Source organism: Canis lupus, chromosome X (genome assembly GCF_011100685.1).
Source record: "Canis lupus familiaris isolate Mischka breed German Shepherd chromosome X, alternate assembly UU_Cfam_GSD_1.0, whole genome shotgun sequence".
In the NCBI taxonomy this organism is placed as follows: Eukaryota; Metazoa; Chordata; class Mammalia; order Carnivora; family Canidae; genus Canis; species Canis lupus.
This window is the reverse complement of record NC_049260.1, coordinates 91,827,593-91,971,225: the sequence shown is the minus strand read 5'-3', so window position 1 is coordinate 91,971,225 and position 143,633 is coordinate 91,827,593. Positions and strand designations below refer to the sequence as shown.

The following is a 143,633-nucleotide window of genomic DNA, read 5'->3' as shown; positions in this document are numbered from 1 at the left end:
AAACCCTAAGGGGAGAAGTAAGGACCAACCAGTAGATGGGAAAGATCTGAATGGGAAAGAGTCACCTCAGTGTCCCCGAGTCCTAGCCTACTCTACACACACACACACACACACACACACAAAAGTGAGTTTTGGTCAGGGAGCATTCTTAAAGAAGTAACATGGTCCTAGTAGGAAAGGTCATTGCCAATGACATGCTTCCAATATGGCTTCCAAGATCCCCTGCTAAGATTTCCCTGACCTTCACTCCTCAGAATTTCATTAAAGAGTTAATGACCTAGGGAGGCCTGGGTGGCTCAGTGGTTGAGTATCTGCCTTCAGCTCAGGGTGTGACCCTGGGGTCCTAGGATCTAGGCCCCCCTCCCCTGCATTGGGCTCCCCACAGGAAGCCTGCTTTTCCTTCTGCCTATGTCTCTGCCTCTCTGTCTCTCACGAATGAATAAATAAAAAAAATCTTTAAAAAAAGAGTTAATGACATATAAACAAATTCATAAATTCAGGCTGGTCTTTCAAAGGCCTTTAAGAGGACCTCTTCTGTAATCTCAATTTATAATTCACCTATTTTGTATTTTTATTTTTAAAAAAGCCCTTATGGATTCCATTATCTGCTCTGTCCTTCTGTCTCCTCTTATTCAACACAGCTTAAGTCCCCCATCTCCCAACTCAGAATGTCACCATATCCACAGGCTTTATTATTTCCCCCAGGCCTGAGCTAGAGGTTCCTTGAAAACGGGATGGGCAGGGGTGGGGGGGAACAAAAGGCGGGAACATCTGGTTTTAATAGTAGCTACATTTCATTAAATGCTTTCTACATGCCACACACCATGTTTTGTGTCTTTTTTCCCCAAAAAATTAAAAAAAATTTGAAATAAATATAGAGTCACAGAAAGTTGTGAAGATAGAAAGTTCTCATGTATTCTTTTCATGGTCTGCCTCAGTGGTTAAATCTTATATTACTATAATATAATATCAAACCCAGAAATTTGGCCCTGGTACGATGTATGTAGCTCTATGTCATTTTACCAAGTGTGTAACCACCACCACAACCAAGATACAGAACTACTGTGTCACCACAAAATTCTCCCCCAAGCTACTCTATATAGTCACACCCCATCCTTCATCCCTCTTACCTCAGGAAACTACTAGCTTGTTTTCCATTCTCTATAATTCTGTCACTTGGAGGATGTTAGATAAATGGAGTCATATAGTAGGTAGCCTTTAGGGGTCGGCTTTTCCCCCACAGCAGAACGCCCTTGGTAGCCACCCAAGTCATTGGGTATATTCATAGTTTGATCTGTTTTCTCATTTATGGGTAGTGCTTTGGTTTCCTGTTTGATAACTCTCTCACGCCCTAGGTTCTGGGGATTTTCTCTTATGTGTTCTCATCCATCACTCTGGACAGTGGGAACAAATCCTCCCTTCCCTGAAGCTTCGCACCCCATTCACCAAAATGTGCTGTTAATTCCACTTCCTACATGTATCCAGACTCTTCTACCAGCCTCTATCTTCCTCCACTGCGCACAGATAGAGGCTTCCGTCTTCATCTCCCACCTGAATGACTGCAAGTAGCTTTTCAACTATCTCCCCATGTCCACTCTTGGCTGGCCCCCAAAGCCAATGCAAACCTGATTCTATCCCCTGCTGGAAGGCCTTCAGTGGCTCCTCAGAGTTCTTAGGCTGCCACCTGAATGCTTCTGGGGGGGCCTGAGGCCCTGCCCATTTGGCCCCTCCTTGCCTATCTCCCAGAAGTCATGTATTTAAAATTTATTTATTTATTTATTTGAGAGGGTGAGAGAGCACAATCAGGGATGGTGGGCAGAGGGAGAGAGAGGAAGACTCCCCTTTGGGCAGGGAGCCAGATGCAGGGCTGTATCCCAAGACCCCGGATCATGACCTGAGCCCAAGGCAGACACTTAACCGACTGAGACACCCAGCCGCCCCCTAAATTCATACTGAGCCTCTCCTTCCTGACTTTGCTCAGCCCCAAGCCCTGGCCTGCTTTGTGTTTGTTGAAAGCACCATGCCACGTGGCCTCTGGGCCCCCTTGTGTGGCATCCTCTGCAAGACCCCACTTCCTCCGCTCATCCTTGGGGTTTCACCTCCTCGGGAAAGCCTTCCCTGACCCCTGCCTTGAATGAGGGACTTCCTCTTAGTCTTTTTCAAAGTATTTAGCATCCTTGGATTTAATTAGTTATGCATGAAATCAATTCATCCCCAGTGCTTCCACTGATCAGCCTGTAAGCGCCCGGGGCTGTCTAGTTGACCCTTGGGTCTCCGGCTGCCGGAGAAGTGTCAGCTCTTGGCGGCTGTGCAATGGATTCCTGCTGAGTACACGAATGAAGAGAAGGAGCACCGACTGGTCATAAGTTACTGTGACTTTAAAAGACAGGGAGGGACTTTTCGAGCTCTTAGGAGGAAGGGATTACTGAGTGCCAAGAGGGCTCCGTTCAAGGGGCCCCACTGCAACCTCACCCGCTTCTTTCCTCCCTCTTCAAACCTTCCTCTAGGAGTGAGAGGCCCTGCAAAGGGAGAAGGTTTTTATGAGGTGCTAGGGACCCATTTTTAAGTCTTATATGTCTACAAAATGTTGGCAGTTTCTACAGGACACTTCGATTTCAGGTTTGGCAGAGCTCACTAGCAAGCATCTGTGGATCTTTAAGAAGTAGGGTGTGGCCTCGTGGTCCTGAGAGGCCTCCTCTAACTACCCTATCTAACGGAGCCCCCTGCCCCCCATCTCCCCCTCTTAGGCTGTCAGCTCCAGAAGGCACAGAGCCTGCCCTGTCCACCCCTGTACTTCTAGTGCCCAGCACAGGATGGGCGCTTCATAAATATTTATGAAGTGAAGGAACAGTTAATGAGCCAATGAACGAACAAGTGAATGGTTGGGCAAGCCGCCAAAGGTCCTGCGAATTGCCTGGAAGCCAAGACTGGCTGGCCCGAGCGTATGTGCTTGTTCTCATGCTGCCTGCCTCGTGTCTTCCCTGGGAGCTCTGGCCCCTTGTCCCAGACTGAGCAACCTGAGAGTGGGAGCAGTGCCCCCCCCACCCCAGGGGAACCCAGCATGGGGCCAGACACAGAAAGAGTGTTCAGTAAGGGCTTTTTTTTTTTTTTTTAAGAGTTTACTTATTTGAGAGGGAGAATGAGCAGGAGGCAGAGGGAGAAGCAGGGAGCTAGACTCAGGTCTTGATCCCAGGACCCCGGGATGATGTCCTGAGCCCAAGGCAGCCGCTTCACCACCGACTGAACCACCCAGGCGTGCCAGGGCTCGCTCCAAAGTCCTCACTGCAACCCCACTTCCTCCGACTCCCACATTCAAACCTTCCCTGCTGCCCCCCTGCCCCCCAGCACTTTATCCTTTCCAAGTTGGCAACCTGCTTATGGGCGAATGGATCCAAGCAAATGGCTTCCAGTACTCACCGGAGTCCAGAGCAGCTTGACAGTGTTCACATGTCTGTCTTCTCAGAGACATGGGGGTGGCCGTGGGGAGAAGGGGCCCTTGGGGTAGGCATCCAGACTGGGGAGGGGGTGTGTGTGTGGGACTGCTACCCCCTCCTCAGCCTGCCTTCCAGGAAGGCCCTGACTGGTTCTCTCCAGTCTCTGAGTGAGTTTCCAAGGATACTCTGGGCTTTCGGGGAGAGGTAAGAAGAAAAGTGCCCTCTCTACCGTGCCCTCCACTGTCCCCACTGGGGATAAGCAGGAAGAGGTGCCTCGGACAGCCCTGGGAGCCACCTGTGAGGGGCACCCGGAGAGACTCAAAACCCAGACTGCTTTCTCCGTCTTTAAATAGGTCACTGAAAGCTCAGAGGCCTCAGGGAGGGGAGTCGGCTCCCAGGACAGCACCCTGCCAGGCCTGCTGCGAGAGCAGCTCCCTCAGAAAGGAAGCTGGGTGGAAAGGCCGCGTGAGGCCTGGCTGAATTCCCTCAGGAGAGGCTCCAGGTTGGGCCAGGGAAGAGCTGCATTTTCTTGGTCTTAGTTTTTCCATTTGGACACCATCCCTGCTGTGGAAAATCTCTGGCTCGGGAGTCTGGCCCCAGCTGTGCCACTGACTCATTCGCCGAGGGAGCCCTGGGCAGGCCTTGGCCCTGTCCTCCCGTCAGGGTTTGCAAACAGAGAACTGGGGAATGCTTCTCATTCTGCCTGCCTCACGAGCGTGCTGAGGAGTAAAAGTGGTAATCAATAGGAAAGCTCTTGGTCCAAGTGAGAAGGTTTTCTTCTCTCCAGTCCCCTCTGGTCCCCCAAACTGGCAGCTGGGCTGTGCCATGGGCCCTGCCTCTCCGTCCCACGATGTCTCTGAGTGAAACTATTTCCAGGGCAGGGAGCTGTTGACATGGGATGCTACCAAGGGCTCTTCAAAGTCTTAGCCAAAGACACAGCCAAGGCCTGTGTTCTGCTGTGGGGCTGAACCTTCCTTCTCCCCATTAGAGCCAACTCCTGGCTTTAAACATTCTGCAATTATCAGCATTCACAAGCACCTCGCAAGCACCTCCCTGGGAGTACAGGAAGAGGTAAAACTCCTCTAGACCTACTCTCTTCCTCTAACTGGAAGTCATAAGGACAGGGAAGGAGGAAGACAAGGAAAAAAAGACCTTCTTTGGTGTACTTCTTTAGGATTTACTAAGTGTTTTCACTTTTTCATTCAATCATTAGGATGTGTTCACAGGGATGAGATGGAATCTCCCAGAGGCCAAGTAATTTTTCTGAGGTCACAAAGCCTATTAAAGACCAGGCCTCAAGGAAACCTGATTTTATTTTTATTTATTTTTAAATGACTTTATTTATTTATTTGACAGAGAGAGAGAGAGAGAACACAAGCAGGGGGAGCAGCAGAGGGAGAGGGAGAAGCAGGCTCCCCAATGAGCAAAAAACCCGATGTGGAACTTGATCCCAGGACCCTGGTATTACCACCTGAGCTGAAGGCAGCCGCTTAACCAACTGAGCCAACTGGGCACCTGGGATCCTGATTTTATTTTATTTTTTTTAAAGAATTATTTATTTATTTATTCATGAGAAACACAGAGAGAGAGAGAGAGAGGCAGAGACACAGGCAGAGGGAGAAGCAGGCTCCATGCAAGGAGCCTGATGTGGGACTCGATCCCAGGTTTCCAGGATCACACCTTGGGCTGCAGGCAGCGCTAAACCGCTGCGCCACTGGGGCTGCCCGGGATCCTGATTTTAAATTCAAGGCAATTTCTTCCACAAAAAGTCGCCCTCTTGCAAAAAAAAAAAAAAAAAAAAAAAATCGCCCTCTTGTGATCACAGGAAATCCCTGCTGAGGTAGGTAGGAAGTGGGGGTGACATCAGTGCCTTTACTACCCGCTAGCACCTCTGCATGGATTACTGTAGCAGGGCCCAAGATGAACAGAAAAGTCTTTTTCTTTTTTAAAAGTGATCTTTGGAGAATTTTTAAACAAGAATTTATTAGTGAGAGAAAGAGCATGAGCAGGGGGAGCAGCAGAGGGAGAAGGAGAAACAGGCTCCCCACTGAGCAGGGAGCCTGATGTGGGGCTTGATCCCAGGACCCCAGGATCATGACCCAAGCTGAAGGCAGGTGCCCAACCAATTGAGCCACCCAGGTGCCCCAGGGCTTTTCCTTGGGAATGAACCTTCTTATTTTGCCCTAGGTTCCTATGCAGTTGTAAGAAACAGTACAGAGAGAGCTCATGAACCCTTTATCCGGGTTTTCCCAATGGTGGTGTCTTGCAAGACACCCACTATCACAACCAGGGTGTGGGCATTAGTGCAGTCAAGGTCCAGAACATTTCCATCGCTGCACGAATCTTTCCTGTTGCCCTTTTACAGCCGTACTCCCTGTCCTCCCACCTTGCCCCCTCCTCCACTCTGAGAAGCCCTAACCTGTTCTCCATTTTTCTAATTTTGTCATTTCGAGAAGGTTATCTGAATGAAATCAGAGTACGTAACCTTTGGCTTTTTTCACTCAACAGTCTGGAAGTTCATCCAGGCTGTTAAATGTGTCAAGTCTTGATTCCTTTTTGTTGCTGAGTGGTTTTCCATGCTGTGGGTGCATCACACTGTTTGCTTAACCTGCAAGAGGACATCTGGGCCCATTCAGGCTTTGGGCTATTATGAACAAAGCTGCTACGAACATTTGTGTGCAGGTGTTTGTGTGGACATAAGCTTTCATTACTCTGGGATGTGTGCCCAAGAGTATAATTGGTGGATCACATGGTAGTTGCAGGTTTACCTTTTTTTTTTTTTTCAGAGAGAGAGAGAGAGAGAGAGTATGCATGCATGTGTGAGGGGGGAAGGGCAGAGGCAGAGGGAGAGAGAGAATCCCAAGCCGGCTCCATGCCCAGTGTGCAGCCCGACGTGGGGCTCTCTCCTGTTACCCCGACATCATCACCTGAGCTGAAATCAAGAGTCCAGCGCTTAACCGACTGAGCCACCTAGGCACCCCACATGTTTGCCTTTTTAAGAAGCTGCCAAACTGCTTTTCAGAGTGCCAGTGCCCTTTTACAACCCCACTGGCAACATGAAAGATTCAATTTCTCTAAATCCTCACCAGTATTTGGTGTTGTTGCTATTTATTTTATTTTACTTATTTTTAAAAGATTATTTATCTATTTATCCATGAGAGACACACACAGAGAAAGAGAGAGATTGGCAGAGACACAGGCAGAGAGAGAAGCAGGCTCCATGCAGGGACCCCGATGTGGGACTCGATCCCGGGACTCCAGGATCACGCCCTGGGCTGAAGGCAGGTGCTCAGCTGCTGAGCCACCTGGGGATCCCCACTATTTTTTTAAAAAGTAAACTCTACCTCTACCCCCAGCCTGGGGCTCGAACTCACGACCCCAAGATCAAGAGTTGCATGCTCTATGGGCGGAGCCAGCCAGGTGCCCCATTTTGCTGTTTGTTTTAACCTGTCTCATAGGTATCGTGTTGTGGTTTTAATTTTCATTTCCCCCATGGCTAGTGATATTGAACATGTTTTTAGTACTTCTAGACCATCTATCTGGATGCCCTCTTGGCTGAACCATCTGTTCATGTTATTTGGCTGTTTCTTAATTGGATTGTTTGTTTTTCTGCAGTTGGGTTTGAGTGTTCTTTATATAGTCTAGATACTTGTCCCATGTTGCATATGTGGTTTGTAAATATGTTCTCCTAGCTACGAGCTTGTCTCCTGGTCTTCTTTATGGGGTCTTTTACAGGGGGCAGGCGACGGTGGTGGGGGGAGTACATCTACTCCATATTCTTAGAAGTGGGAAGTCTCCACAGAAAGGTTTTGTTTGGGAAAGGAGGCAGGAGGGAGGGGAAGATATATGGGATATGAATTCACAACCTTGCCTAGGTATGATGGGCCTGCCCCTGGGCCAGGGGCCGTCATGAGTCCAGCTTAAGTCACCCCAATGGTCCCGGCTGCCTGAGGTAAGAGGTGCTGAGAGGGATGCACAGAGGGGCAGGTAGGAGGCCCTCATGCATGGCCTCAACCTGATGTTCCCAACTGGATCATGCTGAGGCTTCAGAAGGCTTGGGGAGGCCCCCACAGCAGCCTCGGCCGGGGTTCTTGAGAGAGTCGGTCATACTCCCGGCAGCCTCTAGGTGGCACCTGGCACCAAGGGATTCACACATGGGCCTTCTAGGGAACCCAGTGGCTGTGGCCCTGGCCTGCAGTGGATTCCAAGTGTGAACGCAGCACCTTCAACCAATCCTTCTTTCTCTGAGCCCCCAGGGGCCCCTGGTGAGACTGAGCCTCTACCTCCAGAGGCAGACATTACACTGGACGTGGCCACTCAGAAAGTGGGAGTTTCTCACAAAGCATTCCTCAGTAACTATCGGGCAGGAGGAAGCAGCTTTTTAACTCTGTGTTTATGACATTTTTGTTTAAGAAAAATTCTTGCTCACTGAAAGGGACTTGCGGACCTCAAGCTCTGGGTGCCAGCTGCTACTCATTCATTTCATTCACCAAATATCACTGTGTACCAGGCCCAGTTCTAGGCACCATGGCTATGGAATGGCCAGAGGCCCTTCTCCCAAAGAACTTTCCAGCGGAATTATTTTAGGGAATCCTTTCCATCTCAGTGAACAATGCTTTGCACAGGCCTGCTGAGTGGGGTGACATTGCAGGCCCTGGGGTCAGGCTTCTGAATGACAGTGTAGTCTGGGGGTTCTCAGTTGGATCTACAGCTCAGAATCACCTAGGGGGGCTTTTGTTAAAAATACAGCTTTTTTGGGTGCCTGGGTGGCTCAGATAGTTCAGTGTCTGCCTTCAGCTCAGGTCATGATCTCGGGATCCTGGGATGGAGCCCCACATCGGGCTCTCTGCTCAGCAGGGAGTCTACTTCTTCCTCTCCTTCTGCCCACCGCTCCCCTTGCTCGTTCTCTCTCTCTCTCTCTCTCTCTTTCTGTCAAATAAATAAATAAAATCTTTAAAATAAAAAAGATTATCAGCTTCCCATGGACAGGGCCTCTGTGTTGTCCACTGTTGGATCTCTAGGGGTTCATAACAGGTGTTCCCTGAATATTAGCCAACTATCCAGTTGAGTGACCTTCACTTGTTAAACAAGTGATTCTGATGCCACTAAAGTTCAACGATCATGGCCAAGGACCAGAGGTAGAGAGGGAGGAGACTGGGCTGAATGCCAATGTGCTGCAAACATTCCCCACTTTAAAATATTCCCCACTCTCTTGTGATTTGGCTTATTTTCCTCTAAGGGGTGGGGGCAAGCCAGGACAATTTTGCTGGCTATTTGAAGTTGCTGGCCAAGATGGTTTCCATTCATTGAGGTTTGGGTCTAGCAATTGAAATATTTTTACATCTCAGTTTCAGAGCTAATTATAGCACACTTATGCCATTGCAATCCACTCCGGAATCACACTCATAACAAAAACCGGTGTGATCTCATTGCATGGACTGCAGTTAGCCATAGAGATTGGGGAGTCCGAGTAAAGCCAATCTAGAATAGTTGTTTTGAAATTCATTGCAGTGACACGTGAAGCAACAGATCTCGTGGGCCGGAGGAAGAGTAGACTTTGCTGCCTTTCTTGGCCATGTTTGTGCCCTCCCTTGTGACCCCCCACATTTATAGCTGGATCCAGATTGCCCAGAGGAACAAGCTGCTTTGCTAACATGTGGGTTCCTGGTTCTGCTCCACGGTGTAACTATCTCTTTGGCATCTGGCATCTGGTTGGGGTAGAGAGGCAGGGATATAAAAGAGGATCCGTAGGCATTGGTATACATGGTGGGCAGTAAGTTGGTGGCAGAGCGTGGCTCCTTGGGCTCACTGCTTTGCTCCTGCAGCCATCAGATGGTAGAGGTGCTGAGTGCCCCTGCCATAGTGCCGTATGTCAGTATGGCCGGGAGTGCATATGCCACCATTTCCCATTTGTGGCTTTTCACAAGCAAGCCTTACATCAACGACAGCCAGAGCCTGTCCCTAAAACCCTGGGTCCTGGGCAGAACAAGGCCACCAGGAGAACAATGAGGCCAGTGTCACCCAGAACGGCTATTGTTGGAGAGATGTTAACAGGCTCTTTGGGCTCTGGACCACACACAATTTGTCATCTGTTGACCTGTGCTTACCAGGCCCCCAAAGCCTGTGGCTCTTTGCAGATGTGATCCTCAGGGTCCTAGAGGAATGTGGCTGTGACCAATGGCAGTGGGAGCCCTTTTGTCATGTAGCTAGACTGACCTTGAGCTGGCTGGTTCCTCTCTCCTTATGGCTTTTGTTACATCCACTAAAGAAAGGTTTGTTTGATTTTTAAAAATTCATCCAAGAGCAGGGTGCCTGGGTGGCTCAGTCAGTTGGGCATGTGACTCTTGATTTTGGCTCAGGTCATGATCTCAGGGTAGGGGGATCGAGCCCTGCGTCGGGCTTGCTGAGCACAAGGAGTCTGCTTGTCCCCCTCCTCTGTCCTTCCCCAACTCATGTGTATGTGCACTTGTGCTCTCCCTCTCTCTCTCAAATAAATAAATATAATCTTTAAAAAATTCATCCAAGAGACACTCAAGATTCTATTCAGGGAAAATCAAATGCTCCATGGTGCTTATTTCCTAAGAGTTGTGGAGGTTTCTTATGGTCTTGTTTGTTAAAATGTCACCCTTGTTGAGATGCCGGAGTGACTCAGTGGTTGAGGGTCTGCCTTTGGCTCAGGGCATGATCCCGGGGTCCTCGGATCAAGTCCTGCATTGTATTCTCCACAGGGAGCCTGCTTCTCCCTCTGCCTATGTCTCTGCCTCTTTCTCTGAGTCTCTCATGAACAAATAAAATCTTAAAAAAAAAGAAGCAGGTGTATGTGTCTAAGAGCAGATCACAGGGCTTCCCTTCCAGTGTGGAAGAACAGCTGTACTGTAGTGGGAGCATCTTCAGAGGGTCAGTTGGTTAAAAAATGCCTTAATGCCCTTCTGAATAGGAAAAAGGGTTTAAAGAAATAATCAAAGTTATTAAAAACAAAACTGACTGAAGCAAGAGAATAGAGAAGGAGTAGGTTTCAGGAGAGGGGGCCATCGCTTCATTTGTGGCTTGTGTCAGGACTTACCAGCTGGAGAATTCAAGTGAGGGAACAATTGCCACTTGGGTGTGAGTGGCTGTCCCATGGCACCCATCAGAGTTCAGGTCGCCAGACTTGTAGTGTTGGCAAGCGAACGGCTGGCCAGGGTGAAGTTTGGAGAGAGCAGGTCCTCTGGGTTATTTCCCCTCCAGCCTGGGGCCTTCTGGATGGAATTTAAGAAAAATGCATTTCAGAGGGACTCTGCTGTATCCAAAGAATGTCTCCACTGGTGTTGCAGCCATCCCAAAACAACACCATTAATGAGAATTACCAACATTTGCCAAGGGCTCCCTCTTGTGCCCAGGCCCTGTTCTGAGGGCTTTACCTGGATAATCTGTTAAGACTCACGTCCACCCTCTGAGGTAGGGACCACTGTCATCTCTATTTTACAAAGGAGCTCCAGAGGCAGGGACACACATGCTGTCAAAAGGGAAGGGGTGGTTAGGACAGCTCTGCAGATTGCTGTGGGATCGGTCGCTTCCCGAGTGGGAGAGACACTATTTTGGGGGTGCATGAGAGAAGGCCTCTTTAGGCTTCACCCCATGAAGGAGGATGAAGGGGCTCTGCAGATGTCTGCCTATAAGCACTGATGTCACTCCTGACCCCCCACCCCCATAGCCTCCTCTCTAGAACACCTGTCAGTGTTTATTCTATGTGTGTCTTGTCAATAAAACTCATCACCAGTTGCTGGCTTTAAGAACTGTTCCTCTTAAAATCGATTCTGGAAACTTCTTTCTTATCCCAAACTTTACACAGCAGGGAAGGAGGCTTGTTGCTGGGATGCCTGCTACATTTTTTGGCCTCTTGAGAGAGGGTACTGGTTACTCTCAGTGAAGTGCTCTGAAAATGGATGGTAAATGATAATTATCATTATTGGGCTCATTTTCAGCAGAGTAATGCCTATTATTAGAGTCGATTAGGCCTCTTGCTTGTGGTCCTTCATATATGGCAACTAGTCTTCTCAACCCTCCAGTGAGGCCTGCTGGAAGTGGTTCCTGCCATCTTAGTGAGACCAAGAGGTTCTGATTAACAGTTGCTGTGACTTTAAGGAACAGCAGTCCCTTGAAGTAAATGATTCTCTCTTGGCCTTTAGTGTGTCCATTGGCAGATTCATACAGGTCCAGAACAGGAAGTTAATATATTAAAAAAAAAAGAATAACTTTAGGGGTGCCTGGGTGGCTCAGTCAGTTAAAAGTGTCTACCTTTGGCTCAGGTCATGATCTCAGGGTCCTGGGATCGAGTCCCAAGTGGGGCTCCCTGCTCAGTAAGGAGTATGCTTTTCCCTCTTCCTCTGCTCCTCCCCCCATTCATTTCTCTCTCTCAAATAAAAAAAATCTTTTAAAAAACCCAGCTTTATTGAGACACAATCCACATAACAGGTAATTCAACCTAATTGTCTATAGCTTTTTATTATGGACATTTAAAAACATATACAAAAGTAGAGAGAACAGTAGAATGAGTTCCCACATACCCATCTCTCAGCTTCAACAATGAACAACTCATGGTCCATCTTGTATCTGTCCTGCTGCTCCCTGTACTCCTCACCTCCACATAACTGGGAGTATCTTATTTTATTTTTTAAAAAGATTTTATTTATTTATTTATTCATGAGACACACACACAGAATGAGAGAGAGAGAGAGAGAGAGAGAGAAGCAGAGACACAGGCAGAGGGAGCCTGATGTGGGACTTGATCCCGGATCTCCAGGATCAGGCCCTGGGCTGAAGGTGGCGCTTAAACCGCTGGGTCACCCGGATTGCCCAACTGTGAGTATTTTATAACAAATCACAGACAACATATCATTGTGCCTGTCATACTCCAGTGTGTATCTCTAACAGAGGGGGGTAGAAAAAACAACCATAGGGCCTTGCCTGTGTCCAGATTTCTAGGTCAGAACTTTCGTGATGTGAGGTTCTTGGGCTGAGTGGACAAGCAATTCATACAGGAGCTTGAGATGAACTATGTATTCCCTGAAAATATGCAAAGGGGTGTGTGTTTGTGTGTGTGAGCATTTTGTGAGCAGGCCAGCAAGGGAGTGCAGGCCTCTGTGCGTATGTTTCTTGGGGGAAAGAAGAGGAAAATCCAGAGTTTTCAACAAATTCTTAGAAGGGTATATGATTCCATACAGACCTTGAACCTGTGGTTTAGGTAAAGGGCCCGGCTGAAAAAGCCCTGGTTTTCGATGACCAGTACTGGATCAGTACCCTCCCAGTGCCGAGAGGCACCAGGGCTAGGCAGATGGGCAGGGAAGATTGCTGGGTAGCATCCGGCCTGACATGAAGCCTTTAGCATTCTGGACTGCACCCTGTGCCAAACTCAGGAGGCAGCAGAGTGTCAACCAGGGTCTGGGCATCAGAACACTGCCCACCTGCTCCCACCACACATCCGGTGTGCTTGCAGTTAAGCATTGGGATTGCTGGGCCCACCCTTCAGGATGCTGAGTCGATGCAGCTGAGGTGAGGCCTAGAAATCTGCTCCTGAGGATAAGCTTCTGCTTTGAGAAATGCAGGCACAGTGGCTAAGAGCATGGGTCTCCGAGTTCCACAGCCCTGGATCTGAAGCATGGCTCTGCTTCATATTAGCTGTGTGGCCGTGCACGAGTCATTTAACCTCTCTATGAAGCGGGCCTGCTTATGTATAATACCTCTGCCCTAGGGTTGTTGGAAGAATTAGGGCAGATAATATATGTGAAGCACATGCATAGTGCCCTGCATGAAGAATAATACTCAGTTGGATGGTAGTCCTTGTAAAAGAGACCTTGGGAGGGCTCTCTTTATCTCCCTCAGGATTATAAGGGTTTATTGTCTTTCTTACACAATTGAAGAGACTTAAAAAGTATCAGAAAGTTTATCGGATTCATGGGTCTTCTGAGCTAACTCCCACTGACAAGAATGATGCGAACATTGATGGGCTCAGGTCCTATTAGGCTGCATGGGCCAGGGTGAAACTGGAATGTTTCTTTTCCTAGGTGCCTTCTGGGCACTGGTGGTTTTGTTATCTTGGCTGTTAGGAACACGGTGCCTCCATCTAGAAACTCTTGATAGCAAAGCCAGCCTGATTTGGCAAGTATGTTTCCTCAGCCGCAGTGAAGACTCCATAAGAAAATGTGGACAAACCTCACTTGTAAGAAGATAACTCGAAGCTTATGTCCAGCTCTCAGGGGAGCAGGGAGCAGTGACACTAGCATCCTCTCACACACCCCAGGGCTCACTGTAACCCACTAACTTTTTCTAGCTACAAAACTGTGGTGGTCTTTGGGGCCCCAGAGCCGGGAGGCACCAGGGCTAGGTCTGGATTTCTTCATATGAGGTTCAGGCCCTGCTAGACTTCAAATCTCCTTAGGACAAGGCCCTGTCTAGGCCCCACCAGAAAACTGTAGCATCTATCTGGGTCTCCCTGGCTTTAACCTAGGACGATCTGCCCATGAACCCTGAGGCCTATGGCTATGCCTCAATACATACCCCAGCCCTTCTCAAGGTAATTGGATGTTCTCACCTTGTTGCCACTCTTGTTTTTGGATTCTGCCTCCATCCTAGTGTCTACCTGGTACTGGACTTTTCAGGTCTTACCACTTGTTGCTGGCTCTGCACTAGCCCTTGGAAATTAATCAAACATGGCCTACCCCCACCCCACTTCCTGATGTAGACCTTCTGGTCTCCCAGGAGACAGCTCATACTTTTTTGGGTGGACTTCAGCTAATTGTCTCACCTCAGGGCCTCCTGCTCAGTGGAGCTTACCTGGTCACTTCCACCCCCAGAAGGGTGACAGGACGAGCTGTGGATGCAAATGAGTAGTCACAGGTTCCAGAGGGCACTTGCTATCTAGGTCACTGCAAATGGATGATCAGCAAAATGAGTGAGGGAAAACTCTTAATTCTTCTACCTTCTTCTAGCCCATGCTCCTCCCTGTCCAACTGTGCTCAAAGATCCAGGGACAGGGCAGTGGCCTTTCAGCCATGGAAGGAATGTTGAGACCTGGCTGAGGCTGGTCTTGTGTCTGTTCTCTGAGGATTGACAAGGATGTAGGCCACTTTTCTTCCCAGAGGTCTCTGGCTGCAGGGTCAGTGGAGCCAGTGGGAGCAAGACCTGAGGTATCTCTGGCCTTCTTAGCAGAGGGAAACCCTGACTGGTCAGAATCTTGGGGGAAGGGGCTAATTGGGAATTTCTGGGAAACTGAGGCTCAAGCAGAAAGAATATTTTGTCATCCTCTTTGCTGGAAGAGTTACCAAAGGGTCAGAGGCCACCTTCTTGCCTTCATGAGCTCAGCCTGTGACTGCCATGGGCCTTTGTATGGTATGCTTCCTGACTATCTGGGATCACTGCCTAGGCTGGGGATATACACCAACAGAGTATAAGATTGTGACTCCAGTAAATGTCGAGGTAATCATACATTTGCGTGCATTCGAGTGTGAGAGTGTGTGTGTGTGTTAGAATGTTCATTTTTCTCCCAAAAAAAAAAGAGTTAAGAAGAATGTTCAAGGGGGTTCAAGTAATTGCATCTTTATTTTTCTAGGAAAATAGTCTTCTAGCCTGAAACGATTTTGGTCAGGGATGTTCTCAGCACTGGGAAAATCAGTCAGAAAGCAGCATTTGAGGAGTGCTGCCAAAGCTGCCTCTTCCTGGTTGCCCTCCAATAGACTAACCACAGGTTGGGTTTCTTTGTTCATTTGAGTTTTCTCATGGGGGAAGCAGCCCCGAGGCTAATAATTGAAGAAAACTTGATAGGGCACAACTGTCTTGGATGCTAGGGTAGACACAGAAAGCTAAGGAGAAAGCCTCTGCCATCCAATAGCCTCTGGTGAGCCAATAGAGGCAACACAGCACAGATGTAGCATAGGGCAGCTTGGTCTCCTCAACTGATACCCTCCAGACCCTTGTTCTGGTTTCGTGGGTCAAGGACCCAGGGGTCCAGGAGTCTATTTGATCACACTCCCCAGGAGACTTGTAATCTATGGCAAGTCATTTCTCCCTCCCAGCCCCAGGGTCCTTGACACCCATGAGATAGACCAGATGCTCTCCAAGGGCTCTTCTTGCTGTAACACTTTGAGATTTCCTGGGAATCCAACTAAACTAAGCCAATAAGCTTGTCTATGATGGAGACTGGACATGTGAAGACAAATAACCTTCCAGGAGTTCAGAGTTAGAGAAATCCCTTGCTGGGCTGGGTTGAGAATGCTCTTTTTTTCCCCCCCTTTTTTACACATAAGCTCCAAACTAGGCTTCCAGGAATGGGGGAAGGATTTGAAGACAGTGGAAGAATTCTATGGCCAAGGCTCAAGGCCATGTGCTGCTTCTCTAGTTCTCTTTGAGCTTCTTATCTGGGGTGTGGAATGGAGAAGTTGAACTGAAGATAAGGAGTCACACTGAATACCAGCCAAGGCCTGAGCTCAAGTCTCCTGAAACTTCTTAGATCCTGTCCCTGCCAAAGTCCGGGAACCCTCATTAGGCACTGACCTATTGTTATTGCGAATAGAGACTTAGTGAAGCCATGAATTCATTACACGAACCTTTATTGAATGCCTACTTTGGGCTAGGTCTGTGTTGAATGCTAAAGATACAAAGATGAATGAGATATTGTCCCTGACTCGGAGAGGCCTCAGTTTGAGGAGACAATCTCAATGTGACGGGTGTGTTCAAGACAATCTTAATGTGACAGGTGTGTTCGAGGCCTTAGATGAAACATTAAGTGTGCAAAAGAAAGGCTGTAGTTGTGGGGAGGAGACAGGGAAGGCCTCGGAGAATAGGTAGGTTTGACTCACCAGGTTGGGGGAGGAAGAGAAGAGTACTTTCTGAGTAGAGGTGGAATAGAAGTGTAAAATAGTATGGCATGCCAATAATGGAGTAGGGCAGTCTGTCCGCTGAGGCCTCCAGGGGAAGAGGGAATGATGGGTACCATTTAGCTGGGGTCATTGCTTGTGTCCTATCAAATTATTACACTTTACCCTGAGGGCCCTGGAGAGAAGAGAGATGCTTTGAAAGCAGGAATTGACTTGGGCAGATTTGAATTTCAGAATGTTCCCTCTGGTGGTTTTGTAGATAGTGGGGATGGATTGAGTTGAATCATAGCAAAGGCTCTATTGAGAAGACTATTTCTCAGGGCTAAGGAGAGTTGGTGAATTGGGCACAGCAATGGAGAGGGTGAGCTACAGGTGGATTGGAGAGCTCTTCAGGAGTTCACATCTACATGGTTTGTGGATTAGTTGACAGTGGAAGGTGGAAGGAGAAGGTAGAGCTGACGATGACTTCCCAGTTCTTGCCTTAGAAAATTGAGTGGGAGGGGGAAGTTTAGGAGATTGTGGCTTAAGGAGAGAAAGTGGGTTCAGGATTGGACAAGTGGAATTTGAAGTACCCATGGGACATCCAGTGGGCAAATATCCAGAGATATCCAGTGGGCAGCTGGATAACAAAAGAGAGGCCCAGTGTAGAGGTGTTTCTGAGGCATCCTGTGTGAATTCTATTCTTATGCATTCTTCCTTTGTGCCTTTCTTTTTTAAAAAACTTAATTCCAGTATAGTTCACACATAGTATTATATTAGTTTCAGATGTACAATATAGTGATTCCACAGTTCCATAGATTACTCAGTGCTCATTTCAACAAGTGTACTCTTAATCCCTTTCATTTATTTCAACCATCCCCCCCACCTCATCTCTGGTAAGTTTGTTTTCTATAGTTAAGAGTCTGTTCTTGGGATCCCTGGGTGGCGCAGCAGTTTGGCGCCTGCCTTTGGCCCGGGGCACGATCCTGGAGACCCGGGATCGAATCCCACGTCGGGCTCCCAGTGCATGGAGCCTGCTTCTCCCTCTGCCTGTGTCTCTGCCTCTCTCTCTCTCTCTGTGACTATCATAAATAAATAAAAGTTAAAAAAAAAAAAAAAGAGTCTGTTCTTTAGGGTTTTTTGGCTTGTCTCTTTTTTCCTTTGTTCATTTGTTTTGTTTCTTAAATTCCACATATGAGTGAGATCTACAGTATTTGTCTTTCTCTGACTTATTTCACTTAGCATTATACTCTCTAGCTCCATCTATGTTGTTGCAAATGGAAAGATTTCATTCTTTTTTACGGCTGAATAATATTCCATTGTATATATGTACCACATCCTTTTTTAAGAGAGGGAGGGAGGAAAGGAGGGAGGGAGAGAGAGAGAGCAAGCAAGCAGGGAAGGGAGGGGTAGAAGAAGAGAGAATATTTTTTAAAAAAGATTTATTTCAGAAAGAGAGAGAGAGCACAAGTGGAGGCAGGGCAGAGGGAGGTAGAGAGAAAAGGAGTCTCCAGCAGACTCCCTGCTGAGTGCAGAGCCCAATGTGGGGCTCAATCTCACAACCCTGAGATCATGATCTGAACCAAAATCAAAAGTCAGACACTTAACTGACTGAACCACCCAGGGCCCCCTGTACCACATTTTCATTATCCATTCATCTTTTGATGGACACGGGCTGCTTCCATAATTTGGCTATTGTAAATAATGCTGCAATAAACATAGAGGTGCATGTATCTTTTTGAATTCATGTTTTTGTATTCTTTGAGTAAATACCCAGTAGTGTAATTAACTGGATTATATGGTAATTCTATTTTTAATTTTTTGAGGAACCTCCATACTGTTTTCCACAGCAGCTGCACCCATTTGCAATCCCACCAACAGTGCAAGAGGGTTTCTTTTTTCTCCATATCCTTGCCAACACTTGTTTCTTGTGTTTTTTATTTTAGTCATTTTGACAGATGTGAGGTTTTGATTTACATTTCCCTGATGGGTGACGATTTCCCTGATGATGATGGGTGATGTTGAACATTTTTTCTCATGTCTGTTGGCCATCTGTATGTCTTTGGAGAAAAGTCTGCTCATATCTTCTGCCTATTTTATTTTTTTTTCTTTTTTTTAATTTTTATTTATTTATGATAGTCACACAGAGAGAGAGAGGCAGAGACACAGGCAGAGGGAGAAGCAGGCTCCATGCACTGGGAGCCCGACGTGGGATCTGATCCCGGGTCTCCAGGATCGCGCCCTGGGCCAAAGGCAGGCGCCAAACCGCTGCGCCACCCAGGTATCCCTCTTGTGCCTATTTTAAATTGGATTATTATTTGTGTTGAATTGTATAAGTTCTTTATATATTTTGGATACTAGCCTTTTATCGGATATGTCATTTGCAAATATCTTCTCTCATTCAGTAGGCTGTCTTTTAGTTTTGTTGATTATTTCCATTGCCATGCAGAAGCTTTTTATTTAGATATAGTCCCAATAGTTTATTTTTGCTTTTGTTTCCCTTGCCTCAGGAGGCATATCTAGAAAGATGTTATGGCTGATGTCAGAGAAATTACTATCTGTGATCTCTTCTAGGATTTTTATGGTTTCAGGTCTCACATTTAGGTTCTTAATCCATTTTGAGTTTATTTTTGTGTATGGTGAAAGAAAGTAGTCCAGTTTCATTCTTTTGCATGTGGCTATCCAGTTTTCCCAGCACCATTTGTTGAAAAGACTTTTTCCCATTGCATAATCTTGTCTTCTTTGTCAAAGACTGACCATATAATCATGAGTTTATTTCTGGGCTCTCTATTCTGTTCCATTGATTTATGTGTCTAGTTTTATCCTTTGCACTCTTAATACACTACTAAGAAGAGATATTAGTGATATCCAAGGTTGTATACTTTGTCCTTTCCGACACCCCCATATCTGCCCTTCATAATACATCACATATCCCACTCATAAGACATTTCCTTAAATCATGAGGGCAATTATATGGGGATTTCAGAACATCATTTGCTGACTCCTTGCTTCCAAGTGTGGATATTCCAGAAGGCAACCAGATATTTGTTAAAGATTCTAGAAGTCACTTGAACCTTTTTTTTGAGATAGGAGAGAGAGGGAGAGAGTGCATGCACATGGGGGTGTGGGAGGGTTAAGGGGAGAAGGAGAATCATAAGCAGGCCCCATGCCTAAGGTGGAGCTCAACACAGGGCCCAATCTCACGGCCCTGAGACTGTGACCTGAGTGGAGATCAAGAGTTGGATGCTTAACTGACTGGATCACCCAAGTGCCCCCTCAGTCGTATTCTTTTTTAGGAATGGAAAGGAAGTAACAGTGGACCAAGAAGCCTATGGACATTCTGCTGTGAGGACTGACCTCCCGGGATGAGTTGATGTTGCCACCACCATCATCATCACTAAGGAACTAACAGCTTGAAGAATTTCCTATTAGCTTGACAGCATGCTGAGAACTTCTCATGCATGATCTCACCGAAACGTGGTCACAGCTCAAGGTAGTACTATTACTATGCTTACTTTTATAGATGAGAAAACTGTGAGGCTCGCAGAGTATGAGTGACTTGCTCAGGAACCCCATTAGCACTCAGTAGAGCTGGGTCTCAAACCTGCATCTATCTGACTCCAGAATCATTCTTCACTGTGCTTGGCCTGCTTAGGAAGGCTGTTTAATTGTAATTGGTATTCCTTTTCTTTCAGAAGGTCTTCTAGTTTTCTTTCATCTTCAGTATGTAACCACCTGATTAGTCAGCTAGTCAATCAATAGCCGAGATTGTGTATCAGTTTTAAAGGAAAACCATACTACATGTTGAGGGTGGGGTATGAGATAAAAGAACAGAAAGCATAGTTCCTGTACTCAAGGACCTACCTAGCCAAAGAAAAACATGAAATGAATGAGATTATGCACTCTGGGGCTAGGGTTGGGTGGAATTCCTACTAAGGCAGGCTCCCTGGAGGAGATGAGTACTAGCTCTCTCCCCATCTAGAAGGAAGGGACAGGCAGATGGGGAGAGGCATGCTAGATTACTATCAGGAGAACTTAGAAGTCATTGTAGGTTGAGGGACCATGGAAAGCATCTGGTTATTAGATTCTGGCCCAAACTTCTCATTTCCTAGATGAAGAAACATAGCAAGATCAGAGTGGGGACCTTATTGGGTTAGAGTTCAAGACCCACCAGCCAGTGTTCTCACTCTGGGACGGGAGAAGTGGGAACAAGATGAGCAAGGTCCTGGGGGGTGCTAAGGGGTCTCATGCAGGGAAGAATCAGACCAGGAGCAGCCACAAAAACAGTTTGTTCAGAATACACCTCAGCAAAGTCTAGGAAGTTTTTTTTTTTTAATTTTTTTTTATTTATTTATGATAGTTACAGAGAGAGAGAGAGGCAGAGACACAGGCAGAGGGAGAAGCAGGCTCCATGCACCGGGAGCCTGATGTGGGATTCGATCCTGGGTCTCCAGGATCGCGCCCTGGGCCAAAGGCAGGCGCCAAACCGCTGCGCCACCCAGGGATCCCTGAAGTTTTCTTTTGACTTCCACCTACTCCATGGGCTTCCCTCAGCTCTGGTGAGTGTGTGGCTTATTTTTGTCATGTGCCTCTGCAGTCCAGGCTGACAGTGAACATGTCATTGGCCTGCCCATGCTGAAGCCACACTGTCAGTGAAACATGCTCGTGGATTCTATTTACCCAGTTCTGAATATTTCCGATAAGGAACTAAAAAGCTTCTTTATCTCAACAACTTACATATTTTAGGACAAAAGAACCATAGAGTCTTCATTCATAAACTTCTGGCTGCCCTGGTGTTTGGTCAGGAAATACCAGTTTTTTACATGGTGTCAAAAATTAATCTACTTCCCATCTCCTCCCACAAAAATGTTGCTCCACAGACATCAAGATGTGGGGGTTGGAATCCCAATTCGCTTGGTTTCCAGACTACCTTCTCATGGAATACTCATAAATAAGAAGGCAACCCTTTCTGCTAGATCTGTATTTATCTTTGCAGATGGACAGGGGTGCCAAGTTGTGGAGGAAAAATCTTCTCTTTTGGACTCGCATTTGGAATCTGCCAGCAGTTCCACCTGCCTCCCGTTAGGCAGGGCTTAGGGGCTATGTGGATAGCAGAGGATGTGTATTCCTTGACTCCAGAGTGGGTATTCTGGGTGTTTTTTTCCTTTCATCCATCCTTGGTGTTTAGCTCTCAGCCCTGAGTGGGCAGCTCAAAAGAAATGTTGTCTTCTTGCTGTGGCTACACTGATTCTGGATCCTGCTTTCTGCTTACTGGGCTGAGGGGTTGTCTCATTCTGGATGGACATTAGTGGAATGCACCCCTGATATATGGGAAGGTGATACCTGAGGGCCATAGGATGGAGGGGGGCGAGTAGGGATATGGAAGGAGGAAGTGGATTTACTTAATTTAATTTAATTTAATTTAATTTAATTTAATTTATGAAAGATGCACAGAGAGAGGCAGAGACATAGGCAGAGGGAGAAGCAGACTCCCTTGTGAGGAGCCTGATGCGGGACTCGATCCTAGGACCCTGGGATCACGACCTGAGCCAAAGGCAGACATTCAGCCACTGAGCCACTTAGGTGCCCCTGCATTTAGTTTCCATGAACCTGTCCTACCTAATCAGAGTGTAGTCATTTTAACAGAGAGGGGTTTTGAGGAGCCTTAAGATCCAGGGAAACACCTTACTCCTTTTATTTGAGATTCTTAAGATAAAAAATCTACACTTCGGAAACATAACTTTATCCTATTTTAATTTTTGTAAATATTTCATCCTGTTCTTTCACTTATGCAACAAATGTTTGTTAAGCTTTCTGCTATGGCCAGGTACTGTGCTGGTCATAGTGATGAGCAAAACCACACATGGCCCCAGCCCTCATACAACTTATCATCTAGTCAGCAAGTCAGATATTAAGCACATAACCACAGGAATGAATGTTAAAATGCACTTGCAAAACGTTCTACAAGGGGGAGATATAAGCTACGAGACCACATAATAGGGGGGTTCTTACTTGTCAGGAAATCAAAGAGGACTTCCTTGAGGTTTGAGGTTTTTGCTGAGACCTGAGGGATGAATGGACTTTAACCAGGCAAAGAGTGGAGGGAAGGGTATTTCAGGCAAAGAGGACAGTATAGATCTTCCTTACCTTACATGAGGTCACCTCCCAATAAACCCAACGTAAGTTGAAAATGCATTTGCTCCACCTAACCTATGGAACATCGGAGCTTAACCTAGCTTACCTTAAATGTACTCAGAACACTTATTTTAGCCTGCAGGTGGGCAAAGCCATCCAACATAAAGCCTACTTTATAATAAAATGCTGAGTATCTCAGTAATTTATTGACTACTGTACTGAAAGTGAAAAGTAGAATGGTTGTATAGGTGCAGAAAGGTTGTTGACCCTTGCGATTGGATGGCTGACTGGTTGCTGGGGCTTGCTGCCCTGCCGAGCACCATGACAGAGTCTCATAGAGCATTATCACTAGCCCAGGAAAAGATCAAAAATCAAAATTTGAAATACTATTTCTACTGAGTGTGTATTGCTTTCACTCCATCCTAAAGTAAAAAAAATCGTAAGTTGAACCATCCTAAGTCAGAGACCATCTGTATATGCAAAGGCCCCATGGTGGGTCTGTAAGAAGGCCAATCTGTTGGAGCAGAGAGAGGATGGAGGGGAAGCCCGGTGAGAGCTGAAGCTGCAGTCAGCAGGCCTCCAAGGCCAAACATTGTGGGGCCTTAAAAGCCTTGAAGGCCACTTGCTAAGAATTTGATCTTTTTTTTTTTTTTTTTTTTTTTTTTAGGAATTTGATCTTTATATTAAGAGCCACTGGAAGTTCTTGGTCAAGTTCTTTTTTAAAATGTCAGCCTGCTGGAGGGGCAGTTTCTTACTCTGAGCATATGTGGGTACATTCATATGTAAATAAGTCTTATTTGCTACCATCTTGGGTTCCAAGGGGAAAAGTCCTCTTGAAATGGAGCAGAGATCTTTAGGCTAGGAAGAGCCCAACAAGACCATGTGCAAGACCTACGGCGCACTAGGAACTGTGGGTCTGGCACTATTCTTTTACGGCACTTGCCCAATTGGCACCTCCCTTTTATAGTGTAGCCAAGGTCTCTATCTCCCCTCCAGCCACTGCACTCATCTATTTTTTTTATTTTTATTTTTATTTATTTATTTATTTATTTATTTTTTATTTTTTTTTATTTTTTTTTATTGGTGTTCAATTTACTAACAAATTGTGGTAAAATATACATAACATAAAGACTACCACCTTAACTGTTTTTAAAAAGATTTTATTTTTAAGTAATCTCTATACCCAGTGTGGGTCTTGAACTTACAACCCTGAGATCACCTACTGCTCCACTGATTAAGCCAGTCGGATGTCCCTTCACCTTAACTTTTCTTTTCTTTTCTTTTCTTTTTTTTTTTAGAGAGAGAGCACGTATGCTTGTGAGCTAGGTTGGGGGAAGGGGGCAGAAGGAGAGGGGGAGGGGAGAGAGAGAATCTTAAGCAGGCTCCAAGGCCAGCGTGGAGCCTGACACAGGCATTGATGCAGGGCTCCATCCTACAATCCTGAGATCATGACCTGAGCCAAAATCAAGAGTCAGCTGCTGCCCAGGTGCCCCGACCTTAGCCATTGTTAGGTGTAGAGTTCAGGGGCATTAAGTACATTCACATTGTTGGGCTACCATCACCACCATCCATCCCACATGACTTTCATCTTACAAAACTGAAACTCAGTATCCATTAAACCATAGCTCCCTATTCTCCTGTCCCCAGCCCCTGGTAACCAAATTCTAATTTCTGTCTCTATTAGTTTGATTGTTCTAGGTACCTCTCATAAGCAGAATATCACGGAATTTGTCTTTTTGTGACCGGTTCATTTCACTCAGCATCATGTCCTGAAGGTTCATCCGTGTTGTAGTATGTGTCAGAATTTCTTTCCTTTTTAAGGCTAATATTCTATGTATACACCACATTTTGTTTATCCATTATGTTGATGGACATTTGGATTGTTTCCACCTTTTGACTGTTGCAAATAATGCTACTTTAAACATGAGTGTACAAATCTCTTCTCAAGTCCCTGTTTTCAATTCTTTTGGGTATATCCAGAAATGGGATTGCTGGATCATGTGGTGGGTCTATTTTTGTTTTTATTTTCGAGGACCCTCTATACTGTTTTCCATAGTGGTCGCACCATTTTACATTCCTATCCATGGTGCGCAAGGGTTCCAATTTCCCCACATCCTTGCCAACTTATTGCTTTCTGGGGGTTTTTCCCCCTGAAAGGTTTATTTATTTATTTTAGGGGGGGGTCAGGGGAGAGGCAGAGGGAAAGGAAGAGAGAATCTCTCACAGCAGATTCTCTGCTGAGCACGAAGCCTGATGTGAGGCTTGATCTCATAACCCTGTGACCATGATCTGAGCTGAAGCCCCCCAGGTGCCCCTGTTTTGTGTATTTTTTTATAGTAGCTATCCTAATGGGTATGAGGTGGTATCTCATTGCTGTTTTGATTTACATTTCTCTAGCAACGAGTGATGTTAAACATCCTTTTTGGGTGCATGTTGTTCTTTTGCATATATTCTTTGGAGAAACATCTATTCAAGTCCTTTGTCCTTTTTAAAAATTGGGTTGTTTGGTTTTTGTTGTTGAGTTCTTTATATATTCTGGATATCAATTCCTTATAAAATATATGGCTTACAAATACTTTCTTCCATTCCATGGGTGCACTCATTTTCATAGAATGACTCTTCTTAGAACAAGGGTCCCAGCTATGGTCCTAGTTCTACAATCGGCTAAAATGGGGATAACACACCCTGCACTGCGCAATGATAACAACAACATTCATAAAGCGCTTGCTAAGCGTTAGGTGCTATTCTAAGTGTGTACACATATTAATTAATCTTCCCACCAATACTGTGAAGTAGGTGCCATTTTATTTGCGTCCTTATTTTACAAATGAGGAAACTGGGTTAGGAGAATATGTGACTTGCCTAAGGCTACACCTCTAGCAGGTGCCAGAGCTGCGATGCTACCAAGTAGCCTGGTTTTACAATTCATGCACTCACCCATTCCACTGGGCTGTCTCCTTTACTCTGCTCTTGGGAGAAGCCATGGTGTGAGGCAGGCTTGTAAGCTGTGAAATGCATAAAGGGACAAGAGATGGTTTTCATTTCTGGGCATATTCAGAGAACAGTGAAGCTTCGCTGACACAGATAAGCCACTTCTTGGCACACAAGGTTCATGGGGATTCAGAGAGAGTCTTTTTTAAGGGACAGAGCCCTTGGTGTGGACTGTGGGCTTTGGAGCCCAGCCACAAGACATGAAGAACGTGAGAAGACATGCCCCTTCTCATTTGGCGTCTCTCTGCCAGGACCCCATTGTAAGTGTTTGTCCCCTAAAAATACTTCCTTACATCTATATAATGCTTAGAAAATTAAACACAGTCACATACACATTATTCCCTCAGATCTTCATCGTAATCCAGTCAGCTGGGAGGGGCAGGGGCTATTGTTACTATTTTACAGATGTGAAAACTGAGACCCAGGAACCTCAAGTGGCTTGCCAAAAGCCCCAGTTGATGGCCAAGTCAGAAATAAAACCCAAAGATCCTTGGATCTTTTCCTTCATTCTTTAATAAATCTTTTGTACACTCATCAGAGGAGCCTATCCCTTCCCCAGCCAGCAGGCCAAATGGGCAGGAAAAGCCAGGTGTGTTAACCTCTCCATGACCTGGACCAGAGCCTGACTCATGGTTCCCACATGGAAGATTTGCAGATTATTGTTTGCTTTTTGAGCCCACTGGTCAGCAGTGGGCCCTTGGCTAGGACCATTGCTCTGAGGGTCAGGACCCCAGCATTTAGATCCCTCTCTAAGTCAACACTGCCTCTCCCAGGAGATGCAACGACTCTGTGAAAGAGGGCCTAAGGACGTTATTGCTTCCACCTAAGAGATGTGGAAACTGAGGCCCAGGGAGGGTAAGTAACATGCCTAAGGTCATGTAGCTAATAAGTGCTACAGTATCTGGTTTCAATATCAATATTTTTATCACTACATCAAGCTACCAAGCTGCCAAAATGCCCTCCTTGGTGTGTGTGTGTGTGTGTGTGTGTGTGTGTGTGCAACTTAACCATCAAAGTGCAGTATCACAATGCAGTTGGGGACAGTTCAGGTGTGCCAGTATAGACATTCTGGGAAGCCCTGGCCAATGGCAGGGAGCATGCTGGAGTGGGCAGCTGGCTATGTGCTATGGCATTGAGGGAACAAATGAAGCTGACCCAAATGAGAACCAGAAGAGGCTATTGACTTTGAGCTTTCTATACAAGAGAAGCAGCCACCATCACTTGGCTTTGGCAGAGACTCAAAGGCAGGTGGGGGATTGGGAAAGCTTCACAGTGAAAGGAGGGAAGACTTCAAGTGGAATCTGATTGGAGGCCTTTGGCATGGGGAAGTTGGCGGTGGGCTATCTAGAAGCAAGGAATCCTATATGATTGGTTGGTGAAGCCTATTTGGCTTCCTCTGGCTATTCCTGAATTAGGAGAAGGATGGATAGTGGCAAAAAATAGGGAATCTTTGATCCCTGGGTGGCTCAGTGGTTTGGTGCCTGCCTTCGGCTCAGGGTGTGATCCTGGAGTCCCGGGATTGAGTCCCACATTGGGCTCCCTGCATGGAGCCTGCTTCTCCCTCTGCCTGTGTCTCTGCCTCATTTCTCTCTGATCTTTCGTGAATAAATGAATAAAGTCTTTTTAAAAAATAGGGAAGGAATCTGGGGGTGATCACTGAGAGATTGGAGTTTGACTTCCTTGTTGGCTGCTGTAGAGGCATGGGTCAGAGTTCTACTGTCATATATGGTCTGGCTATTGTCCATTTGTAGATGCACTCTCTCAAAATGAAGGAGTGAAAAAATTGTCTCCAAATGGAAAAAATCTATTGCAGTGGTTGCAATGTCCATTATCAGAATTAAAAAGAATGAAAACAATTTCCTAAGGTTGTTAAAAATATAATTTTTAACAATTTATAATGTAATTTTAATTACATTAAAATTTTTATTAATTTTATTTATAATGTAATTTCCCACAGGCTTAAGGTACTATGATGATGGAGATTTTTAATACCAGCCTTAACAAAGTTTGCATTCTTTGATTGACTTTGATTAACCCTTATGTGCCTGTCACTGTCCTGCATCACAAAGCAATTTCCTGTGCATAGAAGAAGAGATTTCAAATAAAAGATTGTGTTTGATGCGGGGGGTTGGGGGTAGTATCTGGGCTCCTGGAGCTCTGCTCAGTCTATTGAGACTAGGCTGGGGATTGAAGGAGGGCACTCAGGAATGAGCACTCCCGAATTAAGAGGGATGGGCATGAAGGAGACTCCAGACTCCATTTGGCTTTTCCAGAATGTTACCTAGTTGGAATTGTACATTACATGTAGCCTTTTCAGATTGGCCTCTGCCTTAGTTCATTTGGGCTACTATAACAAAATGCCATGCGAGTGGCTGATGAACCCCAAACATTTCTCACATTTTTCAGCTGGGACTGAAACCATTCAGAACAACTTTATAGCAAATAAATTCTTTTCATTCCTCCATGCCATGCCTCCTGGTGACTTTTTTCCCACTTACTTAAATTAACTTTTATAAAGACTTCAGCTTTTTTAGAGCAGTGTTAGGCTCATAGCAAGATTAAGAGGAAGGTACAGAGATTTCCTATATACTTCCTGTCCTCACACCTGCATAGCTTCCCGGATTATCAACATCCCCCATCAGAGTGGTACATTCATCACAACTGATGAACCCACACTGACACATCATCAGCACCCAAAGTCCATAGTTTACCTGAAGGTTCACTCTTGGTGTTGGACATTCCATGAATTTGGACAAATGTATAATGACATGTATCCATCATTATACTGTCATATAGAGGACTTTCATTGCCTTAAAAATTCACTGTGCTCTGCCTATTCATCCGTCCCCTGCCTAAATCCTCACAACCACTGATTTTTTTTGTCTTCTTTAAAGATTTTCTTTATTCATGAGCGACACAGAGAGAGACGCAGAGACATAGGCAGAGGGAGAAGCAGGCTCCATGCAGGGAGCCCGACGTGGGACTTGATCCCGGGACTCCAAGATCACGCCCTGAGCAGAAGGCAGACACGCTCAACCACTGAGCCACTGAGCCACCCAGGTGTCCCACAACCACTGATCTTTATACTGTTTCCACACTTTTGGCTTTTCCAGAATGTTACCTAGTTGGAATTGTACATTACATGTAGCCTTTTCAGATTGGCCTCTGCCTTAGTTCATTTGGGCTACTATAACAAAATGCCATGCGAGTGGCTGATGAACCCCAAACATTTCTCACAGTTCTGGAGGCTGGAGCTTCAAGATCGGGGTACCAGTATGGTCAAGTGAAGCCCCTCTTCTGGGTTCTGGGTTGTAGAATGTTGACTTCTCAGTGTGTTATCAGTGAGGTGGGAGGACTGGGCTAGCCCTGGAGCCTCTTTAATAAGGACCCTAGCCCCATTCATGAGGGCTCTGTTCTCATGATCTAATCACCTCCAAAATGCCCCACCTCCTAATACCATCACCTTGAGCATTTAGGTTTTCAACATATGGATTTTAGGGGGATATAAGCATTCAGACTACAGCAGCTTCTTTCATTTAGCAATATTAATTCAAGGATCTTACATTCTTTTTATATCTTGGTAGCTCATTTCATTTTAGTGCTGAATAATATCTCATTGTCTGGCTATACCACAGTTTATCCATTCACTTATTGAAGGACATCTTGGTTTCTTCCAAGTTTTGGCAATTACAAATAAAGCTGCTATAAACATGTGAATGTACGTTTTTGTGTGGGCATATGATGTAGAATATCTTTTCATATGTTTCTTTGCCATCTGTGTGTCTCCTCTGGTGAGTTGTCTGTGAAGATCTTGGGCCCATTTTTAAATAAGGTTGTCTGTTTCCTTACCACTGAGTTTTCAGAGTTCTTTGTATATTTTGGATAATTGTCCTTCATCAGATGTGTCTTTTGCACATATTTTCTCCCAGTCTGTAGCTTGTCTTCTTGTTCTCTTGATGTTGTCTTTCACGGAGCAGAAATTTTTAATTTTAATGAAGTTTAGTGTACGAATTATTTCTTCCATAGATTGTGCCTTTGGTGTTGTATCTGAAAGGTCATTGCCATACCTATGTCATGCCATGGTCATCTAGGTTCTTTCCTATGTTATCTTCTAGGAGTTTTACAGTTTTTGTATTTTATATTTACGTCTATGATTTATTTTGAGTTAATTTTTGTGAAGGGTGTAAAATCTATGTCTATATTCTTTTTTTAAATTTTTATTTATTTATTTGAAAGAGAGCGAGAGCTTGAGCAGGGGGAGGGGCAGACAGAGAGGGACAAGTAGACTCACTGAACGGGGAGCTGGACACAGAGCTCAATCCCAGGAACCCGGGACCACGACCTGGGCTGAAGGCAGATGCTCAACCTACTGAGCCACCCAGGAGCCCCTATTTTTTCTTTTAAAAGATTTTATTTATTTATTTTGAGGGGGGGTGAAAGAGACTCCTCACTGAGCAGACAGTCCAATGTGGGCCTCCACCCCAGGACCTAGAGATCATGACCTGAGCTGAAAGCAGACGCTTAACCAACTGGACAACACAGGTGCCATTAGATTTATTTTTTCATATGTGGCTGTCCAGTTGTTCCTGTTCCATTTGTTAAAAAGACTATCTTTGCTCCATTTTATTGCCTTTATTTCTTTGTCAAAGATCACTTGAGTATATTTATGTGAATCTGTTTCTAGGCTTTCCATTCTGTTCCATTGATCTAGGTGTATTCTTTACCAATACCACACTTTCTTGATTAGTGTAGCTTTATAGTAAAACTTAAAGTCAAGTAGTGTCAGTTATTCAACTTTGTTTTTCTCCTTCAATATTGTGTTGGCTATTCTAGGTCTGTTGCCTCTCCATATCAGCTTTAGAATCACTTTGTCGATAGCCACAAAATAACTTGTTGGGATTTTTATTGGGATTGCATTGACTATAAATCAAGGTAGGAAGAACTGATATTTTGGTAATATTGAGTCTTTCTAACCATGAACATGGGATATCTATCTATTTAGATCTTTGTATCCTGCAACTTTGCTATAATTGCTTATCAGTAGTCTTTTTATTACTTCAGATTTTCTACATAGATAATCACATTATCTGGGAATAAAGACAGTTTTGTTTTTTCCTTTCCAATCTATACACCTTTACTTCCTTTATTGTCTTACTGCATTAGCTACTATTTCCAGTATGACGTTGAAAAAAAAGTGGTGAGAGGGGACATCTCGCCTTGTTTCTGATCTTAGTGGGAAGCCTTCAAGTTTCTCATCAAGAATGATGAGAAATGTAAGTTTTTTTGAACATTATCAAGTTGGGAAAGTGGTTTTTTTATTCCTAGTTTATTGAAAGTTTTTTTTTATCATGAATGGGTGTTGGATTTTGTGAAATGCTTTTTTTAGATCTATTGATATGATCATGTGATTTTTCCTTTTTAGCCTGCTTATGTAATGGATTATGTTAATTGATTTTTGAATATTGAACCAGCCCTGAATACCTACCATTTGCTGTGGAATAAATATCATTTGTTTATATATTGTTGGATTCAATTTGATAATATTTTGTTGAGGATTTTTACATCTATGTTCTTGAGAGATATTGTTCTGTAGTTTTCTTGTAATTTGTTGGGTTTTGGTATTAGGATAATGCTGACCTCATAGAATGAGTTAAGAAATAGTCCCTCTGTCTTCATATTTTGATAGAGATTGTAGAGGAGTAGTATAATTTCTTACTTAAATGCTTGGTAGAATTCGTCAGTGAACCCATCTGGGCCCATTGCTTTCTGTTTTGGAAGGTTATTATGTAAATAAGTAATTTAAATAGTGAATTTCTGTAATAGATACAGGCCTATTTAAACAGTCTATTTCTTTTTTTAAAAAAATATTTTATTTATTAGAGAGAGAGAGAGAGAGAGAGAGAGAATAAACCAGAGGGATAAGCAGACTCTCAACATGGGGCTTGATCTCAGGACCCTGGGATCATGACCTGAGCTGAAGGCAGACAGACGTTTAACTGACTGAGCCACCCAGGTGCCCCTAAATTGTCTATTTCTTGGAGAGAAAATGAGTGGGAAATATCAGTGAGGATGAATGAACATGAGAGACTCCTAACTCTGGGAAATGAACCAGGGGTGGTGGAAAGGGAGGCGGGCAGGGGGTTGGGGTGACTGGGTCACAGGCACTGAGGAGACCACTTGACAGGATGGGCACTGGGTGTTATGCTATATGTTGGCAAATTGAACTCAGATAAATAAATAAATAAATAAATAGTCTATTTCTTGTGTGAATTTGGCAAATTGTGGCTTTCAAGGAATTGGCCCACTTCATCTAGGTTATCAAATTTGTGGGCTTAGAGTTGTCCATAGTATTCCTTTAGTACCTTTTTAATGTTCATAGGATTGGTAGTGATTTCCCTTCTTTCATTTCTGATGTGAATAATTTGTGTCCTTTCTTTCTTTTCCTTAGTTGGCCTTGCTAGTTTTTAACTCTCAGAGTTGGCCACATTGAGACTCCATCATTTTGTTAGTTACAGTTCAGATTTTATTTTTTTCACTCAGGCACCCTTTCCTGTGGCAATTTCTGCTAGTGAATCTTAGCTTTGGGAAGTCATGTCTCCCGGAATTTGCTTGTCTGTCTCTCCAAGCTTGGGGGCAACGGTTTGTCTTAAGTCCTCCCCTCTCTTATAAATCCAAGAGGAGTTGTTGTTGATTTTGTTCAGTCTGTTCAGGTTTTAATTGTTAGGATGGAGTGGTGACTTCAATATATATATATATATGAATGTATATAGATATAGGAATAGATATAGATATAGATATAAATGATTGCCACAATAAAGTTAGTTAACACATTCATCACATCACGTAATTATATATTTTTTGTGGTGAAGGTATGTAAAATTTACTCTCTTAACAGCTTTCAAGTATAGAATACAGTCTTGTTAACTATAGTCATCATAACTGATGTGCAGTTAGTAAAGAATGAGGGACACTTTTTTGGTCTGGGAGGAAGAGATTGTCAAGATAGCTAGGTAGAACAAAAGCAAATACAAGAGCAGTGTAGAGCATGATTTGTTTGTTTCATTTTTGTTTTTGTAAATAAATAAAAACCCCAAATATGTATACACACATGCACACACATACACACACACATATATGTTTATACATTCAACTTTTTTCTTTCCTGAAAGGAAGCCAAAAAGTAGGGTATGGACTTTGGGAGATGAAGGTTGGAGAGGGGCTTTCATCTTTCATTATTTTATACCTTTGGGTGCCATTAGAATTTTTTAACCATTTTTTTTCTTTTTTGGGGAGTTAGAGGCCAGCTGCCCTGGCTACATGCCTTTACTTGTCCCACTGACTCGTCATTCAACTCGGGATGCCAAAGGCCTGGGAGGAAGGACTAGGAACTCCCTCTTCAGGATGTTAAGTAATGGAGGAAATAAAATGACAGCAGGAGGCTGTTTGGGTAGGCTAGTGTGAATCACTGATTCCAGCCCAGGGAGGTCGCTTCCCTCTCAGCTGCCTGGGTGAGGAATCCAGAACGGGTTCTGTGTCTGGCTAGGTGGTAAAAAAACCATTTACCAAGTGAGTCTCCCTCCTCCAGTGGAGGTGGCATTCCTGGCTGAGCCTGTGCTCCTTGGGCTGATGGTTAGATGGAGGGGAGCATGCAGGCTTTGGATGGTGCTGCCCTTAGGGGAAGTGATGCTTGGCAGGGTCTCTGACCAGGAGATGGCAGCTGTGGGGCTCCCACTGCCTCATACCTCCAAGCTCTGGGCTAAGTGAAGTGTGAGTGATAAATGTATGTGCTTTCTCTTTCCTGGTGATTTGCAGGTTGGAGATCATTAGTTTGGCTGTCACTGGAGGTGAGGGAAAAGAACGTGGGTTCCTCCTCCTTCCTGAGCTCTGTCCCACCCCCAGGCTCTTGAGGGCCAGGGAGAAGGAGAGAGGGGAGGGGATCATTGTAGAGCTTTCCCCTGGCCAGGGGAAAGGAAATGAATGCATCCAGCAAGGAACTGGCAAGGACCTTTCACATCCTTGCACCTTCACTCCCAACATCATTGGCTTCAACTGAGCTCCAGTTTCCACTTGAGAAAGGGAAAAAATCTGAAAACGGGCCAATCTAACAGGCTGGTGGACGGATGGGTGTGTGTTTAGAAACATTCCACGACATCTATTTACAAACTCTTCTCTTGTCTGTTTAGTCAGGTCCACACCTGGAGCCAAGTTTGTGTTATTGGATATATAGCCTGAGAGTAATAAAACTACATTCTAAACATTCTATATGACACAGACTTCCTCCAAATATGATTGTTCTTCCCCACTGCAAGGACCAGCCTAGAGCGTAGCAAGTGATGGTAACTTTCATGGTTGTACCCTCTCCTCCCTGATCCAAGGTGTCCAGGCAGAAGGAGATACATAATGACTCTGAAAACTACCTGATGGAGGGGGAGGGGGATGGGGAGGAAGTAGACAGGACTGGGAACTAGTCTTAGCAAATGCCTGCTACGTAAGCATTCCGCCTTTTATCCTTCCAGCCCCTCCAGAGTATCTTACCAGGTTCCCCCTCCCCATTCCTACCTCCTCCCCCCTGAATGCCAATTTACATCAGACTTGGCATGTTTATAAATGTTGGGGGTTGGGGAGAGGTCCCTGCCCCACCTGAGCATAGTTTTCCCCAGTCCAGCTCCTTAGAGATGATCCTGGCTCTGTTGGTCTTTCATTCCTGAATCCCACTGGCCTGTGGACTCCCCAGGGTGTTGTGAGGGCAGATATTCTGAAGGCACGCTGAGAAGTCTGCATGAATGGCTCTGTGGAAGCCATAAGCCAGTTCTCTAGCTTATCCTCCCAGGCTTTGTGAGATGTCACTCCATCTGGGATGCTGCAATCAGCAGGGTCACATGGATACAGACACTAAACTGCTTTGTCTCTCTCATTTCTAACCCCTGAGCCCACTGCTTCTTTGCCAGCCTTTAGCAGGAAGGGAATTGGTTCAGCGCGCCTCAGGAGCTAGGACCGAGGGGAGATGGAAAGAAGAAGGAAGGAGACAGAAGCCAAAAGGAAAGGGAGGAGAGAGAAACAGGGACTGAGAAGAACCTTCTGGAATGGTTTACATCTGCTCAGGAGTGAAGAAGTCTCACCGTTCTCCATTTCAGGCTCCAGTGCTTGCAGAGATTTTTTTCAAGACCTAGATGTTTAAAGGCCCTGGTAGGATTTTTGAAGTTGGTCTTGAAGGTTTCAGTTGAATTTATCCTGCATGTTTGAGACTCACTGGGATCAACGGTTGGAGCCAGGAAGACCACATTCCTTCTGCAAGCGGTGGAGGCATTTATCCAAGAACTGGGGTGGGGGTGTGGTCACTCACAGTGTCTGTGCTCTCTCCTGTGTTGGGAGGGAGTAGCTATACCTTGCCACTCCTGGAAATCTATTTTGTTGGCCTGGAATCCCAAGGATGCACTCAACTTGCTTAGTAGAGGTCGTCCTCATCCTGCGAGCCAAGCAGTGGAACAGAAGCCCTCCTGGGATTTAAAAAAGGTGGGCGCTCTTTCCAAAAGTCTGGCTGTGCATGAAGGTATATATTATCTTCAATCTGAAGAATTTACGAAACCGATTCCCCAGTAATTGCCTTGGTAGTCCGCCTTCTCACCCAGCACCCACCTTCCGTGTGATGCAAACATTCTCTTCTACCCATCTGTCATCAGTAATGCTAGCCCTTGGGCACGCGATCATTTTCAAGGCAACGCCACAGGAGCACAGATTTCACAGAACAGTGACATCAGAGTTAACTCAACAAGGTGCACTGTTCACTAGCTCTGATTTACACCGTGCCCGGCCAGCTTCTATGGTAGAGACAAGAAAATGTGGAAGTAATGTAGTTTGCCCTCTGGAGGCTTAAAATCAGAGTGCAGGATATAGGATACCTGTGTATGAAACACGAGAGGACAGTAAGAGACAGTATATAATCACATGTTAAGTGGCAATGGCATGATAATAGCAATTGCTAGTAGTTATGGAGGCCTTCCTCAGGGACAGGCACCATGTTAAAGGCATGACATTTGTTCACTCAATTAAGTCCCCATAAACAATCCTACAAGGGAGGTTCTTCATACATCCATTTTCAAGCCGAGGGAATTCAAATTTACAAGGAGTAATTTGCTGCTAACACAGTTGATCAGGGCAGGCAGAACTAAAATTTTATTTCCCACTTCTAATTTTGAAAATACTTCCAAACTACAGGGAAGTTGAAAGAAGAGTAAAATGAAGTCCCATATAGGCTCACCTAACAGTCACCGAATGTCAGCATCTTACTGCATGTGCCCCATCATTCCATTCTCTGTCTCTCTCTCTCCACACAAACACATCCCTACCCATTTCTTCCCCCTGACTTACTTGAGCATAAATTGCAGACAGTATTACACTTCACCTCTAAATACTTCAGCATGGACCTTCAAAGAACATTTTCTCACAAAATCCTGATTCAGCTATCACATGCAGAAACTTAGGCAGCATTTGAACCCAGCTCTGGTTCCAGAGCCCTGACCACAAGCGATGCCAGAGTTTAGGAGAAGGAGCCATCAGTGAAGTCTGGGAATTCCAGGATGGATTTTCTGTGGACCCTCCACTCCTGATTCTTCATAGCAATGGAAGAAAGTAATTGGCCAAATGATCACAAAGTATGCAAAAAAAGTAGTAAAAAAAAAAAAAAAACCAACCAGAATTCTGTGGTTTTCAGTGTGTGTTCAATTTGAGAGGAGAATAGTACGAATTTGCCTTCCTAATTAGCTTCTTCTTTGGCCAGTATTAAAACTGGTCTTTCCTAATAATAGCAATAGTAAAAATAATAAAATTGGTCTTTCCTAACCACCCACTGACATGACAACTAGGGTAGACAGCAGTCATGCTTTGATTAACCATAATTGCAGAAAATCCACTAAGTGGGTAAGCCACATATGAATCCTAGAGAACTGATCATAAATTCTAGCTAGAAAGGAATTCTTGCCAGAAGTCTTAGCCACAGGTGAGGATTCAGCACGTACAGTGTAAATCTAGTCCTTGGACAGTTATGCTCCCCCTTCACCCCACCAACTTATGAAGAGAGGGGCCCATGCACTGCCCTGCTCCAGAGAGCCCAGTCTACTCACCCAGTGAAATTTCAGCAGCAGGGTGTTGCCTATTGCAGACTGAAGGGGAAAGAAGGTCCCCTGCTACAGACTGGCTAAGACCATCCTGAGGGGCTGGGACCTGGTTTTCTTCTTCTTTCTAATCCAAGGTAGTCAGATTTAAAAAGGCCATCAGGTTAGGCTCAGTCATGCAGTGTTTAATGATCCCTGCTGAATGCACACACAGGAGAAATCTTGACTTTTAAAAAAACCCTTGATTTTTCACAGTAATTTTAAAAAGCCAAAGCCCGCATCCACATTTGCCTTGCTTTTCACACTGTCACCAGACACTTCAAAAATCAAAACAATTGCAAAATATTGCAAAATCAAATATTGCCTCCAAATTTCAGATGCTAGGAAGGGATGCCTTTTTAGTGAACTGGGGTTGGGAAAGATGCCCCTACTGGGTCTTTCAGGCAGCAACCATTAGGTGGCACTTCTGCTCTTTCTCTAGTTCTTTTCGGGTTTTCTGCAGACACAATCTGATCAGCAGTATATCTGAATCCATGTAATGTAAATCATGTTATAATAGGGATCCACTGTGTATGCACAGTCTTTGCTGGGAACCTCAATCTGAAGGGCATTGAAATTTCACAACTTTAAGGACATTCGTGCTTCTTTTTCTTCTCCCGCCCCTCCCCTCCCCTCCCCTCCCCTCCCCTCCCCTCCCCTCCTCTCCTCTCCTCTCCTCTCCTCTCCTCTCCTCTCCTCTCCTCTCTCTTCTCCCCTCTGCCCCCCCATTCTCTAGCCTGCAGAAGCTAAAATGCCAAAAAGTGACTTATTCACATTACCTCCCCAAAGCTGTTGAGTGTTCCTCTCTGCCCAGGTAAAGGTCTCGGCTAAGCCCCGAGGGCTTCCCCTCCTAAAGATCTCTCCCCCCCCGCCCCCCCCCGCCCCGGACACTTGTTAGCTTTGCGGGGATACAGACAGCCTAAGACAGAGCATCTGGTATTTTGCACCAAGGATGCTGTGGTCGTGTGAAGCCGGAGGCAGAGGGGAAAAAGGGGAGTTAACAGTTCCTGGCCTTGTAAGGAACAAGCCCAGCCTTTTTTGGACCCGATTCAGAAGACAACAAGAGGTCTCGGAGCAGAAACTTTATCTGGATTAGTGCATCGGCCCGCAGACGTGGGCTGCATGCGTGTGACCGCCCGGCTGCAGAGCTGTCCGGTCCGCACGCCCGCTGCGCTCGCCCCTGGGCAGTGTGGCGCTTCCGAAGCACCATGGCTGGCTTCTACAGCTGCCTGAGGGCTCCAGAGTAAGTGGCGGGCGCAGGCAGGGCTCCGACTAGCTCCCCGCAGCCGAGGGCGGCGGAGCTCTAGGTCGCCGCCGCGGGGGGTCTCTCTGCTCCCAGACCTGGCGCTCGCCGCCCACCGGGCCCGCGCGGAGCCGACCGGGGCCGGGGCTCGAACCCTCCGCTTGGGGACAGCACGCGCCGGTAGTCTCCGGCAGGTGGGCGTGGGAAAGCGGCGCCGGCCTGCTTGGGGTGGCGGTGGGGGGAAGCGTGGGCGCGGCGGACTCTCTGTCCCTTGAGGCCGGCCACACCTGGCTCACCTGCGTCCCCGTGGGGAGGCGCGGGCCGGGCCGAGGAGGCGGGACGTCCCGCCGGGGCCGCTGAGGTCATTGATTGGTCTCCTCGCAGAGGCTAGGAGCGCCGCACCGTAGGGCAGAGGCGGCGAGGGGCGGAGATGGCCCGGGAGTCCCGCTATTCCCGGGGACTCCTTCCCCGCGCAGCGCGCCGCCCCACCTCCCTCTCCCGGGCGGGGGACGCTGGAGCGTGCGAGGAGTGGCTCGAGGGTCTGAGAAGGGACAGCTGCACCACCAGGATGTTCCTATCACAGGCGGGCCAGGAGAGAGACAGACGAAGGCAGAGCTACAGGTTCCGATGTGCACTTGTCGCTAAACCTAGCCCATGTCCTCTGAAAATAAAGCACCGCACAGCCCTGGATTTTACAAGGCTAAATTTCGTGGACTGAGAGCACCACTGAAGTCACCTTCGCAGTAATTGTTCGGTGAAATAATGAATGGGTTTCAGGGACGCCAAGCGTTTTGATGTGGTCAAAACCTACCTAGGTAAAAAACATACATAGTCAGCAGCCAGTGGGGCTGCCAATACAGATATTGGGGGTGCGGAGATGCGGGGGGGGGTTGGCGAGCAAGGAGTGAGAGACACAGGACAAAGACAGAGATGGAGAGAGAGAGAGAAGAAGAGAGAGGAAGAGGACAAAGGAGGACAAGAGGGATGAAAGAGCAGAATTTGGATGAGTGGAGAAAATCTCTTTAACATTTCTGAGTTGCCTTAATTTTCTAAAGTTGGTGTCAGCCCTAGGAACTGTGTGCTCCTAGTTACTGGGCAGGGGTGGAAGGTCAGCACCGAGTCCTTTACTGTCCCTGTGCACCTATGGGGGTGCCTTGGGATGTCGTGTGTGCCTATTGCCGGCAGTGACAATAAGATCCTCAGCAAAATGGATCCAGGCCCATGGCTCATTAATGGGTCTGCGAGTATATAGGATTATTTTTCTAGTTTCTTCTGTGAGGCTGTCACAATCTGGAATCACAGCCAGAAATTCACCTCACTCTCACTGTAGACCTCCAGCAGCACCTGCCCCCTCTCCCCCCACGGAAAAGCACTGATTAGCCTCTGGCCTTCAAGGCCCCAAGTGGCCTTCCATGTGATTTCCGCTCGGGCTCCCTTTGGAGTGCTGACAGGAGGTGGCTAGGGCAGGGAGGTGTGGGGAGATCCACCGTCCCTTCTGCTGCTGCTGGGAAACTGACACCGCAGCCCGCTCCTGCTCTTGATGGTGAATGAGTGGGCCTGGAGTCTGGGCCTGTGAAGTGTCCTGGCAGCTCTTTGAAAACCCCCACTCCAGGGCTCCCCTGAGTGTCTTGCCCTCCACCACCTTGGAAACCATCCAAGGCTTTCTCTGCGTAATTCCTTATAGCCACCAGATTGCAGAGAGGTTGGTGTGGAGGCCTTGGGAGGCAAGGGTGATAACACCACTGCCATGAGAGGTGACAATGATAATGTTATCACTCCCAGGTGAGTGTCCTGCCCTTCTTCCCTGGTGTACAGTGCTGCCCCCTTTATATTAGATTCTCCTGCTTGCAGATAATAGAGGGGGCCTTTCTCTGGGCCCTTCATCCTGATGTCTGTCTTCCATGGCAGGGGTGGGGGGTGGGGGGGCTGGTGATCCGGGGCAGTCTGAGATCTTTGGGGTGGAGAAGACACACTCAGGGGGCTGATGGCTATTCCTGTAGCCACAGTTGAAGGCCTGAGCTCATCTGACCATTTATTGAATATAGGCTGAAGGAATGGGAGAAGTGATAAGGAGGCATTTGAGATTAAGGAGCCCCAGCCTCTATTAGTAAGTGGCTTAAAGTCCCTTGAAGGACCTAACAGGTATAGGTAGGTCATTGAAAAGTATTGTGTACCTGCTCTGGAGCAAGTTTTGTGCTCAACACCTTCCGGGGGGAAATGCGTGCTTTCCTTGCCTGGAGCCAAGAGAGCATGGTGCCTGGCACGAGCGTTTGTGTAACGCATGTTGTCGACTGAACCAAGATACCCTCGAGAAGCTTGCCTTCTTATGGAGCGCCCGGTAAACAGCAGTTTGCCAGAGGTGGGGTGGGAGTTCTGTAGAAGCTCAGTCAGAGAGAATGTAAAGGAGGATGGAGGAGCCGGGCCCGAAATGGGAGAGCCTGGGGGAATGAGACAGAAAGGGCAAGCGAGAGTGGAATTTGAGGTGAATGGAGAAAACACCTTACATTTACTGAATCATCTTAAGTTTTCTAAATTTCTTCAAAGATGTACAAGATACAGCCTCTCAGTTACCGGATGTGGCATCAGGGTCCTCTTCTGTGAGCCTTTCCCAGGCCTGCTGCAAGTCACGGCAATCGTGCTGCTCGTTCACTGCCTGCCCCGGAAGACTTGATTCTCTCCCACCCTCCATCCTCCCAACAACCCCCTGCCCAACAAGAGGGTTTCCCAGAATCATAGCTTGGCCATATAAGGAGGGTTGTACCCTTTCAAGGAACCCCAGGAGGCAGGCCTTGGGAGTTGAAATGCAGGGTGGAAACACAGGCTTAGCTCAGTTCCTCTCCAGCTCACACTTGCAGTGTAGATTTTATCTATAGGTGCGTGCGTTTATTATATGGGTTGGAGATATTTGAGGTGTTTGGCCCGTGGTGGAAATGGGTATATATTCAGAGCCACCCATACCCTTGTAGGCCTTGACTCCCTGCCACCAGCCTCATTGATACCTTGCTCTGCTCCAGCCACTCAGGGACCAGTTCTGGTGTTAGAGTTCTGAACTGGTTATTGTAGGTATAGTCCTATAGTTGTTTGAGGTAACTAGCTATCAAGTCCTGTTATTTTCACAGATGCGGTATGACAACAGGGGACTGGAATTTATCAAGGGATTAGTGAATATGCTTATGGGTAGAAAGGAGAACATACTAGTAGTCTTGAATTATGTGTCCTGATGTCTCCCTTCCCCAGAAGCAGTATGGACTCTATTGGAGACCAGAGGCCACAAATACTGACTTTTTAGGAGTTCTAGTTGCAGGTATTCAGGGGACCCGTGCATTCCTTCTTCATCCTGCAGAGGCTCCTGACACCCAGATGCTGGAAGAGGTCTCACCTCATAGATTTGATCAGTAGCCTGTTCTGCTGAATACAAAGCCAGGCCCCGTGTGAGCTTCCAGCTGGGGAAGGCAAAGATAAGCTACCTAAAAGCACCATAAATGTGTAGCTGCTACTACTCAGCCTCCCAGCTCAGACCCACCTTCCCACCTTCCACTCCTCACTGCAATTAAGCACTTGAGAAGGTCATTAGAGATCCCTGTGACGCTTTGCTTCCTTCTCATTTTCTCTTCTTCCCAGTGTTTTTCTTTCTTTTTTCTTTTCTCCTCCTCCTCCTTCTCCTTCTAGTTTTAGAAGAAAAGCTCTTAAGTCCAGTTCCCTGGCAAGGGACCCCGACTGGGTATTGCATTTTGCTAACCTGCATTTACCCGTGACATCTTATCAGAGGCACTTTCCATTCATGAGAGCCATAGGAGAGCTGGTGAAGTAGCAGGTGCCCACCATGGGGAGCACTGTCCCAGGTCCCCAGCCTCACCCGGGGACCTTTCTCAAATAAACTACCTGACATATCTACCAGTTTACCAAAAGTTTGCCTTTTTGGACTATTTGTAAGATAGCTAAACTTGTTAAATCTGTAAAAATTCATTAGGAGGAGATGGTTTTAAAAGCTTAAAGCTTTTGGAGGGGCTCCTGGGTGGCTCAGTCTGCTAAGCATCTGCTTTCAGCTGAGGTCATGATCTCAAGGTTCTGGGATTGATTGAGCCCTGCGTTGAGCCCTGCATCAGGGTCCCTGCTCAGTAGGGAGTCTGCTTGTCCTTACCCCTAGACCCCTGCTCATGATCTCTATCTCAAATTAATAAATAAATCTTAAAAAAAAAAGCTTTTGGAGATTTCTCTGGAGACATAGTTGGTGGGTTATATTTGGTCTCTAGCAGCATCCTGAGTGTTCCATTTGCTGCAGGGAGGTTTCATTTCCTTGGGAATATATTTAAAATGTGGAAACATACATTATTTCATCAGTAACCAAAATTTCAGCATTTTATATGAGAATATTTATACTAGTTTCATTTGAAGCCTTTGAAAGCCTGTTTTCTGTTGGGCCAACTTTAGCATTTGGGGGATTCTTTTGCTAATTTCTCAAGTGGCACAATTTCTGTTGTTTGTTATTTTTGGAGATCAGTAGCCAAATGTAGTATGCCATATGGCTTCTCCTGTCATTTCCTAATTGATTTTCTCCCTAACATTCTTCTAGCTTTTAAAAAATAATCCATTTTGTATCTTTCCTTTTTTTTGTATCTTTCCTTTATAAACTCATAGTTATTGTTGGTGGCTAGGAAATTTGAGGAACTAATCATACAGGACATTACAGTAATCCCCTCTTGGCATCTTCACTCATGTGCTGCTGCTTTAAATGCCTTTATTCTTTTCATGAAATCTCCGATAGCTATTAAAACCACACATTCAATGCAAATTGCTATAAATCATGATTCAGTAGGAGAAATGAATTTGGGTGAAACAGCTTGTTTTCAGAAGGCCAAGTTAAGGTAGTGAAAGATTGGCCATTTACTTCACTTATTATTTTAAATACATTGCTAACCTTAACCCAGAGATTCTCAGCAGAGACGTGGGAAGTGGTTTTTGCTCCCCAGGGGACATGTGGCAATGTCTGGAGACACTTAGCTGTGACAACTAGGGGGAAGGTATTCTACTGACATCTAGTGGGTAGAGGCTAGGGATGCCGCTAAAAATCCTGCAGTGCTCAGGAAAAGCCACCTCCTTCCCCTTACCACCTCTCCACCCCCCCTCCACACCCCCCCGCCGCCCCCCGCAACAAAGAATTTTTCAGTCCCAAATGTCAGTAGTGTCAAGATTGAGAAACCCTGCCTGAAACTAATAACATTTTACCAAAGTAGATGTCCGAAGAGGAGCACCCTAAGTGTTTAGACCAGCATTATCCAATAGAAGCTTCTGTGGTGATGGAAGTTTCTGGGGTGTTCTCTATCTGTTCTGTCCAGTAATGAGAACCATCAGCCATGTGTAGCTAATGAGCATTTGCCGTGTGGCTAGCATGACCGGGTAACTGAATTTTTATTTTATTTCACTAAAATAAATTTAGACTGAAATAGCCACTTGTGCTGAGTGGTTTCCATATTAGACTCAACTTTAGCAGCACGGCGGCCCTAGTGGAGTGTGGCTCTGGGACCAGAGAGTCTTAGGTCTGTGTTCTTGGACCACCACTGTCTAGCTTGACAGTCTTGAGTCACCTAAGCCTTCTGAGCCTCAGTATCCTTATCTGTAATATGATGGTAATAACGGGACCTCCTCCTTGGAAAATTATGAATATCCAATCCAATAATTCATGAGCTATAAAGTATGTAATGCGTTGCCTAGAGCAGTAAGCGTTTGAAAGATGTTAATTATTGCCAGGGATCTGTGGTCAGTATAGTAATTATCGTCATGTAAGTGGGGCTTCCGCAGGGCTTCTAAACAAGACCTCCTCTGCAATATTTTTGAAAGGCCACCTCCCAGGCAGAGCCCTGACTCTTGGTCCTCACTGCACGGCCACAGGCGTGCCTCTTTGGGCTTTGCTTTTCTCATCTGTAAAATGGGAATAATAAAAATGATAAGCACAGCAATGCTACTTCCCTTGCTGTCAATGCCACAGAATTGCTGGGAGGGCCAAATGGCTCTGAGAGTGGTTTGAAGACGACAAAGCCCTCCATAAGCGCAAGGCTTATGTTCTGAGTTTGCACGCAGGGGTGCTTTTGTTTAGATTCGGCACAGAAGTTCTGCTTTGGTGGAACTATCGTACATTCGAAATGAGAGTTCCCGAACCGGGACAGTTGTATTGGAGAGTAGCCGGGAAACCAGGAGGTCTTCACAATGTCAGGTCCTTCTCCCTCTGTCGCCCAGCCAAACATGTGCCGGGAGAGTCTAGGAACCACTTGAAGGATATATGGAAGCTCTGCATTTGGAGTTGGGGAATCAGAGCAGTGTAGGGGCAGGCTGGCTCCCAGGCTGCTAATGAAGGAGCAAGGCATCTGGCCCGGGGGGCCCGGGAGGGCCTCACAGCAGCTCACGGTGTGCCATCAAGGCCATGTCCTCCAAGGGCTCGGCCACCTAGCACAGTGTCTGGCCTGAGAGGCACACATGCTGAAAATCATGGGCACCCTATAGTGGAAGGTGCATGATGCCTTGGGGTTAGACATGGTTTTGAATCCTCGCGGTGTTACTTACTAGCTGTATGGCCATGGGTGAATGAAGGCCTTAAGCCCGCCTGACCCTTACTTGTCTCCTCTATAAAATGGGTATAACGATTCCTACCTCCAGGGGTTGTCATCAGCAGTAAGTCAGGTAACTGATGGGCACGTGGCTAAGCCCTCAGTAAACATGAGTTCCCTCACCACCTGACGAGCAACTTTTAGCCACTTAATTAGTCAGAATCCCACTTCTCTTCCTCTGGGATGGAAATGGCAATGAAGGTATTGGCTGATGGTGTGGGAAAGCTGTTTAGGTCTTTCTTGAGAGGAGGAAAGGGGGACAGGAGTCTCTTTGCCAGGAGCCAGGAGCCTTGCCAAGCCCAGAAGAGCAGTCCAAACCATTTAGGGACAGAGGAGGACAAAGGATAAAGCAAAGGCCTCTGAGTTAGTCACAACTACAGTGTTCATGAGGAGCCTGGGCAGCCTTGCCTGAACTGGGGAGCACCCTGAAAGAAGTCATCATGCTCCATGTGCCCAGAGAGAGGCTTTCTGGGGACAGTGGGTTTCCCAGGCATCAGGAATTTAAACTCAAGCCATATCTGTGGCTGGAGGATCCTAATGAGCAAAGGGCACAGGTTGGATCCTGCTGGCTTTCGCTCATGTAGCCATGGGTCCCAGCCCTCAATGCAGATGGCCATTTTACGCAGCAGGCCACCAGGGGGCCACCGGAGACAGTATGGCTAAAGGCAGAAAGTTTTATCCCTTACTTTTGGGATAGCAGAGAGGAAGAACAGGGGACCTAGGTCCTCAACACCATGGGGTGAGAATGATGATGAGAATAGCCAGCACGTCCTGAGGGCTTACTATGTGTTATGCCACACGCCCAGAGCATTCTATGAGCTAGTTCATCAACTGCCTGCAACACCAGGACGCTTTTTCTTTTCTGATCTTAAGCAAGAGCCAAGATCCAAACCTGGATTTGTCCAGCTCCATAGCTTAACCCTTTTGCAACCATATTATGCTTCCTCTTCAGAAAAACAAGGTGCCAGATTTCTCTTTCTGCAATAAAGGAATGTCAGCTCAGACACTACTGGGTCACAGAATCAAGAGCACCACAGAAAGACATGATATTGTGACCTCCATACCTCCATCCTACCTCCTGCCTCCACGTACCACATTCTGTCTGCAGGCAGATTTGTTTCATGGATAAAGAAACTGAGGCACGAATAAATTATATGACTTGTCCTGGGTCACATAGGATGTAGCTCTTCATTAGTTTGAGTTTCTATCCTTAAAAGACACAGAGGCTGAGAAGGAGAGGAAGAGTTTCATCTATTAGGGCCAAGGCTAAACGGGGGAAAAAATTAACAAAGGGTTCCATATTGTTAAAGCAGCTGACTTGAAGTTTTTTCTGAAAGTAGAAACATAAAACATTTTATTCATCTAATTTGAACACTTGAAGCTGTATCCGTTGTTACAAACACAGCAAGATTATAACAATTTAATTCATTTGTCCGCTATAACATATAAGGGAGATGTCCAAAACAAGGAATGGAAACAAGAGGGGAGAAAAAGAAGAGATACAGGGCATGAGAACATCTAGATATGGATAAGGAAAGAGCAACAACTGGTAGGCACTGTATCTCACAGAAGACTGCTACTGAGGATTGCTGAAGCCATGTTGCATTTTTATACCAACAAGGTCATTTCTCTTATTTTCTGTCCCGTGGACCTCAAAGGCCAAAGACCAGCCCATCCTATAAGCTGTGGGTCATGTTACTTCCCCACCCTGCTTCAGATCTTGCTGCTTTGATCTCTCCTTTCCCTAGGCCCAAGCGTTCTGGAAAAATGGGGAGAATAGTAAGTCAAAGGGGGACTCGTCTGATGTCCATGGGGTTGGGGAGCCCAGGCACATCTGCCTCTCCACATGTTCAGCAGAGCTCAGAAGAGAAGGCAGAGGAAGTCTGCTCTCCCTGAATTTGCATAAAGCACATGGACAGAGGTTTCTGTGTTAGTTCACTATTCATGTGTGATACTTAGAGGGGGTCTCTAGAAGCCCTCTAAAGGAATGAAGTGAGGGGAGATTCCCACTAAACCTCCATCACCTGTTTTTGAAGAAGCTAATTTTTCTTTGATGTGTGAGGAATGTTGGTTTCTTTTTTTTTTAATTTTTATTTATTTATGATAGTCACACACACAGAGAGAGAGAGAGAGAGAGGCAGAGACATAGGCAGAGGGAGAAACAGGCTCCATGCCCTGGGAGCCCGACGTGGGATTCGATCCCGGGTCTCCAGGATCGCGCCCTGGGCCAAAGGCAGGCGCTAAACCACTGCGCCACCCAGGGATCCCGGAATGTTGGTTTCTTCTGTGCCTATGGCTCCAGAAGCCAAATGTCAAAGATCCAAGACCTTATTTCATGCTGAGAAGGCCTGTGTTCACTCTTTCAGACTTGGAGGAAGCAGGAAGCTCTTTGGGATGAGGTAGTTAGCTCCCTAATAGTGATGGATTCCTGATTTGAAAGGTCTTAAAAATATTTTTTTAAAGGGGCGGAAAGAATAAGTGGGGAAGCTTAAGTCAAATCTCCTGCAACCCTGTGCAATTATTTTGTTATTTTTTTAAGTCAAAGTATAATTAACATACGGTGTTATGTCAATTTCAGGGGTATAATATAGTGATTGCACAATTCTGTATATTACTCAGGGATCATCATGACAAGTGTACTCTGAATCCCCTTTATCTACTTCCCCACCTACCTCCCTTCTGGCAACCACCAGTTTGTTCTCTGTATTTAATAGCCTGATTTTCTTGGTCTCGTTTTTTTCTTTGTTTATTTGTTTGCTTTGTTCCTTAAATCCTACATATGAGTGAAGTCATGTGGTATTTGTCTTTCTCTGACTGACTTATTTCACTTGGCATTATATCCTGTAGGTCCATCCATGCTATTGCATATGGCAAGATTTCATTTTTTTGATGGCTGAGTAATATTCCATTATATATCAATCGATCGATATATCACATCTTCTTTATCCATTCATCTATTGATGGACACTTGGGCTGTCCCCATATCTTGGCTATTATAAATAATGCTGCAATAAACATAGGGGTGCATACAGCTTTACAAATTAGCGTTTTTGTTTTATGTGGGTAAATATCAGTAATATTCCAGTAATGGAACTACTAGATCATATGGTAATCCTATTGTTATTTTTTTAAGGAAACTCCATACTGTTTTCCACAGCCTCTGCATTTTTAAAATGGAAAAAAAAAACCCAGCTTAGGTTTCTAAACAATCTGCAAGTAGGAGAGTTTGCTGAAAATATCGACAGGCTTCTGAAGGGTCTGCTCTGAAGGATGGTCCCCTCTTGGCCAATGCAAGCAGGGCTTGTGGTGGGCCTCTCTGGCCTTTCTGGGGATGAACTGGGAATTTAGGTAGATTGTCTCAATGAATCATAAAATCCTAGAATGCCCGGGCTAAAAGGAATCCTAGACTCCAAGTCTAATTGGATTCCTTAGTCCTTAGGTGAGGAAACAGGCCCAGAGAAGGCATTTGGCGTGATCAGGCCTCATGGCTAATTAATAGCAGAGCTGGGAGGTCAACTCTCCAAAAGTTTCTGTGGGCCTCATCGGAGGCTCAAATTTTAGAGATGTTTATTAGAAAAACAAAATACCTTCCTTCACGGTCACAGTTCTCTCTAGACATCACTCAGATTGTTTTTTCTATGCCATTGGGCCTTGCCGTTTACTTCTTATGGCTTCCCACTCCAGCTTTTCTGTCTTGGCCATGTGCACTGTCCAACATGATTCATAGCAGGATTTCTTCCAAGTGGGGCGCCTGGCCCCTCTACCTCAGGATTGCCCGGGAGCCTGTCAAACAAGCAGATCTCTGGGCCTGTCACCATTGAGGAATCAGAGTCCCCTCACCCATGAGTCTGTGTTTGGTAGACAAGATGTAGACTTCTGCCTCCAACCCATTTCTCATGCCCTCGTCTCTGTCTGCTGTAGTTGTTTCAAAAATCCCACTATTCAGTGAGCCCTTTCTTTGTACTGGGCTCTTTTTCATGCACTATCTCCTTTATTCCTTGGACGCCAGCTGTATACTTCCCCGTCACTCTCAAGTATCCATGGGGGGGAGGATGTGGGGGGAAAGTGTCGGTACCTCCCACCCTCACTGAAGCACTCCTCCCAGGCCCTCCTCCCAGTGTGTCCTTTTCTTCTTATCCCAGGCCATTCTGACTAAAGTTTAAGGAAGCCTGGTAGACTTCTACTCTGCAAGTTCTCCCTGCCACTCTTCTTTTCCTCTGAGCTGGTGATCCCATTGGGAAGAGCTCGGCACCCATCACTTACTTCTTCCAAGTGGCAATCCAACTCCTTTCTCTGCCAGAGAGTGGCCTGGGCTGAGTGAGAGTGTGAGTGGGGGTGAGAATGCTTGACAGAGACTGCGCTTGGGGATCCTTTCTGCTTCTGTGGTCAGCAGCGAACATAGGGAGAAGGGTACCGGGAATCTTCGTTCTGCCCTTGGCCATCTTTCTCTTCTCCCTAGGCTAGCTGCCTTCTAGCCTGGCCTGGCTCCAGGCCCTCCTTCCGGAGGTCCCTCCTTCTCTGGTCTAGCGCTCCATTTTTCCAAATCAGTTGTTGTCCTGTGTCCCCCGGGCCTACAGCCTCCTTCCTGTGGCCTGTCAGGATTGTTCCAGGAGCTTCTGGCTTCTTTTCCAGGCCCTGGACCACCAAAGAGGTATGAGAGTCAGGTGTGAGACCAGACCAGAGCCAAGAGAAGAGGGATGGAAGGGAGGCCAGCCCCACCTGTGCCCTAGCATATCCTTGGGGGCCAGAGTCCTTGGGCTCTTCCCCATCACCCAGGGTCTGTGGCTGTCATCTGCCTTCTCTGTCCCCACCCCCACCCCGACTCACCTACGCTGACTTTTAAGTGCCTCAGTGCTTAAGCTGTCAGTAAATGTTTCTGCCCAGCAGATGGCCCCTTTTGACGTGGGCCTCATCTGTCAGGCCTTTCATGATTACTCCAGCCTGTGCGGCTAGGTCCCTCTTTGTCCCTTGTACTGCTTTAAATGGAGCTACCCACAAAATCACCCTCTAGAACTTTCTGTGGTCACACGCCTCCCATTCCCCGATTCTTCCACCTGCTCTTCCCCATCACTCTCCCCTTTCCTTGTTCTTTTACTTGGAGATCTTAGCTCTCTGGCTTGGCTTGGTGATGTATTTTGGACACACTTCTCTGGCCTAATCTTGGCCCCTGGCATCCTTTCCGCCCTCTGCCCCCCCCTCCCCCGTACTGCACGTACAAGCCACGCATATTCCGGCTTCCTGTTCCAAGACTCCTGGGGCCTACAGACCCCTTCTATATGCAGTCAATACCCTAGAGTTTAGCTTTTGGGTCCTTGTCATAAAATGCCATAAGAGAACACGTGATAATTTAGTCTCACCTCCTGATGTGACAAATGTGGGAACTGAGGTCCAGTATGGAGGAGGTATGACTTTGTGGCCAGGCCCCAAAGATAATCTGTTGGAAGGGCAAAATTAGGACCCAAGCCTTCTGGTTCCTAATCAAATACTGCTCTCAAATTCTTCACGTGGGTTTATTTCTTGCCAGCAAGGGTCATTTTATGTAGCACCTATGGGCCCTGGAATCAGACTCTCTCGCCTTGCCTGTGGACTTGTGTGTGACCCTAGGTTGTTACTTAGCCTTTTGGGCTCCCTCATCTACAGAATGGGGAGGACCAAGAATAAATGGTACTAGCCTCATAGGATTGTTCCGAGGATCGAATGAGATGATGCATGCCCATATTAGCTGTCCAGCAAGTGTTAACTGCCATATTTTGTCATTGCAGGTCTGAGCCTGTAGTAGGTCTGCATAAAGACCTTGGGGTAGCAAAGAGGAATCTTAGCTTTCTGGCTAGGAGAGGCCTTGGGAAAGACTGTTCTGACTTTGTTGCCTGGTTCAGAGGGAGTGATTCCAATGATGGGTATCCGAGGCCACATGGAAAGAGAGGAACAGTGCCATGGATAGGGGAAGGGGAGAGATTTGTGGATCAGGGAACCTTTGGGTCTCTGCCTGCCTGCAGGGATGTCTGTGGGGTTAAGAGTTAAGGAAATCTGGGGCCTTAGGCTCTCAATATCACCTTGACCAAGAATGGCCAGGGCTCTTAGATTTGTATGCATTATTTCAAGGGGCACGTGCCCATTGCAGGCAGCTTCCCCCCACCCCCTGCCTTGCCCATCCATCCCCTCCATGTTAAGGCACAGTGCACTCTGGGACCTCTGTTCTGGGAACTGGGAGGCTGAGGGCTATTTATCATAACCAGGAGGTAAAACTGAGATTGCCTGCCCCAACCCCCACCCCGCGGGTTTAAGATGAAACTAAAAAGCTACAAGTTGCCTTTGTAAAAGACACGAGGCTTGGCATGGGGGCAACATTCCAGTGGCTGGATTTTCTCCCTCCTTTATCTCCTCTACCTCCCCTGCCAGAAGACGAATCCCCATGTCTCCTCTTCTAGGGGTGTTTCAAATTCAAAGGTCAGGAAGCATCCATGTTGTGGCCCACAGAGTCCAACCAGCCATATGGAACTCATGTCCTCACCAGCACCACCACCCTCTTTCTCCTTTTGCCCTTCCTCCCGCCTTGGAGATTTTTCACACAATCCTCCACCTCCAAACTGATGGATTATTGACTGCTAGGAGCTGTAATAACAGCAACCTCAACAAATATCTCATACAATCAAAAGCCACAGACACACTCTGCTTGGGGTACACTTGAGCTCAGGCAGAGAGTTGGGGACCAGAGCTCTTGGCACCCGACACACACACCCAAAGGTGTGAATTCCATCCTCAGGGCCCCTTGACTCAATTCTGGCTCTACCTTGAGCCCCCCAGGGTCCACATGCTTCTTTCTCCCCCAGCTGGTACCCTACCTCAGCCTGGCTGCCCCAGGGGCCCATGTGATGGATCATTGCAATATGTGTGTCTAGTGAGCCATTTGGGGCAATATTATTCATTGTTAAAATGGCCAATGAATCTTGTCAAGATGGTAGGGGCTGAGAGTGACCTGGCTAGTTGTCCTATTTTGCCCATCCTGTCATAGGCCAGTATGTGAGATTCTTTGGGGGCAGGAGAGGGTGAGCATTTAATGCTCACCAGATTTTGCTGACTATAGACTGTAGTTGTAGAATCATTGGCTCTGAAATCCTCCAGAACTGGAGGTGAGTTCTAGGTCTGTTATATACTATGTGTGCAACCTTGCGCAGCTTACCTCATTTCAGTGAGACTCAGTTTCCTCATTTGGGAAATGGGGATGAAAACAATAATGCCCACCTCATAGGGCTTTTGTGAGGGTTCAGTGAAGAATGCATGTAAAACCAGGGGTTTTTCTTTTGCTTTTAGATTTTATTTATTTATTTGAGAGAGAGGGTGAGAGAGATGGAGCAGGAATGTCAGAGGCAGAGGGAGAAGCAGACTCCCCACTGAGCAGGGAGTCCGACATGGGGCTCAATCCCAGGACCCTGGGATCATGACCTGAGCCAAAGGTAGATGCCCAATCGACTGAGTCACCCCGACACCCCTAAAATCAGTTTTCACGGTGCTTGCCTGGCACAGAGTAGGGGCTCCACAGTTTTGTTATTGTATTAATTGGGTAATATTTTTTAAGATTTTATTTATGTATTCATGAGATACACACAGAGAAGCAGAGACATAGGCAGAGGAAGAAGCAAGCTCCCTGTGGGGAGCCTGATGTGTGTGGGACTTGATCCTAGGACCCTGAGATCACGACATGAGCCAAAGGCAAATGCTCAACCACTGAGCCACCCAGGTGCCTCTTAATTGGGTAATATTAATCACCCTTGACAGCAAGAACAGAAACTTTATCATAGGATATGTGGGCTGACAAGACAGAATGGGACTCCCCATCAGCTAGGCTTCGAGGCCACTGGAGAAATGGCAGAAAGAAGCTTTTAGGCCAGGTTCTTTGCTTTCCCTAGAGTGTGCTGAGGCATTTGCTGGATGGTTCTGGTGGTCAGACACCCACAGGTGAGGCTGTGGAGTGTAGAGAAGTGACCGTCTATCCCTCTTGCCTGCCTTCCTCCTGACACCCATGGGCATTCGGGGTTGTGGCTTTGCGGAAGTCACTGAAGATGTCACTTCATATAAGGTGGCCCCCAAGCCATGTGGCACTTTCTGCTTTGGGCAGCTGTCTACCCAAGGACTCTCAGACCAGGATGAATGACCATCAAGATTGTTTTCCTCCACCCAGGATGCCACGAGGGGGCTCAACTCTGCTCCTGGGAGTGTAAGCCAGAAGTTCTAGAACTACCCTGGCTGGGGGAAGGGAACAATAATCCCCTCAAGGGCTATTTACCAAGTTCTGGGTTTCAGCTGACATGACTCCAAACCCTACCCCATTTCTGCCTTCTTCCTCAACTAGAGCTGGCGCCCCTCGGGCTCGTGTTCATTTTCTATTGCTCTGTAGCCAGTGACATTTTGGTGTCTCACACAGTATAGATTTCCTCCCTCTCAGTGTCCGTGAGGCAGGAGCTTGGGCTCTCGCAAGGCTGCACTCAGCGGATCAGCTGTGGCTGGGGGCTCATCTGAGGCTCAAGGTTTTATTCCAAATGGACTGGTTGGAGGCTGCATTCAGGTTTATGAGATTGTGAAGGTGGACTGAGGTCCCCACTTTCTGGCTGGCTGTCAACTAAGGCTTGTTTGCCTATACCGGAGGCCACCTGCCATTCCCTGACATGTGGTCCTTACTCACCACGACATAGCAGGGGGTTCCTTCAAGCCCAACAAGAGAGTATCTGCGTGGCTTCAAATCTCTCTGACTTCTGTATCCAACCTCTGGACATGCTTTTAAAGAGAGCTTACCTGATTAGGCTAGGCCCACCCATACTCAAGGGGAGGGGATTTGCAGGATAGGCACGCTTAGAATTCTTCCCACCACAGACTCTATGAAAAAGCACCTTGGCCTATCAGATTATTTTCTAAACACCGAGGCCAGCTGCTTTCCATTAGCATTCCCCACTCTGGGAAGGCGGCTAAGCTGTCAAGCAAAATCTTCTGAATCCTTGAACCTGAACCTGGCTGTGGTTAAGACATTTCAACAGCCTCAGAAGACAGACCTTATTCTCGTGTTGTTTCTCTTTTTCCCCCTTGTTCAGCCCTCAAGTCAGATATTTTGAGAAGCAGAAGGTAGCTGTGAGGCCTATGTGTCTAGGGTTGGCCGAGAGAGAGCAAGCAAGCCTTGAAATGCTGACCCATAATGGAACTTTATGCCTCTGCTGGGCCAGGCTTCCTGATGACCATTATTACATGACTTTATGCTCCCTGGAAGTGCTTCTGAAGGCCTCTCATTTACAGGATAAAAACATACATTACCTCCTCTTTCCTTACTCAGCTTGACAGCTTTTTCATGGATTTCGTGCGGAGGGGATTTTTACTGAAAGCCTGTCTCATATTGTCTCCATGTGTTTAAAAAAGGGGACCATGTAAAAAAAAAGGGGGGGACCATGTTTCCCACCGATTTCCTATTTGTTACTGCAGTTCCTCCCCTACTCCCTGCTCCTGCGTTCATCCATCCATAAAAAATTGCAGCGAGCACCTTCTGTGTGCCTGGTACTGTGCTAGGTGCTGGTGACATCCAGATAGGCAAGATGTGGTCCCTGTCTTCAAGGTGATATAAGCTATGAGAGAGGCATGTGCAAAGGTCCGAGGGCGTGGGACATGGGTGGTGACCTTTGAGCTGGATCTTGAGGAACATGTAGGATTTAAAGGATGTGGGGATCAGGGGGTCAATGTTCTAGGCCAAGTGGACAGCCCACACAGAGCACTAAACGTAAGAGAACATGGTGTGTTTGAGGAATGACTGGTAATTCTGGCCATGAGGGTATGAGTGGGGGTGGACTTCTGGTTCACTGGAGGGGAGCAGGGGAGACCAGGTTGCAGAGGGCCTTGGATGTCAAGAACTTGCCTCCCATCCTGCCAGCAGTGGGAAGTTGATAAACTAGTTTAAGCAGGGGAGGGTCTGAGTCAAGCTGGTATTTGAGACCAAACATTGTGACTTTTTTGAGATATCAGTGAGCTGACAAAGAGTTTTTGCTAAATATCATATACAAAAGTAGAGGCCAGATGAGGTGGTCGAAAGGCCACTCTGAAAGAGCCCTGCTGTAACAAAGGAACAAGGTCACTTTAGATTTCTATTAGCCACAATGAGACACATGAAAGAAATACAATGATGTCCCTATGAGAAGCCAAGTTCTGGTCAATAAAGTTAGTCCGGGGCGGGGGCGGGGGCAACCGAAAAGAAGTTTTGCCAGTGGGAGAGTAGGAGGAGGCAAGGTGCCCATTCCTGAAGCCTCCTCCGTGAGGTTCTGGGTCCAGCCTAGTGTAGTGGGGCTCTCTACTAGGATGCTGGTGGCTGGGACACCTAGGAGTGGATTCTCTACACCGAGGACAGGGGGGACCCAAATGTGCTTGGTTCTGGATGGCGAATAACCTACGAGTGGGGCCCACCTGGCTAGGAGTGAAGTGAGGCCTCAAAAAGGTGGGAATCAGGGGGTCCCTCCCCCAGGCCAAGTGTTCCTCTGCCTCCAACAGTATGCCTCTACTTCTAAGAAATTTCTGTCCACAACGATGGCTCTTACATTCCCTGTCCTTCTTTTATTGAATTTAGGCATTCGGGCAGCAATCATTTATTGAGTGCCTGCTGTGTGCTAGGTACCATTCTAGGGGCTGGGAAATCCAGTGATGTACAAAATACACAAGCCCCTCGACCTTATGGAATTTACACTCCAGCAGAGAAGACAGATGAGAAACAAGTAAATTAATATAAAATATAATTTCAAGTAGCACTGAGGGCTATAAAGATGTTCAGAAAGGGTCATGTGATGGAGAGAGACTGGGGGCTCTAACTAGGGTGGTCATGGAGGTCTTCTCTGGGAGCAAACAACTGAGCTGACCTGAAAGCTACAAAAGAGTCAACCATGTAGCTAGCTGGGGGAAGAGCCTTCTGGGCAAAGGGAGCAGCAAGTGCAAAGATCCTGAGACTGAAAGGGCCTGGTGCAGTCAATGAGGCTGCAGCAGAGGGAGAAAGGGTGGGGGGAGGGAGCAGAATTGGTAGTCAGGAGGCTTAGTGTCAGATCACATAAGGCCCCAGGTGTAAGGAGCTGGGACTTTGCTCTGAGCATGGTGGCAAGCCACTAGGGGGTTTTTAGCAGGGGGTACATGTGACTGATTTGGCCACCGTGTGGAGAATAGGGAGGCAAAAATGGAAGCCGGGACACAAGCTAGATCATTGCTGTGATGCAGCAACAAGACAATGACAGCTCAGACGAGGACAGAGATGGTCAAATTATAGAAATATGTGCAAAGAGGACTCATAGGATTTACTGTCAGATTAGATGTGGCATACATACAATGGAAAGAGAGGAATCAAGAGCTCCTAAATTTCAATCTGAAGTTTTTCAGAGCTAGGGAAAACTGCAGAGGATGGGTATGAGGCAAAGCAAGAGTTCCATGCACTGTTAGTTGGAGGTGTCGACCAGGCAGTTGGTTATAGGGCTCTGGAGTACAGAGGAGACATCCAGGCTAGAGAGAGATACCATGGAGTCCAGTATATAGATGGTACTTCCAGTCTGAATGAGACCACTTAGGACGTGGTAGCCACTAGCCACACGTGACCCTGAGCCCTTGAAATTGGCCAGCTCTAATTGAGATGTGCTGTATGTGTGAAATGCAAACCCGATTTCAAAGACTTAGCGTGAAAAAATGTCAAATGTCCCCTTGATATTCGTTTTGTAATGATTACACATTGAAAGGCTCCTATTTTGGTTCTGTTGAGTTAAATAAAATAGGATAATGTTTCGGCTCTACCCAACGTCACTGATTTCTTTTTGCTTTTTTAAACGGGGCTACTAGAAGCAAGCTACACAGTGGCTTGCTGTTGTGGCTCATGGTCATGTATCTACTGAAGGGCCCCGGTTGAGGAAGCAGGAATAGATACAGAGGGCCAAGGACAGTGCCTTTAGGAGCAACAATATTTCGGATCCAGGGAGAGGTGAAAGATCCAAGTGAAGGAGTTTGAGGAGGAACAGCCAATGAGATCGGAGGAAAATGAGGGGAGTGCAATGTTCAAAAAGGCAGAGCAATGAAGTTATTCAAATAAGGAGGGAGTGGCTGATGTCACAGGGAAATCAAAGCACCCGTGGCCTCATTTAACAAGAATCAGTTTGGTCGAGGGCTTTGTAGGCACTTTGGGTCTGGAGCCCGAAGAGAGCGAGCCCAGGAGAATAAGCGAAGACAGAAGGATAGTAAGTATGGATGACATGCCTCTTGTAAGCTCTGCTTGAAAGAGATGCGGAGACGTGGAGTGGTAAGAGAATTTCAAATCAAGAGGAGGTGTGTGTGTTTCCCTGTGGTTTTCGGTTGGTTGATGGAGACAGGGAGACAGCGCAGCTGATGGCGGTGCCTTCTTCAAGGCATTTGGGATTTGCTTGGGAGGATGAGGCAGGTGTGCCTTGCAGAATCGGAGACAGTCTACACTCAAGAGTTAGTCAACTTGAGTGACTCTAGTAAGTGCCCTAAGGGATTCAGATGCTGCCAAGATGTCCTCTTTGTTCTCCCTGTTGGCTTCTGTATTTTTCTCTTTGACTGTTGCTTACCTTTCTTCTAGCCCTGACAGTGTTGGATGGGTTAAGGACAATATTAGCCTACTGTGGCCCGGTATTTTGGAAGGCAGACTCCCTTTCTACGGACTTCTCCAAAGCTCAGAGACAGTTTATTTCCCCAGTGTCGAAAAAGCCTTCCTTAGTATTGGGTGTGGGAGTGCTGCCATGTTTATGAAGGTGGCCCAGGATCTCACCCGTGATGTGAATTGCTCCTGGCCCAAGGAATTCTCCTATCCTCCCTTGGAATTTCTGAGGGGCCTCTGAACTTTACTATCCCTTTGCTCCTCCCAAATCTCCAGGTAGAACTTTTGTGTGTGTGCATGCGTGTATGCGTGTGACCATTAGTGAGGATTGTGTGGGCTTGGGATTAAGTCATTTTCACGCAGAATTGTGATTCTAGCTCATAGAACTTGAGTGACTTGAACGAATGTCAATACCTTTCAGCCAAAGCCCACCAGGATCACACCCGTCATCAAACGAGTTGTGTTTATTACTCATCACGATAAGAAAGAACACACACTGTAGGAAATATTAGGACTTCTTGCTAAGAGGGTCTGAAGCCACCTTAGAGCCTACAGGCATCCCTCTCTACCTCTGGAGATGTATCAGGGGCTTATGGCTGGAGGGCTGGACCACACGGGCCTGGAGTCCATCCACGAAATATCAATGGCAGTTTAACTATGTCTGGGAGCAGAGCAGATCTGGGGTGGGGAGGGAGGCTCCAGAACCTACTTAACCCTGCTGCTTGATGGTACTTCAGTCAGATCAAGACCCTAGGGGGAGCTCTTATGAGGCCCATCTCTGCCCGCCTTTTTTTTTTTTTTAATTTTTATTTATTTATGATAGTCACACACAGAGAGAGAGAGGCAGAGACATAGGCACAGGGAGAAGCAGGCTCCATGCACCGGGAGCCCGACATGGGACTCGATCCCGGGTCTCCAGGATCGCGCCCTGGGCCAAAGGCAGGCGCCAAACCACTGCGCCACCCAGGGATCCCCTCTGCCCGCCTTTCTACAGTTTCCAAGCTGTGTATGAATATAGAGCAGGCTTTCTCTGGGTTAGGGTACTGATCAGGTCCCCCTCCTGACCCCACACAAACTCCCATAAAAAATGTCAGCATTGATTTATAAATATTGGATTATCCACAGACACGTTTCCCTAGGCCTGTCGACCCTAGCTTTTGCTAGAAGGCTAGATTAAATGGAAAATTTACAGTTGATGCTCAATCGATGATCTGTACTGATGGAGAAAAGCACAAGGACAGGTAATTCTCCCATGACATAGAATAAGAGTCATGGGAGAATTAGCCTTTTAATGGCCATTTGGATTGTTTCCCATTTTTGGTTATTTTAAAACAATGCGGTGATAAAAATTTTTGCATGTATGTTTCTGTGTACAAGTGTGAATATATCTACAGTGTAAAGTTCTAGCAGCAATGGTACTGGATCAAAAGGTATGTGCATTTTAAGGACTCTTGATTCTGCGAAACTGTTCTTCACAGAGCAGTTTACACTCCATAGTGTATGGGAGTGTTTATGTTTCTTATCCTTGTCGGCAATGGACCATCATTAGAATTAGAATGTCAAACTTTTTTGACAATCTGATAGGTGGAAATATTAACCTGATCTTTTGATTTACATTTCCTTCATTAGGAGTGGGACAGGGTCTTTCTTCATGTGGTTATTAACTATTGGTATTTCTTTTTCCATACACTGCCAATTGTATCCTTTATCCTCTTTTACACGGAGTCATTTGTCTCTTGTTGATTTATACGTGCTCTTGACAAATTAAGAAGGTTGGTCCTTATATCTATATTTGTTGCAAGTAGTATTTCCTAGATGTATTATTCACAAACAAACCCATTTTCCCAACCCCAAGCAAGACACTTGCTGTGTCTATGTATTTGCCTGTTCTAGACATTTCATATACATGAAATTATGATCTTTTTAAGGAAGGGTAATTTTCCCTAATGGCAATTCTCTTTGTCTGGTTTTCCTTGAATGGTTTAAGAGTCTAATGGAAGAATAAGGGGTAGGGTAAAACTACCCTGGATATCAAATAATGATCTTTTGCTTTTTCACTCAATATTTTAGTGATACTAGTATGGCTGAATCACTAAGTGAAGTTTCTGGAAGTCTGGAGGTTCTGGAGGCCAGCGAGGATGGTAAGTAGCCCAGTAATATCTTGTAAACTAGAACTAGATTTGTTTACTATATTTAACTCCTAAGAAAAAATCAAGTCACAAGCAAACTTTTTGGGTCCAACTCTGATATCAGAAGAGGTTTATCTGAGGCCTTCAATCTTCTTTTGGGATGGTTACCAGGTTCTGCATACTAAGGTAAGAGAAGTATTTCTGCTTAATCCGGGAAAAAAAATGAGAGTAGACCATGTCTGAGAGATTCAACTGAGGTTGTACTGTAGCTAGTGATCCAGATTTAACCAACAGCTAAATTTGTACTTTGAGGAATAAAGGGAGAATACAAACAAAAGATGCACCCACAGGCTTTGGCTAAGTAGGACTCAATTTACAAAACTTCTTCTGTAAAACTTACTCAGATGTGTGTCCATTTCTTCATTTGAGGAACCACCTATGAGGGATATGCGACCATGAGGGAGGTAAAAGTCACTAGACAATGATAAGCTTCACTGACTCCACACCCCTGCCAAAGGAACCATTGGACATAAAATAAGACATTGATTAAAGACAGAATGAAATGTAACAGTTCACTGTCTTGTTCTTCAATTTTTGTGGAAGTAGTGTGTGATGTGGAGGACGTGGTCTGGAAGAACAGAATGGAACCTTCCTGTGGTTTCCTAGAGGCCTGATTTCACTGATGATGTGGGGCAGGGGATGCCTAACCTGATGCATAGATCCTTGAGGGCAGGGTTTGGGTCTTCATGTCTGCGTCACCATTGATTAATTGGGTCTCAGAGAGAGTCCTTCGGTACCCCCAAATATTTAATCAATGAATGAATAAATAAATGAATGATAGGCCTCTACACCAAGACAGCCCCAATTACCAACTGACCTATCTTTTTGGATATGAGCTAGACAGATGCCTACAAAAGAAGGTGGCAATGCGGTGCATCTTGATAAAGAGTGGAGGTAAGGAAATGCCTTTTCTCTGTTCCCAAGGTTTTGTTTTTTAAAAGACCAGACATTTGAGTGTGTTTTGAGAACTAGTTATTGCTAGCCAGAGAATAACATGGCTGTTCAGAGGTCGATGGAAAGAAAGGCTAAGGTAGAAATGTTTTCTTCCCAAGCAGTGATATGAGGGAACAAGTTACCATTATGTGATGCATTTTTAAAGCCCATTAAGGTCAACCCAGGTGGGCTACCTTTATGCTTGGTGGATAAGCACATATATAATCCAGAAGCAATGATTTCTTCTTTGGAGTTAATGGTGTTTTCTTCTCTGGGGGTAAAAACCTGCCTTCCGGGAGCTATTTTCTGGAATGTGACACACAGTCCTCATTGGATGAGGATGTGGAAAGCTACTGCCTGTTTTGGAATCCATAGTGCAATCAATGGCTTTATTGTAGGAGAAGTTCAGACAGCTGGCAGCCACTGACCACCACTGCTGTACCTGACAGGGCATGAGTTACCCTGTGTAGAGGCAACCCTACATGAACATTGCTGGATACAGACGTTTCAACCCTCACTTGCTACCTAGGTCTATCTACCCTTTGGCACTTCAGCAGCTTTGAAAACCAGCTTGTGCAGGGGTCTCAGCTGCCAGGCACCCCTTTACAAAAGAAAGCTTGGGAGATTAATTCATACGCTTGAATATATGGCAGCCGTCCCAGATTTCATTATGGTTTCAAAAGACATAGTGTGTGGACAGTTCCTGGATTTGTATCTATTTCCTAGAGCTGGTCTCCACACGTGGGGTCCGATGTGGTTGGTGCTGGAGGGGTCTCCCAAGCCAAAAGACGCCAAAGACTTGGACCCTTGCAGCTGAGATTGGATTTGTGGTAATGGGTTATTCGGTAAGGCAGTGTCCAGCTTCCAAGTCACCATCCTAGGTCAGTGAGCAACCAACCTGCCGAGTGTGGTGGTCACCGGCTCTCAGTGTACCCCCAACTCCGCCAACAAAGCGCTCGCACCCCCATCCTCAGAGCTCCCCTGCAGGACCGAATGGAAACATTGTTTTCTTTCTAGTGCCCATGGTTGAAAGAGACTCATATTACTGAAGGTATTTTTGATGCTTGTGGGAAAATATGTTGTGGTTTTTGCCCAGCAAAATGGAAATTCGCGGGAGTCAGGATGGGATTGAAATACACGCGTAAGTAAATTTTACCACCTGTTACAGTTCTGAAATCACTAATCATTTTGCTAACTTAGGGACGTGAAAGAGTGTCAGTGCATAATAATTTTTGTCTGCCTGTACAATGATTACATTTGCTACGTTCAGTTTTACAGCCTGGAGAGTTTTAAAAGTGTTTTTTTTTTTTTAGATTTTATTTATTTATTCATGAGAGACACACAGAGAGAGGCAGAGACACAGGCAGAAGGAGAAGCAGGCTCCCTGCAAGATGCCCAATGTGGGACTCGATCCCAGATCCCAGGATCACGCCCTGAGCCGAAGGCAGATGCTCAACCACTGAGCCACCCAGGCATCCCTAAAAGTGTTTTTATTCAATTATTAAGTGTTTCTAGATTGTGTCACAAGTGCAGCTACCAGCTGCTGAGAATCACCTCTCTGCCTTTGCCAGTTTATGAGAAGCAGGTTTGCCCTCCTCCCTTCTAGTCTGGGATTTTGAAGCGAAGACGGGCAACAATCTGTGTTTCTAAACACATTGAGCATAAAGTTGTTCCTCTTTCAGAAGGCCAGGAGGAGACCACCCGTCGAGAATCTGTAACTCTTACTCCTTGTGGGTGAAAATGGGGGGCCTTTTACACCAGAGAAATAGGCAGATACCACAGAGAAGGGCATTTCTCCCCAGGGGTCCAGTTGGTAAATCTTTTTCCAGCAAAGAACTGATTTCAGTAATTGGTATAGTAGAGGAATGCGCAGTCATTTTCGAGCATCCCAAGCATCATTCTAAATGATTTATGATTATAGAAATTAGTTGAATTTTTTCCTGAAAAAAAATACAGAAGGAAACTCGGTTTCCTGCTCTATCTTCATGTTTTATTCTTTTTACTGGTAGGACTGGTAAGTTGGTCCCAATTGTGACCCTATTTAGATACATCCTAGTAGATGAGAAATTGCCCAAGCCATCCCAACTGCAATGAGTTAAGTGGTGATTATCAAGCAAACAGTCCTCTGGTCTTGCATTGTCCCACCCCATGCCGGCTTCTGCTTCTAATCATGCATATTGCACATGCATGCAATTTACTATTGAATGGTAGATGTGGGGCTGCTTCCCCTTATCTATAGATAGAAGTGATAGATCGATTCTACAGATAGAATTGAATCTGGCATAATAAACAAGTAATTATTGGGATACCTGGCTGACCCAGTCAGTAGAGCATGCAATTCTTGATCTCAGGGTTGTGAGTTCAAGCCCCACGCTGGGTGTAGAGCTTATGTAAAAAAAAATTTTTAGAGAAATTAATATTGATTCCCTAGTACTAGCTCACATTTATTAGCACTTGCACCACACCAGATCCTATGCTAAACTCTTTACTTACATTTTTTACAATTTATATCAATCCTGACAAGGGCCAGTGTTTAAATTATACGATGCTCAGTGATGACTGCTCAGTGACCTCAATTTAAGGGAATTGACAGTCGTGTTGGTATTCTGCACTCCTCAAAGGGCTCAGTGGTTTCTGGGGTGCTATCGCATGCCTTTCACTGTGCTGGTTGCTAATGAGGATGCTAAAGAGGGCCTGCCTACAGCCTTGATGTAGGGGTCGGTAGCTAAGACACAGAACTGTATCTTATTCCTTTCTCATTGATACCCAAAACATAGTAAGTGCTTGGTCTTAAACATTTGTTGGATGGATGGATGGATGGATGGATGGATGGATGGATGGATGGATGAACAGACTAGAGAGCATTCAGATGTAAAACTTGAAGGGCCAACAGTCAAGTTTCAGGTGTGTAGAGAGAAAAGGGTTGATTATTGAGGTTGGTGGGACACTGGACTGAAGGCAGGCCTTGAACTTTAGAAACCTTTCTAATAGGTAGGCTTTTTAGGAATCAGTATACAAACAGGCCATAGGATTCCAGAGCTAGAAGAACCCTACTGTAGCATTTCCCAAAGTGTGTTTTGCCAGACATTCTGCTTGCATGCATTTGGGAGACAGTATTGTGCCCAGTATCTTAGGGCTTCACCATACATATAGGTATGTTGAAGTTCCAGAAAAGTCTTGTTGGAAAGCAGAGTCCTAAACTTTGTCTAACTCAGCATTTCTCAGAATGACTGGCCTGCAGATCCATGCAATAGGCCTATGACCACCCTCTGAACAGACTTTGGAAAATGCTGATTATTGGGATCCCTTTACTTCCCTGCTGAGTTCCAGAGAGGTTGAGTGATTTACCCAGAGTCACAAAGCTAATTGATAGCAGAGGCAAGCCAAGGATTCCAGAGTGTTCTGACTCTTGGGTGGTACTTTCCATTATCCCACTAAGCCTTTCTAGTGGCAGCCTCATTGGCAACTACCTTGCCTGGGCCCTTCCCTGCCAGCGCAGCCCTGTTTTGCTGGCAGGAGGCCTTCCAGAGACCAGACTGTTGAGAATTTGGATGAGACACCTACGCTGGTGAATTACTGCATGTAAAAGCAGTAAGAGCTGATTCCTTCCCTTTGAGGAATGCAGCACCGACTCCCCTCCCCTTGCCCATCTTCTGCTGAGCCCCAGTAAAGATATGTGTGCTTGTTAGGAAATTCACAAAAGCCAAATAGAGCCTTAGGAGCATCTCAAGGTCCCATTCCTCACTGCTGCCCCGGTAGTTAATGTAGATAGAGCAAACTTTCAATTATTTGCATGTGCAGAGGGCAGTAGCCCTGTAGATAATCCAAACCAGCCGGCAATAATTGAAGAACACATACAGCGCACATAGCACACACATGCACACATGCACGCATGCACTCCTTGCAAAACCCTGTGGTATCTGATTGTCATGACTTTTGCACAGGCAGCTTCTTTACCTGGTGGCCCTTTCTTCCCAGCCCTCTCCCTTGCTCCTAAGTTCCCTCCTCGAGGACGGCTTCCCTCACCGCACTGCCCTGACAGCACTCACCCCTTGGATGTGTGTCCTTCAACACCCAAGGTGGGCGGTACCAGCTCCCACCTAGAACTCTGGGGTCCCCAGGGGTTTTTTCCCCTGTGGAAGCTTGGCTCCCCAACTGGACAGCAGTGATCCCAGCCACCAGAGGGAAGTCAGGGGGTAGTCCCCAGTGATTCTGTGGGGTTCAGTAATTGCTGCACATGAATGAGCTTCTTAGGTCAGGAAAGAGGTGTGTGTTGGAGTGGAGAGGCAGGTGGATGCCTGGTGGGTTGGGCATGAAGAGAGGCCCCTCCGAAGACCACGAGCTGGGCCTGAGCTTCTGCTCACCCCAGAAACTCAGACACTTTGTCATAATGAGTTGTGAAGAAGGGAACAGGCCAAGTGGATGGTGTTGTGGGCTTGGGGAGTGGCGGCGAGGGCCAGGCCTGCAGGGCATCGGGGATCACAGTCCTTGTTCCTGTCACAAAGGCCCTGTTTCCTCTCCACCCTCCCTTCCGCTGTCATACTCTGCTTTGCTTTTGTTCCCTAACTTCCAGGAAAGAAGAAATCCAAATTTAAAGCCTTCAAGAACTTTTTTGGCAAGAAGAAGAAAAAAGAGTCTGAAGATGCCCAGGGAGGGAGGAGGCTAAAACCAAGCTTGTCCAGCAGCAGTATTAACATCTCTTCTCTGGAGCCAGTTCGAGAAGGTCAGCGAACTGAGCCCAGGTAAGCTCAGGGGGGCTACAGCCACTGCCAGGGGGCCTTTTCTGTGCTCACACGTATGCTTGTGGTCTGGGGTGCATAGCTCAGTAGGTTGGGCAGCTGCACACCCCTGACCCCGAGAGCACTGGGTACCAGTAGATGAGGGCAGAGTTTCCCATCACAGCCACATGGGGCCTACCACTAGTGAGGAGCTGGAGGCCTCTGTTTCAAGTAAAGACACCCTACCTCATTTGGGAAGCTGGGCCTGGTTTGCCTGCCTGGCCCTCAGAGTATAGGTCTGTGATTTCCCCAGAGGGGTTGAGGGGGAGGGAGCTACATCTCTTAATGTGTGATTAAAATCTCAGAGACAGAAGCCTCTAGCTGGGTGGAGGCCAAAGCTTTAAATCACTTGTGTTAATGTAAAGACAAAGAAACAAGCAAACAAACCAAGAACCCCAAATCCATTTCTCCCTCCATCACAGGAGACAGAGGGGGTATGGAAAATGCTGGAACTGGTCCCGGAATGGGGGAGCCTCTTTCTCAGCCACCTCTATTCAGATTTTCATCTGTGATGCCCCCCTTCTGTATCTGAACGTCCAGTACCCCCAGCTGTTCCTGTATCCATCAGATCCCCGCCTACGGAGTTCCACTTGAGCCCAACTTGCCAGACTTATTTGGGCTGCCCATAGAGCTCACCCGTGCTGTTACCTTTTCCCTCAAGGCTTTGCTTGCTGGAAATGGGACGCTTAGTAACGTGTTATACTTGTTATACTACTCCCTGACTGCTAACACCTAGGTTTCCTTAAGGACCTTAATTAGTGCATTGAACGTGAGGAATCTCAGAGAGCAGGAGATGGTTATGGACAGAGGGGCTTGTTTCACACGTTACAAATGATGCCATTGTATAGACCACAACCTTACAGCTCTAAGTGAGGCTAAGACTAGCCCTGCTATAAACTGGGGGGGGGGGGGGAGGGCAAGGAGAGGGGATTTTGGGTCTACTATGTGTCATCTCTACAAATAGCAACAATCTATATGTTTATCCTCATGCCAGTACTCACTATCTTGATGAAGGTAGCTTTGAAGTACGTTTTGAAATTGGCAAGTGTGAGTTCTCCAATGTTGTTCTTACTTTTCAAGTTTATCAGTATGTAACCCCTTACATTTCTCTATGAGTTTAAGGATAATCTTGCCCACTTCTGCAAAAGAATAACAAAAAGGCAGCCAGAATTTCAGTAGTGATCACCTGAAATCTGTAGATCAGTTTGCAGACTTTATTGCCCTCTTGACAAGATTAGGTCTCCCAAACCATGAGCATAGGTTGCTTTTTCATTTCCTTAGGTTTCCTTCTTTAATTTATTTCATTAGGGTTTTAGAGTGACCAGAGTATAATTTTTAGACACTTTTCATTAAATGTATTCCTAAGTGTTTTATTCTTACTGATGTTATTGTAAATGAAAATTGGAAGTGGTTTTGTCATTTCATTTTAGGATTGCTCATTGCAAGGATACAGAAATACAATTGATTGTCGTATATTGGTCTTTTATCCTGCAACCTTGCTGAACTCACTTATTGGTTCCAGTAGTTTTTATTGGATTCCTTAGGAGTTTTATACATGAGGTTGTGTCATCTATGATTAGAGATAATTTCACTTCTTCTTGTCCAATATGGATGTCTTTTATTTAATTTTCTTACCTAATTGCTCTGGCTGCAACCCCCAGGACAATGTTAAATAGAAGTGGCAAGAGCAGACATCCTTGTCTTGTTCCCGATGAGGGAGAAAACATTCAGTCTTTCATCATTAAATATGACATTAGCTGAGAGTTTCTCACAGATGTCCTCTGCCAAGGTTGAGTGTATTTATTACGTATTTGGACTTTACAAATGCCTTTTCTGTATCTGTTGAAATAACTACATGGTTTTTGCTTTTATTCTGCTGATATGGTGTACTACATTGATTGATTTTCATATATTAGAAAACCTTATATTTCTTGCAAGTTCTACCTGGTAATAGTGTATAATTCCTTATGTTGCTGGATTCAGATGACTAGTATTTTATTGAAGATTTTTACATCCATTTCATAAGAGGTATTAGTTTTTAGTTTTCTTCTGATGTCTTTGGGTGAAATTTTTAAAAGGTAAAATATCTTCCCACATTCCAAAAGGAGTCTTTTGTGCCTTTAGCCTTTTATTTGTTTCTAACTTTCCCCTGATTTATCTTAGCACTTAATTGTCATCAATCTGTCTTCATTCCCAATCAGAGGGTATTTCCATCTGGGTTTAGCAAGATGAGGGTGGGGGTGAGGTAGAGTAGGTGCATAAGATAGCTTTGAAAATCAGACAGATGTATCACGGAACCCTCATGTGAAAGAAGAAAAGATCTAGTGAATGAGAGCCTCCAAGATCTGGGCAGATGTTTGATATTTTAAATCAAAACAAAAACACTAGAGAGAAATTTGGGTGTGAAAGATCTTTGACAACTCTTACCTTAATAACAGAAAGACTCAGGGTCTTCCCTCTCATTCCACGGGGTTGCCACTATTGAATTGTAGACTTTTAATGGGTGAATTAGGGAATCCCTGGGTGGCTCAGTGGTTTAGCGCCTGCCTTTGGCTCCGGGCGTGATCCTGGAGTCCCGGGATCGAGTCCCACATCAGGCTCCCTGCGTGGAGCCTGCTTCTCCCTCTGCCTGTGTCTCTGCCTCTCTCTCTCTCTCTCTCTGTGTCTCATGAATAAATAAATAAAATCTTTAAAAAAATAAATGGGTGAATTGGATGGTATGTAAACTGTATCTCAAAACTATCATATAACAAAGATATGTGTTGATAATTTAAAAATCAAAATCATACAGAAGTACATAAAGTAGGAAATTAAAGTATTTCCTACTCCTGCCCCCAGTGCCATTCCTCAGGGGGATCTACCACTAATTATTTGGTGGATATCCTTTTGGATTTTTTTCTATGAACATAAACTATATATGTGTGTAATAAGCGTTATTTATTTATTTATTTATTTGAGAAAGAGAGAGCATGAGTGGGAAGAGGCGAAGGGCAGAGGCAAGCTCCCTGCTGAGTGGGGACCCCCCTGACACAGGCCTCGATCCCAGGATCCCGGGATCATGACCTGAACCAAAGGCAGATGCTTAATGGACTGAGCCACCCAGGCGCCCGTAGGTGTATATATTAAATGAGACCATACTATTCTTTATTTTTTGACTCAATATCTTATGGAAAACTTTCTATGTCCACACATGCACATCCTTGCCCTCTTTCTGAAGTAACTGTGATATGTCATACTATGCATATACACATGTCTTTAGTTCCTATGGCCCTTGCACTGCTTTTACAGACCTTTTCCTTCCTGTTCAGGATCAAGAGCAACATGGGTAGCAAATCCCTGTCCCATGACAGCATCTTCATGTTGGAACCCGAGCCTGAAAGATCAACCCATCAACTCTGCCCCTCTCCAGAGCCCAAGAGAGGCAGACCTCTACAGGTAATAGTGAACTCAAGCATCAGTGCCTAATTAGACTACTCCTCTTCCATTCCCTAGTCCTAATCTGCCAAAAAAGCAAGGAGTGGGGAATTTGGCCTTGTTTCTCAGCTGATTCTACCCCACAGAGTTATTGTAAAGAATGGAGAGTGTATAAATATATGGTGTGATTACCTAGTGCCCAGAACACAGTGTTGTCTGGCATAACCATATTCACTTTTCTTGACGCACCTCAAGAATGCTTTAAGTATTAAGACGGTGACATTCCACTGTCAATGTGCAGGCATTCCAACTGCCGTGTTTTTTCTTTCTTCAACAGCGAACTCAGGTTTCCCGAACTCTGCCTAGAACTGGAACTAGTAATGTGCATGGAGCTGTTTCTGGACTTATGTTTGAGGCTATGCCCCAATATGTGCCCAAAAGTGGAATCTGGGTTGGAGGCTCCAAGGCCCCTGAGGTAATAGAGTGGAATTGTGCAAAGTTTGGCAGCTGAGTCAAACAGATAGACCTATGCTTGAATTCTCGTGCTACTTGCTGGTTATGTGATCTTGGGCTGATTGCTTAACCTCTCTGAGCCTTGCTTTCCAGTGTATATTAATATTATACCCACTGTATAATATTAATATTAATATTAAATTTAATATCTACCTCAAACGGTTGTTTGTGAGGCTAGAATAAAGACTCAGAGAGGTTAAAGAAATTGCTCAATCTCACCCAGGTAGTAAGTGGTAATCTGACCCAGATGCGTTGACCTCAAAACCCATGGTCTTTCTAGTATCCCAGTCTTTCTAGTACCCCAGGCTTTAAGATATTCAGTTTCTTTGTACCTGCCTCAACAGGGAGAAGGATATACCTTTAGTCTTCATCAGATGTAGCCTATGCATAGAACAGCCTCTTACCTCCTGATAATCCTAACCATTACTCAGTTAGACTCTTCTGGAGCTCTGATCTAGAGATGTTCTAGGGGGAGCTGGAAATATTGCCAGGGACATAACCCTCAGCAGCTACCTTTCTCCTTCTCTCAGCTTGGGGGTGGGATGATACCCAAATATCCCTGTGTGACTGAGAAGGCCATACCAGGAGGAGCCCGTTTTCTACTTTCGCATTTGGCAAAAGGTGACTGGGGCTTATTTCTGATATGTCTGCTCAAGACTCTTTATCTCCCGTTCTGGTTTCTGTACTGTATGTGGCAGCTCTGCTGGCTACATTAACCGTGGAAGGTAGAGAAGCAAACACCAAGATGGTCGCCAATGGTGCCCATCTTATGGTTGTATAGCAGACCCTGGGTCAGCAGACTGTTGCCCTCTTGCACCACAGCAGCAAAGGTCACTTCTGCAAACTTTCCTGTCCTCAGTCTTGAACCTCAACACGAGCTTTTACTTGTCTCCACGGCTGCACTCCCTCACCACTCAGGGGCACAAATCCAGATGTGCATGACTGAGTGCTACACAGTTGTTTCTCACATTCAGAAAGGGGAATTCTGCTTCCTGGATGCCTCCCTCTCTCCTTCTTCTCTTAGTCCCAGCAACAGACAGGGAGATTCTCATAGCAGAGACATGCTGTTTCTCTAAAAAGGTGATTTATTGGGGGTGGAGGGGGAGGTGTGAAAATTCAAGGTAAAGATTCTAGGGGCATTTCCTCTCACAATGAAGGGGTTAGGAAAAGCCAAACAATAGTCCCAAGGCAATTTTTCTCAAACGATTGGTTTGGGCTCACTCCTCACATCTTTGGCCTGTTCCCTCAGTCCCTCTTCTGAGAAACAGAGCTGAAGACAGGGTATGGTGTTAACAGAACCTGAGCCATCAACCACCAGATCCACCTTTGCATGGGAATCTTCCTTTTGGTGCCAAGGTGACAACCCTCCATGACAGGGTCATTGAGAGCATTAAGTTGAGGGTCCTGATACCCCATGCTGCATAGAAGCTGAGAAAGTATGGAATTGACCAATGGCTGGGTCCCTTGAAGGGGCAGGAGTCATAATGGATTCTGTGACATTCAGAGCAACTGGAAGATTGTGGGAGACAAACTCCCAGTGTACAGTTCTGTCAGAAATACTGAGACTGAACCAGCGTTTTATCCCTTGACAGATTTTCACCTGATGTCTTATCTGAAGTGTTAGGAATGTGCGTGCCTTGATTATTCTCCAAGACATTTCATGTTCCTTTTATTTGAGGAAAATAGATGAGAAGATTTACTAGCAGATTGTTAGCATCTTCTTGTGGAATCAAACTGAATTCAGTAATTTAGGAACAGAGGGTGCAAAGTCACAGACCTGGGTCTCCCTCTGAGGCCCCCTCTTTTTAAGATTTTATTTACTTATTCATGAGACACACAGAAAGAGGTGGATACATAGGCAGAGGGAGAAGCAGGCTCCTCACAGAGAACCTGATGTGGGACTTGATCCCAGGATGGCAGGATTATGACCTGAGCCAAAGGCAGATGCTCAACCATCTGGTTCTTGCCCTTAAACTTCCTGAACTTGAGCATGGGACACCCCTTCCGAGCCCTTATAGTTAGGAGATAGGAGTGCACAATAGTTAAGAACATGGACCATAAAGGCAAGCAGACCTTTCAAATGCTTGTTCTGCCACCATGAGAATTAGGGCCAGTCACGTCCTCATTCAGACCCAGTTTTCCCCACCTGGAAGATGAGGATCACAAGATCAGATGCTTCAAAGAACTGTTGTAAAGTTCAAATGAAATACATCTACCTAGAGTGCTCCCTGCCTGACAGGGAGAAAGATCAAATCAATAATGTAACTGCCTACCTCTTCACCTGAAGGAACTTAAAAGAGGAGAGCAAACTAACCCCAAAGCTAGTGAGAGGAAGGAAAGAATACAGATTAAAGCAGAGTAAAGCCCTCAGTAAAAGTTAGTTGTCATGATTGCCATTATTGTTATTAGAATTGGACTTGGGGTTGGTGAATCTTTGAGACTTCTTCTCAAGAGCCCCCAGCAGGCCTGGTAGTAATAAGAGGGCACCTTAGATTCTAGCCAGGAGTGCTCCAGGGGCAGAACCTTGGAAAAATCCTCCTTTGGCTTTGAGAATTTGAGGACCATCTGTCCTGAACAGGAGCAGAGACTATGACAGAAGAAAGCATGTCAGTTCCATGACAGCAAAGATTTTGTTTGGGTCATTGCTATAGGCCCAATGCTTACAGTGGGCTGTGGCACACTGTAGATGCTTAGCTGGCATTTGTTAAAGATAAAATCAGAGATTCTGATCCACATCGAAATGACCATGGCAGAGACCAGTGCCTCAGATTCAAGTGTACTATGAAGTTCAAGTTGGAATGAACTAAATTAGTCTGCTGAAGCCCAAGGAAAATCCAAATGATCAATTTTTATCCCCTTAGGAAAACTAGTAAAACAGTTCTAATCAGGGCTAGTTCTGTAGATTTTCTAATAATTACAGAAGACCAATCTTGACAGGATTAAGATAAACAACCAATAGAGTCAAGATATGATCCAGACAATTCCTGGAATGACAGGAGCAAGGGTTATAGTTTGGATGCGAAGCCTAGATCTTAACCCTAAAACTTAACCTCCACAAGAACCAGACTTCCAAAGACAGGGCCAAAACCAAAACAAAGATCAGACCGAAATAAGATTTATAGTAAGCATTAGTTGAGAGATAACACCAGAATTCTGATTTTGATCAATTAAGCAATTCAAAATTTCTGTTTCTGTTTGGGGACTGGCAAAAGTGTGCAGCAATCCAGGGCATGACCCAAGGCTATTGGTCTGGTTTGCATAGGTACAAGAAGTGAAGACAAGGAGGTAGGAGATTCTTTTCTTGGCTTGTTTTCTCACTTTGGGTTCTTAGTCTCTCCATCCATTAAGCAACAAGAAAACACCAATAATTTGGAGGAAAGCACACAAGTTTTAAATTTTTCCTTATACTGTCCTTGACAGATCCCAACACGGCGCCCACGCCAACCCAGCATCAGCCCACCTCTAATCCAATCTGACACAAATTCTAATGACTTTGAAGTAAGCTCTGTTGATGAAGAGTCACCTAAGAGCTCATGGAGGAAAGCTTTACCACACAATATCTTGACATTGAAGAAGGTGAGTGTTAGCCCCATCCTAATTGGTAGGTTTTGTTGGGGAGCACAGGTCAGAGGCATAATCTCTTGCACTCCTTCTACTGTGGCTTAGCACTAGGGGGGCATCTGAGGAAGCCACGGCCATTTTTGACTTTTGATTTGCATGGTGATTTACATTTTCTGTCCAATTCTACAAACCGAATAATCAGCACTTTTGTTTGAAAGCAAGGGAAGACGGTATTATAGAAAACAATAATAGTTTGCAGATATTTTCAGTTATTTTAGGAAGAAAACAAGGGAGATTTTTATGGAAGTAAATCCTCTATGTTTGTGAATGCCAAAATCTCAAAGGTTAGGGCATGTAGTATTGTTTAGTAGATATACACCTATATGAAAAATCATTTGACACATGAGAGGGCATGTATGTGCATTTTATACAGGTAGGTTTGTCAACCAATAATATCCAATACAATTGGAAAATTAGTAGATTGTGCCTGTATCAGTACCTCCATTCTCAAACTAATGTGTGGTTAATTTAATTGGTTGTTATTGAACTTGAAAGGAATTTTAGAGATTTTATGTATGTGTATATGTATGTATGTATGTATGTATGTATGTATGTATGTATGTATTTGGGAGAGAGAGCAGAGGGGCAGAAGGGGGGGAAGAGGGACAAGCCAACTTTGTGCTGACCCAACCTTGGGCTCAATCCCACGACCCTGAGATCATGACCTGAGCTGAAACCAAGAGTCAGATGCTCAACCACCTGAGCCACCCAGGCAACCCAAACTTAAAAGGACTTTTTTTTTTTAATAATTAGGAGATATTTATTTTTTTAAAGATTTATTTATTTATTCATAGACACACACACACAGAGAGAGAGAGAGAGAGAGAGAGAGAGAGAGAAGGAGAGAGAGAGAGAGGCAGAGACACAGACAGAGGGAGAAGCAGGCTCCATGCAGGGAGCCTGATGTGGGACTCCATCCCAGGTCTCCAGGATCACACCCCAGGCTGCAGGCGGCACCAAACCACTGCGCCACAGGGGCTGCTCTTAAAAGGACTTTTAAAGTGAAATGGAGTTTAGAATAATTAACCTTTGGGACTTAAAAAGTAAACAGAAAGGTAATTGATAATGATGATAATATGCCAGTCAGCACAAAACTGTTTTGATGTTAGAAGATCCTATGGAGGGAAGCAGACTTCAGTTAGATGTGTCAACAACAAAAAAAAGCGGTCAAGTTAGGAACAAAGTTAAAGCACAGGCAGGTGTTAGGTGGATAAGGATGCTCACTGATTTATGGATCTAGACTGTATGTATGTTCTGCAGAATATGCTAAATCAGACCAATTAGTCTGAATTGGTAGGAAGACTGAATTACATAACATTTCTACTGTGATAAAATATACATAACAAAATTTATCATGTTAAAGTATACAATTCAGTGGCATTAAGTACTTTCACAATGCTATGCAACCATCCCCACTGTCTAGTTCCCGAATAGGTTTGGTTCCCCCAAACAGAAGCCCCATACTTATTAGGCAGTCACTCATCATTCCTCCCTCCTCTCAGCCCCTGGCAACCACACCAATCTGCTTTCTGTCTCTGGATTTGCCTATTCTGGACACTTTATATATATGTAATCATACAGTATATGGCCTTTTGCAAATGGCTTCTTTCACTGAGTACAATGTTTCTGAGGTTCATCCATGTTGTAGTATTTCAATCCTTTTTGTGGCTGAATTGCACTCCATTGTATGGATCTACCATGTTTAGCTATTCATCCACTGATAGACATTTGGGTCCTATCTACCTATCGACTATTGTGAATAGTGCTGCTATGAACAATCATATACAAGTTTTTGTTGGAACACTTGTTTTCAAATCTTTTTTTTCCTAAGATTTTATTCATTTATTCTTGAAAGACAGAGAGAGAGGCAGAGACACAGGCAGAGGGAGAAGCAGGTTCCATGCAGGGAGCCCAATGTGGGACTTGATCCTGTGACTCCAGGATCACACCCTGGGACAAAGGCAGGTGCTAAACCGCTGAGCCAGCTGGGCTGCCCTTGTTTTCAAATCTTTTGTGTGCCTACCTAGGAGTGGAACTGTTGGATCGTATGGTAATTCTACATTTAACTTTTTGAGGAACCACCAAACTGTTTTCCCCAGCAGCTACACCACTTTACATTCCCTCCTGCTGATGTGTAAGTCTTCTGATATCTCCAAATGCTGGCCAACACTTGTTATTTTCCAATTTAAAAAAAATTATTCTCGTGGCTGTGAAGTGGTATCTCATTGTGGTTTTGATTTGCATTTCCCTAGTGGCTAATGATGTTAGTTAAGCATCTTTTAATGTGTTTATTGACCATTTATAGATCTCCTTTGGAGAAATGTCTATTCAAGTCCTTTGCCCATTTTTAAATTGTGTTTGGTTTTTCTCTTGTTAAGAGTTCTTTATATATTGTGGATACTAGACCCTTTTCAGGTATATGATTTGCAAACACTTCCCCCATTCTGTGAGTTGTCTTTTTTAACTCTCTCAAAAGAATAACATTAAAAAATTTTTAATTTAATTTTGATGAAGTCCAGTTTATTGATATTTTTTCTTTTAGTACTTGTACTTTTGCTGTCATGTCAAAGAAACCACTGCCCATCTTAGATCATGAAGATTTACCCCTGTGTTTTCTTCTAAGAGTTTTAGCTCTTATATTTAGGTCTTTGATCCATTTCAAGTTCTTTTCTATATATGGTATGAGATAGGATCTAACTTCATTTTTTGCATGTGGCTATCCAGTTGTCACAGCACCATTTGTTGAAAAGACTTATTTCTTCCATTTAATGTTCTTGGCATGCTTGTTGCAAATCAGTTAACCACAGATGAATGGATTTATTTCTGGACTTCCAATTCTATTCCATTGATCTCTATGTCTGTCCTTATGCTAGTACTACACTGTCTTGATTTATCTAGTTTTGTAGTAAGGTTCAAAATCAGGAAGTGGGAATCTTCCTATTTTGTTCCTTTTTTCCCCTTTAAGATCATTTAGGCTTTTTGGGGTCCCTTGCAATTCCATATCAATTTTACAATAAGTTTTTCTTTTTTTTATTTTTATTTATTTATGATAGTCACAGAGAGAGAGAGAGAGGCAGAGACACAGGCAGAGGGAGAAGCAGGCTCCATGCACTGGGAGCCTGACGTGGGATTCGATCCCGGGTCTCCAGGATCGCGCCCTGGGCCAAAGGCAGGCGCTAAACCGCTGCGCCACCCAGGGATCCCAATAAGTTTTTCTATATCTTCTAAAAAGCACATCGGGAAGGTCACCTGATCTCAGGGTTCTGGGATCGAGCCCCACGTCAGGCTCCATGGGGAGCTCAGTAGGGAGTCTGCTTCTCCCTCTCCTTTTTCTGTCCGTCTCTCAGCTTGTGTACTCTCTCACTCTGTCAAATAAGTAAATAAAATCTTTAAAAATATTTTTTAAAAAGCACATTGGGATTGTGATAGGGATTGCTTTGAATTTTTAGATCACTTTGGGGAGTTGATCACCATCTTAACATTAAGCCTTCCAATTCATGAATGGGATGTCTGTCCATTTATTTAGGTCTTTAATTTCTTTCAGGATGTTTTATAGTTTATAGTGTACAAATCTTGCATTTCTTTGGTTAAGCTTATTTCTAACTTTTTATTTCTTTTTGATGCCATTGTGAATGGAAGTGTTTTCTTAATTACCTTTTTAGGTTATTCATGCCCAATGTATAGAAGTTCAACTAATTTCTGTGTGTTGATCCTGTATCTTTTAATTTTGATTAATTCATTTATTAGCTCTTGTAGATTTATGGAGATTCTTTAGAATTTTATTTTTTGTTAATTTTTTAATTTCTTTTTTTTCATATTATACCTTTTTTATTGACTTCTTTGTATAAATTCTCTTGGTATTTTCTTCTGCTTTTATGAAGAACGTAAAATCTATCTGGGAATTTTTTTCCCCAAACACTGTAATTTTCAATTTTAGGAATTTCTGTTTGGTTGCTTTTTTAAAGTTTGCATTTCTCTTTGAAACCCCTCACCTAAAAAAAAAAAAGAAACCCCTCACCTGACTATTCATTATAATTGTATTGACTATATCTATCTATCTATCTATAATATATATAATATAGTATATAATTTCCTATTAGTATATAATTTCCTATACATAAGATCAAGTCATTTGTAAATAGATTTGGTTTCACCTCTTCCTTTCCAATTTGCATGTTTTTGTTTCTTTTCCTTGCTTAATTGGCTAGAACTTCCAATAGAATGTTGAATAAAAGTGGCAAGAGTGAACATCCTTGTCTTATTCCTGATCTTAGGGGGAAGAATTTAAGTCCTTCACCATCGATTATGATGTTAGCTATAGATTTTTTCATATATACTTTCCACCCATATTTTGTTAGGTGTTTTTAGCATGAATAGGTATTGGTCTTGGATTTTGTCATATGCTTTTCTGCATCAATTGGGGTGATCATGCTACCTTTTCTTCATTTTATTAATACAGTGTATTACATCGGATGATTTTCATATGCAAACCTCCTTGCAATCCTGGGGTAAATCCCAACTGGTCATGCTATACAATAGCCTTAATATGCTGTTGGATTTGGTTTGCTAGCACTTTTGCATGTGTTTTTATGAGGGATATTGGTCTCTAGTGTTCTTTTCTCATGATACCTTTATCTGGCTTTGGAATCATGACAATGCTGGCCTTGCAGAATAAGGAAGTGTTCCCTCTTCTTTGTCTTTGAAATATGTAAGGATTGGTTTTAATTATTCCTTAAAAGTGTGGTAGAATTCATCAGTGAGGCCATCTGGTCCTGGTCTTTGTTGTCGTTGGGAAATTTTGATTACTGATTCAATCTCTACTTGTTACAAGTCAATTCAGATTTTATTTTTCTTCTTGGGTCAATTTTGGTAATTTGGGTGTATCTAAGAATGTATCCCTTTCATCTAGGTCATCTAATTTGTTGACATACATTTATGTATAGTATTGTCCTATCGTTCTTTTTGTTTTTTTTTTTTAAGGTCAGTAGTGATTGTCCTCTTTCACTTCTGATTTTAGTAATTTGTATCTTCCTTCCTTTTGCCTTAGTAAATCTCGCTAAAGATTTGTCCATTTTGTTTTACTTTTCAAAGAACCCATTTTTGGTTTCATTGATTTCCTCTATGGTTTCTCTATTCTCTTTTTTGTTATCTCCACCTTAATCTTTACCGTTTCCTTCCTTTTGCTAGCTTTGGGTTTAGTCTTCTCTTCTTCTAGTTCCTCACGGTGGGGAGTTAGGTTATTGATTTGTGATCTTTCTTCTTTGTTAACATAGGCATGTATATCTGTGAATTTCCAGGGACTGCTGTTACTGTATCACATAAATTATTTCGTGTTGTGGTTTAGGTTTTATTCACGACAAAGTATTTTGTAACTTTCCTTTTGGTTTCTTCTTTGATTTATTGGTTGCTTAAGGCTGTGTTGTTTAATTTCCACCTATTTGCAAATTTCCCAGCTTTCCCTCTGTTATTGATTTCTAGTTTCTTTTTTTTAAGATTTTATTTATTGATTCATGAGAGACACACAGAGAGAGGCAGAAGCATATACAGAGGGTGAAGTAGGCTCCCTGTGGGGAGCCCAATGCAGGACTCGATCCCAGGACCCTGGGATTATGACTTGAGCCAAAGGCAGATGCTCAACCACTGAACCACTCAGACGCCCCTGATTTTGCTGTGCTTCTGTTTGAAAATGAGAGCCTTCTGTCACACCAGAGTTAGGAGTGATTCACAACTCGGAAAACTCACTTGGAGAGCCTGTTAAGCCTATTATAAGGCCCCTCCCATGATAGTCTTATTCATCAGGTCTTGCTATATCTTTTGAAATGTATTTTTTTCAGTATTCACTACAGGTGACTCTGATGCTGGGAGTTGGGAGATCCTAGACCATATTTTCACTGCCCAGAGTTCCAGAGGGTCTATTTGAATCATTGATTTTATTAACTGTTTATTTAATTCACTTATGAGTTTAAGGGAAGTTGTAAAATATACACATACTCTATAGCCAGATGACATACTCTAAACTCAACAACAGAGATTCCCTTAGGGCTATTTTGAATCACATGCTTGAACTTGAGTGCCATAGTCAGGTGAGGATAATGCTTGATGGCTCTGCTCTCTTATTTTTAGCCCAGTTTCGAAGATAGCTATGGGTCTGTGTTTAGGTCTAATACCTAGAGATTTCTTAATGAGAGCCAATCAGGCATGGCGAGACTAGTGGCTATTTTTAAGTTTGATGGACTCTTGGTTTAAGCTATTGCTGGGAACAGCTAAGCTCTCACCTGCACACACTCAATCTACAAGTTGCCAGAATTTTGCTGAGCCGGATTTCGTTGTTATGCTATAGAGTCTCACTAAACAGTGCTTTTGTCTATAGTGCTTACACCATAAGGTTTAGGATGCCAAAGAAATTGAAAAAAAAATTTTAAATTAAATGTGCATTTACTTGCTGTCTAGGCATCATAAGTTAGTTTTCATGAAAAGCCAGTTACATGGTGTTCCTTTAGGGCTTCTGGATCCATAGACCTCCTTGACTTTTCCATTTACCTTCAGGTGGAACTAGTGAGGTCTCAGAAAGAGTAACTAAAATGATACAGAGAACAGAGGGGCTTTCTCCAAGCAATTTCTCAGAAAGGAAACATCTGGCGGAAACATTTAGCATAATCAATTTGCCAGTTCAGCAAACGTTTATTGAGCAACTACTATGTACCAAGCACAGTACTAGGGGTTAGGGATACTGTCATGAATAAAACAAATGAAAACTCTTCTTCATGGAGTTTATATGTGTAGTGGGAGATGTGGACAATAAATAAGATACATAAGCAAAATATACAGTATGTTAGTGATAAAAGTGCCAAGGAGAAAAGAAAAACAACATAGGAAGGGGATGATGAAGTGTCAGGGTGGAGGGATACAATTTTAAATAGGTTAGCCAGGGAAGATGTCACCGAGAAGGTGGCTTTTGTATTGGGACTTGAAGGAAGTGAGAGAGGCAGCCACATGTACATGGGGGAAGAGCATGCCCAGCAGAAGGAAGAGCATGCCCTTAGGGAGGAGCACACATGGAATGTTTGAAGTTCAGCAAACCAGCAGTATGTCTGGAACAGAAAGTGATGGGAGGCATAGTCACAGAGGTAACAGGAGATAGATTATGTGAGGTTAGTGGGAGTATGGACCTTATCATGTAGTCCCCAAATACCGGAACTATAAGATTGCCCTGAAGTATGAACACATTTCAGAACAACAAAACAAGAGACCTTACTCTGTACACTGAATGTTAAATTAACAACTCCACCAGATCACACAAGCAAATATATAGTACCCAGAAGAGGTGTTCTATAAATTCATGGATGAGAGTTGCATGAACAAGTTAGAAAAGGCCTCCGGAACCACTTTTAATTCTGTGTGACTGACCCCACAAAAGATAACTAGCATTCCATTCCTTCCCCTTTTCCTAGAATAAAAAACAGAACAGTGACCTGGATCTATCATTGGCCTGACCCGTTAGCACTGTGTTACACCCCAGGCATTGGAATCTCTGGCCATAAAAGAACCATATTTGGAACCAAGATAGTAGCTAAGGTTATCACTGAACCAACATAAAGTAGTGGGGGGTGGGTGGAATATGAAGAGATGTGAGAGCTGCAAATACCAAAGGGGACCCTAGTGCTATGTAAAGCTAGTTTGGAAAGAGCTAGTGAGTAAACAGAAATGAAGATTGTGTCCACCTGCTCAATTGTATCACTTTCCATTGGTGTGCAGGAGAGAGATGGCTTATCACCTGGCCTTCCAAGGGGCTCTCCTGACGCAAATATTGGGAGCTTCTCAGGAGTGGGAGGTGCTCTGGGGTGTGTTTTTGAGGTGTAGAAAATGCTATGTCAAGAAGCCTAGAGGAGAGTAGTTTGAGGCTCCTAGGAGGAACTCAACTGGGAGCCCCAGGGACCAGATAGTTCAGAGAGGTAGAAGCCAGCCATAATGAGGACAAGGTGACAGGCTCCATCCTCACCTCATTGGGGGTGGGGGTACTCAGGTCCTCCCATCAGCCTGGCGCCCTTGAACAGTAAATTTAAATAAAGGTAGTGTGCTGTTTCTGCAAATGCAGCTTACAGACAAGCCCTCTTTGAACCTGATTTTCTCCCCTCTACCCAGCCCTCCTATGGAGAAACCCCACAGCCCTGATGGGTTTTCCTGACACAGACTGTGCCTCTCACCCCAATCAGCCCCTCCTGTTAATTAAAGGGGTATAGGACAAGGGAAAACACAAATCCTTTGACCTTGTGAACTCCATTAAATGGTTGAGTTCCTGTCCTGAGGGCAAAAGGGAGCTCCTGAATCCTTTCTAAGCAGGGGAGCAACCTGAATTCATTTCCCCTTTCTTGTTTTCACCTACAAGGGACCCAGCAGAAGTGTGCGCCTTGCCTCTAAGGAGTCTATTGACCAGAAGGATTTTTTTCTTTAGGAATTCTTCAGCCAGAGAAGTTTCCAGCTTTTGAGACCAGTGGCAGCATAGGGAGATGACTCATTCCTTTTCTCCCCCTCTCTCCAGAGCTCCTTTGAGCCCTCACCTGGACCGATCCGCTCACAGTCGTTGACCACGTTTGCCATGATTGCCTCTCCTGGCAGCACTCACCTGCCCATGAGTTTCAACACCCCGGCCACCACCAAGGGCTGTTTGGATTCTTCAGCTGCTCGACACAAGATGGCTTTAAACCCCCGGAAACAAAAGAAAAAGAAGAACCCTCAAACCAGTGTAAGTCCTTCAAGAGGCCTAAGAACAAACTCCCATATAGTGAAAGAGGAGTTCCAACCTTCACAAACTGCTTCTTGGGGAGTGGTATGGTTTAGGGGATCCATGCCCTAAGTAAGGATGGTAAAGTCAAGGGCACTATCCCAAGTTTGACAACCCCTCACCCCGCCAGAGGTGAGCAAACTTGTATCTAGTGGGTAGGATGTACTACCCATGTGGTATTTACATAAAATGGACTGAAGAAAGCAGAAACAGTGGCTTAAACCCCAGGAATTGCTTATTGGCTTAGCGTCTGGGAATTCATTCAGCCCTCTTTGTAGAGGACATTCAACCATGGCCCAGATCAGGAAATTATTAATCAGGTAAGACCCATGAGTTACAAATTGCAGCCCCATTCAACTCATTTGGAGGCAAGGCTTCCAGCAACTCCAAGCATTCAGAATTCAGCTATTAATGCCCCTAGAAATCTCATTGTCACATAGATGTCCCAAAGTTGTGTCACATGATTTTCTAGCAGGCAAAAATACATTTAGGCAAGCCAATTATGTTAAAAACATGGCCACGAGACTCAGAGATCTGACAACAAGGAGAAGTGACAGTTGATAGCAGAGAAAGATGGCAGGAATGATCTGGGGCTATTTAGTAGAGGGATCAAGAACCATGCCCACCTCAGTAAATCTAAATCTCTCAGGGCCACACCATATCATAGTCCAGTGTAATCGATCATGTTCCTTATTTATCCAAGTCATCAAGAAAAGTTTATCTGTGTTTGATATCTGTTTAAGAAGATAGGGAAATAGTGCCTTTGGAAAAGATTTTTACTAAAAGGTAAAAGATATTGGTGTTGTAAATTTTAATTTGCTAAAAGATGTTGGTGTTTAAAAAGATGTGTCAGTTAGCTGGAAGATTCACTTTGGTCAAACACTCAATTCTTCAGTGACTCTGGGGTATAAGTAAAGGGTTGTGAATTGGAACTGGAAGACACTAAAAGATTTTGTAGTTATAAGCATTTTACAGGGGAGGACATTAAAGTACAAATAGTTGCCTAAGGTCACACACCCAGATGGTAGTAGAGCTAGGGCCAGAACCCAGTGTTGACCTCCAGCCCTGTACTCTTTTCACCCCACAGTGCATCAAGCTTAGACACCTCAATTTAACTTTAGAAATTAGGTGGCTTAGTTCATTAAGCATCTGACTCTTGATTTCAGCTCAAGTCAGATCTTGGGGTTGTGGGATTGAGCCCCGCGTCAGGCTCCCAGTTCAGCAGGAAGTCTGTTTGGGATTCTCTCCCTCTCCCTCAGTCCCTCCCCCAACTTGTATGCTCTCTCTCTAAAAATAAATAATTTTTTTTTTAAAAAAAGAAAGAGAACAAAATATGAATTGAAGAACAGTCAGGGACAGCAGGTCTGGGGGGCCCTCTGGTGGCCCTGAGAGTATCTCCTTGGTTGGTTGTCAAGCAGAAGGTGACCAATTACTATGCACTAAACACTATATATGCATTATCACCTGGACGTCTCACCACAAACCTGGGAGATGGGGAATGTTGGCTCAGGGAAAGGATGTATGGGCCTCTGACTCTCTTCCTTCAGCATAGCCTAATTAAGAAAAGGCCTGGGCATCACTTTCTAAGAAGGTCAGGACGTCTTCTTCCATGTGACTCTCCCTGACACATGGATGAATATGAAAGGGTCCAGGATCATGTTGGACACAGAGGCTGCTGCCACTTGCTCCTTGCTTTGGAGTTTCTTAGGTTCCCCCTCACCCCTAATTTATGGAGGTGGGCATAGAGATTTAGACATAGATGTGGGCATAGAGATTTAGAGAACAACCTGGCGAGGCTCACACAGTGAGTAAATACTGGAGCCGATATTCGAACCCAGGCCTATCTCAACCTCATTCATGCAAAAGTAAATTACTTTGAGCTGAGTATGTTTGCACAGGCACCCTGAGTAGTAGCGTAAAGAGTAGGACATTTGCTTTTAGATGCATTGCAGAAAGGCTCACATGAGGCAAATTCTGGTAGCCGTTCAGTGCAGTGCTACTCTGACATTTCCAAAGCTGCACTGTAATCATCTGCAAGCCTTGTTTATATGAAATCAATTTCAACTCTTTCAGCATAAGGGTTGAACCCTTCATTATTTTCCCTCTACTTTCCCAGCAAAACCCAGATTCTCTTTCTTCTTTTGAGCTGGAAAGGCTTAATTCATGCTTTCATTAAATTCCCTGAAAAGAAGCCAAATGGGATTTGAGTTTGGCTCCCAAATCTGCTGAAGCCAATTTGGGAATTCCAATGTTGCCAAGAATATGATTGCCATCAGGCCCAACAACCCCACTTTTGGATTGATGGCCTTGTAGTGTGGTTCAGCAGTTTCCGGGGTGTCACAGAGGGTTCTCTGCAGCATATCACTTAGAGACCAGAAACTTCCAATCTAGGTGAATCACTTCCAATAGGTAAAATGATCACATATAGTAGGTGAAATGATCACCAGGGAATTAATGCCATTGGAAATAATTTCTATGGTTATTGTTATGCTCCCAGCAGAGCTATTTGGATATCAAGAACTTTTTTCCTAATGTTATTTTCTTTGGCAACCATGGAGGGGTGAGTGGGAAGCACTTCAGTCTGAAGCTCTTTCTTTCCCTCTTTCAGGCAAAACCAAAGCAAGAGGAGTCAATGCTTCTACTGGTTTCTGAAGAAGAGAAGAGTACAACCAAACCAAAAGAAGCTGACCGAAAGAAGCCGAAAAAAGACAATCCAGGTTGGCACAGCCGCACACTCATTCAGAAATGTGTATTATGAATTTAATTGCACAGTGCTTTTTGACAGGAGCTATATAAGATTTACCCAGGCTGCTGTCTGCCCCTGGTCCTCAGAGAGCTTTCAACTTAAGATGCATATCAAAGTGGTCCAGGTTTCTCCATCTATACTGCCTGACTAATACCATTACCACTTGCATGGGATTAAGGTAAAAGATTCTACCTGGATCTCTATCCTATCTAAGTGAATTTCTAACCAGAGAGGTATTTTGCGCTTGCTTGTTTATCAGCTTGTTTAATCCATGAAAACTAACAAAACCACAAAACTGTCTTGAACACACACACACAGAAGAAAATGAAATGAAAATCAAATTTTCTTTCTTTTAAATATTTTTCTCTTACTTATTTTTAATAGTTGTCCCTTTTACACACAGAGGCTAGGACCAATTCTGTGTTTGTGGGGGCAGTTACTTTGGTTTTCCATATAATCACTGGATAATGGGGAATTGACTTGCAATGTGTCTCACAGGTAAAGGTGGATCCAACTACTGATTTGCTGTTGATGAGCTGACCTTGTAATCAGTTCATAAAACTGAGATTTCAGTTTGATTTAAAAATTTCCAGGTGGCTCAGCGGTTTAGCGTCTGCCTTCGGCCCAGGGCGTGATCCTGGAGATTTGGGATGGAGTCCCACATCAGGCTCCCTGCATGGAGCCTGCTCACACACCTGCCTGTGTCTCTGCCTCTCTCTCTCTCTCTCTCTCTCTCTCTCTCTCTCTCTCTCTCTCTCTCTCTGTGTCTGTCATGAATAAATAAATAAAAAATTAAAAAAAGATCTTCAAAAATAATTTCCAACTGCAGAGGCTAATAGTGACCAGGTCACTCACTTTCTTCGGAATGGCTGCTTCTCTGTAAGGAGGAATTCAGTAGTGAATAGGTACCCGCTGGGCCAGGGCAGAATGTTCAAATTTTAGGAAGTGAAAGGCATGTATATTTTTCCTTTCCTTATTTTTCTTAGGTACAGGTGTCTCAGGCCTGGAACAGAGCAAGAAAACTGAAACTTACGATAAGAAGACAGTAGATCAGGCCGCAAGTGCAGATGCTGCTGGGAGTCAGAGCTACCCATTGTCAGCGGCACATGGAAGACGAGGTGCAAAGAAAGGTTCGAGTGCTTCAGGAACTAGTGAGTGTGTGCCCAGAGGAAGAAGCTTCAAACAATCCAGTCGAGGGCTCCGCAGTGATAGGGCGGGATCCCCACCTGCCAATCAGAGTGCCAGAGATCATCTTCTCTGGAACCTGTCTTTGGAGCAGCAAGTTCTGGAGCAGCCCACGACTCCACAGGCAGAAAGTCCTACTCCTCAGGAGCTTCTTTCAGGTAAAGATGCCACCAGAAAGAGAGGTGCCGGTGTCGATTTGAAAGTCAGAAAAGTCTTGGCCTCACCAGCCACCCCGGAAGACTCGGCAGAGTCCACGGTCAGCGATCCATCGCCATGCCCTGAAGCCGAGAAGCCAGCAGCCAGAGCTTCTCTGTCCACAACCCAAGAAGATGTCATCTTCTCAGTTGCAATGGAGGCTCAAGTGTTTATGGATCCTTCTCATATCCAGTCAGAAAGGGAGGAAGCTTTCAGCTTTGATTTGCAAGCCATCAAATTTAAAATGGAGTCAGTTCAAGATGTTCCAGCGGTCTGCAGAGAAAAGTCTCCCGGAAGCATTCTGCGGGCCGTTACAGCCAGCATCTCGGGTCCCACGAGCACTCAGGCCGAGGGGGCCGTGTCTGCAGAGAGGCTGCCTCCCAGAAGCCTCTCCTGGGTCTTGGCGGACCTCGAGGCTGAGGAGCGGTCCTCGGCTTCAGAGAGCTCCTCAGAGGAGGCCAGCGGGTCTGAGCTGCAGCTGCTTCGCGGCCGTTCGTTCCAGGCTTTGGCGAAGCCCAGAGATGATGACCAGAAATTCTTCACAGAGTCGGAAAGTTCGGCTGTGGAACTGAGCAGGCCGGAGCAGCCGCTGGCTCCGCGGTATTCTTCCCTGATCCTGACAATGCCCAAAGTTCAGGAAGCATCCTCGGATTCGGCCAGTCCCTCAGAGGGCGAGCGCGACTCGGGGCGGCACCTGGCCCTCAGGCACCCCTTGCAGTCCTTGGGGATGCCTGAAGATTACCTACAAGTCTTCTCAGTCTCCAAAAGCTCCGGGGACCCGAGGGCTTCAGAGGGGGAGCTGACTCCCAGATGCGCGTCCCGGGCCTTGGGGGAGGCGGAAGGCTGGGCCTCCTCCGCCGAATCCAACAGCTACGGCGCGAAGTACAGCAGCGCTGACGACTGGAGCACCTCGGAGGAAGATGTGCGCCCCAGGCCCCCTGCCCAGGCCCCCGGGAAGCCCACAGACGTACTGGAGATCCCCTCGGGTTCAAAGAGCGCCCCCGAGGACTGGGGCGTTTCCGTGGAGGGGCTCGCTCAGTCCTTTTCGAGGCCCAAGCTTCAGCAGCAAGTGTCGTCGGAGAGGAGCAGCCTGGTGGAGCCGGCGCCGGCCGGGAAGGTTGTCCCGTCCTGGCTGCACCCCCAGGCCGAGCATCAGGCCCCCGGGGGCCGCGAGAACCCGGCTGAGGACTGCAGCATTTCTCTGGAGCCGCTGCCCCCCAGAGTCTCCTCTAGGCCCACCGGGCAGCCCAGGATCGAGCAACCAGTCGCCAAAGGTCCAGAAATGGCGACTGCCGTAGGGGGCAGGGCCGCGGAGCTGCTGCCCCCGAAACAGCCTTCTCAGCCCCCGCTGAAACCCGAGCAAGCCGTCCCCGAGAGGCCCGAGCGCCCAGTCGTGGAGGGGAGCGTCTCCGTGGAGGTGGTGCCTCCCAGAGGTCCGTTCCGGGCCTTGGCGAGACCAGCCGTCGAGGAACAAGTGTTCTTGAGCGTGCCGAGCGCCCCGGTCGAAGAGAACGTCGTGGTGGAGCCGCTGCCGCTGCCCAGACATGCTTCCCAGCGCCCGGCGCCGCTTCTGGTCCAGGGGCAGGTCCCCGCGAGCGCGGGAAGCGCCGTGCCCTTTGCTGAGCCCCAGCCTCTGCAAGTGCTTGTGCAGCCCTTGGTGCACCCCAAGGTGGAACCGGACGTGTTCTCCGGCCTGGAGGGTGCCGCCACCGAGAAGGTCATTGCAGTGGAGCCACCGCTCCCCGAACATTCTGCTCCTCCGTCCTTGCCGAATCCTGAAGCCCAGCAAGAGTCAGACAACGCCGCCGAGGAGGGCGCGTCTGTGGAGCTGCCGTCCGGGTTCCCGGCCCAGCCCTCGGTGAGGCCAAAACTCCAGCCACAGCTCCCTCCTCTGGACACGGCGGGCGCTTCTGCCGCGTGCAACCAACCCGCGGGGCCGGCGTCTCCCAGGAGCGTCTTGCAGTCCTGGCAGAGCTCCCCATTCGAGCAGCAGAGCTCTGCGAGTCTGGAGAGCGCCGCTCTGGAGTGGGGCATTTCTCTGGAGCCACTGCCTCCCAGGAGGCCTTCTCAGACCCGGAAGAGGCGGGCGGCGGCCCGAGCCGCCTCCCGGGAATCCAGGAGCCTTGCGGCCCGAGAACGGAGCTCTCCGGTGGAGCCAAAGCCTCCCAGAGGCGCTTCCCTGACCCCAGGGAGCGCAAAAGTCAAGCAGCCGTCCTGGGCAGTTCCAGAGGGCTCCACGGCCCAGAAGGGCGGTTCTATGGAGCAGCTCCCTCCAAGAATGTCTTCTCAGTCCCTGACCAAATCAGTGAGCAAGCAGCAGGTGTCCTGGGCAATTCCAGAGGGTTCCGTGGCCCAGAAGGGCGGTTCTATGGAGCAGCTCCCTTCCAGAATGTCTTCTCAGACCCTGACCAAATCAGTGAGCAAGCAGCAGGTGTCCTGGGCAGTTCCAGAGAGCTCTGTGGCCCAGAAGGGCAGTTCTATGGAGCAGCTCCCTCCAAGAATGTCTTCTCAGACCCTGACCAAATCAGTGAGCAAGCAGCAGGTGTCCTGGGCAATTCCAGAGGGTTCTATGGAGCAGCTCTCTTCCAGAATGTCTTCTCAGACCCTGACCAAATCAGTGAGCAAGCAGCAGGTGTCCTGGGCAATTCCAGAGGGTTCTATGGAGCAGCTCTCTTCCAGAATGTCTTCTCAGACCCTGACCAAATCAGTGAGCAAGCAGCAGGTGTCCTGGGCAATTCCAGAGAGCTTTGTGGCCCAGAAGGGCGGTTCTATGGAGCAGCTCCCTCCAAGAATGTCTTCTCAGTCCCTGACCAAATCAGTGAGCAAGCAGCAACCATCCTGGGCAGTTCCAGAGGGTTCCGTGGCCCAGAAGGGCAGTTCTATGGAGCAGCTCCCTCCAAGAATGTCTTCTCAGTCTCTGACCAAATCAGTGTGCAAGCAGCAGCCGTCCTGGGCAGCTCCAGAAGGCTCCATGGCCCAGAGGAGTGGTTCTACTGAGCAGCCCCCTCCCAGAGTGTCTTCTCAGCCTGAGACCAAACCAGTGGGCAAGCAACCAGCCTCGGCAGCTCCAGAGGGCTCTGTGGCCCAGAGGAGCAGTTCTACTGAGCAGCCCCCTCCCAGAATGTCTTCTCAGCCCCTGACCAAACCGCTGGGCAAGCAGCTGGCTCCTGCAGCTCTGAAAAGCGCTGCCATTGAGGGGGTTGCTTCTACAGAGAGAGGGCCTTCCAGGCAGCCTTCCCAGCCTCCCACCAGATACAAAGTCCAGCAAATGTCATCAACTTTTGAGAATGCTGTCCAGGTAGCCATTTCAGGGAAGTCAGTGCCTTCCAAACAAGCTCCCCAGCCCTTGGGGAGGTCTAAGGTTCAGGAGCTGTCCTCACGTCTAGAGATCACTGCTGCTGAAGGAGGCAAGTCTAAGAAAGCTTCAGTGTCCAGGCAGCCTTCCCAGTCATTTGTGAAGTTTATGGCAGAACAGGTCTTTTCAGAGAGGCCCACTGCTGAGGGGAGAAGCCCTAGGAATCCTCCACCTGCAAATCAACCTTCCAAACCTCTGCTGAGGTCAAAAGTCCAGTACCAAGCTTTCTCAGAGCTGGAGAATGCCAGTACCAAGGGAGGCACTTCTTCGAAGCTACTGCCTATGCCACCACACCCTATACAGCCCTCTGGGAAGCCTGAAGGCCCAAAAGAAGTTCTCTCACATCCAGAGAGTGCCCCCCTGAAGTGGGGCCGTTCCAAGGATCAGCTGCCCCCCGGACACCTTTCCCAGGCACTGGGAAAGCTGGAGTACCAGCAAGGGATCTCCTTTTCTGTCTCTCAGAGCTCTCATGAAGAACGGAAGAGTTCTCAAGGGCAGCTGCCTTTCAGAGGCCCTCCCCAAGCCAAAGAGGGGGCCAAATTACAGCCACAGCTTTTCTCAACAGGCCCAGTGAGTGTACCTGTAAAGCGGAGCAGGTCTGAGGAGCCTCAGCCTCCCAGACACCCTCGTCAGGCTTTTGCAGGCCCTGAATATCAGCCACAGGGTCGTTCAGGTCCAGTGTGGGCCGCCTCCACTGAGGGAACCATCTCTGAGGGCGGTTCTGACAGCTGGTCACAACCAAAAGGCCCAGCTTCTCCAAACAAAGCCAAGAAACATAAACAAGGCTCTGAAGACCCCATCAAGAATATCCTGACCTTTGCTACCAAACCAGTGAAGTTCACTACTGCTCCTGCCAAGCAGGTGCCCACTTTGGGGGGCACTGTCTCTAAGGAGGAGGGTCTTGAGGGCAGCAATCAAAATAACAGCCATCCAAATGTGTCCACCACTAGGGCTAGTGTGGAAAACCTTTTTGGAGTTCGCCTGAGAAAGGTCCCTTCCTTGAAGAAGTACAAGAGGGAGAAACAAGATGATCTTACCAAGCTTTCTTCATTCTTCTTGGGCCCAGTTTCATCTTCGGCAGGTAAAGAACAGCGAATCAGAAGTGCTTCCCAGGGGCTCCTGGGCACCGCACAGTACCTCACCTACCCATTTGAAGTTGCAGAAAAGCAACAGAGCAGGCCCAAATCTGAATGCTTCATCAAGAAGCAACCTGCTTACAAGGTCCCAGGTGAGACTTTCTCTTGCCAGAGGGCACATAGGTACCAAGTGGAGGAAAGAGCTAGAAATCAAAGTCTTGAATGCATGGGTGGGAGTAGAGTCTCTTCTAGACTTGCCTGCTAGTTGTTGCTTTGATAGGGCTGGATTGTGGATATTATGAACAGGATGGTGCCCCATTCTCAATTAATGGATTTGGAGATGGTTAAATTTTGAGTCTTCCCTCTCCCAAGGAGATCCGCCATGGACATCCATCCACATTCTGCGATGGACACATTACTATCTCCCTATTCCTTCTCCCCCAACCCTCTGTGCACCTTTCATTTAGATGGAATTTTATACTTTTCTCAAAACACCTTTACACATAGTATGCTGCCCCCACACCAGCATGTGGTTTTTAAAAGCCAACTCATTAGTAGAGCACTATGTTCAGCCTCTCAGCTTGAAATCTTACTTTACTATAAATGTTTATACTTCCATAGCTTCTTCACGCACCTAAAATGTCTATGAATCCAGAGTGAGGTGATCTTTTGGGGACTAATCTCCCTCAAAGCCTTTGTGCCTTCACGCTGACCATCACCTGGCCTTCATGCCTACAGCCACGCCCCTGTAGCCCCACACTCACATGAGAGACCATGAAATACCAAATACTATAGGATGTTCCTTGGAGTTAGAGGAATGACATCAACAGCCTGAGCTTCTGGCCTCCTGAGAGTTTCCCCAGCCCACCTGGAAACCATGGTCCTACCCTGATTTGGGGATAGGAAGAGGGATGGACAAGGGAGGGAATGGGACCAGTAAGAGGACAGTATGCAAACTTTGAGGTACAGCCTCTTATCTACACAAGTAGCTCCTGCCTAGCCAGGTTATGAGGATGGCATAAAAGAAGGGGGCCCTTTTCTATATGATCTCTATTTCTTTTCATCTGGCAATTAACAAGGACCCCATCTGGTACATGATTGCGGGTTAGGCCCCCACCTGGCTCAAGACCCTGTCTGCCCCACTTCAGTACTAACTCCTGTCTTTCCTTTCTCAGGAAAGGCTCCTGGTCGACAGGCAGATTATGGCACCTTCGAGCCAGCTTGGATAACCATGGTAAAGCAGAGGCAGAAGAGTTCCCAGGTCTATGTTCCTAAGAAAGAGGCAAAAACCAAGAACAAAGCTGGAGCCAGGGCTGAGGCCAAAGAGCCTAGAGGGGTAGAACCTCCCTACAAATCACTCCAAAAGGTTACTAGAGTTGGTTGACTAAGCTTGTACCTGGAATTTTGTCAAGTGTGCAGTGTACACTTTGGGTACATTAATCAAGGCGGTGGAGCGGGGGGTGCACTTCGGGGGAAGAGTCTTGCCTGGTACACATACAATAATGTGCCCTACTTTTGCTCTGAAAGAGTTTGTGAAATGTAATGAGTATGAGAAGGTTCTGTAAATAAAATCCTGTCCTAAATATTCTAGAGCAGGATTCCATGAAATTGATTGAACAGTGAGGAATAAGTTACGGGGGAAAAAACCCCCAAGGTTACCACTGAGGTGAGAGTTGAGTAACTATCCTTACAGGCATTTTATGCCTGTGAATATATGTATGCATTCAAGACAGTATAAATGGAATCAAAATATATGTACTATTTTTCATTTGACATTTCATTTCTGGGCACCTTTCTATATCATACATAATGATTGACCTTATAAAGGTAATGTTTGATATTTGGGGCTTTACATATTGGTTTGGTTTGGTGTGGCACCTCCCTGCAGGTTAGAAGCAAAGTTACGTGATGATCTAGACTAATGTTCCCACATGTGTACCAAAGATGACGGGATGATGTTTTGCTTTCATTGTCCCATTTGTGATGTCTTTGGAGGTACTGGGATGAGAACCCTTCTTGTCAAAATGACAGAACACTGACCTAAGAAAACATCACATGTACATATGAAGAGATATGCACTAGTGTATATAAACTCATTAATTTAGACCAGTTGTGGAGAGGTTCATTTGAAAAGCTTAAAAACTGTACAATTCTGAAGAGACTTGTAGCTACATCCCTTTCTAGTGCAAGGAGTACATGTTGGCTCGTTGTTAAGTGTTGGCAACATGCTAGGGAAAGGATTGTTCTCAAGTTAAATAATTGTTAGCCCATTTATGCTATTTGTGTGATTAGACAACCTTTCCTTCCAGATCTCAAACGTGGTAAACTTGGACCTAGCTAAGGTTTTGTGAACCTAAATTCTAAGCCAAGGTCCTCACAGTGCTATTTCCTTCCTTGTCTTTCTCTTTCTTTCCTTTTGACTAATGTTGAACTCATAATAGCCAGGGAACAGCACTTGCACTCTGTGGTATTCTGAATAAGTAATTCGCTCTTTTCCACCTTGGGACTTAACAAACTTTTTGTTTTCATTTTTATATTAAAGGGAGCTGGCCTTGCAAATGAAAACCAACCCAGAAAGATTTTTACTTCTGTTGTCAATAAACAGGAGAAGATGGCACAGAAGAAGCTGTCCATCAAGTCCATCAAAGCAGGTAAAAACACCTCCCCCGCCACCCCCCCCCCCCAAAGAAGGAGCCCTAGCAGCATATTGGGCAACTTTAGCAATTTCAATCTCAGACAACATGTCTTTCCCTACCCCTCCCACACCTCAAATCGGCCTCATGATTCCCATGGCTCTTCCATTAGGTACAGATATTAGCTTGTTTCAGGAAAATCTAATTGTTAGGACTACTCTGAGTCCGGTATGTAACTTTCAGAGGGTCTCCTAGTCTTCTGCTGCATGGAGGAAGCTGATATAGGCACAGAGCTGTGATCACTCGGTAGAATGGTCCTGTGGCTGAGATTCAAGAGGAAAGCACCAAGCTACTTTCCAGTTTACAGCAAAGCAGTACTTTCTTACCTGCTACAGCCCCAGTGACACTTTAAAGTAATCCACTGTAAAGGCCCAGTGGTGTCCAATTGTTTCCTTTAACTATTTAAAAGTCTTGTTTCTCCAAGTCCAGCAAACACTGGACTGGGATAGAATAGAACATGGTCTCAATAGTAGAGTTGTGTCCCAGAGGGATTTTCTTTTCCATTGGAGCAGGGGGAGGGGAGAATGGATATGTATTGAATCATCTTTGTCCTCTCCCTTAGTCCCCTTCATGAAGAAATTAGACTAGGAATTTAGGAAGCCATTGTCTGGCCATGAAATAGTAACACCTGACCTGCTGATAGTTATTAATAATCTCATGGGCACTGTACTCCTGTCAAGTGGTTCTTAATTGTGCTAGAATTGCCTGGTGAGCTTTTTAGTTAGCTCCATTGCTAATTCCAGTAGTTCAGGAAATAGTGTGGGCATTGGCACTTTTATTCATTTATATATTTTTTAAAGATTTGTTCATTTATTTTAGAGATGGAGGGGAGGGGAAGAGGGAGAGAGGGAGAATCTTAAGGAGGCTCATGGAGTCTGATTCAGGGCTCGATCCCACAACCCTGAGATCAGGACCTGAGCTGAAATTAAGAGTCAGATGCTCAACCAAATGAGCCACCCAGGTGCACCTAGTCATTGGTATTTTTTTAAAAAGCTCTAGCTATATAACACCAGTCAGGCTTCTACCCAAATCTGTGTCTTCCAAAATTGCAATTCTAATTGACCAAATAAAAGTCTGGTTGCTTAAAAAAGAGAGAGAGAGAGAGAGAGCCCTAGGTGATTCTAATGTGTAGCCTGCACACTGGTTGAGTCTAAGCCACTGAGTCAGTCAGCCATAAAGCAGGATGAAGTAAGGAGTAGAACTGGGGGATGGGGCGGTTGTCTGCTTGGTCAGAGTAGGTGGTATGGTGTTCTTTAGCACAGACTTTTACTGGGTAGATCTACCAAGTCATTAGTCATTTCCTGTGACATGGATCAGCCAAACAAAAATAACATTACCTGATTTGAAATGTAAAAAACTGAATAGGTAACATATTGTCTGTTTCCTCTATGGTCTCAATTCAAAAATGTAAGATAATCTAATAATAACCACCCAAACTTTGGCCGTTCCAGCTCTAGGTATTTTCTCTCAGGCCTTCCCATGCCCAGGCCCTCATGGCCACAGCCATGTAGATTTTATCCCTTCGACACACCACCCATAGCAGTGCACATGCACTGACTTTTGGAAGCCAGAGGAAACCGGAAAGGAGGAAAAATTCTACTATATCCCATTAACATACCCGAGTGTCTCTGGAGCTTCTTACTTCTGTGGTTCTCATAGGATTTGAAGATCCGAAGATAGTTCAAGTGCCTGCAGTGGAAAAAGAAACCAGGCGATCTTCAACTCTCCCAGCTGTGCTCCAAGAGCCAGCACAGCCAGATGAGCCAGTTTGGTTCTCCCTGGCCAAGAAGAAAGCCAAAGCTTGGAGCCATATAGCAGAAATCATGCAATAAATAGCTCCTGGGCGGAGCTTCAGCATTTCAAATGATCGTTGCCAATAGCTTCATTAATGCCATGTAGTGATTTATTTACCATAACCACTTTTTATTAACCAAAAGACCCTTCAACTAAAGCTAACAATTATTTGAATGTAACAAATGCCATGAATGCCTAACTTTTAGTACAGTCACTGCCAACATTTGACAACCTAGCATCTCCTCTATAAAAACTGGAAAATGCACAGCTATAGAACTGGGAAATCTTTAACTTTGGACAATGAATGAATTTTAGAAGAGAGAAAGCAAAAACGTTTTGTGGGAGTAACAAAGAGGGGTTGGTCATTTCCCTTGATCAAATAAATTAATTTGAATGGAAATGGCCAAATGATTTGGCCCAAGGATTGGCTTTTAGGTTTTATGAGCCTGGTTAAATGCTTCAGTTCTTTGGTTGCTGCTTCAAGCTTCACAGAAGACCCTGAGAAGAGGTGGTGGAAGTAAAAATTCTGGGTCTTCAAGAAAAGTTTCACACAGCTAGTCCCCTGATTAGCCATTGCCTTTTGAGACACCACCTTGGTATCCCTGGAGCCCCCCAATGCCTCTTATAGAAAGCCCTCTCTGAGCATGCCCTGCACCACCAGCCTGGCAGCAGTAAGCACCTCCCTACGAGGCTGAACATTTCCCAGGGATTATAGGGCTCCCCTAGATGGCTAATTCATCAGTGCTTGATCTCTTGCCCCAATGCCACTGTGACTCTCTAGGTGCTGAGAAATGTACTGGAATGGCATATATATCTTGTTTTTTTTTTTTTTTAACAAGCTTTAACTTTTTTAGCAGCTTTAACAGGGAACCTCCACATGCCCAGTTTCTTGTCTGTTCCCTCAGCAGCCTCTGTTTCAAAAGATTTCAACCCAAAGCAAGACCACAACCCCAAAGCCATAGAACAATTAACTTTCTGCAAACTAGAAGCCTTAGGTGCTCAAATCAGCCTAGCTTCTCCCTGCCCTCATTCCTGGAGCTACACACCTCACACAAGTTACTAGGCTAGACAGGTCCCCACCCCACCTCCCCGGCTACCCCGTCCCCCATGAACCACTCTCGCAAGTCCTTTCCTTCTAATTCATCCTGCAAACACACCAAACACCAACGGAGGCTTCCTTTGGGTGCCCGGACATACCTAGCTCATTTCCTTAGGAGACCCAGAAGCGTCTTGCTCTACCTTTCACTGTGTCTGCTTCTGTCACTACAGGGCCACTTTGCTAAAACAGAAATGTAAGCCGAGACAACTAACTGTGCCTTTAAATTCTGAGTGGGGTGCTGCCTCCTGCAAACAGATTCACTGAGGCAGTGAGGTGCCAGAGCTAATTTGAACCCGTGGTGCTTGGTTTTGCTGGGGATGCTTTAACGTGACTTTGTACGATCATATGCTGGATTTTGCATTTTCTTTATAAAGCATCTATTTTTTTCCTGATACTGTATCTTTGCCGTTCTAATAATGCTGGGTTTTTGATTGATTGGATTTGATTTCCTTTGTACTTCCACAGTGAACAGTTGATTTAGGTAGATGCCCTTTACCCAGGTGATCCCCATAATTAGTTGTAACACCTCCCCTACCCCCTTCCCTCAGAGTAGACCCCCATTAGCTTTTTCTCACTTTGAGAGCTCTTCATTAATAATTTCTTTTCCACAGCTAACACAACTGTTTTTAAGTTATGAAGTTAAGTTTTTAACACCTAAATGCGCATTCTAACAAGTTTTCACCCTCCTTCAGCGTTCTTGATTTTTAGTATGTATCTGCAAAGCAAATAAAGTCAATAAAGCTTGTTCCATAGTCTGTCTTTGTCACTTTGTCATGTGGGGAGGGAAGTTGACTAAGATATTGATAACTCAGACCTGAGGGTTGTCAGAGAAGCAAGATGTTCCTATGAGACTGTGCAGAGGACAAATGTGCCCTGACCATGCTGATGGCCCCCCCAGGTGGATATTTGTAGAGGGAAGTGGTATTAAAGAGAGGTTTTGTGTATAAACACCTGGCGAGCAAAGAAAGGAACCAGTGGGGAGTAGAGGGAGCTGAATGGTTGATGGCTGTCCTCCAGCCTGGACTAGGGACTAGAAGCAAGATTGGCTGTTAGAACAAGTATTTTTGGGCAACTCAGGTGGCTCAGCAGTTTAGTGCCACCTTAAGCCCAGGGCCTGATCCTGGAGACCTGGGATGGAGTCCCACATCGGGCTCCCTGCATGGAGCCTGCTTCTCCCTCTGCCTCTCCCTCTCTGTGTCTCTCATGAATAAATAAATAAAAAATTTAAAAAGAACAAATATTTTCAGAAGCCAGGGGCCTCACTATGCCCAGGTAATAAAGTGTAACATGGAGTGAAGAGGGGCAAGGGCTAATAGACCAGATACTTAACCTGGACTGGCCGTAACATTTGTAAAACTTGGAGGGGTCAGAAAAAGAGTTCATTTGGGGATCCACATACCATATATGTATATTTTTGAAATGTCTAGATCAGCATGTTTTATTGAATGGTTTATCTCCTTCCACGACAAGTGTATGTTCATAATGACCTGAAAGGATTTAGAATTCTCAGACTCTTCTATGTCCTGCCCCGATGGTGTAGGAAGAGCTGCCCCCTCACCCCGTGTCCTAGACCAGCCCTGTTCCCTGTTTCAGGCACAAAACCCCCTCCCCCTTAGGCCTGGGAGCACACCCCCCCCCCCCCACAGTGCAGCCAGCCCTGCCGAGGACAGCACCAAGAGGAGCACGCAGGCCCTGGCCACAGGCTTGGGACTATTCTGGGGCGCCACGTACCAGGGGCACAGGCTAGCAGGGGCACACCCCTCCTTCTCGTGAGCTGGGATCCTAGTCCTGTAGGGAGGGGGTGGATGGAAGAGGACCAAAGCGGGGCCTCTGTAGCATGGAGCTCAGGACGTGGGTCCCTCTTGCTTGGGTCTGAAAACACTAGTATAGTACAACGAGCACAGCATCAACACACACCAACCAGAACCAGTTTGAAGGCCCTCAAATCGCACTGTACGGAAAACTCTCTGTTGACCTGGCCTTTCAGTTTAGGTGATGATAACCAGGCGTCCGTGCCTCTGTGTCACCACATGGGTGGAGCCTTAAGGAGCATATAATACATTGTAAAACATCAACACTAGTGATAAAGAAAAAAAAAAGGATCGTCAAAGTGTTTGGTTTACTTCACTTTAAGAGGCCTGAGTGTGGAGTATCTACTAACTGAAAAACTCAGTGCCTAAGGTTTAGGGGGAAAAAAGATCAAACCTTTTATAGTCCCAATCATTCAGAAGTTCACCATCCTGGGGGGTGAGGGAAGGGGGGAGGAGGGATCCACACACATGTATAAATAATGCACAAATCCTCAAACAGGCATGTTCATAGCGAGACTATTCACCACAGCCAGATGGCAGAGACAAAGTAAATGTCTACGAGCAGAAGGATAAACAAATTGTGGTGCATACACACACTAAGATATTATTCAGTCATAAAAAGGAATGAAGTACGGATACCTGTTACAACATGGATGCATCTCAAAAACATGATGCCAAGTGAAAGAAGCCAGACTCAAAAGTTCACATTTGTATGATTTCACTTCTATGAAATGTCCAGAATAGGGAAACTTTTTTTTAAGATTTTACTTACTTGACAGTGAGAGAGAGCATGAGAGAGCACAAACAGGGGGAGCAGCAGTGGGAGAGGGAGAAGCAGGCTCCCTGCTAAGCTGTGAGCCCGATGCAGGGCTCCATCCTAGGACCGATCCTAGGACCCCGGGATCATGACCTGAGCTGAAGGCAGAGGCTTAACCTACTGAGCCACCCAGATGCCCTTCGAATAGGGAAAGTCATAGAGTTGGAAAACAAACTGCTGGTTTCCAGGGGCTGGAAGAGGGGGAAATGGGGAGTGGCTGCTTAATGGGTACAGAGTTTGGGGCTGATGAAAACGTCTTGGAATTAAAGAGGTGGTGGTTGCACAACATTGTGATGTCAGTGAATCGCTCACTCTTAAATGGTTGTTTTTTTTTTAGAAGATTTTATTTATTTATTCATGAAAGACACAGAGAGAGAGGCAGAGACATGGCAGAGGGAGAAGCAGGCTCCATGTGGGGAGCCCAATGCGGGGACTCGATCCCAGTTTTGGGGATCACGACCTGAGCTGAAGGCAGCCTCTCAACCACTGAGCCACCCAGGTGCCCTTAAATGGTTGGTTTTAAGTGAATTCCACATCAATTCAACAATAATGCTATTGTGAGTTAGCTTCTGAAATGTGCTAGCACAGAATATGAGAGAAGACAGTGCTGCCAGGGGTACCCCCCGGGGGGCCTTAACTAAATGCAGAAATGAGACCCTCTCTTCTCAAGCCCCTTCCCCTCTGGCCTTTCCTCTTCTCTGATCCACTGCTCAGGTACAACTGTACCTTCTTTCCCCCTTAGAGTCTAGAAATTAAGCCCATTCTCTCTCTTTCCTCTATTTTTTTTTTCATTTTTTTATCAGGAAATATTTCAGATCTACACAGAATTAGAATACCCTATCAACATCTACGTACCCACCACCCAGCTTAAGAAATGTAACATTACAAATATAGTTGAGCCACTGTGGAGTCTTCTCCAAGAGGATTCCCCTCCCTTTGCTTCCCCAAGAAGTAACCACCATCCTAAAGGAGTTATTTACCTTTCCCACGCATACTGTCACACATGCTACATGTGTAAGCATCTCTCCTATGCGTGCTTTTTACTCCAGACATCTGTATCCACAATCAACACATGGTGATCATTGTGCATCCTTGTGGCACCAGCTTTTCCCCTTGTGCAGCTTTCTGCTGATCTGAGCCCCTTCTGTGTCTCAGCCCTTGGGCCTCTCCCCACCCCTACCCCAGCCCAGGCTTTGCCATCCTCTTCACTTTACCTGCGACCCCCAAGCTAGTAAATCAAGGCTGGTTCTACCGTTGGTGAGTCTTGGCTTCTTTCCCTGTGGCTCTTAACCAGTGCTTCTGAGACCCTTAGCTGCATCTGAATCCCCTGAAGGGCTGGTTAAAACACAGTGCTGGGCCTCCCCTCTGAGTTTCTGATTCAGTAGGTCTTGGGTAGAGCCTAAGAATTCCTGGGTGCTGCTGCTGCTGCTGCTGCTGTGGGAACTGAACTTCCAGAACCACTGCTCTAATCAGCATCTGGGCCCAGGTGCAGCCGCCCCATCTGGCCTCTGGGCTGGCTCAGCCATCCATGAGGTTTCCTTCAAAACCCTGCTCTAGAGCAGTGCTAACAGACATATAATGCAAGTCACATGTGTAATTTAAAATTTTCTAATGGCCACATTCAAAAGTAAGAGGAAACAGGCAAAATGAATTTGTTTTTTTAAGATTTTATTTATTTATTTATTTATTTATTTATTTATTTATTTATTTATTTATTCATGAGAGACAGAGAGGCAGAGACACAGGCAGAAGGAGAAGCAGGCTCCATGCAGAGCCTGACGTGGGACTCGATCCAGGGTCTCCAGGATCACACCCTGGGCTGCAGGCGGCGCTAAACCGCTGCACCACCGGGCTGCCCTATACTATTGTTTTAACATGTAATCAGTATAAAATCATCAGTGACTTAAATGTAATGTTTTATACTTAACAGCACACTTCAAATTAGACTAGCCATATTTCAGTAGCCACGTATGGCTAATCACTAACGTAGTAGACAGTGTAGCTCTAAAGGCTTGACCTACATCTCTCTCCTTACAAAAATTGTTTTACACTTAACATTTTAACTTATTTTGGACTGTAATAAAACCATTTAAAGTAGGCGCACCGCATGGTGGAGGGCGATACGTGTCAGTGAAGGTGAAGTGGATCAAAACACAGAGGAAAAAGATTTGAGTCAGGATAATCTATCTAAATAAAATCTGCTTATGTTCCATCTTATTAATTTAAAACAAATTTATTTTTAACCAGAACAAATGCTGTCAAATATACCAGTCACAAGTAAGAGAGGAGTCTTTTTGGTGATGCAGTTTGGAATGCCGAATTGGTGTTAATAAAATTCCCACGGGCTTCTAAAAAAAAAGAAAAGAAAATCTTAAAAATAATGAACAGCAGTTTCTTGCTTCTTCATTTTCTTTCTATTTCTTCCAACTGCAGGGTGAAATGAGAGAAAATTAGCAGTTCCACAGCATTAACCAGCACCAGTGACTTTCTAAACCTATGAAAATAGCTCTATGTACATGCTGCATTTGTGTGCTGTATCTCAAGTTGAGTACCACACATTTAACTCTTGTAACCTGTACCCTTGTGTATAGGGTGCTCGTGCAACCCATGGCTTCAATTTTGTGAGCCTACCAACCTTGTCTCCCTCTTGCCTAGCACCGTAAATGCTTCCCTCCACCCTTGAGAGGCCATTCGGAGATTTAAGGAAATCTCTTCACCTTAAAAGCCTATGCTCATTCCACAAATGCTACTCCCTTATTCTCCCAGACCCTCGGTTTCCATATCTACCATATGAAAAAGAAGCTGTGATAATGAAATACACAGCTGTGGAAATGCAAAAAACAAAAAAAAAGTTAATCATTTAAATATATTCAAAGACAAGATACACCTCAAGACTTCATTACCAATTCAGTGATAAGTAATCACCATACTATGACTAACTTGCTTTAGACTTTCACATAAAATACAAAAATCTACACCTGAATATTAGGTATTAATCATTAAATGTGGTCCTACTTGAAATTCTCGACTTTTTGCTATTTGTATGTAATCACATTGGCAAAGGCATTGTCTCCTAGTTAGCACAAGGCAGTACATTTCCATGGCCAAGTAAGGAAGGTCCAATTAGTGCACAGCCCAGCCACTTGCGCGGCTGCTTCCGGTAACTGTTCTCTAAACAAATATTGGTCTCGGCTACTGATACCTCTACCGGTCGTTAGTAGTCTCACAGGTAGAGGACAAAAGACCTCACAAGAACGAATGAGCAGCCACGGAAATACATTTCAGAATATACTGTGATTTCTGTTACTAGATACATTAGTATTCTATTAATGTTCTGAGCAGCTAAAACTGAATTTTTAAACTGATCTTAAGCAAACTTCTTAATTTACTAGGAGAACTGAAAAAGAAGAAGACTGTCAGTAACAGGTAAATGCCGGGAATGGTCGGGTGATGTGCAAAGCTATACCCATACCTGGATTTTCTGGCCCTGTTCTCTGTTGGGCCGGATCCCTTCTAGTTAGGTCCGTCTTGTTTATTGTCAAATTTCTCTTTTTCTTTCCCCCTCTCAGAGCCTTGGGCCTCTTTGTCAGAGTTTTCATACTGGTATGGAGTTGTCCCTTTGGTGAAGAATAATACAGACTTTGGAGCAGACATTCACAGGAAAAACCAACCCGATGCATAGCGAATAGTGACATCCCGTACTCTACCCGCAGGAGAAGCAGGAGGATAGCAGTAACTCTGAAAATGACAGCTGGGAAGCTTCCTACTCATTGATGCAGCCTCTCCAAGGCCCTCACTGTTGCGCCGCTGTATCACTTACTTTCGCAGTGACACTCTTTCCAGTCCACCTGCCACCCTGTGCTGCTGACTATTTTTGGCCCCTTCGGAGAAGGGATTGGAATCATCAGGGTCTGCCCCATTCTCTAAGTTTTTGTCAGAAATGTTTTGCCCCCACGACACATTCTATGGTGAAGCTCATTAGTTCCTCAACCACGTATCAGTTCACCATGATGGGGACAAACTAAGACTTGACATTTTTAAAAGCCACGCACAAAAACGAGGTGTGCCATTGGCAGGCTCTTTCCCTCGAGGCCCGGCCCCTCCCCGGCCTGGCCCGCCCCTCCCCCAGCCCCGCCCTCCGCTTGGCCCCGCCCCCGCCTGGCCCACCCCTCCCTCTCCCCGGCCCCGCCCTCCGCCTGGCCCCGCCCCCTCCTGGCCCGCCCCTCCCTCTCCTGGGCCTCTCCCTCCATCTGGCCCCGCCCCCATCTGGCCCCGCCCTCCGCCCGGCCCCGGCCCCGCCCGGCCCCGCCCCCTTCTGGCCGGCCCCTCCCTCTCCCTGGCCCCGCCCTTCATATGCCCCGCCCTTTATATGGCCCCGCCCCCTCTCCCCAGCCCCACCCTCCGCCTGACCCCACCCCCTCCTGGCCCGCCCCTCCCCCTCCCCGACCCCGCCCTCCGCCTGGCCCGCCCCTCCCTCTCCCTGGCCCCGCCCTTCATATGGCCCCGCCCCCTCACCCCAGCCCCACCCTCCGCCTGGCCCCGCCCCCTCTCCCCTCCCCTCTGAGCCAACGTTGACCTGAGTGCTCGCGCGCTGCCCCCGCGGCCCTCGGGTCTCTTGGCCGAGGCTGCCAGAGGGCCGCAAGTTTCGTTCTCCAAACCTTAGGTCGCTAGGGAAGGGGGCTCCTGTTCGGGCCCTGGGCTTGGGTTAGGGGGGGGCTCTGGGCTTGGGTTGGGGGGGCCCCGACCGACCCTCCGCCCGCAGGGCCGCCCGCAGCCCGGGAGGAAGCGCGCGGGTCCCCCCTCACCATCGGCGGCCGCCGGCCCCATCTCCGGCTCCTCGTCCGGCTCCTCCGCCGTCTCCCAGTCGGCCTCCTCCTCGGACGAGGCCTCGGACTCGTGGACGTCGGCGGCCGCTGCAGGTGTAGGCAGCGCAGCCAGGGGCACGGGGTGCTGGCCCAGGCTGTCGCGTAGCTGAGGCTGGGGTGGGACCACCATGCCGCCGCCGCGGGGCCGCACGAGGATATGGTTGTTGCAGTTGATGCGGTGCAGCAGCGAGTGCACCAAGTCCAGGAACATGAAACGGAAACTGACCATGGGGAACTGATGGGCGTCCACCAGGATGTCCAGGTCGTCCTCCGGCGCCTCCTCCCCGTCCTCGTCCGCCGGCCCGAAGTCCGAGTCGTCCTCGGCCTCCTCGGCGTGGGCGCCGCCGCCCTCGGGGTCGATGGCCAGATGGAGACCCACGACCTCCATGCCGACGCCTCCCGCCGACCCGGCGACTCCGGCCGCCTGCGCCTGCTGGGGCCCGGACTCGAGGACCACCCCGTTGCCGCCGCCGCCACCGCCAGCGGCCACTGGGGCCCACGCCCCCACGGCGCCCACGGGGCTATCCTGGCCTCCTGGGGCCTGGCCCGGGTCTCCGGAGGCGGACATGGCACCGGGCAGCGCCTCGCTGGGGCGTCGGCCGGGCGGAGGCGACGCCGAGGGCGAAGACGGTGGCCGTCGGCTGGGCCGCCGCAGACCGGAGGCCCTGGGCAGCGCGGCCCGAAGCGGGGCGGGCCGGGCGGCCGAGGAGCCGCCCACCGAGGGGACGACAGTCTGTGGCAGAGCCCGGGGAGGTCCGCGACGGGAAAGGAAGGGAGCGGAGGTCAGGAGCGGCCCGCCCAGGCCTCCCCTCGGGGGACAGCGGACGGCGCGGCCGGGATTCCGCGAGGCTGCGGCGGGGGGCGGGGCCTGGCGCGTCAACAATGGGCGCGCGCTCATTCGTCGACAAGCAGGGACTGACGTGCTCAGCCGCCAATGAAGGGCCTAGGCCCTTGGCCTCCGGGCTGCTCCTGGTCACCATCTTGTGCTTCGAGGCCTTAGGCCCTCCACGGCTTTTAGGGCCACGCAACTGCAGACCTTTTATTTTTACAAGTCTCTGAAAAAGCATAATCATCCAATATATTGCCGGCTAAGTTGGAGAAACTCCTATAAAGGGCAAATAGTTAACATTTGGGTTTGGGGAAGCTCAGAGTTAAAATCAAGACCATTACGTAGGTACTTCTATAAAAAGAGAGAAAACAAATTAACACAAATATTTGATTGTTGAAACTAAAAATATAATAACAATTACATACACTTTTTAATAGTAGAGGCCTACTAATGAGAAGAATGGAATTCTTTTGAGAGAAAAATATTTTGTTTAGTTAGGGTTCACGGTTTGTGCTGTCATCAAAATTGATTGCGTATGTTCATCTGTTGATCTCTAATGAGATCTCTGTTCATCTTTGCAAACGTCTTTTCACAGAGATATTGGCAAATATCGATATCAATCCGTTAGGTTGGTCCTTCTAAATACTCGTATCAATCCACAAACATGATTTTCATTGAGCCTATTCATCTCTTGGAAGACATTTAAAGAATTCTGTTAGAGTCTTCTTTTGATATTTGCCTTTAACATGTCATTACACTGCAGATTAATCACTTCCACTTGAAGTTTATGTGGAAGCTCTTCAACTGCACAATTGAGTTTGAAATATGAAAATTTCCTTTGTACTCTCACAGGGATCTGATAAAAGCTGCTGGAACTATAGTCTGAGCTTGGATACATATCCACTGCAAATTTGTATAAGAATAGAAATCTCACTTATTTTACCTTTTGACAACATGGCAAGTATATAAAGCAGCCTGACATTACTTTGATCCAAACAATGCTAGTTGTCATTGTAATGACTTTGCCAAAGTATAAGTTTTGTATAAAAGCACTGTTCACTTGGTAGTTTTAAGCTGAATTTATTAAGAAATATTACCAAATCCACAACAAAAGCTATTTTCCAAAAATATATAGTGTTCAATAATAACAGTTGCAGGAGATTTTTCTCAATCAAAAATAATTCAATCTCCACCTTGAGCTCAAAAAATCACACACGCATTCACACATCCCTTTACCACTGTGATATTACTGTGTGATAGCACAAGTCGGGGTATCCAGCTTCCATTTTTGACACAAGTTCATAGAACTGCCATGGTTAAATTCATGACAGTGAATGAAATTCCCCATTGATTTAGTAACACATGAGACATTCAAGTGCCTTCAATGTAACTGCTGATAAAAGTATCATGAATAAAACCATTAAAGACCTTACATTTTCACAAGTTTTTTTTTAAATTTCATCTATTTATTCATGAGAGACACACAGAGAGAGGCAGATACATAGGCAGAGAGAGAAGCAGGCTCTCTGTGGGGAGCCCGATGAGCAACTCCATCCCAGGACCCCGGGATCATGACCTGAGCCAAAGGCAGATGCTCAACCACTGAGCCACCCAGGTGCCCCACATTTTCAAAAGTTTTAAAAGATCTGTTCACTAACTCTTTTTCTGCTCCACACATATTTTTCCCACCATGAGTTGTAAGACATCTTAGCAGATTCCACTGCAGGGTATAGTAAGTGTTTTTTTCAACTTCTTCAGAAATATTCTCCCCAGAGTGATTCCCTGCAGACTATTCATAGATACTAATTCTTCAGTCACTTTAAACTCAGCAGTTGCCAACTTCTCAGTCCTGGTCTGCTCAGTCCTATTATTGCCAAATTCTTGGGATGATAAATATGAAATTTTTGACATGGTTTGTCAGTGCAAGTACTACTGGGACAGTCTTGGGGCAGGCAGGTCTTGGGACTCAAAGCTTCCCCAAAGTAAATAATGCTATCTGACTAGCTGCATCTCTCAAATCTCTTGAGAAAAGTCCATAGGTCTGCCACTGGCATCCCAAACACGAGCTTGTTAGAAAGCTGCCATTGAAAAACCATGGCTATGAAATGATTGTAGAGTACCGTGACTAGTTCTCAGAGCTGAGTCACTAGTGGCTAATCACACATGAGGGACAGTAGTGCGAGTATAGGCTTTGGTGCTAAAACACTGCTTCAGTCCATACAATGGTAAGTGAGCTTCCATTTTAAGTCCAAGTTATGTCCAAGTCCCTTACCCCACACCATAACTTAACAATAAGCTGCTACATGGCTTACCACCATCAAAGTCAATTCTCTGTGCCACTCAATATGCAGTGGACACAGGACAGCTAAACCAAAGACATTTAAGGAACTCAGACAAACCACTGTCAAAATACTTAGTAATAAATGGCCACTATTCGCAGAAGAGCACAAGGGGTATGCTGGCCTTTATATAATGGTTTCTGCCTTTTCTCTTTGTGACATTTTTAAAAAAGATTTTATTTATTAGAGAGAGAGAGAGAAAGAGAGAGAGAGAGAGAGAGAGAGAGAGAGAGAAACAGGCTCCACGCAGGGAACCCAATGTGGGACTGGATCCCGGGTCTCCAGGATCACACCCTGGGCCGAAGGTGGAGCTAAACCGCTGAGCCACCCGGGCTGCCCTCTTTGTGACATTTTATTGTCAATAATTTTAGCTACCAGGTAAGTATTTTATTCATGAATGAACACAATACCTCACTGTTTATCAGAAAACTTCTCTACCTCTTATGATCAGAGGTGAGAAGCCTCACAATAGTTCTATGGACTTGTTCAGAAAGATCTTGTCCAATGCACTCTGCCCTTCACAAAACCCATATATGAAGAGTCCCAGAAACGCTATGTAAAAACAAAAATAAAAACAAAAACAACCCACCAATAATTCAGCATTGACTATTCAAATAAACAACAACGTAGCCATATTAATAACATGTGATGACTCATGAAGCTCCAGGACATATGCTGCATACCTTAGTCATCCATTCACTAGGCATGTATTGAGCACCTACTGTATGCCTGGAGTTATGCTAATGAGTTCCCATTCACAGATGCCTAAGACTCATGGCTTGCCCTGAGTTCGTGGTCTAGAGGGACAGAACAGACACTTTGGACATTGATAACATAGGTGGCAAGTGCTAAAAACAGGGATGAACACAAAGTGCTACCAGGGGTATGAGAGAAAATGATTACGTGGCAGGGCTGGGGGAATGGATTGGTGCCTGAGAAGGTGCTCAAGAGGAGACATTTCACCTGGATCATTCAATTACCTAGCGATGAAGGATGGCAAGGGAGGGATAAAAAGGGGGTTCGCTGCAGGTAGAGGCAACAGCATGAACAGTGCAAGAGATATATGTATGTGTGCACCTGTGTGTGTGTGTGTGTGTGTGTGTATCTGTCCAGAGAATTAAATGGCTCCAGCATGGCCAGAGTGGCAGATAGGTCTGGAAAGTGGATTGAGGCCATCATTACTACTACTACTAATTAATTAGTACTGCTAATAATTATTACTAAGAAAGTCTTCTGCTTCCTGTATAAGCACATATCCCTCTTTGTGCCACCATTTCCTTCCCCCATTGCCTAGCACAGTGCCCTCCCATCTTCTTCCCCTCCCACCCAAGCTGATCAGCTGTATTTATGAAATCATGCATTTACACACCTACCAAATGTATTGGGTACCTTCCATTGTACCGGTAACGTGTCCCATTGGAACTGCCACTTGTGCCTGTTCTTGTTTGACACACGAAGCCCAAAGATGGCAGAACTGTCCGTGGTCCCCAACCTAGAGCCTCCCCCGTCATCACTCCTGTGCGCCTCCGGGATAGGGGTGGTTAAAACCTCTGGAAGCCAAGCTCTCCCAGCTGCATGCAGTGTCAGTGCTCTGATAGATTTGCCAAGACTTCGATCTACTCTGTCATATCCCCTCCGGCTGCCTCCTTCACTGGTCCGCACACATGGTTGAAACACAGATGATGACTCCCATCAATCGTGCAGTCTCTGGTAAAGAGGTGTGCCCCTTGAGCTTCTTCTTTACTCAGGGACGAGGGCCAGGGCACTAGGGGTGCCATGAAGTGAGCTGCTGCTAATGAAAAACCATGGCTATGAAACGCCGGGAGTGAGGAGGACCCTGGGAGAAATGGTCCTTTCACCCGGGCAGCAGGCCCGCTCCCCCCATGGTTGGAGTGGACTTCAAGCCTTTGGGAGGGAGAACTAATTAGCAGCCTCAGACAGTGGAAAAAGAGAAAGCTGAGCCTTCAGGAAATAACCTGAAGCAAAACTGAGGGAGAGTCTCCTTCTAGCTCCACCCCCAGGCTCTCTTCCAGAGAAAGATGTGGCCCAGAGGTCCTAGGGACTGTATCTAGGGCCTCAGCCATCTTCCTGAGCCTTCCCAGGGGGTGCAGATCAAACCAGGGAGCCATACTCCCTAACTGTGGGGTGCAGTTGAGGCCTGACTTCCATCTCTAGCCTCTTCCCCCTAACTTCTGATCTTCTCTTAGCCAGGAAATTGGCACAACCTGGGATTTCAGAGTTCCTTAGGGAAAGGCGCTCTTTCCTCACCCCTCTCCTCCTGTTGGTCAACAGAAGTGGTTGAGTCCTTGCCCTTTGCAGTCCTGTCACCAGGGTCAGAGTGGGACAGGGGGAAAGACCCAAGGCCACACCAACTTGCAGAGGGCTCCCTTGAATGTCAGGCATGGCCAGGGCCACTCCCCAAAAACCAATCTAGAGCTCTCCTTCACAGCCCAGCCCGGTCCAAAACTCACCACCTCCAGGCAGCCTTCTTTTCTGTGTCTGCTGCCCACCCCACCCCACCCCACCCCACCCCCAGCCTGTCCTGAATTACAGTGACGTGTGTGGACATTGTCTAGCTCCCTGTGAGCACCGGCCACTGGGGAGAAACATCCGGACCTTCAAGGTTGTAACACCCATGGTGTCTTTGCTCGGGTAGGCGTTTGGCAAACGTTTGTTGACGGACTCCCAAGAGCTTTGCAGTCACTGTCACGATCGACGGCATCTCTCTTCTACCCACCTAGGGCTTGACCGTTGGCAAAGGGCCTTATCCTCCTTCCTCTCTCTCTCTTTAGATCCTCTCCACAGCCTCCCATGAAGTTCCTGCTCCTGTGGCTGGTGTGACGCTTGTGGTGCCGTGATGCCGAGCAGTGAGGGACCGCAGCCCCCAGGTGAGACCCTGCCTTGGCCCCGCACAGAGTGACTCGGCCCATCCCTGGTCTCCTAGTCCCAGTGTGTCACAGCCAGGCTGCACTGTGGGTGCTCAGCCGAGAGAAGCACCCATACAGGGGTGCCATCCCCTGCAAGAGCCCCAAGCCCTCAGGGGAAAGGTCCTCAAGCCCAGCACCTCCTGCTGTTTGTGGAAGCCATGGGAGGGGCGGGGGACCTACAGGAGTGCTGGTCTCTTGGGCCTAGACCTTGTCCCAGGAGAGTCACAGCACAGGCCCAGGACCTGGAGCCCAGTCCCTGGCAGTGGGATGGATCATCAAGCCGAGAGAGAGAGAGAGAGAGAGAGAGAGAGAGAGAGAGAACAGTGAGAGGAAGCAGGAAGCAGACTCTCTGTGAGCAGGGAGCCCACTGCGGGGCTTGATCCCAGGACCTCAGGATCATGACCTGAGCCAAAAGGAGAAGCTTCATGGACTGAGCCACCAGGCGCCCCTCGCCTCTTATCTGTCTACTATTTTCTCTCTTTGCCTCCTTACCCAGCTTAGAGTCCACCACTGACTTTTGTCATAAACACTCTGTGGCAGGTAGAGTATTGGCTGCTGCCAGGATGTCCACATCCTCATCTCCCCAACCCTGGGACTGTATTTAGGTTACATGGCAAAGGAGAATTCAGGTTGCAGATGGAATCAGGGTTGCCAGCATCGGAGGGATCTTGTTGCCTCCAGTAGATCCTCTGCACAGCTATCGGTGTGATTTAAAAAATATATATATATACACACACACCACAGATTCTTCCACTCCTTCTACTTAAAAGCCTTCACTGGCTCCTCATGGATTAAATTGGATACAAACCGCTTCTTCAACCCTGTAAGGCCCTGTGTGATCTGGCCTCTGCCTGCCACTGGTCTTCTAGTTTCTAAAAGGCGGGAAGCGCTTTCTCGCACGTGCAATTCCATCTGCTTGAGGTCAGCCCTGGTGGCGCCCTGGCCCTGGACTCCCGTGTGAGCTTGCATGGCCTGCGGTCTACACAAGGCCATGGAGCTGAGGCACACGGTGGGCTGAGATGGAGCTCACAGTCCGCTGTGGCAGCCTCGTGCCCAGCTGTGGGGTGGTAATTGCCCGGGGAAAGATCTTTATCTGGTGACCCTCAAGTGCCAGCGAGCACCTGGCCGAGTCAGACGGGCTCTGTGTGCTCGGAGGGCAGGTCATGTTCCTCTCAGACCAAAGGCACCGTTCGGGCTGGGGCAGGGCCTGCATCAGCCCTTCCCGGACCTGGCTTCTCCTTCTCCAAGTCTTGGCTCCAATGCCACCTGCTCAAAGAGGCCTTCTCCGACCTCTGTCGCTTTCTCCACCGCGGTAGATCTGTTTTCTTCATAGAGCTCATCAACGGTTTGAACGTACAGATTTGCTTGGCTCTCTTTCTCCCTGTAACCTCCGTGACTGTCGGGGGCAAGACCGTGTCTCCAGCACCCGATGCGCAGTCCTGCACTCAGAGGTGGCAGACAAAGGAGGAAAGTCCTAAGGAGCGGCGGCATGTACAGGCATGTACACCGAGCCAGTCCTCTCCACTACCGGAGGTCCGCACTCCGTCTGGGTGGCTCCGGCAGACACTCCGGATGCACTACCTAGACATGGCCACTGGGTGGGGAGACGTGACCATGTTTTGGACTAGAGATTGGGCTTTGTGACAGCTGGAGAAGACAAATCCGGTTTTGTGGTTTGGGGATTTTGTTGCCATTGTTTCGTTTTTCTTTGTTTGGCGACTCTGACCTCAGCCCACTCCAGGGGCGTTGGCTAGCCAGTGCCTTCAGGAAAGCTATAGTTCTGGGGTGTCCCCTGTCCCCCTTGGTTCACAATACAAGGACACCCACCTAGAGCTTCCCTCCCGTCTTCTAACCCACCCCCACAAAGCTTGGCCACCATCTTCTCACCTCTGGACCTCCTCTTGACCTCTTTTTCCCCAACTTTATCGAGGTAGGATTGCAATATAACAGTGTGCAGATTTGAGGTCTATAATGTGATGATTTGATATGCATATATATGGTGAAATGATTACATTCAATTATTAACCTTGTTAACTAACAAGTTAATGCTTCCAACATGTCACATCACTACCACTTTTTCCAGTGAGGATGTTTAAGATCTATTCTCTTAGCAATTTTCAAGTGTCTAAGGCAGGACTGTTAACTATAGTGACCATGCTATACGTTGCATCCCCAGGACTTACTCATCTTATAACTGGAAGTTTGTACCGTTTGATCAACATCTCCCTATTTCCCCACTCCCCAGCCCCTGGCAATCACCATGCTACTCTGTTTCTATGAGTTCAGCCTCTTTAGAGTTCACATAAGTGAGAGCATACAGTATTTGTCTTTCTCTGTCTGACTTTTTAAAATTATTATTCATGAGAGAGAGAGAGAGAGAGAGAGGCAGAGACACAGGCAGAAGGAGAAGCAGGTTCCATGCAGGGAGCCTGATGTGGGACTTGATCCTGAGACTCCAGGGCCACGCCCTGGGCCAAAGGCAGGCACTAAACCGCTGAGCCACCCAGGGATCTCCCTCTCTGTCTGACTTAATAGCACTTGGCATAATGCCCTCAAAGTCCATTCATGTCACAAATGGCAGGATTTCCCTATTTCTTTATGGCTAAATAGTATTCCACTGTATATATACCACATTTTCTTTATCTATTCATCCATTGATGGACACTTCGGTTATTCTCATGTCTTAGTTATTGTGAATAATGCTGCAATGAACGGGGGAGGGGTGCAGGATCTTTTTGAGATAGTGATTTTATTCACTCCAAATATATAGCCAGAAGGAGGATTGCTGGATCACATGGTAGCTCTAATTTTAACTCTTGGAGGACGCTCCATACAGTTTTCTGGAGCGGCTGCACCAGTTTGCATTCCCACCAATGGTGCACGAGGGTTCCCTTTCCTCCACAACCTCTCCAGTACTTGTCCTCTCTTATTTTTTTGGTGATGGCCATTCGAACAGGTGTGAAGTGATAGCTTCTTGCGGGTTTGATTTGCATTTCCCTGATGATTAGTGAGTGAGGTGGAACATTTTTTCATGTGCCTGTTTGACCATGTAGATGTCTTCCCTGGAAAAATGTCTAGTGAGGTCCTTTGCCCATTTTTAAATTAAACTGTTGGTGTTGTTTTTGTTTTGCTACTGAGTTTTATGAGTTCTCTGTATATTTTGAATATTAACTCCTTATCAGATATATGGCCTTCAAATTTCTTCTCCCACTCCATAGGGTTGCCTTTTCATTTTTCAATTGCTTCCTTTCCTGTGCAAAAGCACAGAGGCACTCTAAGATTTGATGTCATCCTACTTGTTGATTTTTGCTTTTGTTGTTTGTACTTTGGGTTCATATCCAAAAACTCATTGCCAAGACCAGTGTCAAGGAGGGGATTTAATTTCATTCTTTCACATGTGAATATCTAGTTTTCCTAACAACTGTTATTGAATAAACAATCCTTTCCTGATTGAATATTCTTGGCTCCTCTATCAAATATTAGATGATTGTATTTGGGTGGGTTTATTTCCGGGCTCTTGATTCTGTCCAATTGACCTCTGTATCTTCTCATGCAGGTACAACACTGTTTTGCTTACTGTCACTTTGCAATAAACTTTGAGATCAGGAAGTGTGATGCCTGCAGCTTTGTTCTTCTCTCTCAGGATTGCTTTGGCTCTTCGAGGTCTTTTGTAGCTTCATGTGAATTTTTTTAAAAAATTTATTTATTTATTTATGATAGGCACGCAGTGAGAGAGAGAGAGGCAGAGACACAGGCAGAGGGAGAAGCAGGCTCCATGCACCGGGAGCCTGACGTGGGACTCGATCCCCGGTCTCCAGGATCGCGCCCCGGGCCAAAGGCAGGCGCCAAACCGCTGCGCCACCCAGGGATCCCAGCTTCATGTGAATTTTAAGATTGTTCATTCCATTTCCGTGAAAAATGCGATTGGGATTTTAATAAGATTGCATCAGATCTGTAGCCCCACTTTTTTCCCCTTCTTTTCTGCTTTTTATTTTTTTAAATATTATATTTATTCATGAGAGATGCAGAGGAAGAGGCAGAGACATAGGCAGAGGGAGAATCAGGCTCCCCATGGGAGCTCGATGTGGGACTCGATCTCAGGACCTCCAGATCACTCCTTGAGCCAAAGGCAGACACTCAACCACTGAGCCACTCAGGCATCCCTCTTTTTTGCTTCTTTATCCCATCTTCCTCTTTTCCTGGGAACCTTTCTGTGCCTTGGTTTCCTTACCTGTAAAATGAGGATAAAGGTAGCACAGTGAGAGTCTAAGGACATACTGCATGCCAAGTCACATTGCTCTTACTCGGCATGCAGTGTGTTCATAGACTTTCACAGCATTGCTACCCTGACCCACATAGTAGTGGTAGCTACCTCGTTTAGGCAAACACATTTTATGAATGCCTATTTTCAAGAACATGCATCATGTAATGTGAGTTATACTTGAATAGTACTTGGGGAGAAAATCCATACATGCTGCTCCCCTGCCCTTTGCTGTCCATCAGGAACCAGCCTCTGACTGTACTAGATGGGGAAGGGGCAGAAGGGCTAACAAAAAGGACTAGAAAGTAGTGTTTTGTTTTCAGCTGACAATGGAGCTAATAGTAGTTCTTACTTCATGGACTTGTTGTATTTAATGCAAACCCTTAGGACAGAGCCTGGGACATAGATGAGCTCTAAGCACACAATTCCCACCCCTCAAGTAGCTACAAGTTCAGCTGGAAAGGTAAGACTCATGCAGGAAAATGCAATTAATAGTACGTGCCGCCACTTAGCACCATGCACGTAGACTGCACGTTAGTGTTGGGCTCTAAGACATGGTAGTGACCCAGACAGTCTTGGTATAACCTGAAAAGTGCCAGTGAGGTAGAGCAAACAATAAAGACACCAAGATCAGAGCAGTGAGAGAGCCTTCTGGGGGATAGAATAGTCAGAGATAGCTTCGTGGAAGGGGTACGGCTGTGGGCAGGGGCTGGGGAGATGGAGATGGGTCAATGCAATGGGGACAAGAGAATGTGGGCTTAGAGATGGAGATGCCGATGGGATGGAGAAGGAGGTCAGGCCTATCTGAAATGCACACGCGGAAGCCCCTGGCACGTGGCTTTCTGGGAAAACACTAAAATAAGAAAGAGAAGAGCATCTCTTAACACCCAGGAGCTAGGTTGATACCGTCAGCTAAGCCTTGGTGTTGCCAGGAGTTGGCCCGGCACTGGCAGCAACACGAAACTAGGGCTTGGTGTTCCACTGAATACCAACAATTTCACAGGACATCCATATTAGACAAGGCGACCCCACAACTATGATGAATCAAGACAAAAACAAGATGCTTGGGGCACGTGGGGGGCTCAACTGGTTGGGAAGTCTGCCCTTGGCCTGGGTCAGGATCCCAGGATCAAGCCCCACATCAGGCTCCCCGGTTGGCAGGAGTCTGACTCTCCCTCTCCATCTGACTCTACCTCAGCTCGTGCTCTCTCTCGCACTCTCTCGCTCGCTCGTTCTCAAATAAATAAAGAAAATATAGAAAGAAAGAAAGAAAGAAAGAAAGAAAGAAAGAAAGAAAGAAAGAAAGAAAGAAAGAAAACGAGGGATCTCTGGGTGGCTCAGTGGTTTGGCGCCTGCATTCGGCCCAGGGTGTGATCCTGGAGTCCCGGGATCGAGTCTCACATCAGGCCCCTGCATGGAGCCTGCTTCTCCCTCTGCCTGTGTCTCTGCCTCTCTCTATCTGTGTCTCTCATGAATAAATAATTTTTTTTAAAAAGAAAAAGAAAACAAGATGCTTCCCTAATGTCTGAACCCAGACAAAATATGAACATTGTCCAAACCACAGAGTGACCGAATCTCTCTCTCTCTCTCTCAGATAATATGAGTGACCACTGCTTCTTCACCAATTGCAGCTTCTGCTTCATTCTTATCTGCCCTCCCCCACCCCAGATAAAATTTACGGAAATAATAGTAACAATAATAACAATCACAGGATTGTTCTGCTTTCGGAGAGCACCCACCCTGGAGTGAACCACAGCTTCCTTTGACCTTCACCCAAGTCACCCAACCGAAACTTGAATTCTTACATATTAATACCTGTTTGGTGTGCTGCTGGTGTGTTTGGCTAGAGAATATTGACATTCTCACTTAAATGATTGAGGGCTGTGGGTGCAGACCCACCACCCAGTTTAATCTCAAAAATGCGCAGAAACAATTTAGGACACCTCTGAAACCAAAGCAGCCCCTCCTCATATGACAAAGCCTGGTGAATAAAATGACAGACGATCACAGGTGCTGCAGAGACAGAAGAAAGTCTTCTGGTGGCGACAAATCACAATCCCACAATCCACTGGGCAGAGCACTTTCTCTCTCTCTCTCTCTCTCTCTCTCTCTCTCTCTCAAAGATTTTATTTTATTTATTCATGAGAGACACACAGAGAGAGGCAGAGACACAGGCAGAGGGAGAAGCAGGCTCCGTGTAGGGAGCCGGATGCGGGACCTGATCCCGGGACTCCAGGATCACACCCCGAGCCGAAGGCAGATGTTCAACTACTGAGCCACCCAGGCGTCCCAGAGCACTTTCTCTTTACCTTGACCATGCCCCAGTTCAAGAAATGACCACACTTCTACCTGCTGCGGTCCCTACACCAACACCTGGATGGTAGCTTTGCACTTCCTAACAAGGCATTCATCCAAGACTGGGTTTTCTCTAATCTCTGATGAGGGGCCCAGGGGAGGTGGGTACAAGCTTGAAGTTGGTTAAATACAGAGCCCAACATGATCTGCTTATGGTCTTAGTGTCAGGAGAAAATTGCAGTTAATGCTCATGCAGGAGCCCTCTTATAGTTGTTTTTTGTTTTTTTGTTTTTGTTTTTTAAGTAGGCTCCACCTCCAGTGCAGAGCCCAACACAGGGCTCGAACTCACGACCCTGAGATCAAAAATCAGATGCTTAACTGATTGAGCCACCCAGGCGCCCTTGGAGCTATTTTTTATTTTTTAATTTTTTAAAAGATTTTTATTTGTTTATTCATGAGGGACAGAGAGAGGCAGAGACGCAGACAGAGGGAGAAGCAGGCTCCATGCAGGAAGCCCGATGTGGGACTTGATCCTGAGTCTCCAGGATCACACCCTGGGCTGAAGGTGGCGCTAAACCGCTGAGCCACCGGGGCTGCCCTGTAGCTATTTTTTAAATGCTTTATAGGGACATAGACATTGTGTTTATGACTCTGCTGGGCCTGTTCTCCATTGTTCCTGGATATTTGTTTGGTTCCAAACTGTAACCCACTGAGGTGGTGGAAGAGGCAGTATAACGGAAGTATCTGACACTAATCCTTGTCTCAGGGAGGGAACAAACTGACTGGTGAGCTGGCAAATCGTTGACAAACAGAACAAGAACACGGACACAGAAGAAAGTGCGAAATTACATGGTTCTTGGAACGCCATCTGAACTTGCCCCATAAATGCAAGAGGAATTCTCACAGCAAGATCTCACGGTGGGCCAGGTGAGTCCAGGAAGGCTTTGTGGAAGAAGAAGAAGGGAGGGTAAAATACAATTGAGATCAAAGGGTTTGAGGGAGGATGATGAATTTTATGCTTTCATTTATTTTTGGTATAGAGAGAAGTGGGATAATTAATTAATTTTGAGGGAATCCTACAAATACTCCTTTACAACAACTGGAGCCAACCCTGGGTGCGCTGGGAATGTTTCACTTTTTGCTGCAATCCTGGATCCTGGGAAATGTTGCCAAGTAGCTACCTGCACATTTCATCAAATATCAATTTTCTCACACCTGGAAAAAAATCATAGGATCACAAGCATGTAAAGACCTGCAGTTTTCTATTTGAAGGGGCTGCCAGGGGGAGTTCCTGTATCACTGACATCGGCCAGCTCCCCTGTCACAGATGACTGATACTTGTCCTCACTGATGCTATTTGTTGTCACTATATTTCTTTTTTTTAAGATTTTATTTATTTATTCACCACACACACACACACACACACACACAGAAAGAGAGAGAGGCAGAGACACAGGCAGAGGGAGAAGCAGGCTCCAGCAGGAAGCCCGATGTGGGACTCGATCCCGGGACTCCAGGATCATGCCTTGGGCTGAAAGCAGGCACTAAACCACTGAGCCACCCAGGGATCCCCATGTTGTCCCCATATTTCATTTCATTTTACTTTTTAAAAAGATTTTATTATTTATTCATGAGAGACACAGAGAGAGAGAGGCAGAGACACAGGCTGGGGGAGAAGCAGGTTCCCTGTGGGGAGCCTGATGTGGGACTCGATCCCAGGACCTCGGGATCACTACCTGAGCCAAAGGCAGGCATCCAACCATTGAGCCACCCAGGTACCCCACTATATTTTATTTTAGCAATTCTAATAGTGTGTGGTCATACTCTTATTTTTATTTATAACATTTCACATACTTTGTTCCCATGCTTCTCTGTGGTTCCCATAGTTCTCTGTGGTCTCATTTTTTCAATAGACACAGGATTCCATGTAGTGTGATTGTTTTTTAAAGATTTTATTTATTTATTTATTTGAGAGAGAGCATGCGAGCAGGGGGGAGGGGCAGAGGGAGAGGGTGAAGCAAGCTCCCCGATGAGAAGGGACCCTGTCCATGACCATGAGGGGCTCAATCATGACCTGAACTGAGGGGCAGATACTTAACCAACTGAGCCAGCCAGGCACCTCCGTGTAGTGTGATTTTCAAAATGTCTTTCTGATTGCAATGGTTTTCTTTTTTTAGGTGTTATTTCCTTTTTTTTTTTGATTGAAGTATAATTAGCATATGATATCATATGCGTTTCAGGTGTACCATGTATTGATTCAATAATTCTATACATTGGAGCACCTGGCTGGTTCAGTCGGTAGAGCATGCAATTCTCGATCTCGGAGTCATGAGTTCAAGCCCCACGTTGGGTGCAGAGATTACTTAAAAATAAAATCTTTTAAAAATAAATAAGTAAATAAAATAATTTTATACACTACTCAGTGCTCACCACCATAAATGTAGTTACCATCTGTCACCATGCCAGAATATTACAATATTAATGACTAAATTCCCTAGGCTGTACTTTTCGTCTCTGCAACTTATTTGCTTTATAACTAGAAGAATATAATTTTCTTTAGTTATACTAAAGATATATCTTTAGTGAAACAAAAGTGAAAACTTTTATTTCCAGCATGGTTGTTGACTTCATTTTTCAGTTGTGTTTTTTAAAATTTTATTTAATTATGGTAAGAACACAACATAAGATCTACCTTCTCAACTTTTTGAGAAGTGTACAATACATTACTATCAACTATAGGTGTGATATTGTACACCTGATATCTAGAGCTTATTCATCTTGCTTAATGGAAAATGTCTGCCCAGTGATTAGTGACTTCTCATTTCCCCCTGCCCCTAGGCCCTGGCAACTACCATTCCACTCTTTGATTCTATAAATTTGACTATTTTAGATACCTCATATAAATGGAATTCATGGTATTCATCTTTGTGGCTCGCTTATGTCACTTAGCATAATCATAATGTCTCCAACTCATCCATATTGTTGCATAGTGAAGAATTTCCTTCTTTTTTTTTTTTGAGGCTGAGCAGTGTTCCATTGTATGTTACCACATTTTCTTTATCCATGCACCTAGTTGCTGTGTTTTTTACTACTAATGTCATTCTTGATTTATGTTTTTATCTTACTTTCTTGGGCTATAGTCCTCATGAGAGAGAAAGAAAGGAGCTGTGTGTTTGTCACTTTCAGTATATGTGTCTAATTTTTCCCACAATATTTGAACTGTTTAACACATCCACCAACTGTGAAAATCAGTTTCTATTTGGCTACACAATTATCAAGAGTTATTGACTCTTTAAATTTGTTGCTGGAAAGTGCATTCATTCCTACTGTTATAGTTTTGCTTCTCGTGTATGTATAGGACACTTATATTATGTTGTAGATGCAACGTGCTTCCCATTTTATTTTTTAAATGATTACAAATATATATGCAAAAAAAGACTAGAAAAGATAATGGTGATTTCTGGGTAGTCGGATTCTGGGTAATTTTAATGTTCTTCTTTGTAACTTCTAATTTTTTAATCTTCTAGAATGAATGTATATTACTTTTAAGATCAGAAAAATATATCTTTAAGAAAAACCCATTATAGTACACAGGGAAAAGCATATTGCATAGTAAGCATAAACTAATGCTTATTGAAATGAAAAGATAAAATATTTTGCACATTTTATGGATTTTCATTTTTTGTTGTAAAATATAGGGTCATCAATGTACAGAAATCTGTTGCATTTCTACACACCAAAAATGAAGCAGCAAAAAAAGAAATCAAGTAATTGATCTCGTTTACACTTGCACCGAAAACCATAAGATACCTAGGAGTAGACTTAACTAAAGAGGTAAAAGATCTGTATTCTGAAAACTATAGAACACTTCTGAATTGAAGAGAACATGAAGAAATGGAAAAGCATTCCATGCTCATGAATTGGAAGAACAAACATTGTTAAAATGTCTATACTACCCAAAGCAATCTACACATGTAGTACAATCCCTGTCTAAATACCATCAGCATTTTTCACAGAGCTGGAATAAACAATATTAAAATTGGTACTGAACCATAAAAGACCCTGAAGAGCCAAAGCAATCTTGAAAAAGAAAAGCAAAACTGGAGGCATCACAATTCCAGACTTCAAGCTATATTACAAAGCTGTGATCAAGACAGTATGTTACTGGCACAAAAACAGACACATACATCAGCGGAACAGACCAATAAACTCAGAAATGGACCCTCAACTCTATGGTCAGCTAATCTTTGACAAAGCAGGAAAGTATATCCAATGGAGAAAAGACAGTCTCTTCAACATATAGCATTGGAAAAACTGGACAGCCACATGCAGAAGAATGAAACTGGACCACTTTCTTACACCATACAAAAAATAAATTCAAAATGGATGAAAGACCTTAATGTGAGACAGGAAACCATCAAAATCCTAGAGGAGAACACAGGCAGCAATCTCTTTGACCTTGGCCACAGCAACTTATTACAAGATACATCGCCAGAGGCAAGGGAAACAAAAGCAAAAATGAACTATTGGGCCTTTGTCAAGACAAAAACCTTCTGCACAGCAAAGGAAATAGTCAACAAAACTAAAAGGCAACCTATGGAATGGGGGAAGGTATTTGCAAATAACATATTAGATAAAGGGTTAGTATGCAAAGTCTATAAAGAACTTATCAAACTCAACAGCCAAAAAACAAAAACAAATAATCCAGTTAAGAAATGGGCAGAAGATATGAATTGACATTTTTCCAAAGAAGACATCCAGGTAGCTAAAAGATCCAGAGATGCTCAACATCACTCATCATCAGGGAAACGAAAATCAAAACTACAATGAGATACCATCTCGCACCTGCCAGAATGGCTAAAATTAACACCACAGGAAAAAACAGATGTTGGCAAGGATGCAGAGAAAGGGCAACCCTCTTATACTGTTGGTGGGAAGGCAAACTGATGCCACCACTCTGGAAAACAGTATGGGGGTTCCCCCAAAATAGAACTACCCTATGATCCAGCAATTGCACTACTCGGTATTTACCCAAAGAATACAATAATACAAATTCAAAGGGGGTACATTCACCCCAATGTTTATAGCACGATTATCAACAATAGCCAAACTATGGAAAGGGCCCAACTGTCTACCGACTGATGAGTGGATAAAGATGTGGTGTGTGTGTGTGTATATATATATATAATGTAATATTACTCAGCCATTGAAAAAGTGAAATCGGGATCCCTGGGTGGCGCAGTGGTTTAGCGCCTGCCTTTGGCCCAGGGCGTGATCCTGGAGACCCGGGATCGAATCCCATGTCGGGCTCCCGGTGCATGGAGCCTGCTTCTCCCTCTGCCTATGTCTCTGCCTCTCTCTGTGTGTGTGTGACTATCATAAATAAATAAAAATTAAAAAAAAAGAAAAAGTGAAATCTTGCTATGTGCAATGACATGGATGGAGCTAGAGTGTATTATGCCAAGTGAAATAAGTCAGTCAGAGAAAGACTGTATGATTTCAGTCATATGATGAATTTAGGAAACAAAACAGATGAACATAGAGGAAGGAGAAAAAAAGAGAGAGGAAAACAAACCATAAGACACTGTTAATGATATAGAACAAACTGATGGAGTGAGGTAGATGGGGGATGGGTATTTAGGAGGGCACTTTTTGTGATGAGCACTAGGTGTTATATGTAAGTGATGAATCACTAAATTCTACTCTTGAAATCACTATTGCACTACATGTTAACTAACTAGAATTTAAATAAAAATTTGGAGGGAAAAAAATCCCAAAACAATCAAAAAGTCCCCCAAAACAATAAAAATTTAAAAATGTAGGGTCAAATTCTGTTTATCTTTTTATGCATGTAGATTCTATCTTTAACATTTTAACTTCATTTCATTTTAACGTGATTTATCTTCAGTATAATATGAGTCACATTTTAAATTTTTGATCTTGTTATTTTGCTTTGTGTTTAGCACAGTCACTGCCATCAATATCCCTAGCATCAAAATAACATATGGACTAGAAAGTCAAAAGTGGGTATGAAATGACTTAGAATGACAAATTGTTCCTACATAGACGTATTTTAGTTTTATTTCATGTGCCTACTCGACATTGAAGGAACATGCTTACATAATACATTTTCAAGTCTATTAAAATGCCCCTTGTAGAAAAAACTGAACTTTTACTTAATCTTTTAAAAGGTAATAATGTCAAATATTTGAAATACAGCTAATGGTAATTATGAAACTGTGAACTGGAAAGAACATTTCTGTATAGGACTTAGAATTTCTGTGCTTTGTAATTAAAAATACTCCATTTGAACTGTGATAAATTTAACATTCTTAAAGAAAGTTAACTCTGATTACAGCTATTAAACATATTTTCTTTTAAAAATATTCTTTAACATTTGGACGTATCATCTTTTCAATTAGTAACACTGTGACATTTTTTTTCTAAAACTGATTATAGTATTTCCTTAGTTATGAATAAATCACAGACCCACAATAACACATTCAAATTCATGCTCCTGCACCAATTATCTCTGAAACTTCCAATTTAGATTCCTGACTTGCACAGGAGCAGCCCACTCAGTATAATAACGTAAAGGAAGTTCTATGTGCCATGATTTTAGAAACTTTTGAAATACGTTAAGTGTTCTCAGTAAAATGTTCAATCCTATCATCTTTATCTTGTTAATGAGTTATTAACATAAAACCAGTTCTGAAGGACTTATCTCTGGCTGTGCAACCTTTCAGTTGCCTAAAGTTGTTTGCCATGTGGTTTTCCCCCATTGACTTGTCCCTTGTTGACCTGCTGTGGGTGACACAGTGCAAGTGAGAAAGGTGTCACCTGGTAATGTGCATCTGTTCCTACTCCCTTAATACCACTCTTTCATTTCAAACTGAAGCGCTGAGCAATAGAGATCCAGTTACTTTACTGGTACTAAAAACTTCCAGGAAGGTTAGAGCAACACCCAGCAAGTGTTCCCGAATTTAAGTTTCAAATTGGAACGAATACAGAGTTGTGCTGAGGCTAAAATCGGAAGCAACCAAGGCATCCTTCAATATGTGAGGGGATAAACAGATGGTGGTACTTCCATACAATGAAGGTGGTAATGCCATACGATGGCATTCAATGATACAAATCAATTACTAATCCATACAACATTATGGGTGGATCTTAGATGTGTTTGGCTAAGTGAAAGAAGTCAGACCAACAGGCTACATAATGTATGATTCCATTCATACCTGTTCCAGAAAAGGCAAAACTAGAGAGGTAGAAAACAGAACAACAGTGAAAAACTTGGCCCCCTACCAGATACCAAAATATATGAAAAACTACAGAAATTAAAACAATGTTATTTTAGTGCAGGAAGAAATAACAAATCAACGTAATAGAACAGAGTTAAAAGAAATTCATGTGGATTCATGATGCCAGAAGTTTGGAGAGGAGGAGAATTTGATTAGGAGAGGCACAGGAGATTTTTCTAGTCAGATGGTACCAATCAATATGCCACCCTGGTGGTGATACATGATGCTGTGCATCTGCCAGAACCCTTAGAACTTTGTAGCACAAAGAGTAAAACCCTAATGTATGAAAAAAGATTTTTTAAAAAATCAATCAGGAAGTTGGAGAATCCAATGGTGAAATGCAGACTGAGAGTAATGGATTGCACTGCATTACGGATGGACAACATAACTTCCTGAAGGGAGAGTGGGAAAATGATGCTGACCAAAGTAATTTTGCAAAAACGGTGTATTGTCTGGTTAATATAAAGCTAAAGACCAAAGCTAAAGAGTGCATGAACACTCTACTCTGGTTGTTTCTCATGGGGGTACAGGTACAATTCTGAAATGGCTGTACATGCCTATGTGAAGCACATAAGTAAATGGATGGCAGATGGTGGGAGCCAGGTTCCCACCTGGAGTGGGAGGTTGTGGAGGGAGGAGAAGCAAGGAGAGGACGCCAGAATGACCCATGTGGTAAGGAACTGGAGTTGGAGATACGAGTATGAACTCATGTTCAGCTTAACACAAATACAGATGAATAGATACAGAAATAATCACTGATATGTGTGCATAAATAGGTTGGTATGTATGCATACGCTTTCTAGCTCTGTTCGTTGCAAGGATCCAGAAGCAACAACAGCCCCGAAGCTGTGAGCACACCCAATCCCCTGGTATTGGTTTGTAAGGCTATTCTCCAATAAAAGGAAAAAGGCTCCTTGAGGAAATAGCTGATTCTAGGTTGAGGGCAGGGAATATACAAGATGAACCTGAAACATCTTGTTGTGCCAGAAAGTAAGGAAGTGCTAAAAAAAATTCCCCAAATGATGGGGTTAGGTCAAAAGGACACAGGAGCCAATCTGCAAGAATTTCCAGTGAACAAAGCTAAAACAAATATGCAAGGCTAGTATTGGATTATAACCTAAAGTATAAAGTAAATATCTATGGGTCCATCCTGATACAAATAAGTGATTGAATAAATAAGTAAATGTGAGAGGAGAGAGACAAATCTCCCATGTAGAAGAATTCCAAATAATTTATGTAGATATTCTGCCCCTAAAGAGATGGAACATAACTCCCTACTCTTTAAGGGCAGGCTGGGCATAGTGCTAGAGAGTGTGGTATGGAAAAGGAGGGTGGGGAAGGGTAAAGTTACAGTCAAGAAAGCTGATAAACACTACCTCCAGGCAGGTGACCAAAGTCAACATCAACGGTGATAAGTACATTGATAGCATGTACCCTTGATATGATGTGAGGAGAATGGCACTTGACCTCTGTGGTTTTCCTCTTCCCACACTTTTTTAAAAACTCAAGTTAAAAAACATCACATGTAAGGGCACCTGGGTGGAACAGTCGGTTAAGCATTTGACTCTTGATCTTAGCTCAGGTCTCAATCTCATGGTTTGAGTTCAAGCCCTGAGTTGGGCTCCATGTTGGGCATGGAGCCTACTTAAAAAAACAAAACAAAACAAAACAACAAACAAACAAACAAAAAAACCCCAGACAGCACCAAATGTAAATCCAATACAATTCCAACACAATTTTTCTTTCAAAAGCTAATTGTAAGATTTATACCAAAGAATAAAAAGCCAGGATAACACCAAATACTACTAATACTAATGATGAATGCAGGCTCTACACTGTCCCTATGAAATCAAGACTTATAAAGGTATCATTATTTTTAATTTTTTGTTGAATACATTTGACATAACATTGTGTGAAAAAAAAAAACCCAGATGTATCCCAATGAGGAACAGGCTATAAAATACCTGACTGTACACCTCAAAATTATCAGGATCTTCAAAACCAAGGGAAGTCTGAGAAACTATCACAGCCGAGATGAGTCCAAGGAGGCCTAATGACTACATGTGATATGCTATCCTAATGCGATCCTAGAACAGAGAAAAGACAGTAGGTAAAAACTAAGGAAATCTGAATAAACCATCAACTGTAGTTAATCATAATGTGTCAACATTGGTTCTCTAATTGCAACAAATGCATCTTTCTGGTGTACAAGGATAGCAGTGGGAGAAACTGGGTGCCAAGTAGAGCAAGGAGACTGGAATTCTCTGTACTGTGCAATATTTTCTCAACTCTGAAACTTTTCCAAAATGAAGGCCTGGGAGGAAACACAGTCGTGGATGAACCCAACATTGGAATAGAGGTGGGCGGACAATAAACAAAATCATCTCCTGTATGAGCTAATGATAAGTGATAGGAAGACACACAGGCTAAGGAGGTAGAGGTAAAGGGGAGCTGAGATTTTTTAGCAGGAGGTCTGGTCTAGGGAAGACTTCAGAGAAGAGTATCAGTATTAGGCCAAGGCAAGAAAGCCAATTCATACATTTTTAGGGGAAATTTTTTGAGGCCCCAAGCATAAGTAAAGTATACATTGTGTCCTACCCTCCATTGATCAGAACAAGAATGTCCAGTGGTTGGTTTTTGCCCATTTGAGTTCTTTTGCCCCTAGATCGGTGTCAGTACCGAGTAAAGCAAAAGAGAATTGCAGGGATATAAAGAAAGTTGTGATTACCTCAAACTATTTTAGGATTCTCTTAACTTTTATTTATGGTAAGTTCAAGAAAGTAAGTAAATGTGCCTTTAATAGAAATAACCATTGGATAACTCCTGTGTTAGCAAATTTGTGTCTTTGTCCCCCTTATTTCTGAGGGCTTCTGTGGCCTATATTTAAATATAGCTTTCGCCTGCAGTTGGTGAAAACATTCTTAAGCATAATCAGATAAAGCCAGTGATAATAAAATGGGCATTTTCTATTTCTGTATGTTACTCATGAAAAACAGTGTAACTCGATTCGATGACTAGAGATCATGTCTTCTATATTAAGAATTTGTTCTCAACATATTGGCTTTTAAACTTTAGAAAAGGGACAACAGAAAGGCTAAAATAAATCAGTATACAAAATCAATCTGTGTAAGAGCAAGTTAATACATAGTCAAGGGGAAAAAATAACCAAAACTCTTACACTTGATGAGAATGAGACACTTCAAAAGCAGTGTGGTTGAAAAGACAAAACCAAGAACAAAAAGAAAAGCAATGTGGTTGGAAATTAAGCAAGCCAATCTGTAAAGCAGATGTGGCCTCAAAGCATACTGGGGCAGCCTGAAGGGTCCCAGTACTTGTAGGGCAAGGCAGGTTGAGGAGGTCACCGCTGGTTGTTACTTCCTCTGTGCATTGCTAGGTCTGTTGTATCCTGTCTGTGTATGCCCACCTTCATTTCCACCCATGAAGACTACAGTCTCTCTCTCAATCTCTCTCTCTCTCTCTTTTAAAAGGTTTTATTAAAATGGATAAATAAATAAATAAAACCTTTTATCCATGAGAGACACACAGAGAGAGGCAGAGACATAGGCAGAGGGAGAAGCAGGCTCCCCTTGGGGAGCCCAATGCAGAACTCAATCCCAGGACCCTGAGATCACGACCTGAGTCAAAGGCAGACGCTCAACCACTGAGCCACCCAACCATCCCACTCTCTCTCTCTCTCTTTTTTAAAGGAGTGCATTTATTTATATATTTAAGAGAGAGCTTGCATGAGTGGGGGTGGGGGGAGGGGCAGAGGGAGAAGTAGAAACAGACTCCCCGCTGAGCGGGGAGCCCAAGGAGGAGCCCAACCCCAAGACCTTGAGATCATGACTTGAGTGGAAGGCAACGCTTAATTGACTGAGCCACCCAGGCACCAGAGGACTGATGAGTCTTAACTCTTAATGACTTCAACATCTTTGTATCCTTTGATACACAATTGATACTCTCTCTTTCCTTCCTCCCTCCCATCCTCCTTCCTTTCCTTTCTTTCTCAATCCTTCTCTATTTTTTAAATTACACACACACACACACACACACACACACACGTTTAATTAATGGTAGTGAAAGATTAGAAGTCCTAGCGTTCCATGACCAGATGACTAACAAAAGGCTAAAAGCTCAGCAGGAATCCAGATATGGTCATGAAACAACTATCGAGGCTGGAGGACTGGTGGAGCTTAAGAACTAAACTTTCAAAGTTTACGGTAACTACAAATTGTAGCACTTCAAAGATAAAAAGGGCTGGAGGAAACATCCTGTCTGAGGACCCTGTTAGTTCACGGTGAATTCATTCCAGCTCTGAACTGTGGCCTAGCCAGGTGCTGCACGCTGTGGCAAAGCAGACGTGAACTATGATCGCAAGGAATTGAAGTGTAATGATGGGCATAAAACATAAAACAATGGCCAATAGCTACAGTACAGGTTAGAGTATCTGCCCATTGAGAAGCGAATGGAAATGAGGCTGGATGAGATTTCTACCCTGAGAAATGGGAAGGAGTCAGCTGAGACGGAACAAATGCTAGGAGGGAGGAGAGTGTGGTTGGTAATTGGGGTTTACTGACACGTGGCTGGAGGTGAGGATAGATGTAGAACAGTGGTGAGAAACAAGGCAAGCAGGAGGAGCCACGGGAGGCTTTCTCAAACACATGTTTTGTTTTTTTCAAAAAGATTTTATTTATTTATCCATGAGAGACACAGAGAGAGAGGCAGAGACATAGGCAGAGGGAGAAGCACGCTCCCTGTGGGGAGCCCAATGAGGGACTCGATCTCAGGATCCCGGGGTCACACCCTGAGCCAAAGGCAGATGCTCAACCACTGAGCCACCCAGGCATCCCTCAAACACATGTTTGATATATAATTCACATACCGTACAATTCACCTACTGTAAGTGTGCAACTGTTTTGTAGTATATTCACAGACTTATGCATCTTTCAACACGATCCATTTTAACATCTTCATTCCTCTTCAAAGAAACCCATAAGTATTAGCCATCAATATCATTCTTCACTGGACCCTCCTCCATCCCTAAGAAACCACTACTTCACTAATTTTGTGCTTATTCTGGACATCTGATATAAATGGAGTCATAATATGTGGCATTTTAACTTCTTGGCTATTATGAATGATGCTTCTACAAACACTTGTGTACACATTTTTGAGTGGAAGTATTTGGGGTATATACCTAGTAGTGGAATTGCTGGTATATATGGCAACTCTATGTTTAACCTTTTAGGGGATTGCCAGAATGTTTTCCAAAGCAATTGAACCATTTTCTATTTTCATCAGCAAGCTAGGAGGGTTCCAATTTCTCCACCGCCTCATTGACACTTGGAATTACCTGGTATTTTTGTTTACAGGGCATCCTGGGGGTGTGAAATGGAATCTCCTGGTGGTTTTGACTTGCATTTCTCCGATGGCTGATGATACTGAGCATCTTATTCTGTGCTCATTGGCCATTTGTATATTCTCTTTGGAAAAATGTCTATTTAAATCTTTTGTGCCCATTAAATTGAGTAAGTTGCCTTTTTATTGCTGAGTTCTATGAGTTCTTTATCTATTCTGGCCACAAGTACCTTATCAGAAATATGATTTGCAAATATTTTCTCTGATTTCTATGGGTTGTCTTTTCATTTCCTTGAAGATATCCTTTGAAGCATGAAATATTTCAGTTATGATGACATCCAATTGCTCATTTTTTCTTTGGTTGCTTGTGCATTTGGTGTCATACCTAATCAACCATTGCCTAACCAAGATCACAAAGATTTATGCCTCTATTTTCTTCTAAGAGCTTTATAGTCTTACCTATTACATTTAGATCCTGGATCCATTTTGAGCTAATTTTTATATATAATATGAAGTAAGAACACAATTTCATTCTTTTACATATGGATATCCAATTGTCCCAGCATCATTTGTTGAAGAGCATATTCTTGAATTGTCTTTGTACCCTTGTCAACAATCAATTGGCCATAGATGCATGAACTCATTTCTGGACTCAATTCTATGCCATTGGCCTATATGTCTATATTTATGCTAGTATCATGTTGTCTAGATTACTGTAGCTTTGGTAGTAAGCTTTGAAACTGGGAAGTGAGCATATTCCAAATTTGTTCTTTTTTTTTTTTTAAGATTGTCTTGGCTGTTTAGGGTCCCTTGCATTTCTGTATGAATTTTAGAATCAAATTGTCTATTTCTGGAAAAAAAATTCAGCCAGGCTTTCAACAGAGATTGTCTTGAATCTGTAGATCAGTTTGGGAAGTATGCCATTGAACAATATTAAGTTTTCTAATCCATGAATATAGGGCGGCTTTCCATTTATTTAAGTTTTCTTTAATTTCTTTTAACAAAGTTTTGTAGTTTTCAGTGTACAAATCTTATACCTCCTTGGTTTAATTTACTCCTAAGTATTATATTTTTTAAAGATTTTTTTATTTGAGAGAGAGAGAGAGAGAGCGCGCGCGCGCGCTTGTCTGCGTATGAGTGGGGGGGAGGGGCAGAGAGAGAGGGAGAGAATCTCAAGCAGGCTCCTCACTAAGCGAGGAGCCCAAAGCAGGACTCCATCCTCAGACCCAGAGATGACCTGAGCCAAAATCAAGAGTTGGATGCTTAACCAGGTGCCACCCAGGTGCCCCGATATTATTTTTGGTACGATTATAAATACAGTTGTTTTCTTAGTTAAATTTTTGGAATGTTCATTGCTAGTATAGAGAAATACAACTGATTTTTGTATGTTAATCTTTTTCCTGCTATGGAAGGCTTTTGACGAGGGGCATGACATCTTACTATTTAATTCAGGAAGCATTGTACAGAGCTCAGTCTGGATTATCTCTAGGTTTTTTCCAAGCCCTGTGCTTCTACAGATAATGAGGTCTTGAAATAGGAACAGTTGAAGTGAAGCGGAAGAAGTGTTTGTAAGAGAACTTTGGTTTTATTGTGGAAGAGATTTTCTGTGTTTATCTCCTCCTGTCCACCCTCAGTACCACTACCTCCGTCTCAGTGCTTATGATCTTTCCCTTGTGCTTGCAATAACAATGATTTTCTAACGTATATACTCCTGTTTCCAATCCTACCATCCTCTCCTGCCCACTCAACCCCTTAACCCATGCCGACACTACAGAGACCTTTTAGATGAAATCTGATGTATCGCCAAATCTAGTGATCATTTTTCTATCCTTTTCCTTGACCTTTTTGCAACATTCTACATGCTTGACCACACTTTCCTTCATGAAACACTCTCTTAATTTACTCTTAGAGAGTACTCTCCTGATTTTTTTCATAATTCACCAACCCCTTCTTCTAAGTTTCTTTTGCAGGATCCTACAGCTCTGTTTCAATCTCTAAGTGTTGGACTGCCCTGTCCTGAGACTCTTGTTCTCCACAAATTCTCTCTAGCAATCTCATCCAGTCCCATGGCTTTAAATACTATTGATGCTGATGACTCTCAAAACTTTATTGCCAGAGTTCACTTTTTTCCATGAACTCCAGGCTTGTATACCTAGCTCTCCACTTGTACAGCATTTCAAACTTAGTATGCCCCAAACAGTACTTTTGATTCTCTTGTACTTCCAATCAGTGTTTCCTATTTTAGTCCCAACTATGTTTTGGCTCAGGCCAAAAACCTAATGGTCACCTTTGTTTCCTTCCATTATTTTACTTCCACCTACAATCTCTCAGCAAGTCCTATTTCCTCTACCTTCAAAGCATATCACAAATCTATCCACTTATCTCCATTCTCCATACCACCACCACATTAAGCCGAGCCACTATCCTTTCTTTCCCAGGTGACTACAATGGCCTCCTAGCTGGTTTCTCTGCTTTAATTCATCACACACACATACTCCATTCTCCATATGGAGTCTCCATAAGACTCCAGAGCAGTCTTGTAAAAACATAAATCAGATCATGGTATTCCTTTACTTAAAACTTGCCAATGACTGGGGCACATGGCTGGCTCAGTTTGTTGAGCATGAAACTTTCAGGGTCCTTTGCTCAAGTCCCACACTGAGAGTAAAGCTCGTTTAAAAAAACTTGGCAATGGCTTCCTCTGGCACATAGGAGAAGATCTAAATCATATCCTACATGCTTTATACAATATGGACTCTTCCTATCCTTATGCCCTGATGTTGTACCATCCCCTTTCTTACTCACTATGTTCCAATTACTCTACCTGGATTTCGGTGTCTCAAATACATCATGCACATTACAGTCATGGAGTCTTGCTTTCGCCCTTTTCTCTGCCTAACAAGCTTTTTCCCTCCACAGCTATCAAAGGTTGGCTCATTATTGCCATTCGCTTAGTGCCTTAAAAATCACGTCCTCAGGAAGGCCTGACCTCCCAAACCAAATTAGCTCCTTGACTTGATTCCATCACTATCACATCGCTCGGTTACATTTTCTTTTCCTTTTTTTTTTCTTTTTTTTGTTCGGTTACATTTTCATCATAGAGCTTATCACTACTTGATATTTTCTCATGTGTTTACTTTGTTTATATTCTTCCTCTCCTTTAATTCTAAAGAAGGTCTCTGAGAGCAGGGACCTGGTTTTTTTTCTTATTCAGCACTTCATCTACAGCACCTAGGACATGCATTCAATAAATATTGAGCAAGTTAACTCTAAATTTGGAACAAAAGCAAGAGGTGGGAGCTAAGGAGTGAGTGAGAGAGAGACTGAGAGAGATTTAGGAGTATTCACAGGTATGGATATTGCTGGTAGCAGGGTGGAGGGCTGAGTATTGATTGATTTGGACCCCAACCGAAGTATCACAATGTATTAGTCTGGGTTCTCCAGGGAGACAGGACCAATGAGCTATGTATATATCTTCTATATTTACAGTGAAAGAGAATGAGAGAGAAAGAGAGAGAAATAGAGAGATGATAGATCTATTATAATGAACTGTCTCACATGATTATGGAGATTGACAAGTTCCCAAATCTGCAGAGTGAGTGGGCAAGGTGAAGCCCCAGGAGCGCCAATGTTATACTCCCCTTCTGAAAGCCAGCAGCCTTGAGATCCAGGAAGAGCTGATGTCTCAGTGGAGTCCAAAGACAGGAGAAAACTGATGACCTAGCTCACAGTCAGACAGGTGGAATTCTCGTTTACTTAGGGGAAGGTCAGCCTTTGTGGTCTGTGCAGGCCTTCAACCGATTGGATGAGGCCCACCATTAGGGAGGGTGATCTGCTTTGCTCTGTCTCATCATGTTACCATTCCTAAATGTGATATAGTAGTGAGTGTCATTGAGAGCATTCAGAAGGGGGCTAGAAGCTCCCAGAAATAGAGTTACAAGTTTTAATGCAGGAAATTATCTTCTCAGGACTAAAATAAATAATGCACATGTAATTCTATCGTGCTGCCTTAGAGACACCAGCCAGTGTGAACATTCCCTTTGGTCTGGGTAGTCTTCCTCTTGGATTGGCTCGATTAGCTTAGTAAATTAAATATTAAGAGAGTGGTATGGTGTGATGTATAACCTTGGCTCACTTGACCCCCCTAAGCCTCTATCTCTCCGCCTATAAACAGGGAAAATATAAGTCTCCTCCTCTTAGTGTTGTTCTGTGAATGCCATATGATCATGCACTTAAATGTTTAGCACAATTTCTGGTGCACAGGGAGAAGGGTCGGTAAATTAGCTATTATCATTTAAGGTAAAACAAATGCCGTTACAGAGGAAAGGAGCAAACTTCCAGTTATAAATCAGTCATGGGGATGAAAAGTATAGCACAGGGAACATAGTCAATAATCCTGTCATAATTTTGTATGGTGACAGATCATGCCTCCCCTTTCGACGGTGAGCACTGAGTAATGTGTAGAATTATTGAATCACGATGTCGCACACCTGACACTAATACAACATTGCATATTAATTATATATGCTTCAATTTAAAAACATGTCCATGGGGTTATCGGAGGAAGCCTGTACAGGCTTCTGGCCAGGACTGCAGCCCTGTTCTGCCCATGCCCCCAGTCCACTGTGACAGGTAGGGGACAGCAGGAGCCCCGCAGTAACCCGGGGGCAAAAAGGGTTGGCACTGCGCACCAGTGCGTCATTGTCATTAGGGAGCCGCATGAGGCCATTGAGCCCACGCCTTATCATCGACATTTATGTGCCTCTCCTCTTTGCATTTGGAACCCAAGGGGGTGCTTCAGAGGCGCCCACACAGTAGTTCTTTGATGACTGATTCAGAGACAATTAAAACATCCACGTTGATCTTGCCTTTGGCTTTTTGTGTGTGAACCATACTGAAGCTTCCTTCCTGGGTTTAAAAAAACAAAAAACAAAAAAACTGCCTTTGGAGCCTGGAAGCCTGGCGATTTCTTCTGACTATGATCTGGGATTGAAAGGTTATGTGGTGAGACTTGATGGGATGAACACTGGGTGTTATACTATATGTTGGCAAATTGAGTTTAAATTTAAAGAATTAAAAAAAAAAGAAAGGCTATGGCAAATCGGTCATTTTGTTTCGAGGGTGGGGGGTGGGTAGTCAAAGCACAACCAGCTCTGAAATTGGCTTTCTGAGCCTGTTGTGGGAAAGACCTGGTAACATTTAATGGAAACTCACTTGAAGACTTTTCTTTCTCTGGAGGAAAAAAGAAGGATGGAAGGAAGGAAAAAAGAAAGAAAGAAAGGAAGGAGGAAAGAGGGGAGGAAGGAAAGAAGGAAGGAAGGAAGGAAGGAAGGAAGGAAGGAAGGAAGGAAGGAAGGGAGGGAGGAAGGAAGGAAGACATGCAGTGAAAAACATCTTGATTAATGCACTATTCCCAGAGAAAGAAACTAGCAAAATAGCCTTCAATTTGAGGACTGGTCAGTTCCACTGTCTGAGTATGTGAGAGTGACCAAGAGACACCTATAAGGGACATCAGAGGTGCAGGGAGCTCAGGGGGCATCCAGGTGGCCAAAGGATACTTTCTACTGACAGTAAGAACAATAGCACTTTTCTAAATGGGTTGGACAAACCATTCCATTAGCATAATTGTGGAAAAGCCTGGGACAACTCTGCCCTTGGCAGAAGTCTGACAAACAGAAGGTAGTTAGAGCATGATCTGTTTCTTACCATGCACAGGGGTAAGGGATGGGGGGCACAGAGAGAAGCCCGGGTCTCACACACAGCTCTGTGGGGTATGTGCCCTTTGATGTGACCAAACACATGCTTGGGGCTGGTCCTTAGGTTTTAAGAGGCAGAAATTTGATGGGGTCACTGCCTCCTCCTCTGGGGTGATTAGGTTCCAAGGAAAACATTCTCACTAACCAAGCTCATCACAGACTGATTTGCCAAAAGCTTTCCAAAATAATTGGGGGGCATGACTTCCTAATGATTCACAACCTTCAGGTACTCACCCTGTGACAGGAACTCTGAAAAAAAAATCATTTACGTGACTTATTTCATTTAAACTTCACAATAATCCTGCGCTGTAATATGAAGGTACTGTTTCATCCCCACATGGTCGGTAAGGAAATTAAGCCTCGGGTGGAGGAAGTCATCTATAGACGATAAATGGCAGCTCTGTGTGACTCCCAATCCATTAGGACATTCATAAAAGGAAGAGAGGACACAGCCCCCTCCTCAAGCAGCTAGGGAGACTAGGGGAGGAGAGAGAGAAGAAGGCATGCGAGAGGCAAACAGTCTCTAGCCTCCTGCCTATGACTCAGCCGCAGCTGAGTCTTCCCGGTGACTCAGGGAAGACTGAAGGTCACTGAGCAAGTTGGAAATGACCCTGGACTTTAGCATGAGAGCCAACGCTTGAGTGTGCTAGGGCTGCTTGTTAACCCCAGCTGCCACCTCTTCCCACCACTCCACACTCGCCTTCTTCCCATCTTTACTCCTACCTGCTTTCGGACAAATGGGATCAAATGGGACCACAAATAAGGTGCCCAAGTTGGCTGCCTGGAGGGGGGAAGGAGAGGGGAGAGGTGGGTTCCGAGACCCAAAGGAGGTTGACCGAGGAGCCACTTCTAGGGTCCGGGAAGTGGTTTTGCACTGGCGTGCCTGGCGAGGTTAGGGACTCTGACCCCTCTGCAGGGGGCTGATGTTGATCAGGTGACAGACTTCCTCCCTGCCCGCCCCCCCAGGCGGAGGAGGGTGTGGGTGGGTGTCTCTCTCTCCTTTAGTGTATGACCCAGACTGGAAACAAATTTCCCTAAATCGAACCCCGTTCTTAGCAGCAGGTGCAGAATAGAAGAACCGCCTTACATAATGCCCCGCAGGCCCCCACACCCAACGAAAACGGGTTGATTAATTTATTTCCGTCGCGTTTGCAGAGCTGTCGCTGAGATGAAAGAAACGAATGGTGGGTACTCCTTTCCCGCAGTCTCCGTGTTAATCCTCGGCTTTCACCTGACACTTGCAGGCACAACGGGAAGGGCCATGGTGGTTGTCAGAGGTCGTGGCATGCGAATGAGGGCAGGGGATGTGGCGACCCGGGCAGATTAGCCCATTTAATCTTGGAATTAAACCCCGCTGGCCCCCCAAGCGTGGGTTTGGTCTTGGTTGGGGGTTTTGCGCGCGTATACCCACGAGCAGGCACCTCCTGGGCTTTCTGGGTGTCTTGCCCACGCATGGCTCTGCTCTCACGGCCGGTGGCCTGGACTCGCCTGCGCCCTGGCCTCCCAGACAGAGGCCTGCCCGCTCTTGCCAGCGCAGCAGACCGTGGGGGGTCTCCTCGCCAAGGAGCGCCAGGCTTGCAGAGCCGGGTCTTAGGCTTTCTGCTGTGTCGTGTTCTTCTGTCCTCCGGCACCCCCCTCCTGAAGACCTAGCCGCCGCCACCACACTCCCAGTCCCCACAGCCTTCCCACACCAGGGCTGCCTGACCGGCCTCGGGCGTTTGTAAACACCTGCTGCCTCCTCCTCGGCCACTGGGGGAGTGGCCCGGGCGAAACCTTCGCTCACTCCAGTTACGTAACTAACTACTGGTCAGCCCATTCCCAGAAGGCTCTTCTCTGACCTACTTGCACCTCATAATGTAATGATTTCATAGGTTACAAGAGGTACAGCTGCCAGGTTGCTATAGAAACCTTTGCTCTACTGACCTTTTTTTTCCCCCCAGGAAAAAGCTATTTGTTTGTTTGTTTTTTTTTTTTTTAAAGATTTTATTTATTATTTATTCATGATAGTCACACAAAGAGAGAGAGAGGCAGAGACACAGGCAGAGGGAGAAGCAGGCTCCATGCAGGGAGCCTGACGTGGGATTCGATCCCGGGTCTCCAGGATCACGCCCTGGGCCAAAGGCAGGCGCCAAACCGCTGCGCCACCCAGGGATCCCTGTTTGTTTGTTTTTAAAAGTTAACTATTCAAGGAGGGATTGGGTAAACTTTTAAGTATAATATGCTCCTTCATACAGGGAATGCCCGAAGGCCTTCTACTTCAGACAAATTCAATTTGTCTCCTGGGTTTTTGGTTTTGTTTTGTTTTTTATTATTTATTTATTTGTTTTGTTTTTGAATTCATGAGAGACACAGAGAGAGAGGCGGAGACATAGGCAGAGGGAGAAGCAGGCCTCTTGCGGGGAGCCTGGTGCAGGACTCGATCTCAGGACCCCGGGACCGTGCCCTGAGCCAAAGGCAGATGCTCAACCACTGAGCCACCCAGGTACCACCCCCTGGGTTTTTTTGTTTTATTTTGCATTTTCACCTTTTCAGTTGAGTAATCCTATTGAGTTCCTCCAGAGGAGGAAGAAATCCGGAATCACCCCCTTAGCTGTCCGTGCTGCTGCCCAAGGACTAACTTCCAAGTCATGCCCGGACTCCACAGGCTGGAATGGAGCGAGGAAGACCAAGGGATTGCTAAGACACAACTGAGGAAGGTTAGAGGTATCAGAAGTCCGAGTCAGAGCCTCAGGTCACATTAAAAATCCCTCAGCCGGGTGTTCCCCTTGCCGGCACCTCAGATGGCTGGAGGACTGCCCAAATTGCCTGATGCCCGAGATGCCTGACGTCACCCCCAGCAGACTTTGAACCTGCCTGACACTTAGCAGCATCTGTAACTGAGTGACCCTCAGGAGACTTTGTAGACCTGAATCATAGAAGTTGGTGGTCTTGATTAGAAGCCGCAGAAACCATTTCTAATGGATTTAGGGAGAAAATGTAGTTATTTCCAGGTGTTTAGTAGCTCCTAGAGTCCCGGGGGGGGGGGGGGGAGCCTAGGGAGACAAGATCAGGTCAGTGCAAGCAAGAATGATGACGAACTCCATCCTGATGCACCTTTCGCTGCTGCTAGAGAGGCCTTGCCCCCCGCCCCCCAGTGCTCATCAGTGGAGGCTTCCCCCAGCCCCATAAGCAGGAGGTTTAGAGCCTAGGAAGTAAAAAAGAGAGACCGGGTGTGTTCGCTAGAGCTGCCATGACAAATAAGAGACTGGAGGGCTTACGTGACAGGAATTTACTTTCCCACAGCTGTAAAGGCTGGAAGTCCAGCCGGCAGGCCTGGTGCTTCCTGCCTCTCTCCTTGGCTTGCAGATGGCCATCCTCTCTCTGTGTCCTCATGTGGCCCTTCCTCTTATAAGGACACCAGTCAGATGGGATCAGTGCTCACTCTGATGGCCTCATTTTACCTTAATTACCTCTCTAAATGCTGTATCTCCAAATACAGTCACATTCTGAGGTTCTGGGGACTTAGGGTTTGTGCATGTGAATTTTGTGTGTGTGTGTGGGGGGCACACAAATCAGCCCACAACAGGGACAAATGTCTATTTCCCCAAGTTTGCCACTCTGTCGTGGCCACCACTGGTTTGGGACAGCTCGCTACTCCACTCCCTCTCCCCCTTCCAAGGGCAAACCAGGCAATCTCTCCACCTTCCATCTTACCTAATGCTGCTTTCTCTTCTCTACCAGGTCTCTATCGAAGTCCCAGCCTGCTTCGTGGCTGCACTTTCCCAAATTAAAACACCTGGAGTTCTTAAACCTCCTGCTCCGATATTTTTCTAGATGAACTATTGAGACTCCAAACTGGCACAGTTAGTGGCACATTGTTCCTGTACAAGTATCAACTCATGTCCCAAGGACCAGATGAGTGGAGATACTTAGGAACATTTGACTATCATGTTCCTCAAGATAAGTTCTGGAGACAATGATTCAGAATGCAGTTCCACTGCCCTTGAAAAGATCACAGTATGGGACGCCTGGGTGGCTCAGCGTTTGAGCGTCTGCCTTCGGCTCAGGGCGTGACCCCGGGGTCCTGGGATCGAGTCCCACATCGGGATCCCCGAGGGGAACCTGCTTCTCTCTCTGCCTGTGTCTCTGCCTCTCTCTGTACGACTCTCATGAATAAATAAACAAAATCTTAAAAAAAATTACAGTGTATATGCATCACTGTTAATTTAAAAAGGCTAGGGAGAGATGCCATTTATTCATTATCAGAAATGCACTATTTTCTTCCCGCAATGTACTTTTAGGTCAATGAGGAATGTTCACCCAACAGTTATCTAGCTCCCATTTTGCAGATTTCCATAATCCTGTTTTGTAAACTGATAGTCCTTCTCTCCCCCCCACCCCCCGTTCATGGCTGTTAGTAGAATTGATCTAGCTAAAATGCTGTTTGAAGAGAATGAAATGAGGTCACTTTGTTTATGAGCCCCCACATATATGCCTATGGGTTCAATCTGATGATGTCTTTCCTTTAGCCAAGTAGAAACAATGTTCTCGTCTTTAGCTGCCCAGCTCAGGGGTGGGAGAGGTGGGGAGAGGTGCATTGCTACTCCTGGCAATGGGGGAGATTTGAATGGTAGAAGCCAAAGGAAGAGAGGATAGTCAGATTAGACTTAAAAAAATGTGTCACTGTGGCTTCCTGAGTTGTGGGGTTAAAAAAAGTTTTTTTATTCTTGAAGTATTATAGTTGGCAAACAATGTTATATTAATTTTTGGTGTACAATATAGTGATTTAATAATTTCACACATCTTGCAATGCTCATCACGTTAAGTGTAATCTCCTTCGTGGATTTTGTTTTGTTTTGGCAAAGCTGAAATCCATGGGAATCATCATCTCAATGCAAATCTGTGTTAGAAAGCCATAATGGACCTCTTCAGAAGAATAAGGTGCAGCCCATTTGTGGGAGACCCTGGGCTGGGAGAGCCATGCAGTGTTCAGAGGCTACTGGGGGAAGAGAGGACAGAACAGTGTCATGCCGGCCTCAAGAACATAAGCACTTAAAGGATCAGGGGAGGGAAACAGGAAATATGACAATGGATCCAGGACAGCAGGGCTCAAGTGTGGCGAGACAAGGACAGAGACAACCAGATGAGTAAGACAGGAAGTCAATGTCCACGTGGCTGTAGTCAGGATCCCTGGGTGGCGCAGCGGTTTGGCGCCTGCCTTTGGCCCAGGGCGCGATCCTGGAGACCCGGGATCGAATCCCACGTCGGGCTCCCAGTGCATGGAGCCTGCTTCTCCCTCTGCCTGTGTCTCTGCCTCTCTCTCTCTTTCTGTGTGTGTGTGTGTGTGTGTGTGTGTGTGTATCGTAAAAAAAAAAAACCCTAGAGTCAGAGGACTATTTCCAAGAAGGGTCCACATCAGAAGCCAGGAAGCAAATAGGGAACGATGGGTGATGGATACATGTCAGGGGGCTGAGAGTCCCCAGATATACGTACCTATGTATATGGCTTTTAGCTGATTCTCAAAGGCAGAAAAACTTATATACATTTTCTCTTTACACAGAATGGCCCCAGAGAGACTTGGTGAGTATTTGTATTTGCTTGTCTACAGCTAAACAATTCTAGGCTGTAGCCCAGCAGCCAGCATGTCAGGGAGACTGAGTCAGAGGGAGGTGTGGGGGGCTGTCCTTGAACTTCTCAAACTGGAAAAGTTGGGAGTTTGGGTCAAGTCCAAATTCAGCATATCATCCTGATGTGCTGAACCACTACCAAGTCCCTGGACTGTGATGGGCTCTCATGTTAACCTTGGTGGCTTCAAAACACTTCTGGCTTACAGCTTCCTGTTCAAGATTGTGGACTTAAGTGTGTAGCAAGTTCATTTACAGAAAATACATGAATGGACTTCATGGATTCAGAGGTTTGTAAACTCTACACAGGGTATATTTAAAATAGTGCGTCTGTGTGCATGTGTTCACGTGGGCGTGTCTTTTTCTAAAGAGCAGATATGTAATGTTCTGCATTTGTGTGTGACACAATCATGATGACAACCACTGAGGTACAGCAATATAAAGAACGATGGAATAAAGCTCAACCATCTGCTCAGACGACCAAAGCGTCAGGACAAGATGGTCTTGGCCTGGAAGGTCTTTCAAGCTTTTGCTGTTTCTCCAGAAGCTACGGGGAGAGCCAGGGCCATGAAACCCAGTAGCCCTGATGGTAAATGTGAGGGACCGTCTGCTACCAAAAGCCACATGTCAGAACACAACATGGATGGGCAGCATTTGATCGAGGCCTTGCATTCACGGACACTGTTTTTCATACATTCACCAAGCTTCACCCACAGGACTGGACAAAGCCAATATTCACCATTTGACTTAAAATTCATGTTCCATTTCCAGAGCATACTGCATATAGCTTAGTACAAATTAGTTTTTATATAAACCCTGAGTTTGGATCTGCTTGCTTGTTTGTTTTTTTATTCTTTGGAAGGATCATACGATGGCAAGGATCGGGGACTTTCTCAGCTTCTGTGATTTTCTCACGTTAACACTCAAGTTCAGCCATTCGGCTAGTGCCCCTGTGTGTGCCAACCTGCAACGACCAGGCAGGAGGAAAAGGCTGGTCAGAGAGAGCAAGGGCTGAGCCCAGGCCGAGCCATGGGGAGGGCCACCAGGGCAGCCCTGATGGGAGAAAGCTCCCTGCCGTGGTGAGATGGGAGAGCTCTGGAAACAGGCTGACTGCCTCGTTTACATCTCCCTCCACCGCTTGATTGCTGTGTGCCTCCCTGCAAGTTCCTCAATCTCTCTGAGCCTCGGTTTGCTCGTCTATAAGATGAGGATGGTAATTAATAGTATTTGCCTTATAGACCTGTTGTTGAGTGTTAAGGCACATTGTAAGCACTCAATATCTATTAGCTGCTGCCAGCTATGATTATGATTATTATTTTTAATCCTTGTGTAGTGGTGGTGGAAGGAAAGCTCCCTAAGTTGGGAGTACCTGGGCTGGGAACAAAATGTACATCCATTTTTGTCACGACCTCAGTGGGAATGGATGGGATTCAGTGGCTTAATTCCACTGAAATCCTAAGCAGGGGGAATGATTGCAGCCTGTGGTTCAAAGGGGTGGGTGCTGACCGATGATCTTAAGCAGAAGCGTAGGAGATTGTAGTCTATCATGTACGTTTCTTTCTTTGAAAAAAAAAGATTTTATTTATTTTTTTTGAGAGAAAAAGAGCACAAGCAGCAAGGAGGGGCAGAGGGAGAGGGAGAAGCAGACTCCCCGCTGAGCAGGGACCACCTTGCAGGGCTCAGATCTCAGGACCCTGAGATCATGACCTGAGCAGAAGGCAGATGCTTCATCAACTGAGCCCCCCAGGTACTCCTATCGTCTACATTTCGACCTCCTCTGGAAAGGCAGGTCTAAAAATATCTCTTGATCATACCATCATGGCCACTCCAGAAGATCTCTGCTGAAGAACAAATTACCTAAGAGCCCAAGCCAGAAATCTAGACTCCTGGCACTTCGCATATCCACATAAATTAGTTTTCAGGATTGCTCTTTTTTCCTGAAAACAGCGATTGGCCTTGGAGGTAAGTACAGAGAGGGAGAAAGAAAAGGACCCAGAGCCAGGGGTGTGCTGGTAAAAATGCAGCAAATTGCTCTCAGGGAGGGGAGCCTAGTTTCTAGTGTGGTGTAAATACCCCCACCCTGGCTAATTTCAGCCAGGGACCTGACTTGTTACTGAACAGGGACTTGGAAAGAGATGCTCAGTGGCAAGCTATTATGTAGCATTTCCACCCTAAGGACACAGTAGGACCTAAATAAGAGCTTAGTATAAGAGTAAAAAGTGGTACAATCATTAGGATGTGATGAGCTTTGAGTATATACTTTGTTTCTAATGTAATCTATTTAATTGTGTATATATTTGTTTTTGAAGTAATCTATTTCATTGTAAGTGTATGCAATTTATCTTTAAAGTAAAGGCCGCAACAACTGGCTTGTAAGATTTCTGAAACCTTAACGATTGGCTCTCATTCCCACAAACCCTCGTTGTCTTCCTCCCCTCCCAACCCTGAGGGGGCTGCTGGGCTCAGCGCCAGAAGTCAGACGGTGCCAAGAGGTCACCCGTGGCGGTTACACAACAAACCCTGACCTGGTCAGCAAGCAGGGCTCTCGTTCACGAGGCCCCTCCGCCGTGCCGGGTGTGCCACCCAGGTCTCCCGAGGCCAGCTGGTGGTTTCAAGTCAGGGCAAAAAGAAAGTGTCCGAGATCGGGCCCTGCTTTCCCGCTCTGCCGTCAGCCCTGTGCTCTGAGAGGCTGAATTGCTCACCATATTCTGGACGGCTGGCAAGTCCTCTTTCTATAGACCGCCAGATCCTTTCACATGTATCTTCTGCCTGGAATGTTCCTCAACCCTTTTCCATTCTTTCATCTGGAAAACTTATCCTTCATGATTCAGCTCCTGCATCACCTCCTCCAGGAAGCCTTCCCTGAAGCCCTCCCCAAGCAAGATGAGGTGCCTTTCCTCTGAGGCACCACTATGCTCTGTGTGACGCTCTGTGTTTTCCTCCCTAGGTTGCGAGCCGCTCAAGGGCGCAGAGAGTGTTGTGGTCCTCTCTGTACCCCAATGCCTAGCATATGTGTCCTGCAAACATTTGTTCCATTAAGAAGTGAATGAGCTGGGGGCATCTGGGTGGCTCGGCGCTAGTGTCTGCCTCTGGCTCAAGTAGTGCTCCCGGGATCCTGGGATGGAGTCCTGCATCAGGCTCCCTGCAGGGAGCCTGCTTCTCCCTCTGCCTATGTCTCTGCCTCTCTCTGTGTGTCTCTCATGAATAAATAAAAAAAATCTTTAAAAAAAAAGAAGTGAATGAGCTAGAGGTTTTAATGTCTGTATAGAGCCTGAACTAGAAATTGCCACTATAGCTGAGCCTCTATTTTCCTGGCAGTTCCTATAGGTGGAAATGCCTGTGGTGAACACCCCCACATCTGAACTTTGAGATAGATGTGAGTGCCAGAAGGTTCCTTTCCCACTTCATTTATTTTTTAATGTTAAACATGTTTAAGATTTTATTTAACTCATTAATTAGTAAGGGAACCAGTAAGATGTTACAACCTGCTCCCAGGAAAATTCAAAGCACCTTTAACCAACCGTAAAAGTTCCTTGTCTGTGGACTTACAACCCTGTATTGCTGATGGTCAACAAAACCCTCCCCTTCGGGGGAATCGGCTGAGTATGTGTTAATAGCCTGCCCCAGAAGGCCATGTTTGGACAAAAATGTAAATGAGGAGAGGAACCCATTCATCACCCGCTAAGATCACATATGTATTAAGTGGCAGGGGGCAAGAGTCTAACCTAAATAGCCTGACTCTAGAGTTTGTTGCTCCCAAATAGCAGGTTGGGAGAAATACAAGCTCCTTGAATGGAGAAGCCATCTGAAGAGAAAAAGGCGAGGCAGTGGGTGAATGGGGGCAGGGGGAAACACCGAGAAAGAATCATCCCCAAAGGGGCCTTACCAACTAGGCTGTAGCTGCTTTAAAAAAATTCTTTGTTCTTCCCAGTGAAAGCTCCATCTCCAAGATACCCGCCCCCATCAGAACATTCACCAGGTGAAGAGGGGCAGCTGGGAGCCCCCCTGGTGTGTAGAGTGTGCATCAAATATGAGGTTCTAAGTTGGCCATGACCTCATGGAGAACAATACCAGCCAGAAGCAGGAAACTGGGCTTGATGATT

General features: G+C 45.5%; 2 protein-coding genes and 1 long non-coding RNA gene across 10 annotated transcripts; 2 read left to right on the top strand and 1 right to left on the bottom strand.

Annotated features, from left to right (window-relative positions):
* The first annotated feature begins 37,640 nt into the window (after positions 1-37,640).
* KIAA1210 (acrosomal protein KIAA1210 homolog) lies at positions 37,641-96,123 on the top strand. 7 transcript variants are annotated; one of them, XM_038588166.1, is made up of 13 exons: positions 37,646-37,783; positions 59,066-59,136; positions 64,691-64,859; positions 68,204-68,330; positions 68,647-68,784; positions 72,243-72,398; positions 80,983-81,186; positions 83,834-83,942; positions 84,958-87,983; positions 88,074-89,934; positions 90,958-91,148; positions 92,325-92,433; positions 94,135-96,123. In XM_038588166.1, exons 1-13 carry the CDS (start codon positions 37,749-37,751, stop codon positions 94,305-94,307), a joined length of 6,369 nt encoding a protein of 2,122 aa, XP_038444094.1. In that variant the 5' UTR covers positions 37,646-37,748; the 3' UTR covers positions 94,308-96,123. The 7 variants fall into 7 exon arrangements, with proteins under 7 accessions (XP_038444098.1, XP_038444097.1, XP_038444095.1 ...); XM_038588170.1 differs by having other exon boundaries at positions 37,641-37,783; positions 84,958-89,787; positions 90,958-91,016; XM_038588169.1 differs by having other exon boundaries at positions 37,643-37,783; positions 84,958-89,787.
* Positions 96,124-100,213: 4,090 nt separating this feature from the next.
* Positions 100,214-103,774, bottom strand: LOC102152736 (cancer/testis antigen 47A-like). 2 transcript variants are annotated; one of them, XM_038588164.1, is made up of 3 exons: positions 102,802-103,774; positions 101,469-101,613; positions 100,214-100,423 (listed from the first exon to the last, which is right to left on the bottom strand). In XM_038588164.1, exons 1-2 carry the CDS (start codon positions 103,757-103,759, stop codon positions 101,510-101,512), a joined length of 1,062 nt encoding a protein of 353 aa, XP_038444092.1. In that variant the 5' UTR covers positions 103,760-103,774; the 3' UTR covers positions 100,214-100,423; positions 101,469-101,509. The 2 variants fall into 2 exon arrangements, with proteins under 2 accessions (XP_038444092.1, XP_038444091.1); XM_038588163.1 differs by having other exon boundaries at positions 100,214-100,344.
* Positions 103,775-134,610: 30,836 nt separating this feature from the next.
* LOC119868230 lies at positions 134,611-137,936 on the top strand. Its single transcript, XR_005386005.1, has 3 exons — positions 134,611-134,691; positions 134,987-135,111; positions 137,648-137,936. It is a non-coding gene; the product is annotated as an uncharacterized LOC119868230 (long non-coding RNA).
* The last annotated feature ends 5,697 nt before the right edge of the window (positions 137,937-143,633 follow it).

What these genes read in the sequence shown, in the direction of transcription:
- LOC102152736 (XM_038588164.1), bottom strand. Translation starts at nt 103,759, where the DNA reads ATGAGCGCGCGCCCATTGTTGACGCGCCAGGCCCCGCCCCCCGCCGCA. An exon ending in GGGGCCGGCGGCCGCCGATG is followed by an intron (nt 101,614 to 102,801) that starts GTGAGGGGGGAC and finishes TCTTCACCAAAG; the next exon opens with GGACAACTCCATACCAGTAT.
- KIAA1210 (XM_038588165.1), top strand. Translation starts at nt 37,749, where the DNA reads ATGGCTGGCTTCTACAGCTGCCTGAGGGCTCCAGA. An exon ending in AGAGAGGCAGACCTCTACAG is followed by an intron (nt 68,331 to 68,646) that starts GTAATAGTGAAC and finishes TTTCTTCAACAG; the next exon opens with CGAACTCAGGTTTCCCGAAC. An exon ending in CATCAAGTCCATCAAAGCAG is followed by an intron (nt 92,434 to 94,134) that starts GTAAAAACACCT and finishes TGGTTCTCATAG; the next exon opens with GATTTGAAGATCCGAAGATA.